The 122824-nt window shown below is 43.2% G+C and overlaps 1 protein-coding gene across 3 annotated transcripts; it reads right to left on the reverse strand.

Annotated features, from left to right (window-relative positions):
• Positions 1-304: 304 nt before the first annotated feature.
• IFIH1 (interferon induced with helicase C domain 1) lies at positions 305-100739 on the reverse strand. 3 transcript variants are annotated; one of them, XM_056533765.1, is made up of 17 exons: positions 100678-100739; positions 77229-77388; positions 73932-74054; positions 65761-65817; positions 60499-60555; positions 52377-52606; positions 51868-52078; positions 45724-45941; positions 43627-43740; positions 28529-28652; positions 25799-26026; positions 24449-24705; positions 21624-21773; positions 5335-5496; positions 5054-5244; positions 3094-3187; positions 305-958 (listed from the first exon to the last, which is right to left on the reverse strand). In XM_056533765.1, the coding sequence occupies exons 3-17, from the start codon at positions 74038-74040 to the stop codon at positions 782-784; spliced, it is 2379 nt and encodes a 792-aa protein (XP_056389740.1). In that variant the 5' UTR covers positions 74041-74054; positions 77229-77388; positions 100678-100739; the 3' UTR covers positions 305-781. The 3 variants fall into 3 exon arrangements, with proteins under 3 accessions (XP_056389740.1, XP_056389738.1, XP_056389739.1); XM_056533763.1 differs by lacking the exon at positions 100678-100739 and adding an exon at positions 83697-84373; XM_056533764.1 differs by lacking the exon at positions 100678-100739 and adding an exon at positions 79299-79414.
• Between the last annotated feature and the right edge of the window lie 22085 nt (positions 100740-122824).

Raw genomic sequence — 122824 nt, forward strand, 5'->3', positions numbered from 1 at the left:
ACTAACAGTACACTCCCAATGCTTGCTAGGACAAGGCAAAGTGTTCTACACCCCTATTGAGCCTCTCTGTAGGCCAGAAATAGCTGTGTTTAATAGCGATTTGCCGCAAATAAATTCGGTCTGAACCAAATTTTTTCGGAAAATTCTGCAAATCGGCCAAATCGAATTTTTCGGAAATTCGCTCATCTCTAATAATTAGCTCTTAGCCTTACCTCGGTATGTGCTTCAGAGAGGACCGTTTTGTTGGTGCCATTCCATTTGTTTTAATATGAATTCTCAATAAAGATTTATATTTTGTGTAATATTTGTTGTATTGGTTTATTAAAACAATTTAGTAAAATAGTGTTTTAGCTCAATTTTATACACAGTACAATGAATTTGCTCCCTGGGCAAAATTGTAAACAGATCAAAGATCAAATTTATTATTCATTTAATACAATATTCCATCACAATTTCTTATATATCAGGATAGATTTTAAATACGAGGCTGATGAAGGTTTATTTTATTAATCGTGATCCTATTACCAGAAATTGTGGTTAGTGCCATATTAAATATCATGAACATTTGTCAATGGGAACACAGGAATTCTTTGTATTCATGTATATTCATGTGGCTATTTACAGAATAGGCTCCCTTCTCCCAATCATTTCAACATCACTTAGAGGAATCCAGAATTATCAATTTATATAACAATCCTATAGGATGAGTCCCAGTAGTAGACAAGTGGACGTGTTCCAGCACCAAGTCTTAGTAGTTCTATGTTCTGGTAAAATGTTGCATTTATTCATCGTCGCTGTCATCAGTCAGATAACTGAATGGTTGGAACTTTATTGGGAGATCTCTCCAAGCGTCCAGAGTGCTCTTGGTCAATGGCTCTTTCTCATATTTGATGACAAAGTTACAGATGTTCAGGCAGGGAAGCTCAATGCTTTTATATACCATAATTTTTCCCCACGGCTGCAGAACAAACACAGTAGGAACATTAAGAAAAGTCATAAACAAGAAGATTATTAATGTCACCCACAATGAAAAGACATTTGCTAATGAGCATAAGAATACTTTTTAGCAATTGGCATCTATGGTAAAAACTCTTTGAGAAGTCCAGAGCAGTATTCACAAATCTGCTGGTTGTCCTTAGAAACAGTCAGGGAATCTGTTGTCAGATACAACCCAAACAGCTAAGTTGACCCCCCTATTGGAAATAAATAATATAAATATTTAAAGCACCTTCTGTCTTTTGTCTCGACCCTATCCCTTATAGGCTGTAAGCTCCTATGAGCAGGACCCTCACTTCTCTTGCATGAATAACTAATGGGTAATATTGTGATGTTGGATAATTGTCTCTATTTGTACCCTTATAAATGTAAAGTCTGTGGAATTTGTTGAAGTTACATAAATAAATATTATTATAACATGCTTGAGAAAGCCGGTGAGAAACCGGAGAAACGTTGTATCATTTTGTGTTGCATGGGATAATAAATCACCTTTGAACTATCCCTGGAGTGCTGCGGAATCTCTGTGTATAAATATTATTATTATATATATTGGGTTATAGTTCAGTTGAACAGCTTTAAAAAGATGGGTCACTTACAGGTATCTGAGCAGTAGGTGCAGAGCTTTACATCTTTATTCTTCACTCAATGGAGGCAGGGAGATGTTTCACCATGCTCCCCTGCCTCCTTCATATTCTCCGACTGGCCTGTCCCTGTCATAAATATGCAAATGGTTTCCAGGTTGAGTGCTCTGCTCTCTGAGCGGTCACCCCAGCAGTCATTTGCATATTTATCATGGGGGCAGGCCAGATGGGGGAATATGGAGGAGATTACAGTATTTCCAACATCAGATTCCTGTATAGTTAATGATGTAAAGAAGAAAAGTTCCAGAATGTAGATCACCAGAACAAGCAAGAAACAGCAGTAGATATCAGTTTATGTATCTATAGAGGGTGCAGAGGTAGCAGTTGCATCCAGTTCCAGGTACCCAAGGGGCCCAAAGGCTTTTCTAACACATAGGAAAGCACTGGTATTATAAATGGCTCAGTTAGAGGGACCTGTTAGAAATTTTACATTAGGGCCCTGGAGCTTTAAAAATAAACTGACAGCTAGTTCACCCACATTAAACCCAATATATTGGGTAATAGTTCAAGTGAACAGCTTTAAAGAGATGGGTCACTTACATGAATCTGAGCAGTAGGTGCAGAGTTTCACCTCTTTAATCCTCAGGTGCATTGCGCAGTTCTTTCTGCGCTCCCCTCCATATTCCCACATCTGGCCTGCCCCCATCATTAATATGCAAATGACTGTTGGGGTGAACGCTCGGAGAGCAGAGCACTCACCCCTGGCAACTATTTGCATATTTATGACAGGGACAGGCCAGTCTGGGAATATGAAGGAGGCAGGGGAGCATGGCGAGTCAGCTTCCCGCCTCCATTGCGCAGAGTGAAGATTAAAGATGTAAAGCTCTACACCTAATGCTCAGATTCTTGTAAGTGACCCCTCTTTTTAAAGCTGTTCAACCGAACTATAACCCAATATATTGGGTTTAGTGCGGGTGAACAGCGGTCAGTTTTTTCTAAGGTTACACCTCTTCTGAGAATATTCAGGTCTTGAAACTTAAAAATCATAAATGCAGCTCTAAAGTCCCATTCACACTATGGAATTTGCGAGCTGAGAAATTCTGGTGCAGCCGTCCACTGTTTTCAATGGGATTCTGCTGCACTCAGCAGAATTTCAAATTCCTGCCAGGAATAATGAACATGTTAATTCTTTCGGTTTAGAGTGCATTGCTGTCAATGGAGACCGCGCATGTCCTGCGGTCCTAACACTGATTGATTTAATTGGCGCCTGCTGAGCATGACATGTCTGCCCGGACTTTCTTAGAGCAAAGTGTGAATGGGCCCTAAAACTGTGGTTATAAAATAGTTTGACGTATTAGTTAGATTAATTTTATATATATTGTAGATAGTTAAAGATGGATTACAGAACATTGAGTGTTATAGCCGCTACATAATGTTTAACTCTGGTAAATATGGAGATTATATTGATAATAATAATTATTCCAGTTAGTCAAAAGCGCACTGAGACTGCACCTACCCGAGCACATTCATTGCAAATGATTTCGCCATTTGCTTGGTAACCTGCAAACTTTTCCTGAAGATTCTTGTTTTCTCCCTTTTTGTAGCGATTTCTGAAAAAAAAAAAATAATAATAATTACCCTTTATTCATCGGCAGCAATTAGAAAACAATAGGTTTTACGATTCTTTCCACTTTTAACCCTTTTATGACAAAACACTAGTTAAAAAACGCTTTTCAGCTTTAAAGGGGTACTCCTTGCTCAGCGTTTGGAACAAACTGTTCTAAAAGCTGGAGTCGCCGCCCCCGGGCTATGATGTCACGAGCTCCCGGCGCCGGCTCCAAAGTTCGGAACAGTTTGTTCCAAACGCAGAGCAAGGAGTACCCCTTTAACCCCTTAAGGACGCAGGACGTAAATGTACGTCCTGGTGCGGTGGTACTTAACGCACCAGGACGTACATTTACGTCCTGTGCATAACCGCGGGCATCGGAGCGATGCCCGTGTCATGCGAGGCTGATCCAGACTGCTGATCGCAGCCAGGGACCCGCCGGCAATGGCCAACGCCCGCGATCTCGCGGGCATCCGACATTAACCCCTCAGGTGTCGGGATCAATACAGATCCCGGCATCTGCGGCAGTGCGCGATTTCAATGAACGATCGGATCGCCCGCAGCGCTGCTGCGGGGATCCGATCATTCAGAACGCCGCACGGAGGTCCCCTCACCTTCCTCCTTCCGACTCCCGGCGTCTTCTGCTCTGGTCTGAGATTGAGCAGACCAGAGCAGAAGATGACCGATAACACTGATCTGTTCTATGTCCTATACATAGAACAGATCAGTATTAGCAATCATGGTATTGCTATGAATAGTCCCCTATGGGGACTATTCAAGTGTAAAAAAAAAATGTAAAAGTAAAAGTAAAAAAAAAGTGAAAAATCCCCTCCCCCAATAAAAAAGTAAAACGTCCATTTTTTCCTATTTTACCCCCAAAAAGCGTAAAAAATAAATTTAATAGACATATTTGGTATCACCGCGTGCGTAAATGTCCGAACTATTAAAATAAAATGTTAATGATCCCGTACGGTGAACGACGTGAACGTAAAAAAAAAAAAAAAAAAAATTGCTACTTTTTTATTACATTTTATAAAAAAAAATTATAAAAAAATTATGAAAAGTTTTTTATATGCAAATGTGGTATAAAAAAAAAAGTACAGATCATGGCGCAAAAAATGAGCCCTCATACTGCTGCTTATTCGGAAAAATAATAAAGTTAGAGGTCATCAAAATAAAGGGATTATAAACGTACTAATTTGGTTAAAAAGTTTGTGATTTTTTTTTAAGCGCAACAATAATAGAAAAGTATGTAATAATGGGTATCATTTTAATCGTATTGACCCTCAAAATAAAGAACACACATCATTTTTACCGTAAATTGTACGACGTGAAAACAAAACCTTCCAAAATTAGCAAAATTGCGTTTTTCTTTTTAATTTCCCCACAAAAATAGTGTTTTTTGGTTGCGCCATACATTTTATGATATAATGAGTTATGTAATTACAAAGGAAAACTGGTCGCGCAAAAAACAAGCTCTCATACTAGTCTGTGGATGAAAATATAAAAGAGTTATGATTTTTAGAAGGCGAGAAGGAAAAAATGAAAACGTACAAATTAAATTGTCTGAGTCCTTAAGGCCAAAATGGGCTGAGTCCTTAAGGGGTTAAGCATAAGAGCACACTCATGCATTGCAGTTGGCCAGTTGACGGAATCTCTGCTGTGGAAAATCTTCCGCAGATCCCATTGAAGTTAATAGGGTCATGGCGGATTTTTAATAGCTGAGATTCCGCTGCTGGAAAAAAAGGTTTCTGATACAAAAGCTACTGAAAAAATGTATACTTATTTCACAAATTAGATTTTATTATGAACAAAAACTGGCATTGTATACGACAATAGTTGATAACCAAAAAAAGCATAAAATACTTACTTGAACTCTGGGTCCCGAACAACGTGATGCATGTCTTCTATCACCTGAATGTCAGCTTCAGAACAAACTAGTGTATGACACTTCTTGCACAGAAAGGTCACTTTGGATGGGTTCTTTTGGTAATTTTTCAGCAATTCCTTCTTCTTCTTTACTTTTCTCTCAGCAATGGTTTGCTTCTGAAACATCTGGATCTTCAAAACAAACATTAGGATACCACGTTCATGAAGGGTTTACCATATGGAACAGACACAGTAGTAGCTTCTTCAAAAAAACTGAATTACCTTTTCCGAAAATAGTTTGGGGTCCATCTTCTGTACTTTTTGAATAGCTTTATGCATCAAGCCTTCTTTATAAACATTAACATCGTCATGCTCAGCAGCTCCAGATAACCTAGAAGCCACTAATACAAAAGAACTTTCTGCAGCTCTTGCTCGACCACGGGCCTATTGGTCACAAGGAAAACAAAACCTTATATCAATATTTTTCACATACAGTGATAATTTAACAGCAATATTCCTTCTGTGTAATTTGTTTCATTTCAGCTCTGTTGTATCCATTTTATACATTTTGAACCATGTCATTATTGAAGCTGAGTCATGTTATCCCCACTCAGACTCCCAGTAAAGTACATACTCTACTCTGTAGAAGGAAGACGAATCTCTCCAGAGTGGATAACTTCCTGTGAACTACAGAATGACATCATCATCATCCTGGCGCTAGATATCTAGTTGTCCCTCCAAGCTCTGCCTTTCTTGTGCATCTGATCGCGTCTTATTGCACAGTGTGCAGTTGAAGATATAATTTATATCTTGATAAGCCAGTTTTTATAACTATGAATCTACTATGGCTTACGCTACCTGTCTCTGCTATCTCTGTATGCTATGGGCAGATTCTCTAGCGCAAAGCTTGACAAATGTAATATGAATCTAGGAGCCATAAAAAAAAAATGTAAAAAAATTAGGAGCCAGAAAGCATGTGACATCATATGATCAGTCATTAGTGTCCCCTCATCTCCCCTTGTGTCACAGTCATTACTGTTCCCTCATCTCCTCTTGTGTCACAGTCATAACTGTCCCCTCAACTGCCCTATGTGTCAGTTTATACTGTCCCCTCATATCTCCCTGTGTCAGTTATTACTGTCCCCTCATCTCCCCCCTGTGTGTGTCAGTTATTACTGTCCCCTCATCTCCCCCTGTCTGTGCCAGTTATTACTGTCCCATCATCTCTCCATTGTGTGCCAATTATTATTGCTGTCCCTTCATCTCCCCTCTGTGTCAGTTATTTTTGCCCCCTCATCCCCCCCCCCTTGTGTCAGTTATTACTGTCCCCTCATCTCCCCCCTGTGTCAGTTATTACTGTCCCCTCATCTCCCCCTGTGTGTCAGTTATTACTGTCCCATCATCTCTCCATTGTTTGCCAATTATTATTGCTGTCCCTTCATCTCCCCTCTGTGTCAGTTATTTTTGCCCCCTCATCCCCCCCTTGTGTCAGTTATTACTGTCCCCTCATCTCCCCCCGGTGTGTCTGTTATTACTGTCCCATCATATCTCCACTGTGTGGCAATTATTATTGCTGTTCCCTCATCTTCCCCTGTGTCAGTTAATACTGCCCCATCATATCCCCTCAGTGTGCCAATTACTGTCCCCTCATCTCCTAGCAGTGTGTCAGTTATTACTGCCCCCTCATCTCTCCAACTGGGTCACAGTTATTACTGTCCCATCATCTCCCCATTGTGTGCCAATAATTATTACTGTCCTCTCATCTTCCCCCATGTGTCAGTTATTTTTGCCCCCTCATCTTACCCCTGTGTCACAGTCCCATCATTTCCCCACTATGTGCTCATTATTACTACTGTCCCCTTATCACCCCCCCCCCCCCCCCCCATGTGACAGTTATTCAAATCTGTTTTACTTTCTGGCTCCAGTTGATTAAAAAAAATGTTTCCACCGGAGTACCCCTTTAAAGAGGACCAGTAGCCAACCCAAAAACAAGATGTTACTATCTTTAAATAGCCTATGGTACCTTAATCACACACATTTTACAGTTTCTTTAACTAAAATAGGTAGACACACGGCATACAAAAATGCCTCCACATTATTCTCTAATAATAACCTGCGATTAACTGTATAGGCATAAAAAAAGCCAGATTGTTTCTTGTAACTGTGAATACAAAGACACTAAAATATAACTTATATAATAATACACTAAAAACCTAGACAAAAAATTGACCAACCAAATCACGTGGTTTCCCATAACTAAAAGAAAATTAGGGTATCAATTCCAGCATCAATCCGATGTAAACATGGATACAGTGTGCTTGGGATGATATAACAGCATTATGTACTTATTAAATTTGCTCCACCAATCTGGAAACTTATCATGCAATCGGGTCCAGTATGGTAGCTAAGGGATAGATATGGGGATAGGTAGTGGGGGAGGGCCTAGGGGAGCAATTGGTCCCTCTCTTTACCCCTATGCCTAGGCGGAGTAGAACGTCCTTAAAGGACGGCCCCACTCTGGAACCTACCCTCACTAAATATGCTCTCCCTTGCTATGTCACATAAAGGAGACTCTCTATCTCACTAGAGGATACTATCTGCCTATATGTGGATAAGAGAAGGGAAGAGAGACCTATGGTCCAATACTGTGGATAATTATAGCCTCCTAGAAAATTAGCGTGTGGAATATTTTGATCATATCAGATACAGGATATATATAGGTATACACACGGCATACAAAAATGCCCCACATTATTCTCTAATAATAACCTGTGATGAACTGTATAAGCATAAAAAAAGCCAGATTGTTTCTTGTAACTGTGATACATTTGGGTGAAATCAATTAGTATAACAAATTATAATTATTGAAGACACAATTATGACAAACAGTCTGTGTATATTTATTTATGTAACCACATCTCCTAAGTCTTCTAAATGGAGCCCTGCCTGTAGGAACTAGGATATAAACATGATTTTTTTTTATTTGTAACACTACTTTTATAAAACCACATAATTTTATGTAATTAATGCACTGTGTGCCTCCTTTACACATCAGTATAATTGCTTGAAAAGTTGCACACATATGGGTTGTCTTCTTTTCTTTCTTATCAATTATAGATGAGGAGTCAGGGCCCTGAGGTTTGCACTCTTGCTGTTGAATTTTTTTTTTTTTTTTTTTAACATTACGTGTTTATTAAAGTTTTCAAAAAAAGAGAAATATACATGAGAAAAAGGCATATAAAACAAAACAGGTGCAGTCACGGAATGACAAATTAGAATAAGAAGACTGCTCTATAAGGGTAGGCTAATGAGTGTACCCATATGACAAGTGACTATTAGTGTTGAGCACGAATATTTTTTTTGTGTTTTTTTTTGTGAATTTTTGCATGGAAAAAAAAATGAACGAACATAGCGAATATGTGAATTTCGCAAACATAGGATGAATAATCGCAAATATCGCAAATTCAAATATGACCCCTGCCGCTCATCACTAGCCAAAGAACAAAACAAGATATATTAACAACATATTATAAGGCTGAGCCAGTCTGGTCAGGGGATCACTTTAGGATAAGTAAACAAATATCCAACAGGGGACTAAGGGTAAAAAAGGCCTACCATGATGAAAATGAGAAGAAAAGAAGAGAAAAAGAAAAGTGGGAGGGGAGAGGAGGAAAGGGATGGAAAAAAAGGCAGACTCAGAAAGAGTACGTACCTCGGGAGGCTGCAGACAGACACGGCCCCAGGCGACAGGCAGGCTGACAATACCTAGCGGTCAACACGCACGAGAATGGCCAAATAAAAGGAGGGATAATTATGGTGCTAAGTACAGGGTTCTATAAGGATCAGAGGAGATAAAACTAATCCAGGGTCCCCATATTAAGTGATGTCTCATTAGATGTCGTCTGGAATGAGCTATCAGTTCTTCCATTCTATGGAGATGGGTAAGTTCCTGTATCCATTCGAAAAAAGGATGGGGGGATATAGATTTCCATTTCCTGGGGATTACCAACCTAGCAGCCAAGAGCATAAATCTAGTCAGGTAAGCATGCCATTTGGGGATTGAGGTGGGGAGAATGGAGAGAAGAAGAGGGGCTGGGGTAAGACCAAGGCAAACCGACATCAATTTATAAATGGTGTCTAATATTCGGTTCCAGAAAAGAGAGTAACAGGACAATGTAGCCAGATATGTGACATGTTTCCCCCTGGCTCACGACATCTCCAACATACGGGCAGGCCAGGATAATATCGGGACAGTAGAGTCGGGACCCTATACCACCTTGTCAGGATCTTATAATAATTTTTTTGCACTTTACATGATATGGACGTTTTATGACACGTGGATACCACCTTTCCCCATTCCTCCTCCGAGAACTCACTTATGAATTCCCGCTCCCAGCTACTGCAGGGGATCATCTTGGAGGGTATCAAGAAGGAGAGCATATAGTACATTGATCGGACGAGTCGTCCCAGATTCAGATGTACAGAGTTTCTCGAAGGGGGAGAGGGAACGTTGAAGGTCTAACGTAGTTCCACTAGTAGCATAAAAATCTCTAAGTTGTGCATATTGGAAGTGGTGAATGGAGGAGGCAGGGGAGTCAGGTATAAGGTCTTGTGAAGGTTTCAGCCCCGACCAACTCATGAAGTAAGAAAAGGAGATACCTTCAGATCTAGAATATCCCAGAAAAGGAGAGATTAATGCAGGAGAAAAGGCAGGGTTTCCAAAAACAGGAGACAATGGGCCATCCTGCTGATAAAGGTGAACACTGGACAACGAGCTATAGAGGATGTAACAGGGGGTAGGTTAGAGAGAAGATCATTTGACATAATGTGGCTAGGGAGCCACAGCAAGGTTTTGGGATCTAGGCGAGTAGAATGATTTTCCAAGGTGACTCATTGCTTGGTGATTGGGGTAGCCCGACAGTCCAGAACTCTGGTCAGTACAGCTGTTAATGGTAAAATAAGCAGTCGGGTAAAAACAGACCACCCTCAATTTTGCACCTGGTCAGTATACGATTCACAACCCTTGGGTGTCTGCGGGCCCATATAAAGCCAGATAGGAGCAAAGAGAGATCCCTAAAGAAAGCTCTAGGAGGACCAGAGGGGGTGCTAGAAAAGAGATGGAGGAGCCTATGTAGGATGTTCATTTTGATTATATTAATTCTCCCTAGCCAAGAGAAGTCTTTTCGCTCCCATCTGGCCAAATCTGATTTAATGGAGTGTAACAAGTGAGGGAAATTAAGATGGAAGACGTCTCGAGAGTCATTTGGGACTTGAATACTTAGGTATTTGAGTGAGCCAGTGCACCATTTGAAAGGGTAGTTATTCCGTAGTTGTTGAACAATGCCTGGAGGGAGGGAAACGTTAAGCGCCTCACTTTTAGAAGAATGCATTTTATAGTTAGCACTTCCTCCCTGTACCTGTTGCTTCGTTGATGTGAATAAAGCCACATGTTCCTGAACCGAGCTGGTTCTGGGTGAGGTCCACACCTTCTCCATGCTCGGGATCCAGACCAGGGATAGAGCCAGAATACCTCTATTTTCTCACATTAGCATAATATGCCAACATACGAATAGTAGACAGCAAGGAAGGGAGAGAGGTGAGGGGGGGAAGTCAAAAAGAGCAGAAGATCATCTGCGTAAGCAGAGCATTTGGGATGGTGCGACAGTACATGAAGTCTCTTGATGTCTTGGTTCTGTTGAATAGCAACTAAGAGGTGTTCCATGCACAATACAAATAAAAGAGGGGACAGAGGGCACCCCTGTCTCGTACCATTACAAATGTTGAAGGGGGAAGAAAGCTGGCCATTGAACCTAACTTGAGCTTGGGGGTTAGAGTAAAGTGCCATAATATACGCTCTCATCTGAGCTCCCAACCCAATTTGAGACAGAGTAGCCCTAAGGAAGCCCCAGTCCACACGATCAAAGGCTGTCTCCATGTCTAGAGAGAGCAGGAGGAGAGGCACCTTCGTCATGCGTGCATGATGGATAACTGAGAAAGTCCGGAGGGTGTTATCTCTGGCTTCTCTGCCACAGATGAAACCCACTTGATCGGCATGGACAAGGGCGGAGATATGAGGGGCCAATTGGTTCGCTATCAATTTAGCAAAGAGTTTGGTATCTGTGTTGAGTATAGAAATGGGGTGGTAGCTCTGGCACAACATCGGTTCATTTCTTTCTTTTGGGATCACTGTAATAAAGGCATGTAAGGAAAATTGAGGGGGGGGGGGGAGAGGAGTCAGAGATCACATTGAAAGTGGAGAGAAGAGGAGAGGACAGTTCAGACCGGAGGACTTTGTAAAACTTGGCTGTGTAGCAATCAGGTCCCAGGCTCTTACCTGCAGGCAAGGACGTTATAGCTGAACAAAGTTCCTCCGGTGTGAAGGGTGCCTCCAGAGAGAAAATTATGTCCACAGAGAGGGTCTGCAGGGCAGTAGAAGCAATATAGGACTGAAGAGGGGGGGGGGGGGGAGAAGAAGTAGGGTTGAGGGAATTAGCACTAGGAGTTGGAAAGTGATAGAGAGTGGAGTAATAGTCACAGAAGGCCTTAAGGATATCTGGCATGAGATGGGATAGAGAGTCTGTAGATTCTCGAATAGCAGAGACAAAGAGGGAAGATCTCTTCTCTTATTGCTCTTGCCAATTGTTTACCAGATAGAAAAGAAAAGTTTGCCCCTAAGCTGATTGTAATATCTATGTTTCACATTTAACAAGGCTAAAAGCTCTTGTTGAGTTTGAATAATATCTTGGAGGACTTGCTCTTGTTGGTTTTGCTTATGTAGGGTTTCTAAAGCATGGAGGGTATTCTGTAGAGAAGATAATTTAGCCGACGCTTCCCTCTTTAATTGCGCCCGGTGCTTCACTTTGATGCCTTGAAGGACGCACTTCAGAGCTTCCCACTTAATAAGTGAGGAGGAGGTGTCAGAGTTATGATCAATCTGGAAGTTAGTTATTGCCTCCTTTAATTTCTGAAAACAGAGGGAATCTAGAAAGGAGGAATTCATTCAGTCTCCAAGTGGAGTTGGGCTTGGAAAAAGAGGGAAGGGTAAAGGTTAGTAGGACCGGCGTATAGTCAGAGAAGGTGATCGCACCTATGGAAGTACGTTTAACCGAGGGCAAAAGATGATGAGGACAGAAGATGTAATTTATCCGGCTATAGGAATTGCGAGGGTGTGAGTAGAAAGTATAGTCTTTGTTATGATGGTGGAAAGTGTGCCAGGTATCGTTCAATTGTAAGGTATTAAGCTTAGTGAGAAGGGCTCTTAGTTTACGGTAGGAGAGGAGGGAGTGGCCCGTGGATGTATCAATCAGTGGCGAAAGGGGTAGGTTGAAGTCCCCGCAAAGTATAATCTTACGAGTCACAAAGGAAGACAGGGCATCTAGAGTACGAACAAGAAAAGATACTTGATTACTATTAGGGGCGTAGATGGAGGCTAGTGTGCCTCTGCAACCAGAGAATTCACAATTGGCAAAGACATATCGGGCACAGGTGCAAAAAGTCTCTAGATTTGCTTCACGGGTAGACAGTTGGGCCACATCAGTTTGGACTGGGGCCAGGCTGTTTTCAGATACAGCATGTCTAGTTTAGTTGGAAGCAGCGCTAGGAGAGATTGTACTTCAGGATGATTTTTAAGGGTGTTGGCGGCTGCCTCTGGACTTGGGGGTCACGGTAAGGCGTATGAGGTCTGGTACCCCAAATTCTATAGGATCCTCGTGAGTCAGCAGAGGTAGAATGGTCTGTGCGTTTACCCGCTAATAGGTGGGCTTTCAAGGGTGTTTTGAACAATTTTTCTTTGCTACAACTGCAGAGCTGAAAGGATGTAGTGGTGGGCCATAGGGAGCAGGCACAGGAGTATTGGATCCAGGTGATGCAGAGTTAGGAAACAATGCAGGGAAGGCAGGGCACATATGTGAGAGGGAATGCTGCCCAGGATCTGAGGGGTTAATAGCAGGGGGGAGGAGGGGGGAGACAGCCTGTGGGGTCACTGTAGGGATTGTTATTGGTGAAGGTCCCAATGTCTTCTGTGTCTGGGGAGCAGGAGACACAGGACATGCAGATGTGGTGTCCCGGTACCATATTGCATACGTTACCTTGTGGTGAGGTCCCCAAAGTCAGAGTCCCTAGGAACAGTGGAGGTCCTCTTCCTTAGTTAACCCCTCGTCACCCCTCAGTTAGCTATAATTAATGCAAATATAAGTGTAAAGATGTATATTTAATATTCCTACCTTGTTTGTGTCACAGGACCTGCGGGTCATGTGACCGGGCTGCAGAACTCTATGGTTTTTGTTAAAGGAACTTTGGTGGTTTTGGACATGTGATCACCCACAATCCATTGTAACGGTGAGTGACAGCTGATTGGACCAATCCAAAACGGCCAGCCCCTGCCCATATAAGGGAGCTGCGCCATCTTGATCGCTCTCTTGGGTTGCTGATTCTGGACAAGGTAGGACCTCCGCAGCTTACAAGACAAATTACTAGGCCTAAGCCTTGCGGCCTAAGCCTGCGCTAGAGACGGATAGTTCATACAATTCCCCGCTATCTCCGCAAGATCTCCGGACCTAATCAAACCCCTAAATCTGGCGGATCTATGCAAATACAATCCTCTGAAGCTAAAGAGAACTTTCCGGTCCTAAGCATCTGTCAATCACTGCTGTGCTGTCTATATAGACTCTGTTATCTGGACTGTTACCATTATTGCAAATACAGAAAATCTTCAGTAAAGATTCCTGCAAGTTTTAAGCTCAGCACTGCTGTGGACAATCCATTTATTTCACACTCACCTATCGCTCTTGGGAAGGGTGGCAATAGGCCTAGCATCAATACAGAGTTTTAACCCTCACCCTGGTGTCACGAGTGACAAGGGTTAACAGTGCCCTTTATAATACTGAACAGCAACACCTCAACTACCCTACACCCCCACAAGGCTTTATTCCCCAAGTTTACCACACAGAGATGGAGGAGGAGGCCTGTCTCTGGGCATGGGGGGGAGCAGCCATTATGATCAATGAAGATGCAGGCATGGACAGGGCTCCGCTAGCAGCAACAGGGTTATGGAGCTGCCAGGGTTACAGAGGAGGGAAGTCCTCTCAGGATTCACTCACTGTTTGCGCCGCAAGAACGGTGTCGCAGGTAAGTTTATCCAGTCTCCAGACAGGGAGTGCGGTCTCTGTCGTGTCTGCTGCACAACGTGCTGTATTAGCAGAGGGAGAGGGTGAGACTTCCGCAGCTGCAGAGTGAAGATCAGGCCTGGGTCGTAGCTGAGATTCAGGCACCGCGGGCTGGGTGTGCGGCCTGAAGCTGTAATCTGCTTCAGAGCATCCAGCGAGTCCTGAGAGGTGCCCTCCTGCTTTATATATTTATTTCTGCCTCCCATTTGTGTATTTTCAGCCTCTATTCAGACAGGAGCTCTCTCTAAATGCAACCTGCAGCCAACGTGTCAAGCCACGCCCCCCTTGCTGTCTTTTTTATGTGTGGTTCTGTATTATGTGTAAGTCGTGAACGAGTCAGCTCCTTTACGTGAATCATCTCATATCTACTGTATCTATTTTCCTATGCAGAAACGTTGTGCTACTCCTCTTGGAAATTACTATCTATCATGAGACAGTGACAGGAATGGTTGTCAGGGATGGCTAAAGGTACCTGTCATGTGTGGATACCAGTTTTCAGGAAGTGCATATCTCATTCAAGGAAAGCTGGGTGAGATTTGGGAAATCCAGAAATAGTTAAACACATGGCAAAACTTTTGGTAAGTCCTGTTAATGGGCCTGTATTTTTATGGGATGAAAGGCAGGTTTGGCAGTGAGGCTTTTCATTCCCTTCCTGGCCCACTCCAGGTGTTCAGTCTAGCTCAGATCAGCACAGGTGCTGTAGACAGCTAGTCAATGGGTTTTAAAACTAAGGGAGCAAGAGAGGTTGATTAGAATTTTCAGCCTCAAAAAGGAGACGTTGTGATCTGTGTGAGTAACATATTTGTTTTCTACTTTGATGGGTGGCTGGTAGTAAGCCACTTGTATAGACAGGGAAGAGATTTGTATAGTAAGCGCTGGACAATCAGGATTACTTTGTGTTTATGAGCGTAAAGACCGTATTTGTTTTAACCCCATCCCACTATAGGATGTATGCATACATCCCAGCACCAGACACGTTCGCATGTGGGGATGCAGGCATACGTCCCCGCGATCTCCTGTGCTGCCGCAGGCAGCTCAGGAGATTACCGGCGAGACCCGACTGTCAATCACAGCCAGGGACCCACTGCAGCTGCCAGGGTCGCAATCACGCCGGTCCTGATAGCATTAACCCCATAGATACCGTGATCAATCCTGATCATGGCATCTATGGTGTTCACAGGGGGGGAAATGTGTGTCCCCCCCCCCCCCCCACCGGTCACCAACGGCAGAGGCACGATACGAACGAGACAAAAGTATCCGAAAGTATAAAGTGTAAAAAAAAAATGCCCCTTTCCCAATAAAAGCCCTGTATTGTCATATAAAAAAATCATATACATACTAGGTATTGCCACTTCTGTAATGACGTGTACTGTAAAGCTATAATGTAAATTATCCTGCACAGTGAATGCCATAAAAAAAACAACAAAAAAGTGCAAAAAAAGACCAAAAGATAGCATATATCACAAAAAGTATAGCAATAAAAAGTACAGCTTGTCCCGCAAAAAATAAGCCATCATCATTCAATGGTGTTGGACGAAAAATAAAAAAGTTACGCCTGTAGGAACATGATAATACAAAAAGGGAAAAAATTATTTTGGTCAGAAAAAGGAAATAGAACATAAAAAGCTATATAAAATGGGTATCGCCATAATTGTACTAACCCACAGAATAAATATAATATCACTTTTACCACATAGTGAATGCCATAAAAAAAATATAAAAAAGAAAAAAGGCAGAAATTTTCCAGTTTTTCACAATATTTTGGAGTTTAAAAAAAAAATGCTTCATGTGTCAGGAAAAATCCACCACTTATATAAAGTGCAATATTTCATGAAAAAACAATCTCAGCATCGCTCCACTCAGAAAAAGAGTTCTAAAGTTATTACCATTAAAAGAGACACATACGGGATATAGTCCTGTCAGTACTTAGGCCCTGTCAGGTTGAGTCCCTCTGTGTCCTAGGGGGGCTCTCCTGCGGTATCTCCCCCATAGGAATATATATTATGTATAGTGTTATGTGTGTTATGTATAAAGGACCTTTAAGGACCTTTGAGTTAGTCACATGATAATGTGTTCACATGATGTGTAAGTTACCCAGAGAGCACCAGCTAACCAGCGGACCAACAGCTTGACCTATGGGCTTCTGGCTCTGCCCCCTTTATAAGAGGGGCAGTCATTACAATCTCTCTCTTCTCTTATCATTCCTGCTGAGATATAGTAAAGACCAGATGTCTCAGAGCCAGTGTCCAGTACACCTGGAGGCCTCAAGCCTATCTACAGCCACATGTCAGCAACTCAAGTCATCTATGTCTGCTGTCACTATCTACAGTCAAGTCTATAGTCAAGTCTATTATACTCTGCGTGGCTGTCCTAAAGTCTGTCAAAGTCACTACAAGTCCCAGCAAGCTGTGAGGTCCTTCTGGGTTAGTGGCCACCTCTACCTCCACCGTTAAGCCTAACCTGGTCTTGGACTAACCTTGGGATAGCGGTACTACCATTTGGGTGGTTACCGGGAAAAATCCACCCTGGCATCACGAACATTTCGGGGTTAATAACACCTTGCCTCTGGGCTACAACATCTGCCCCCCCTACACCACACCATCGTACCCCGAGACACCCCGTGGCTTCACCACAGTAAAAATGGGTCAGTCCTTAAGGGGTTAATACTGAAAGACAAAAGAAGCCCTATTTAACCCCTTAAGGACACATGACGTATTGGAACGTCATGTGTCCACTCCCGATTTATAACGCGGGGCCACGGCGTGGCCCCGCGTCATAGTGTGTCGGGCCCGGTCTCTAACAACGGCCGGGACCCGTGGCTAATAGCGCGCGGCATTGATCGCTGTGCCGCACGCTATTAACCGTTTAGATGCGGCGTTCAAAGTTGAACGACGCGTCTAAAGTGAAACCGAAAGCATGCCGGCTAGCTCAGTGGGCTGTTCGGGATAGCCGCGGCGAAATCGCGGCATCCCGAACAGCTTACAGGACAGCGGGAGGGCCGCTACCTGCCTCCTCGCTGTCCGATCGCCGAATGACTGCTCAGTGCCAGGCATGAGCAGTCATGCGGCAGAATCATCGATCACTGGTTTCTTATGAGAAACCAGTGATCAATGTAAAAGATCAGTGTGTGCAGTGTTATAGGTCCCTATGGGATAACAATGATCAATGTAAGAGATCAGTGTGTGCAGTGTTATAGGTCCCTATGGGATAATAATGATCAGTGTGTGCAGTGTTATAGGTCCCTATGGGAGCTATAACACTGCAAAAAAAAAGTGGAAAAAAAAGTGATTTTAAAAGTTTGAATCACCCCCCTTTTCCCATAAAAAAAAACACAGTGTAAATAACAATAAAAATAAACATATATGGTATCGCCGTGTGCGGAAATGTCCGAATTATAAAAATATATCATTAATTAAACCGCACGGTCAATGGCGTGCGCGCAAAAAAATTCCAAAATCCAAAATAGTGCATTTTTGGTCACTTTTTAATAAGTCCTATCAATGCAAAAATGGTACCATTAAAAACTTCAGATCACGGCGCAAAAAATGAGCCCTCACACCGCCCCATACACGGAAAAATAAAAAAGTTATAGGGGTCAGAAGATGACAATTTTAAACGTATAAATTTTCCTGCATGAAGTTATGATTTTTTCCAGAAGTCCGACAAAATCAAACCTATATAAGTAGGGTATCATTTTAACTGTATGGACTTACAGAATAAATATCAGGTGTCATTTTTACAGAAAAATGTACTACGTAGAAATGGAAGCCCCCAAAAGTTACAAAATGGCGATTTTTTTTCAATTTTGTCTCACAATGATTTTTTTTCCATTTCACCGTAGATTTTTGGGCAAAATGACTGACGTCATTACAAAGTAGAATTGGTGGCGCAAAACATAAGCCATAATATGAATTTTTAGGTGCAAAATTGAAAGAGTTATGATTTTTTAAAGGCAAGAAGCAAAAAACGAAAATGCAAAAACGGAAAAACCCCCGGTCCTTAACCCCTTTAGGACCAAGCCCATTTTGGCCTTAAGGACCAGAGCGTTTTTTGCACACCTGACCACTGTCACTTTAAACATTAATAACTCTGGAATGCTTTTACTTATCATTCTGATTCAGAGATTGTTTTTTCGTGACATATTCTACTTTAACATGGTGGTAAAATTTTGTGGTAACTTGCATCCTTTCCTTGTGAAAAATCCTAAAATTTGATGAAAAATTTGAAAATTTTGCATTTTTCTAACTTTGAAGCTCTCTGCTTGTAAGGAAAATGTATATTACAAATAAAAAAAATTTTTATTCACATATACAATATGTCTACTTTATGTTTGCATCATAAAAGTGACGAGTTTTTACTTTTGGAAGACACCAGAGGGCTTCAAAGTTCAGCAGCAATTTTCCAATTTTTCACAAAATTTTCAAACTCCCTATTTTTCAAGGACCAGTTCAGGTTTGAAGTCGATTTGAAGGGTCTTCATATTAGAAATACCCCACAAAAGACCCCATTATAAAAACTGCACCCCCCAAAGTATTCAAAATGACATTCAGTCATCATTTTAACCCTTTAAGTCTTTCACAGGAATAGAAGCAAAGTGAAGGAGAAAATTCACAATCTTCATTTTTTACACTTGCATGTTCTTGTAGACCCAATTTTTGAATTTTTACAAAGGGTAAAAGGAGAAAATGTATACTTATATTTGTAGCCCAATTTCTCTCGAGTAAGCACATACCTCATATGTCTATGTAAAGTGTTCGGTGGGTGCAGTAGAGGGCTCAGAAGGGAAAGAGAGACAAGGGGATTTTGGAGAGTACGTTTTTCTGAAATGGTTTTTGGGGGGCATGTTGCATTTAGGAAGCCCCTATGGTGCCAGAACAGCAAAAAAACCTCACATGGCATACCATTTTGGAAACTAGACCCCTTGAGGAATGTAACAAGAAATAAAGTGAGCCTTATTACCCCACAGGTGTTTCACGACTTTTGCATATGTAAAAAAAAATTATATTTTTTCACTAAAATGTGTGTTTCCCCCCAAATTTCACATTTTTCCAAGGGTTAATAGCAGAAAATACCCCCCAAAATTTGTAACCCCATCTCTTCTGAGTATGGAGGTACCCCATAAGTTGACCTGAAGTGCACTATGGGCGAACTACAATGCTCAGAAGAGAAGGAGTCATATTTGGCTTTTTGAGAGCAAATTTTGCTCGGGGAGCATGTCGCATTTAGGAAGCCCCTATGGTGCCAGGACAGCAAAAAAAAAACACATGGCATACGATTTTGGAAACTAGACCCCTTGAGGAATGTAACAAGGGGTACAGTGAGCATTTGCCCCCCACTGGTGTCTGACAGATCTTAGGAACAGTGGGCTGTACAAGTTTTCATTTTCACGGACCACTGTTCCAAAGATCAGTCAGACACCTGTGGGGGGTAAATTCTCACTGCACCCCTCATTACATTCCGTGAGGGGTGTAGTTTCCGAAATGGGGTCACATGTGTTTTTTGTTTTTTTTTTTGCGTTTGTCAAAACCGCTGTAACAATCAGCCACCCCTGTGCAAATCACCTCAAATGTACATGGTGCGCTCTCCCTTCTGGGCCTTGTTGGGCACCCCCAGAGCACTTTGCGCCCACATATGGAGTATCTCCGTAGTCGGGAGAAATTGCGTTACAAATTTTGGGGGGCGTTTTTCCCTTTTACCTCTTGTGAAAATGTAAAGTATAGGGCAACATCAGCATGTTAGAGTAAAAAATTTAAATTTTTTACACTAACATTCTGGTGTAGACCCCAACATTTCCTTTTCATGAAGGGTTAAAGAAGAAAATACCCCCCAAACCTTGTAACGCAATTTCTCCCGAGTACGGCGATACCCCATATGTGATCCTAAACTGTTGCCTTGAAATACGACAGGGCTCCAAAGTGAGAGCGCCATGTGCGTTTGAGGCCTAAATTAGGGATTTGCATAGGGGTGGACATAGGGGTATTCTACACCAGTGATTCCCAAACAGGGTGCCTCCAGCTGTTGCAAAACTCCCAGCATGCGTGGACAGTCAACAGCTGTCCGGCAATACTGGGAGTTCTTGTTTTTCAACAGCTGGAGGCTCTGCTTTGGAAACAGTGGTGTACCGGACGTTCTTATTGGGGGAGGGGGGCTGTGTAGGGGTATGTGTATATGTAGTGTTTTTAACTTTTTATTTTATTTTGTGTAGGTGTAGTGTAGTGTTTTTAGGGTACAGTCACATGGGCGGGGGATTACAGCGAGTTTCCCAGTGCAAAATTTTCTACATCTCAAACTTGCAGCGAGAAACCCACTGTAAAAGCCTCGCCCATGTGAATGTATCCTGTACATTCACAGGGGTGGGGGGTGCACCAGCTGTTGCAAAACCACAACTCCCAGCATGCATGGTCTGTTAGTGCATGCTGGGAGTTATAGTTTTGCAACAGCTGGAGGCACACAGGTTAGGAAACACTGAGTTAGAAACAGACAATGTTTCCCAACCAGTGTGTCTCCAGTTGTTGCAAAACTACAACTCCCAGCATGCCCAGACAGCTGAAGGGCATGCTGGGAGTTGTAGTTCAGCAATATCTGAAGGGCCAGATGTTGCTGAACTAAAACTCCCAGCATGCCTGGACAGTCAGTGCATGCTGGGAGTTGTAGTTTTGCAACAGCTGGAAGAGCACAGTTTGGAGACCATTATACAATGGTCTCCAAACTGGGGCCCTCCAGATGTTGCAAAACTACAACTCCCAGCATGCCCAGACAGCCAAAGGCTGTCTAGGCATGCTGGGAGTTGTAGTTTTCAGACTCCTAGAAGCAGCAGTGAAGATCTTCACTGCTGCTTCTGAGGACCATATACTTACCTGCCGGTCCCGTCGCTCCTCGTCCACGTGGCCGGTCCCGCGCTGCTCCTCGGTCCCGCCGCTGGATCTGGTAAGGCTGCCGGTCCCCTCGTGTTCCCCCACCTATACCGCGAGCCCCCGCAGCCATCGTCCCCCGTTCTGCCCGACTTCCAGGGGCGGGCAGTGCGGGGGATCTGAACTTTCACCCTAGATCACTGTGATTGGTCCACAGGGACCAATCACAGTGATCGCTGACCAGAACCATCAATGGATGGTCCTGGGGGTGAAGCAGAAGTTGTCCCCTGCTGGAAACAGCGGGACTTGTGCCAGTTAACCCGTGCGATGCTGCGCATCGCCGGGTTAACTGAATGTCATTTATAAACGCCGGGATGCGCGAACGCACTGCACAACCCGGCGTTTATATATGACATTCTGCGGGAAGGGGTTAAGGGGTTAAACATTAGTTCTGTGTCCCTGTCTCTAAAAGCTTTTATTTTGCTGCTATCTGTCTGATTTGTCTCCCACACTATCTACTGGTGAACAATACATACAAGCATACACAATCAATTACCTGCACCATTGCTATTTCATTGGTTGTTAAACCATAAAGGATAACTATGTTGCACTCCGTGATATCCAAACCCTCCTCGGCCACACTTGTTGCGATCAGCAGGTTGAGTTCTCCAGTGCTAAATTTATGAATTACTTTCTTTTGTTCATTCTGAAAATAAAACATATTCTGTTATGTAAATTACCAAGACAATTCCTGAAACTAAAAGATGTTAGAATTTTCCTTTTTCATTTCTATTCAATGGCACCTTCCATTTTAGTATAAAATATATTGTGAAACAATTGGTCAGGGTTCATGTACAGTAAAAATGACATATTAAAGACGTTATCCAGCCTTTAATAAAAATAATAATAATAAAAACTATGGTGCTGGGGCAGGAAACAATTGCAATGTTGCGATTGAATATCGCTTTTAACTTTATTCCGCAGTGAAATTACAACAATACCGTATTCCTAGAGCTTTTGTATAGTTTTAAAACTTTTTTTTACTACATTTTTATTATAAGTTAGGAGTTGTTACTAATACATTAACAAAAAGGACCCACAAGGGCAGCTAGGGGCCAAATTCACAATTAACCAAACCCCAGGGCCTTATCAACCCTAAAAATGAACTTTTCTTAGGTATTGTTAAAAAATATCCCCAAAGTGACGATTAAAAAAATGATACTAAGGCAGGGTAATGGATAATGATCAATGTATAGTTCGGAGACTGAACCTCCTGATGAGATATGAGCGGTACTGCAGTATAGAGCTGGGCGGTATGACCAAAAATGTGTATCACGGTATTTTTGTAACTTATGGCGGTTCCACGGTATATAACAGTATTTCTCCCCCCCCCAATCATGTGACCCGCGAGCGCTGTTTTGCTCCCCCCAAATCATGTTACCCGCCAGCACTGTTCTGCTCCCCCCAAATCATGTTACCCGCCAGCGCTGTTCTGCTCCCCCCCAATTAAATGGGCACTGTCACCAACTTTATTTTTTGATATGTTGTAGTACTTATGTACTACAACATATCTCTAATATACTTTTATTATTAATTTTTTTTCATTAAAAAGGTTTAATTTACATTCAAAAACCGGCCACTGAAAAAGGACTGATTTTGGAGTGGCAATCAGTCCTTTTTCAGTTAGGCTGCACTCGCTCCCTGCCTGTCAATCAGACAGGCGGGAGCGAGCGCATTGGCTCCCCGGCCACTTGCTGGGAGGCCACTCCTCCCGCACATCGCCGCCGCCACCTCGTTGCCGCCGCTGTCCCTGCACGCCCGCTGCCGGACTCTGCAGTAACTGCAAGTGTAATGAGGGAACGGGGTATGCGGGGGTGGGAGGAGGGAACGGGTTATTGCCGTAGCGGGGGGGGGGGGGGGAAACGGGCTAGCAAAATAAAAAATAAAAAAGATGGTGGGAGCTACCCTTTAATTATCAGCCCAGCGGGGTACTACTCACATATGTCACCCGCAAGCACTACCCCCCTCCTCTTTGTTGCGGGCCACCGGCGCTGGAACTCTATACTGTACGCCAGTGGTCTCCAACCTGTGGACCTCCAGATGTTGCAAAACTACAACTCCCAGCATGCTGGGAGCTGTAGTTTTGCAACAGCTGGAGGTCCGCAGGTTTGAGACCACTGCTGTACGCTGTATCCCTATGCCCGGGCTGCAAAAGATAAAGAAAATAAACTTTAACTTACCTACGTCGGCCTTACGCTGGGGATGGGAACGTTGGATAGCCGTCAGCCTATCACCGACCGCAGCAATGTCCCGCCCCGGCCAGTGATAGGCTGAGCCGGCTTCTTACATGACAATGGGCTCAGCCTATCACCTGCCGGGGCGGGACATTGCTGCGGCCGGTGATAGGCTGACAGCTGTCCGACGTTCCTGTCCCCAGCGTAAGGCCGACATAGGTAAGTTAAAGTTTATTTTCTTTATCTTTTGCAGCCCGGGCATAGGGATACAGAGAACAGCAGTGGTCTCAAACGTGTGGACCTCCAGCTGTTGCAAAACTATAACTTCCAGCATGCCCGGACAGCAGTTGGAGGAGGGCAGTGCTTGCGGGTGACATATGTGAGTAGTACCCTGCTGGGCTGATAATTAATTGGGGGGGAGCAGAACAGCGCTGGCGGGTAACATGATTTGGGGGGAGAGAAGCATAACACATGATTAATATGATTAGTTCCCCGATGTGGGGACAGCGCAGCGGGCTGATAATTCATTCATTCCCGAGGGGGAGGGGCCAAACCGGTATTGCGGTATGGGGAAAAATTCATATCGTGCAGCATAAAAATTTCGGTATTCGGTATGAACCGGTATACCGCCCAGCCCTACTGCAGTACACAACTATTTACTTGCCCTGTCTTAGTGTGCCATTAAAACATACACAATATGCCCACCTCTACATGTTTCGCCGTAACAATGGCGTTCTCAAGAGGCAGATAGTGTATGTTTTAAAGGCACACTAAGACAGGGCAACAAAATAGTGGTGTACTGCAGTACCGCTCATATCTCATCAGGAGGTTCAGTCTCCGAACTATACCTTGATCATTATCCATTACCCTGCCTTAGTATCATGTTTTAATCGTCACTTTGGGGATATCTTTTAACAATGCCTTATAAAAGTACATTTTTAGGGTTGATAATATATAGTTTTTTTTTACCCCAGGCTTTTGCCCTGGGATTTGGTTAAATGAGCTGTTACTAAGTAACTGGTAAATTTGGATAGGGGCTTATAAAAGAACACTGTTTTTCACAGTAACTATAATAAAAATGGTTGGCATGCTCCATATGGTACATAGCACTACAAACAGATTAAATATCTCCATATTGGACCAGTACCTGAGTCATGGATTTGAAGTCACTGTTGTTCCCTGCTCCAATTATATAATGTGCCCGGATTCCCACTTCTTTGAACTTTTCATTTTCATCGATCCACTGACACAAAGCGACAGCACTTTGCCGTGTCTTGGTGAATACAATTCCTCTTGCCTCGCAATTTCCGGTAAACTCTTCCATAAGGGATCTTCTTAATTTAGCAAGTTTATTATTTTCATACTCCTCTTTTCCAGCCAATTGCTTCAGTGCTTTCTTGTGTTCTGAGTAAAAAAGCAACCAAACAAAAAGAAAAATAACAGAGCTCACCACTAAAGGGATTACCTACTTTACACAATTGCTAAAACTATTTACAAAAAAAGGTTGATTGTAGGGTGGCCTGCTGCTGGGACCCACAGCAATCAGTGGGGGAGTATGGCAGCAAGTCTTCAATACCCATACAGTGCCTCCACAGGAGAAATTAAGCATTACACAGTCCCCACTGAAACCAGAGTAATGCACAGACATGCCAGATCCTTGACACTGACAAAAGTTCTTTGTATAGCTGAACGTTCATGTTTCCTTTAAAGAGAGAAGAATGGTAAGTCGTCCATAAACAGCTCTGGCATTGGCTTTTCACTCAGAGAACCTTCTCTTCCCTGACATCACCTATGGGGGGCTGCCATACACTTTAGACAAACCACCAATTCTGGTGAAGGTAGCTTGTCTACATCATATGGGGACCTTCAAAGAGAACTCCAGCAAAAGTTAACTTATCCTCTATCCATAGGGGATAAGTTATAGGGGATAAGTAGCTGATGGCGGGGGTGTCCGACCGCTGGGACCCCCTACGATCTCCAGGACAGGACCCCAGCTCTCTCAGTGAGCAGGAGCACGCGTTGTCTACCGGTAGACGGCATGCGCTCCATTCATTTCCATGGGAGCACCGATTATGCCTGAGTGCTGTCTCCAACGCCTGCGGAAGGCGCTCCTCACTGGGCATTGGGGCCGTTTAGGAGATTGGGGGGGGGGTGATGTGGATAGGGTGGATTTAAGTTAACTTTTGCCAAATTTCTCCTTTAAGAGTCCTGAACATGAGACCTATCCCTAATGTCCAACCAAGCACTTTGAGAGAAGCCATCTCAAGTTACAAGAGGCTTGTCCTTAATGGTAGGCTGGATGAGATCCTTGGTGTCATGTCTTTGTGAATAAAGAATGTCTAAAAAATTCCACCACACAATGAGGAAGCCCACCCTCTGATGCCCAAACCTCTTGAGATACAGACCAGCAACAGCTATGTTATCATGTTCTCTTGACTTAACACAGTATTTTCATTCTAAAGTTCATCCAATACCAAACAGATGGACCAGTGCTTACCAAAGAACAATTCAGCCAAGAATTTATCAGTCTCATCCATCTTTTCAAACAGAGAGGATGCCTCAGACTCATTGAGGATTAGTGCCCTCTTCTTCTCATCATTATAGAATTTCTTAAGATGGGTTAATGCGTCATTCATGCGGATTGTGTCATAGATCTGCAGCGCGTCATTGTACTTCTTCAGATGCTGAGCACAGACATGCTGCTTACGATTCCCTTCCTGGGCAGCTGGAAGCAAAATTGAGATTGTAAGGTAAGGGGTACTCCGGTGGAAAACTATTTTTTTTTCAGATCAACTGATGCCAGAAAGTTAAACAGATTTGTAAATTATTTCTATTGAAAAATCTTCTAGTACTTATCAGCTGCTGTATGCTCCAGAGGAAGTTGTGTTGTTCTTTTCTGTCTGACCACAGTGCTCTGCTGACACCTCTGTCAATGTCAGGAATTGTCCAGAGCAGGAGCTAATCCCCATAGCAAACCTCTCCTGCTCTGGACAGTTCCTGACACAAGGAACGATAAGGCTTAAAGCAGAACACTGGCTCCACGAGGCGCAGGATATACTCAAGGAGAGTAAAATCCAAAAGGTAGTTTATTCCCAGGATGCAACGAGTTTCACTGCAGTTCTGCAGCTTCATCAGGCATGGCAAGAACCAGGAGAGTTGCTTCTTTACAGAGATAACAATTAACCCTCTTAATATAGAGACGGGGCAAGAAGCAATACAATACATTACATATGTCAAACAATACATTAAAAAGTTGTACAATATTCAGTATACAATATATATATAAGGAAAAAGTACATTAGGACAAAAGAAAACTGCAGAATAATAATTATAAATGAAAAAAGGCACCCGGTGCAGAAAAGTAGCCAGAGGCCCAAAGCACACAGGTAAAGTGGGCTGGGCTCGAGAACACAATGCCGCATAGGCATTGTGTCCTCTGGCCCAGCCCACATTATGTCCCCGATGCGGCATTGTGTCCTTGGGCCCAGACCATTGTGTCCCCGATTCGGCATTGTGTATATAATTATTATTTTTTTTTTTTTCTTATTTCTATACATATGTTATTTTAGAGAGCCATTTTTTTTTTACATATTTTTATAAATTGTATACTGAATATTGTACAACTTTTTAATGTATTGTTTGACATATGTAAAGTATTGTATTGCTTCTTGCCCTGTCTCTATATTGAGAGGGTTAATTGTTATCTCTATAAAGAAGCAACTTACCTGCCTGATGAAGCTGCAGAACTGCAGTGAAACGCGTTGCATCCTGGGAATAAACTACCTTTGGGATTTTACCTGGTCTATCCTTGAGTATATCCTGCGCCTCATGGAGCCGGCGTTCTGCTTAAAGCCTTATCGATCCTCGTTATTACTACAGCCGGACGGCAGCGGATTTTTCGCTTTCTTATATGTGTCTACCATTGTTGTATATGTTGTTACATAACATTTTGGGGTGAGCGGCTTTCATGCCTTCTCTTTATATTGTTTTACATCTCTTTTAATACACCATGGAGCGCTCTTACTTTTACCTTCAGTTCCTAACACAGACAGAGATGGCAGCAGAGAGCACTGTGGTCAGACTGGAAAGAACTACTCAACTTCCTGTGGAGCATACAGCAGCTGATAATTACTGGAAGGATTTTTAAATAGAAGTAATTTACAAATCTGTTTAACTTTGTGGCATCAGTTAATCTGAAAACATTTTTTTCCCACTGGCGTACCCCTTAAAGCATATGACAAAGTAGTCGATTAAGCCTATTCCACAGAACACCACTGTTATAAGACGGAGTCTTCCGACAAGGATGTTCGCAAAGGGATATACAGGTAGATGCAAAGTTCTCCCACTATACCTCCTCCCAGAGCCAGCATTTGAGGAGCTATATATTTTGCTCGGCATTCAGCTGAACAGGATATTTGCAAGGTGCAGGGGGTTAAAGGGGTTCTCCACCCCAAGACATCTTATTCCCTATCCAAAGGATAGGGGATAAGATGTCTGATCGCGGGGTCCCGCCACTGGGGACCCCCGCAATATAGCACGCAGCACCCACCTGTATCTGCTACCGGCAGCGCTGGAGGTTCTGGCTCCCAACCACGGGAACGGAAGATTGTGACGTCACGACTCCGCCCTCGTGTGATGTCACGCCCCACCCCCTCAATGCAAGTCTATGGGAGGGGGCTTGATCCCGTGGTCGGGAGCAGATACAGGTGGGTGCTGCATGCTATATTGCGGGGGTCCCCAGCGGCGGGACCCCCGCAATCAGACATCTTATCCCCTATCCTTTCTATAGGGGATAAGATCTCTAGTGGTGGAGTACCCCTTTAAGCCAGGTCTATCTGCTCTCACTTAATGAGCTATTCTTGGAGTGTTCAAAATACTGGTTGGCTAAGACAGTCTGATAGACTAGGCTCTACTCAGAATGCTTCTCCCAAGTGTCCTTTTAAGCTGAATATCAGGATGTATACATTTTCACAGCTGTATTTTATTTATTTTGCATTTTATTGCAATTGCTTTTTTTCAACTGCATCAAGAAATGAGGAGCCAAAACCTGGCTAGATAAAAAAAAATAAATAAATAAATAAATACTATAAAGTTCTCGCTAAAAGAAGGCAAAATCTGCAAAACAACAAGTATAGGTTTAATTATAGAGGTAAATGTAAGTGGATACATGGAAGGTGATTTGTGCATGAAATGTTACGATTTTCACTCTCACTCCACAGTCTCTTACCTGTCTTTTCTGTCTGGACAACCCACTGTTCATAAGATTGGGATCCATGTTCATTTTGCGGGTTCAAACCACTAAACTTTTCAATACTTTTCATCAACTCTTTAATCTTATCACCAAATGGGCTCTGTGACGAAATAAAAGTGCATGAAGCAGAGTCATCGAAAAAGGTGACTGGTCTGGACATGTGAAGTAATACAAAAAGTAGCTTCCATTACCCATTAAATTTCAACTCTGGTTAGAGAATTAAAGCAAGACTTTGTATTAGACAATAAAAGAAGCCATAGTGAAACGCTTATCCCAGCTGTTTAAGCCCCTAGATGCCACAGTCAGAAGTGACCAAGGTTAATAGGGAGTTAGACAGGAGTGGGGCCTCCTCTGCCACCTTATTTAGGCTAAGTTTCCACTTGTTTTTTTCTGGCAGTTTTTGGAATACGGCCACTGCAGTTTTTTATCCAAAGCCAGAAATGTATTCAAAAGGAATAGGACATATATAGGAAAGACTTACACTTCTCCTCCCTTATGGATCCACTTCTGACTTTGGCTCAAAAACTGCAGTGACAGTATTCCAAAAACTACTCATTCCACCATGTGACATGTTATAGCGGCTGGTGGCCCAGTGGATGTCTCCACATCTGCCATGTTTGTCTGCCAGAGGCCCATTCCCTCTGCTTTTGCTTTTTCTGACTGCGGCAATGACCCACTTCAGTCAGTGTTTTTTTAATCATCCCTCGTCCTTTGCAATACATTTTCTATTGCTGGAATACCATTTCCACTTTGGAGTGTACTCTCTTTTGTGGCCAAGATTTAGACCTTACTGGCTGTGTTGAGTTATTTTGAGGGGACACAACATTAAACACTGTTATACAGGCTGTGTATTCACTACTTAACATTGTAATCAATCAACCCATACAAAAGAAAGGGAATGTGCTCAAATACCTATGCTAGGTAATTAAGGTCCTGTGGTATACACACTAACTATAAAACCGAAAAGAAAATAACCCACTTAAAGACGGACCATTAGTAAAAAAGAATACATTTTATTTATGGAAAGTACCAATAATACATAAAACAAACACAGCGTGGACAAACATAAGTGGGAACTAGGGAGCAGGGGGAGACCAGGAATAAAGAAAATAATCCGGGTTTGGTTTCTTTTACTTCCTTTTGCTTTTTTGTATTACAGGCCATCTGATCAGTAGTCATGATTGACATCCCTTGGATAGTCGAGTTTCCATTTCATACAGGAGTCACCACAATTATAAATATGCATTTATAATCACATAGGGTCCGGAATACGCAGCAATATTTCAATATGATCTTTTATTGTATTTACTCATAGGTATATCATAATTTCACTCTTTTTTGCACTGGGGGGCCCCCATTTTTGCACGTGCACTTTATTTTTCACGAGTTGCATATATATTTTCTATATATTTTTCTATATATTTATTTATTATATTTTGTATTATTATGAATTGATAATATACTTTTATGTATTTTTTGGTATTTTTTGGTTTTATTATGGTTTTTGTATATGTTGTATAATCATTTTCGTCACAAATATCATGAATTTATAATATATATATATTTTTTTATGTATTGGTTGTATATCATAACACTCTTCTTTATTGTCACATTATTACTATATATAATACTATATCCATTTTTGTCACGTATATCACACACTCAATATGACAATCGGATTTATTTATTATTTTAATCATTCACTTATTTACTCTGATTTTTCACACCACACTTATCAATAAACATGAATCAGGTTCATACGCATTTGTATATATGTGTATATATATATATATGTATATCTATATGTATATATAATCACTTTTTTCACTTCATCATCTTTATTTTATTTATTATTTTTTATTCTGTACACATATCATTGATTACACATGTATTATACTTATGTACACTGTTGTATATAATTTTTTTATTTATAATCGTATTCCTTATTTATTCACTATTCACTTCATTATTAACCTCTTAACATTTATTTACTATTTGTATATTAATATATATTGTTCTCTATTTTTATAATACATTGGTATGGATCTTTTCCCTATGTGGTTTTTATATGTGTGTACATAGACTTTTGTATGTATTGTATTTTATGCTTATTATATGCACTCCTGCACCTTAGTCTTCCTTACAAGTACTGCTGCTATTTTCTGTTTACATGGTAATTATATTAGTGTACCTTTATGGATGCATCCATATTTATGTGGCCTCTTCCTTTCGCATGGGTGCGGCCATGTTTTTGTGGCCCACTGCATAGATACGGAATCTTACTACTGCCCATGCGCGGCGGCCATATTTTTGGAGCCGCCGAGCATTATGCTTTGTTGCTCTAGGGTCTACAATCGGCCATTTTATCTTGGCCTTTTCAACACATTACACAGAATGCCCGGAAGTGGCGCAGTGCGGCGGCGTTGGAGGATAGTAATGGCACCGGAGTGTATAATGGCGTTTAGGTGAGATCTTTAATTTACAAATGACTGTGATTGGCTGGCTGGCTGTATATAACGTACCCCACCCCAGTTGCCCACCACTCCTGGATAAAGCCCCGTTGGGTGAAACGCGTCGGAGGTTTGGTGGGTAGCTGGGGAGCCGGGGGAGTTTACTGTTGTGTGCCATCATTGCATGTGGTTCCTTCTTTAGTCCGGTTAGCATGTTAATCACTTCCTATGGCATCATAGTTCATTTTTTACATGTTGGTACTCTTGATATGAGACCTGTATAAACATTTACCCCTTTCATTGAGGCGCTTTCTGCCTTTGTACATATCTCATGTTTACACATTTACATACTTATCTTGTGACTTACCTGTTTTTACATGCCATAGGCTAGTGCACCCGGATTATATTCTTTATTCCTGGTCTCCCCCTGCTCCCTAGTTCCCACTTATGTTTGTCCACGCTGTGTTTGTTTTATGTATTATTGGAACTTTCCATAAATAAAATGTATTCTTTTTTACTAATGGTCCGTCTTTAAGTGGGTTATTTTCTTTTCGGTTTTATACTTTACATTGTAGTAGAGGGTCACTTCTTCAGTGTTTTCACAAAAGATACATTAACAAAAATGTGAGGGATGGACTCACTTATGGGAGATACCGTATATAATGTGAGGGGTGGACTCACTTATGGGAGATACTGTATATATAATGTGAGGGGTGGACTCACTATTAGGAGATACTGTATATATAATGTGAGGGGTGGACTCACTTATGGGAGATACTGTATATATAATGTGAGGGGTGGAGTCACTTATGGGATATACTGTATATATACTGTGAGGGGTGGAGTCACTTATGGGAGATACTGTATATAATGTGAGGGGTGGAATCACTTATGGGATATACTGTATATATAATGTGAGGGGTGGACTCACTTATGGGAGATACTGTATATACTGTGAGGGATGGACTCACTTATGGGAGATACTGTATATAATGTGAGGGGTGGACTCACTTATGGAAGATACTGTATATAATGTGAGGGATGGACTCACTTATGGGAGATACTGTATATAATGTGAGGGGTGGACTCACTTATGGAAGATACTGTATATAATGTGAGGGGTGGACTCACTTATGGGAGATACTGTATATAATGTGAGGGGTGGACTCACTTATGGGAGATACTGTATATAATGTGAGGGGTGGACTCACTTATGGGATATACTGTATATATAATGTGAGGGGTGGACTCACTTATGGGAGATACTGTATATATTATGTGAGGGGTGGACTCACTTATGGGAGATACTGTATATATAATGTGAGGGGTGGACTCACTTATGGGAGATACTGTATATATAATGTGAGGGGTGGACTCACTTATGGGAGATACTGTATATATAATGTGAGGGGTGGACTCACTTATGGGAGATACTGTATATATAATGTGAGGGGTGGACTCACTTATAGGAGATACTGTATATAATGTGAGGGGTGGACTCACTTATAGGAGATACTGTATATAATGTGAGGGGTGGAGTCACTTATGGGAGATACTGTATATATGGGGTGGACTCACTTATGGGAGATACTATATATATATATAATGTGAGGGGTGGACTCACTTATGGGAGATACTGTATATATAATGTGAGGGGTGGACTCACTTATGGGAGATACTGTATATAATGTGAGGGGTGGACTCACTAATGGGAGATACTGTATATAATGTGAGGGGTGGAGTCACTTATGGGAGATACTATATATATATAATGTTAGGAGTGGACTCACTTATGTGAGATACTGTATATATAATGTCAGGGGTGGACTCACTTATGGGGGATACTGTATATATAATGTGAGGGGTGGACTCACTTATGGGAGATACTGTATATAATGTGAGGGGTGGACTCACTTATGGGAGATACTGTATATATAATGTGAGGGGTGGACTCACTTATGGGAGATACTGTATATATAATGTGAGGGGTGGACTCACTTATGGGAGATACTGTATATATAATGTGAGGGGTGGACTCACTTATGGGAGATACTGTATATATAATGTGAGGGGTGGAGTCACTTATGGGAGATACTGTAAATAATGTGAGGGGTGGACTCACTTATGGGAGATACTGTATATATATAATGTGAGGGGTGGAGTCACTTATGGGAGATACTGTATATATAATGTGAGGGGTGGAGTCACTTATGGGAGATACTGTATATATGGGGTGGACTCACTTATGGGAGATACTATATATATATATAATGTGAGGGGTGGACTCACTTATGGGAGATACTGTATATATAATGTGAGGGGTGGACTCACTAATGGAAGATACTGTATATAATGGGAGGGGTGGACTCACTTATGGAAGATACTGTGTATAATGTGAGGGGTGGACTCACTTATGGGAGATACTGTATATATAATGTGAGGGGTGGACTCACTTATGGGAGATACTGTATATATAATGTGAGGGGTGGACTCACTTATGGGAGATACTATATATATATAATGTGAGGGGTGGACTCACTTATGGGAGATACTGTATATATAATGTGAGGGGTGGACTCACTTATGGGAGATACTGTATATAATGTGAGGGGTGGACTCACTTATGGGAGATACTGTATATATAATGGGAGGGGTGGACTCACTTATGGGAGATACCGTATATAATGTGAGGGGTGGACTCACTTATGGGAGATACCGTATATAATGTGAGGGGTGGACTCACTTATAGGAGATACTGTATATAATGTGAGGGGTGGACTCACTTATGGGAGATACTGTATATATAATTTGAGGGGTGGACTCACTTATGGGAGATACTGTATATAATGTGAGGGGTGGACTCACTTATGGGAGATACTGTATATATAATGTGAGGGGTGGAGTCACTTATGGGAGATACTGTATACATAATGTGAGGGGTGGACTCACTTATGGGAGATACTGTATATAATGTGAGGGGTGGACTCACTTATGGAAGATACTGTATATATAATGGGAGGGGTGGACTCACTTATGGGAGATACCGTATATAATGTGAGGGGTGGACTCACTTATAGGAGATACTGTATATATAATGTGAGGGGTGGACTCACTTATGGGAGATACTGTATATATAATGTGAGGGGTGGACTCACTTATGGGAGATACTGTATATAATGTGAGGGGTGGACTCACTTATGGAAGATACTGTATATATAATGTGAGGGTTGGACTCACTTATGGGAGATACTGTATATAATGTGAGGGGTGGACTCACTTATGGGAGATACTGTATATATAATGTGAGGGGTGTACTCACTTATGGGAGATACTGTAGATATAATGTGAGGGGTGGACTCACTTATGGGAGATACTATATATATATATAATGTGAGGGGTGGACTCACTTATGGGAGATACTGTATATATAATGTGAGGGGTGGACTCACTAATGGGAGATACTGTATATAATGTGAGGGGTGGAGTCACTTATGGGAGATACTATATATATATAATGTTAGGAGTGGACTCACTTATAGGAGATACTGTATATATAATGTGAGGGGTGGACTCACTTATGGGAGATACTGTATATAATGTGAGGGGTGGACTCACTTATGGGAGATACTGTATATATAATGTGAGGGGTGGACTCACTTATGGGAGATACTGTATATATAATGTGAGGGGTGGACTCACTTATTTGAGATACTGTATATATAATGTGAGGGGTGGACTCACTTATGGGAGATACTGTATATATAATGTGAGGGGTGGAGTCACTTATGGGAGATACTGTAAATAATGTGAGGGGTGGACTCACTTATGGGAGATACTGTATATATATAATGTGAGGGGTGGAGTCACTTATGGGAGATACTGTATATATAATGTGAGGGGTGGAGTCACTTATGGGAGATACTGTATATATGGGGTGGACTCACTTATGGGAGATACTATATATATATATATAATGTGAGGGGTGGACTCACTTATGGGAGATACTGTATATATAATGTGAGGGGTGGACTCACTAATGGGAGATACTGTATATAATGTGAGGGGTGGACTCACTTATGGGAGATACTGTATATATAATGTGAGGGGTGGACTCATTTATAGGAGATACTGTATATATAATGTGAGGGGTGGACTCACTTATGGGGGATACTGTATATATAATGTGAGGGGTGGACTCACTTATGGGAGATACTGTATATAATGTGAGGGGTGGACTCACTTATGGGAGATACTGTATATATAATGTGAGGGGTGGACTCACTTATGGGAGATACTGTATATATAATGTGAGGGGTGGACTCACTTATGGGAGATACTGTATATATAATGTGAGGGGTGGACTCACTTATGGGAGATACTGTATATATAATGTGAGGGGTGGAGTCACTTATGGGAGATACTGTAAATAATGTGAGGGGTGGACTCACTTATGGGAGATACTGTATATATATAATGTGAGGGGTGGAGTCACTTATGGGATATACTGTATATATAATGTGAGGGGTGGAGTCACTTATGGGATATACTGTATATATAATGTGAGGGGTGGACTCACTTATGGGATATACTGTATATATAATGTGAGGGGTGGAGTCACTTATGGGATATACTGTATATATAATGTGAGGGGTGGAGTCACTTATGGGAGATACTGTATATATAATGTGAGGGGTGTACTCACTTATGGGAGATACTGTATATATAATGTGAGGGGTGGACTCACTTATGGGAGATACTGTATATATAATGTGAGGGGTGGACTCACGTATGGGAGATACTGTATATATAATGTGAGGGGTGGACTCACTTATGGGAGATACTGTATATATAATGTGAGGGGTGGAGTCTCTTATGGGATATACTGTATATATAATGTGAGGGGTGGACTCACTTATGGGAGATACTGTATATAATGTGAGGGGTGGACTCACTTATGGGAGATACTGTATATATAATGAGAGGGGTGGAGTCACTTATGGGAGATACTGTATATATAATGTGAGGGGTGGACTCACTTATGGGATATACTGTATATATAATGTGAGGGGTGGAGTCACTTATGGGATATACTGTATATAATGTGAGGGGTGGACTCACTTATGAGAAATACTGTATATATAATGTGAGGGGTGGACTCACTTATGGGAGATACTGTATATATAATGTGAGGGGTGGACTCACTTATGGGATATACTGTATATATAATGTGAGGGGTGGAGTCACTTATGGGATATACTGTATATATAATGTGAGGGGTGGAGTCACTTATGGGAGATACTGTATATATAATGTGAGGGGTGTACTCACTTATGGGAGATACTGTATATATAATGTGAGGGGTGGACTCACTTATGGGAGATACTGTATATATAATGTGAGGGGTGGACTCACTTATGGGAGATACTGTATATATAATGTGAGGGGTGGACTCACTTATGGGAGATACTGTATATATAATGTGAGGGGTGGAGTCTCTTATGGGATATACTGTATATATAATGTGAGGGGTGGAGTCACTTATGGGATATACTGTATATATAATGTGAGGGGTGGACTCACTTATGGGATATACTGTATATATAATGTGAGGGGTGGAGTCACTTATGGGAGATACTGTATATATAATGTGAGGGGTGGAGTCACTTATGGGAGATACTGTATATATAATGTGAGGGGTGGACTCACTTATGGGAGATACTGTATATATAATGTGACGGGTGGACTCACTTATGGGAGATACTGTATGTATAATGTAAGGGGAGGACTCACTTATGGGAGATACTGTATATATAATGTGAGGGGTGGACTCACTTATGGGAGATACTGTATATATAATGTGAGGGCTGGAGTCACTTATGGGAGATACTGTATATATAATGTGAGGGGTGGAGTCACTTATGGGAGATACTGTATATATAATGTGAGGGGTGGACTCACTTATGGGAGATACTGTATATATAATGTGAGGGGTGGACTCACTAATGGGAGATACTGTATATAATGTGAGGGGAGGAGTCACTTATGGGAGATACTGTATATATAATTTGAGGGGTGGACTCACTTATGGGAGATACTGTATATAATGTGAGGGGTGGACTCACTTATGGGAGATACTGTATATATAATGTGAGGGGTGGAGTCACTTATGGGAGATACTGTATATATAATGTGAGGGGTGGACTCACTTATAGGAGATACTGTATATATAATGTGAGGGGTGGACTCACTTATGGGAGATACTGTACATATAATGTGAGGGGTGGACTCACTTATGGGATATACTGTATATATAATGTGAGGGGTGGACTCACTTATGGGATATACTGTATATATAATGTGAGGGGTGGACTCACTTATGGGATATACTGTATATATAATGTCAGGGGTGGACTCACTTATGGGATATACTGTATATATAATGTGAGGGGTGGACTCACTTGTGGGAGATACTGTATATATAATGTGAGGGGTGGACTCACTTATGGGAGATACTGTATATATAATGTGAGGGGTGGAGTCACTTATGGGAGATACTGTATATAATGTGAGGGGTGGACTCACTTATGGGAGATACTGTATATATAATGTGAGGGGTGGACTCACTTATGGGAGATACTGTATATATAATGTGAGGGGTGGACTCACTTATGGGAGATACTGTGTATATAATGTGAGGGGTGGACTCACTTATGGGAGATACTGTATATATAATGTGAGGGGTGGACTCACTTATGGGAGATACTGTATATATAATGTGAGGGGTGGACTCACTTATGGGATATACTGTATATAATGTGAGGGGTGGACTCACTTATGGGAGATACTGTATATATAATGTGAGGGGTGGAGTCACTTATGGGAGATACTGTATATATAATGTGAGGGGTGGACTCACTTATGGGAGATCCTGTATATATAATGTGAGGGGTGGACTCACTTATGGGAGATCCTGTATATATAATGTGAGGGGTGGACTCACTTATGGGAGATACTGTATATATAATGTGAGGGGTGGACTCACTTATGGGAGATCCTGTATATATAATGTGAGGGGTGGACTCACTTATGGGAGATACTGTGTATATAATGTGAGGGGTGGACTCACTTATGGGAGATACTGTATATATAATGTGAGGGGTGGACTCACTTATGGGATATACTGTGTATATAATGTGAGGGGTGGACTCACTTATGGGATATACTGTATATATAATGTGAGGGGTGGACTCACTTATGGGAGATACTGTATATAATATGAGGGGTGGACTCACTTATGGGATATACTGTATATATAATGTGTGGGGTGGAGTCACTTATGGGATATACTGTATATATAATGTGAGGGGTGGAGCCACTTATGGGATATACTGTATATATAATGTGAGGGGTGGACTCACTTATGGAAGATACTATATATATATAATGTGAGGGGTGGACTCACTAATGGAAGATACTGTATATAATGGGAGGGGTGGACTCACTTATGGACGATAATGTGTATAATGTGAGGGGTGGACTCACTTATGGGAGATACTGTATATATAATGTGAGGAGTGGACTCACTAATGGAAGATACTGTATATAATGGGAGGGGTGGACTCACTTATGGACGATAATGTGTATAATGTGAGGGGTGGACTCACTTATGGGAGATACTGTATATATAATGTGAGGGGTGGACTCACTTATTGGAGATACTGTATATATAATGTGAGGGGTGGACTCACTTATTGGAGATACTGTATATATAATGTGAGGGGTGGACTCACTTATGGGATATACTGTATATAATGTGAGGGGTGGAGTCACTTATTGGAGATACTGTATATATAATGTGAGGGGTGGACTCACTTATGGGAGATACTGTATATAATGTGAGGGGTGGACTCACTTATGGGATATACTGTATATATAATGTGAGGGGTGGACTCACTTATGGGTGATGCTGTATATAATGTGAGGGGTGGACTCACTTATGGGATATACTGTATATATAATGTGAGGGGTGGACTCACTTATGGGAGATACTGTATATATAATGTGAGGGGTGGACTCACTTATGGGAGATACTGTATATATAATGTGAGGGGTGGACTCACTTATGGGATATACTGTATATATAATGTGAGGGGTGGAGTCACTTATGGGATATACTATATATATAATGTGAGGGGTGGACTCACTTATGGGTGATGCTGTATATAATGTGAGGGGTGGACTCACTTATGGGATATACTGTATATATAATGTGAGGGGTGGACTCACTTATGGGAGATACTGTATATATAATGTGAGGGGTGGACTCACTTATGGGAGATACTGTATATATAATGTGAGGGGTGGACTCACTTATGGGATATACTGTATATATAATGTGAGGGGTGGAGTCACTTATGGGAGATACTGTATATATAATGTGAGGGGTGGACTCACTTATGGGAGATACTGTATATAATGCGAGGGGTGGACTCACTTATGGGATATACTGTGTATACAATGTGAGGGGTGGACTCACATATGGGAGATACTGTATATATAATGTGAGGGGTGGACTCACTTATGGGATATACTGTATATATAATGTGAGGGGTGGACTCACTTATGGGATATACTGTATATATAATGTGAGGGGTGGACTCACTTATGGGATATACTGTATATATAATGTCAGGGGTGGACTCACTTATGGGATATACTGTATATATAATGTGAGGGGTGGACTCACTTGTGGGAGATACTGTATATATAATGTGAGGGGTGGAGTCACTTATGGGAGATACTGTATATATAATGTGAGGGGTGGAGTCACTTATGGGAGATACTGTATATAATGTGAGGGGTGGACTCACTTATGGGAGATACTGTATATATAATGTGAGGGGTGGACTCACTTATGGGAGATACTGTATATATAATGTGAGGGGTGGACTCACTTATGGGAGATACTGTGTATATAATGTGAGGGGTGGACTCACTTATGGGAGATACTGTATATATAATGTGAGGGGTGGACTCACTTATGGGAGATACTGTATATATAATGTGAGGGGTGGACTCACTTATGGGATATACTGTATATAATGTGAGGGGTGGACTCACTTATGGGAGATACTGTATATATAATGTGAGGGGTGGACTCACTTATGGGAGATACTGTATATATAATGTGAGGGGTGGAGTCACTTATGGGAGATACTGTATATATAATGTGAGGGGTGGACTCACTTATGGGAGATCCTGTATATATAATGTGAGGGGTGGACTCACTTATGGGAGATCCTGTATATATAATGTGAGGGGTGGACTCACTTATGGGAGATACTGTATATATAATGTGAGGGGTGGACTCACTTATGGGAGATCCTGTATATATAATGTGAGGGGTGGACTCACTTATGGGAGATACTGTGTATATAATGTGAGGGGTGGACTCACTTATGGGAGATACTGTATATATAATGTGAGGGGTGGACTCACTTATGGGATATACTGTGTATATAATGTGAGGGGTGGACTCACTTATGGGATATACTGTATATATAATGTGAGGGGTGGACTCACTTATGGGATATACTGTATATACTGTGAGGGGTGGACTCACTTATGGGAGATACTGTATATAATATGAGGGGTGGACTCACTTATGGGATATACTGTATATATAATGTGTGGGGTGGAGTCACTTATGGGATATACTGTATATATAATGTGAGGGGTGGAGTCACTTATGGGATATACTGTATATATAATGTGAGGGGTGGACTCACTTATGGGATATACTGTGTATATAATGTGAGGGGTGGACTCACTTATGGGATATACTGTATATATAATGTGAGGGGTGGACTCACTTATGGGATATACTGTATATACTGTGAGGGGTGGACTCACTTATGGGAGATACTGTATATAATATGAGGGGTGGACTCACTTATGGGATATACTGTATATATAATGTGTGGGGTGGAGTCACTTATGGGATATACTGTATATATAATGTGAGGGGTGGAGTCACTTATGGGGGATACTGTATATATAATGTGAGGGGTGGACTCACTTATGGAAGATACTATATATATATAATGTGAGGAGTGGACTCACTAATGGAAGATACTGTATATAATGGGAGGGGTGGACTCACTTATGGACGATAATGTGTATAATGTGAGGGGTGGACTCACTTATGGGAGATACTGTATATATAATGTGAGGGGTGGACTCACTTATGGGATATACTGTATATAATGTGAGGGGTGGAGTCACTTATTGGAGATACTGTATATATAATGTGAGGGGTGGACTCACTTATGGGAGATACTGTATATAATGTGAGGGGTGGACTCACTTATGGGATATACTGTATATATAATGTGAGGGGTGGACTCACTTATGGGTGATGCTGTATATAATGTGAGGGGTGGACTCACTTATGGGATATACTGTATATATAATGTGAGGGGTGGACTCACTTATGGGAGATACTGTATATATAATGTGAGGGGTGGACTCACTTATGGGAGATACTGTATATATAATGTGAGGGGTGGACTCACTTATGGGATATACTGTATATATAATGTGAGGGGTGGAGTCACTTATGGGATATACTATATATATAATGTGAGGGGTGGACTCACTTATGGGTGATGCTGTATATAATGTGAGGGGTGGACTCACTTATGGGATATACTGTATATATAATGTGAGGGGTGGACTCACTTATGGGAGATACTGTATATATAATGTGAGGGGTGGACTCACTTATGGGAGATACTGTATATATAATGTGAGGGGTGGACTCACTTATGGGATATACTGTATATATAATGTGAGGGGTGGAGTCACTTATGGGATATACTATATATATAATGTGAGGGGTGGACTCACTTATGGGAGATACTGTATATAATGTGAGGGGTGGACTCACTTATGGGAGATACTGTATATATAATGTGAGGGGTGGACTCACTTATGGGAGATACTGTATATATAATGTGAGGGGTGGACTCACTTATGGGAGATACTGTGTATATAATGTGAGGGGTGGACTCACTTATGGGAGATACTGTATATATAATGTGAGGGGTGGACTCACTTATGGGTGATGCTGTATATAATGTGAGGGGTGGACTCACTTATGGGATATACTGTATATATAATGTGAGGGGTGGAGTCACTTATGGGATATACTGTATATATAATGTGAGGGGTGGAGTCACTTATGGGATATACTGTATAGAATGTGAGGGGTGGACTCACTTATGGGAGATACTGTATATATAATGTGAGGGGTGGACTCACTTATGGGAGATACTGTATATATAATGTGAGGGGTGGACTCACTTATGGGATATACTGTATATATAATGTGAGGGGTGGAGTCACTTATGGGAGATACTGTATATATAATGTGAGGGGTGGACTCACTTATGGGAGATACTGTATATAATGCGAGGGGTGGACTCACTTATGGGATATACTGTGTATACAATGTGAGGGGTGGACTCACATATGGGAGATACTGTATATATAATGTGAGGGGTGGACTCACTTATGGGAGATACTGTATATAATGTGAGGGGTGGAGTCACTTATGGGAGATACTGTATATAATGTGAGGGGTGGAGTCACTTATGGGAGATATTGTATGTGATGTCCCAGTAAGGGATATAATCCCGTACAGTACTTAGGCCCTCTCATGCTGAGTCCCTCTGAGTCCTAGGGGCTCTCCTGCAGCGTCTCCTCCATAGTGTTAAATGTATTAGGTATAAAGGACCTTTGAGGACCTTTTGAGTTAATCACATGATACTGTTGTCACATGTTCAAGTCACATGTTTTCCTACCCAGAGAGCACAAGCTAACCAGGTGACCTGCAGCTTGACCTATGGGCTTCTTGCTCAGCCCCCCTTTATTAGAGAGGGATGTACTTCAATCTCTCTCTTCCACCACATTCTCTGCTGGGGTCATGTCCAGTCCAGACGTCTCAGAGCCAGTGACCAGCATACCTGGAGGCCTCAAGCCTAACCTGCAGCCACATGTCAGTAAGTCAAGCCATCTCTGTCTGCTGTCACTACCTACAGTCTAGTCTATAATAGTCAGCGTGGCTGTCCTAAAGTCTGTCAAGTCACTGCAAGTCCCAGCAAGCTGTAAGATCCCCTCCTTGTTACTGGCCACCTCTCTGGGATCCTGGCCTAGCTGTAAACACTGTTACCATCTGTCTACCTCAGTAAAGCTACTGTTAACCCCGACTTGGTCTTGGACTCTTTTTTTGCCCTGCCTAACTAGGACTAGCGGAACTACCGTTCGGGTGGTTATTGGGAAAACTACGCCCTGGCGCCACGAACATTTAGGGGTTAACACCATCTGCCCCATACACCTCACCTTGACACCTCGTGGCCCACCACACTGTATATACATAACTTAGAAGGGAAAAAACTAATATCTAAGAAGAATAAAAGATTTGATGGCATTATATCATAAAACCTAATTCTCTACAGTGTGATGGTTCAAACTTCATGATCACGTGACCTTTATGAACTTACAGAACAATGTGTAACTATGTAACAATATCTGGATTTAAAACATTAATGTACATAGTATTACCTTATCATTATCTTCTGCTATCTCAACCTTCTTTTTTGGATCTTTCATTTGGTTCTTTAACTGAGAAATATTTTCTTGTACTGTCTTTATCTTGGAGTCAAGGTTGGCACATATCTAATAGAAGAAATGATAATATACATTATGTATGTGGTCTATAATTTATTACCGCATACTAATAAACTGGTGTACAAGAAAGGTAACAGAAAATACAGATCTCAGTTAGTACTAATATATGACATCTACATATATGCTCTTATTTTAATAAATCTGAGACTTATCTCAACATAGGCAAAGTTGGATTTTCTTTTTACCCCAAAGAAACCTCTAGGCTTTTTAAAGGGGTACTCCGCTGCTCAGCGTTTGGAATAAATTGTTCCAAACGCCGGAGCCTGCTCAGAGAACTCGTGATGTAATAGCCCCGCCCCCTTACATCACACCCCACCCCCTCAATGCAAGTCTATGGCAGGGGGTGTGATGGCTGTATGCCCCGTATACAGAAATATGAGAAATTATTAGGTGGTCAAAATAGGGCAATTTGAAACATACTAATTTTGTGAAAATAGTTTGAGATTTATTTTAAGTTTTACAATTATAGAAAAGCATATAATATGGGTATCATTTTAATCATATTGACCCACAAAATAAAGAAAACATGTCATTTTTACCATAAAGTGTACACCGTGAAAACAAAACCTTCCAAAATTTGCTAAATTGCGGTTTTCTTTTCAATTTTCCCACATAAATAATATTTTTTGGGTTGGGCCGTACAATTTATGGTAAAATAAGTGGTGTCCATACAAAGTAAAATTGGTGACGCAAAAAACAAGCCCTCATATGGGTCTGTGGATGGAAATATAAAAGTTATGATTTTTAGAAGGGGAAGAGGAAAAAAGGAAAATGCAAAAAAAAAAAAAATGGCCTGATCCTTAAAGGGGTATTCCGGCCAAAAACAAGGATAGGGGATAAAATGTCTGATCGCGGGGGTCCACCGCTGGGACCCCCCCGCAATCTCCCTGCAGCAGCCCGCATTCTATGCATGGCTGTGTCTGCTTTATCTGAAAGCTCCGGGCTTCCGAGACGTGACGTCATGCCACGCCCCCTCCATTCATTTCTATGGGAGGGGGCATAATGGCCGCAATGCCCTCTCCCATAGAAATCAATGGAGGGGGCGTGGCGGGATGTCACGTCTCGGAAGCCCGGAGCTTTCAGATAAAGCAGACACAGCCACGCATAGAATGTGGGCTGCTGCACGGAGATTGCAAAGGGGTCCCAGCGGTGGGCCCCCTGCGATCAGACATCTTTGGCCGGAATACCCCTTTAAGGCCAAAATGGGCCTGGTCCTGGTCCTTAAGGGGTTAAAGGAATTCTCCGGTGGAAATGTTTTTGTTTTGTTTTTAAATCAACTAGTGCAAGAAAGTTAAACAGAATTGTAAATGACTTCTTTTAAAAATCTTAATCTTTCCAGTACTTATCAGCTGCTGTATACTACAGAAGAAGTTGAATTTCTTTCTGTAATTCTTTTCTGTCTGACCACAGTGCTCTCTGCTGACACCTCTGTCCATGTCAGGAACTGTCCAGAATAGAAGCAAATCCCTATAGTAAACCTCTCCTGCTCTGCAGAGTTCCTGACATGGACAGAGGTGTCCGCAGAGAGCACTGTGGTCAGACTGGAAAGAACTACACAACTTCCTGTGGAGCATACAGCAGCTGATAAGTACTGGATGGATTAAGCGTTTTAAAAGGAAGTAATTTACAGATCTTTTTAACCTTGTGGCACCAGTTGATTTAAAACATTTTTCCACTGGAGTACCCCTTTAAGGAAAGACAGCCAATTCTTCTTTCAGGACTGTTTTAAAAAAAGAAAGAAAGAAAGAAAAACAAACAAACAAAAAAAAACATTCCAGGTGACTATCTCATGAAGCTGCCTGACAGAATTCCAAGAGTGTGAAAAGCAAAAGGGGGCAACTTTGAAGAATCTAAAATCTAAAACATATTCTGGTTTGGTTATATACATGTTTGAATATATACATTTACAAACCTTTCCTCTTTTTATAAAGGCTCATTCTGTATATAGACTGTAAACTGCTTTAGACTTACTTTTAAGATGTGCTCCTCAGCTTTTTTCAGATTTTTGGCTCCCCCCACGCCTGGTGATGCTGTCAGTCCCAGAATCTGGGGGAGTGGGACCACTGGCTCTTGCAACTTATGCATTTTTTTATTCTCTTTCTTCTGTTGTATATAACGAATCATAATACTATTATAGACTGCGCCCTTCTGAGTGTGGTGACATTCATCAATGATGAGGAGGGAAAAATCTGAAAACACAAACCCCAAATAAGATAATTAACTACAGAAGAAGTAACAACTTATAGGTAAAATATACTTGTTTTTAATACAAGGATAGTCATAGTGTTGTTCAGGGTTTCCCAACAAGGGTGCCTCCAGCTGTTGCAAAACTACCAGCATGCCCAGACAGCCGAAGGTCATTTGTGTCAAACAGAACCCTTACATACATAGTTCATGTAAATTCTAGGCATTCCTTCATGTGAAGGTATGTCCCATGTTAACCCCTTATGACTTGTATTTTAGTCATGGGGCTGTTAAGTGTGTATGGGCACAGAGCAATCTCTGATAATGGGCATTTTAAAGGAGTTATCTCGGAAGAGAAAAACACAGCTACTCTCTTTCAAAAACAGCTCCCCGTCTGTCTCCAGGTTGGGTGTGCTTCAGGGCCGTACTGGCCTACCGGGAAGTCGGGAAATTTCTCGGAGGGCCGCCGGCCCTGGGGCCGCTTTGAGATGTGACTGCAGGGCCCCCGTCACATTAGGGACATCCCTGTGTCCCGAAAAATATTTTCGGGACACAAGGATGCCCCGGTTACCTCTCTGCGGCCCGACGTTAACTTAAAAAATGCAGGGGCCGCCGGGAGGTAGCGTACGCAGGGACGTCACTGACGTCCCGTGCGTGCGCCCATAATAACAGAGAAGAGCGGAGCAGTGAGGAGGAGGCGCGCGCATGGTAAGTGACCAGCGGCACGTCATCTTCAGTGTTCTGACTACCTCTCCTCCGGTCCCCGGATCTACTGCTATGGCCTGTAGGCCATAGCAGTAGATTGTGACCCCGGAGCGGTGGTCAGAATACTGAAATGGAGCAGTAAACAGGCATACAGCCTCCAGCCATACACTGTATATGGCTGAAGGCTGTATGTCTGTGGGAGAACTGTACTGCACCTAATGTGGGGAACTGTACTGTACCTAATGTGGGGAACTATACTGCACCTAATGTGGGGGAACTATACTGCACCTAATGTGGGGGACTATACTGCCAACCTAATGTGGGGGAACTGTACTGCACCTAATGTGGGGGACTATACTGCACCTAATGTGGGGAAACTATATTGCACCTAATGTGGGGGACTATACTGCACCTAATGTGGGGAACTGTACTGTACCTAATGTGGGGGACTATACTGCACCTAATGTGGGGGACTATACTGCCAACCTAATGTGGGGGACTATACTGCCAACCTAATGTGGGGAACTATACTGCTGTGGTACGCCTCAGGGGTTATAGGGTATTTGGGGTGTTGCTGTTCTGGATAATAAAGGGCGCTGTTAACCCTTGTCACTCGTGACGCCAGGGTGAGGGTTAAATACTGTAATGGTGCTGGGCCTATCGCCACCCTTCCCAAGAGCGATAGGTGAGTGCGTAATAAATGGATTGGCCACACCAATGTTTAACTGGAAACTTGCAAGAACTTTTACTGAAGATTTTCTGTAGCAGGCAATATCAATAACAGTCCAGATAACAGAGTCTATTTATAGTTGAGCAGCGATTGACAGTTGGTTGGGATCAGATAAGCTCAATTTAGCTTTTAGAAGATTCCGTAGCATAGATCTGCTAGATTTAGGGGTGCGTTTAGGTCCAGTGATCTTGCGGAGAGTAGTGGGGAATTGTAGATGTACAACAGCTTAGGTATAGGCCGAGGCCGCAAGGCTTTGGCCTAGTAAACGTACTTGAAAGTTGCGGAGGTCCTACCTCATTCAGTGACAGCAACCCAAGAGAGAGATTAATGGCCGCAGCTCCCTTATATGGGCAGGGGCTAGCCGTTTTGGATTGGTCTATAACAACTTTCACTCACCGTTACACAGCATTGTGGGTGAACACGTGATACAAGAATCACCTAAGGTCCTTCAACATACCATAGAGTTCTGAGTAACGGGTCACATGACCTAAGGTCCTGCCACGCCAAACAAGTGAGTAATGCAATATACATATTTACAATGATAATTTTTATAAATATTAACTTACTTAGGGGTGACTAGGGGCTAACTAGGGAAACGGACCCCCGCAGTCCTAGGGACTCTGACTTTGGGGACCCCCCACCAAGGCACAGTATGAAATACGGTGCCGGGACACCACACTGCCAACCTAATGTGGGGAACTATACTGCACCTAATGTGGGGGACTATACTGCACCTAATGTGGGGGAACTGTACTGCACCTAATGTGGGGGAACTGTACTGCACCTAATGTGGGGGAACTGTACTGAACACCTAATGTGGGGGAACTGTACTGCACCTAATGTGGGGGAACTGTACTGCACCAAATGTGGGAGACTATACTGCAAACCTAATGTGGGGGAACTGTACTGCACCTAATGTGGGGGAACTGTACTGCACCTAATGTGGGGGAACTGTACTGCACACCTAATGTGGGGGAACTGTACTGCACACCTAATGTGAAGGAGCTATACTGCACACCTAATGTACGGGGACTTATACTGCACACCTAATGTGCGGGGACTTGTACTGCCCACCTAATGGGCGGGGACTTGTACTGCACCTAATCTGGGGGAACTATACTGCACCTAATGTGGGAGAACTGTTGGGTGGGGCCCCATCATCATGAAGTGCTCCGTCTTCCAGGCAGCCTTAATCTGGCCCTGGCAGCGGCCATGACTCCAGTCGCGGCCCAAGTAAGCGCAATGATTTGTATAACTGCAGTCTGCAGCTGCCAGATGTGAGCATCATATGACGACATGTAGTCATATCCGGCAGCTGCGCAGCGGCAGATCGATTGACTTACTGCACAGCATGACAGCGGAATTCATCGGCATCACTGAGCTGCCCTGCACTGTTGTAGTACAGGTAAGAGTAAGGGGGATTGTGGGACCTATTGTGTATTGCATTTGATCAGAACTGTATTAGGGGCCAGGGAGGAGTCAGCATTTAGCATTGTATTATGGGGAGGGGATCAGCAGTGTATTATGGGGAAGGGGCCAGGGGGGGATCAGCATTGTATTAAGAGGAGGGGGCCGGGGGGGGGGGGACATAATTGTATTAGGGGGAGGAGGCCAGGTGGAATCAGCATTGTATTATGGGGGGACATCAGCAGTGTATTAGAGGGGATGGCGGGGGGGATCAGCATTGTATTAAGGCGAGGGGGCCTTCGGGGGGGAGATCATTGTGTGCTGTCCCGGCACCATATTTCATACTGTGCCTTGGTAATTAGTCCCCAAAGTTAGAGTCCCTAGGACTGTCGGGGTTTGCTTTCCTCATTTAACCCCTTGTCACCCCTTAGTCACTTAATATTTGTAAATATTATCTAAATAAATAAATGTATATGGTATTACTCACTGTTTTAGCATCGCAGGACCTGCGGGTCATGTGACCGGGTTGCAGAACTATATGGTTTTTGCTAAAGGACCTTTGGTGGTTTTGGACATGTGATCACCCACAATCCATTGTAACGGTGAGTGACAGCTGATTGGACCAATCCAAAATGGCCAGCCTCTGCCCATATAAGGGAGCTGCGCCATCTAGATCCCTCTCTTGGGTTGCTGACTTTGGAAGAGGTAGGACCTCCGCAGCTTACAAGACAAATTACTAGGCCAAAGCCTGTGCTAGAGACGGATAGTTCTTACAATTCCCCGCTATCTCAGCAAGACCTCTGGACCTAATCTAACCCCTAAATCCAGCGGATCTATGCAAATACAATCCTCCTAATCTAAAGGGAACTTTCCGGTCCTAAGCATCTGTCAGTCACTGCTGTGCTGTTTGTAAAGACTCTGTTATCTGGACTGTTACCGTTACTGCATATACAGAAAATCTTCAGTAAAGATTCCTGCAAGTTTTAAGTTCAGCACTGCTGTGGACAATCTATTTATTCTACACTCACCTATCGCTCTTGGGAAGGGTGGCGATAGGCCCAGCATCACTAGAGAGTTTAACCCTCACCCTGGTGTTACGAGTGACAAGGGTTAACAGCGCCCTTTATAATACTGAACAGCAACACCCCCAACTACCCTACACCCCCACAAGGCTTTCCACATAGTGCTTCACCACAATTGTATTAAAGGGGGGTGGCCTGGGGGGGGGGGGGGGGAGAGCAGCATTGTATTAAGTGGAGGGGGACAGGGGTGGGATACAGCAGTGTATTGGGGGGGCTGGGGGGATCAGCATTGTATTAGGGGGAGGGGGTCTGCAGTTTATTTTATTAGGGAGTCAGCATTGTATTAGAGTGCAGGAAAGAGTGGTTTATTGAAGGAGCTTTATTGGGGAAGTCCAATATAAGTCCAAAGAGCTTTATTGTCCGTTCAGTCATTACAGTCATACAGTGCAGGAAAGAGTGGAGGACGGGGAAGATCTGACATGGGAATTTGAGATGAGGCATTTTTAGATTATATTATGTAGGGGTCTAAAGTTAGGCAACTTGGGTTGTGGTGATTATATATTTGAATATTATATATATTTGTGGGGAAGAAAATGTAAATAGGTTGAGGGAGAGAGACTAGGGTCATGGTGTTATATATTGCAATATGATATTTTTTTGGTTTAGAGCAGGGGTCAGTAACCTTCGACTCTCCAGATGTTTTGGACTACATTTCCAATAAGGCTTGCAAATCATCATGGGAGGTAAAGTCCACAACATCTGGAGTGGCACCAGGATGTCTACCCCTGGTTTACCTTTTATGAACAAGAAAATGACAACGTGCTGGTAAAATGACGCAACACTATGGGGCTGGTATGTAATTTTCACACCCAGTCCGGCCCTGGTTTGGTTCTGCAGCTCAGTCCCATTGAAGTGAATGGAGCCAAGTTGTAATACCACACCCAACCTGGAGACAGACGTGGAGCTGTTTTTGAAATAAATTAGCTGTTTTTCTATTCCTGGATAACCTCTTTAATTGTTTAGATGTAGTCATAATTGACAGTGGCATTTAAACAGTTATACACCACATCAGTAGTGATTTCAGGGGTCAGATAGACTCCATGTGATCCCTCGAACCGTTGTCAGGGCAACCCAAGGCCCCTTGAAGGCCTCAGTGCCTACTGTGATTCATCTGCTGTACTAGCAATTCAAATAAAAGCCGTTGTATTGAATAAGCAACCAAATGATTGCTTATAGCAGTCCCCCAATATCTGATCATGGAAGGTCCAACTTTTTGGCCGCCTGGCGATCTTTAGAACAGGGCACTGTCTCTCCCAGCTTTACTGTGGTATCTCCAGTACTCCCATAGACAGTGCATGGAGGGACAAACGACACCTGCCATCTTCCACTCCATACAGTTGGATGAGCTAGACCCCTGTTCTGGAGATCAAGGGGATTGGTCCGACTGCTGGGACTGCCCACAATCTTTAAAACAGGGCTCCAGGCTCTCCAAGAGCAGAAGGGGCACGTTATTAGCACCTTTCTGCTCTAGCTAATAGATGAGAGTCCTCAGGAGGGGAAGCTCTTCTATAACACCTATACACAGAACGCTAATATCACATATAAAAAGGTGTTACCATTTTGACACAACCTCTTAAAGGGGTACTCCCGTGCCCAAGCCTTCTGAACATCCAGTTCAGAAGTCTTGGAGCAGTGGCCGCGGTCACGACATCACGCCACCCCCTCCATTGATGTCTATGAGAGGGGGCGTGACTATAGTCACGCCCCCTCCCATAGACATCAATGGAGGGGGCGTGATGTGACATCACGAGGGGGCGTGGCCGTGATGTCGCGATCGCGGCTGCTGCTCCCAGCCTTCTGAACTATACGGGAGTACCCCTTTAATGGACATGTTTAACTCACAGAGGAGGATTCTGCACAAGAAACTCTGTTAGCTGAAGATGATAACTACATCCAGGACAACTCTCAGCAGTAGTGAACCTCAGGATGACTTATGGTAACCACGGGACAGCAGGGATTGCAATCTACACAACCTGATTCAATTAATGAATAACTTTCCTAACATACCAGAAAGTTCGACCCCTTCATCTTCATCATCTTCTGCCCGCATTAAGGAGTTTTCCAGTATCTGGGCCGTGCAGATAATAACATCGCTCTTCTCCACCGCATTAGGGAATGAGATCTTCAACTGGGAATCTCCACTTATTTTATTAACACAATAGCGATCCCTCATGTATGGATGAAACTCTTTGTGATAATGCTGGTCAACCAAAGGCACCTGCAAAAATTAACAACCTTAGTGGTACGCAGGGGGCAAATCCTGGGGGAAAAAAAGTGTGAACTCACCCAAGATTTCCACTCAGGGGCTGGTCCTGCAGGACTACTGCTAATGGGAACTGTGTTCCTGCTGTGGAAAAAGTACAGGAACTCTGTTCCCATGCATTCCTGCAGGACTTGAGCCTTGGTGGTATGGTTCTTCTCCTTCTTTCTGGTATTTTTTATGATTTTTTTATTTTCAGGTATTTACACCACGGAATATTACAACAGTAAAGATCAGAATGTTTTGTATTCTATACCTTATTGACCAAGACAATCACTTTTGCAGGTAAGCCTCTCTTCTTCCTTTCATCCAGGTGGTTCCTCGCTATGTACACCGCCACCCTGGTTTTCCCACTTCCTGTAGGCAAGCATATGATAATATTCTCTCCATCTAAGGCTGGTCTGGCCACTTCCATCTGGTAATCTCGAAGTGTCATCTCAGGAACCGGAGAGGCTCGGTCGTTGCTCATACCGTCATCATCGTTTTCTATTGTAAATAAAATGCATTCAAGGTTATACAGCTATAAAGTAAAAATTTTTGGTAGTTTTATCAGAAATTGCTGTAAACAACCTGAGGTACACCCTATTGTTGCTTGGTGGCAAGCAACACATTACCCAATGTTATGAACCCATTGGAGGGTTGGGTATAGGCTACTGTAAAATTGTTGGTGGTATCATGTGCAGGAGTTATGCCACGTTTCATAAATCTGCCTCAATATTTGTAATCACTTCGGTCCATTAGTTACTGAAACATGCCATCTAATACTCATGAGCAGTGTTTCCCAACCATTGTGCCTCCAGCTGTTGCAAAACTACAACTCCCAGCATGCCCAGGCAGCCAAAGGCTATTGGTGACAACCTTTTTAGACATGCATAGTTTGGTGACACACCTATTGCACGTATCACATTGTGTGTACTTCGACGCACAATGTGATACCAGTATCCAGTATCAGCATTACAAATGTGGCTGATACCCCCTGTGTACTTTCATCAACCCCTTCATTACCCCCATGCCACCCCCCCCCTTATCACCCCCTGTGCAATTTCACCCCCCCCCCCTTATCACCCTCTGTTCTATTTAATTTCCCTTCATCACACCCTGTGCCATTTCATTCTCCCGTGCTATTTTATTTTCCCCTTTGATCCCCCCCCCCATTATGCCATTTTTTATATTTTCATACGTACAGTATCCTGTGCATATTTGATATGCAGGATTTGAAGCTGCAGATTTGAAGCTGTGTTCAATCATTTAGTTGACATTGAAATGTGCAGCATAAAATTTGCAGCTTTAAATCCTGCGCATAATATATGTGCAGGATACTGTATGTGTGAATACACCATTAAAATGCGGACTTTTATTAGGGACGTTAGGTAAAATCCATGGACAACCGACCACTGTGCAGGACAATCTGAACCCGAGGTGTCTTGAGATCAACGCGGCTGTTTAAAAATTTTTTTGCACACTAATATGTTGTCCATTAACTTTTAAAATACTTAATAAAAGTTTGCATTTTAAGGAATGCTGGATCGAGCGGGAAGCTTTCTTCTTTGCATAAGGTGTCAATATAGCCGGACAGGACAAAAAAGAACACATAAGGTGTATGAGGGTAAAATCAGAGTCCTCTTCTCTACAGGACTATAGGTGTGGAGTCGGGTGAGGGTAATAAGGGAATTAACCTTTTCGTGATGCCAGGGCGTGGTTCACATATACACCACCCGAGGTAGACTAGCTTCTCCTTTGCCAGGCATGGGGCAAATAATCACTCCGACGCAAGGTTATGAATAACTGGCTTTACTGAGGTTGGAAAGATGGTACAATCCGTTACAGCTCAGATTAGCATGAAGGAGATGCCGGGTGAACTTTGGGAAGCTTATCGGCTTGCAGGGATTTATAGTTGATTGTGCTGTATATGACTGACTTGACTTGTATACAACCCCCGCTAGACTGTAGTTACTTGGAATTGACTAACTTGACTTGAATTGATCCCCGGACTTTAGTGCTTACCGCCAGGCTTAGACTTTCATCTGGGTACTGGGGTTAACTGGTAGTAGATGTGTGGTTGCTGGACTAGGTCTCAGGGCTCCTTCAGAATCACCTTACAGACAGACTCCACATTTCTCTCAACTGTACCTCAGCAACTCTACTGCAGAACTGAACTCTGATCTCTGGTTACACTATATATAGAGCAGGTTTTGAGCATTCCCATTGGGCAGATGAGTCACATGGTTCACCTCTTCATACTCCCCTAACATCAAGGTTCATGACAACAGGTTTAAGGTTTCAAGTGACACATAGAAAATATGTACATGGAAAATACTAATAAATTAACCATTGCATAACATTGCATTATTATACAATCCTAAAGAAAATGGGCCCAAGACTGACATTGAAGCAGCGTCTGCCAAACAGAATGGGCAGGAGTACAGAAGAACACTTGATTCTGTACTGGGTCACCATATAGGCTATCGGGACAAGACCACCAAACCTAACCTCACATTCCTCCTCTGCATAACCAACTTAGCCTATTCTTGCCCAAGGGTCCTAAAATCAGCCATCTTGTATTCCTAGATACCATTAAAGATTCAGCAATCTACAATCTTGGGAAACTACTGACAACCCTATCCAATCTAAAATATTAGCAGATATAGCTAAGAAAAGGGAGAATAAACTTACTTACAACATTAAGATCCAAAACACATGGAAAAAATATAACATTTTAACTCTTGACAAGTCTACCTAATAGATTATCTTTAATATTGTTATTAAAGTTTTAAGAAAGAATGAGAATTGTACAGTAGGTCTTCATCTGACTTGTGTGACCTGTCCATTAGTCTGAAGTGTTGCTGCTGCTAAACATTGACAAGGGTAAAAGCATGGTAAACTAATCTGTTCACCTATGAGTTTTACGCTGAAGCTGTTCCATACTCCATTGTGCATTGACATTAACTTACAAAGAACTCACATGGACAGAGATGACGGGTTAGAGTTATCACCCCCACAGTATATACTGTATTGTAGGCATGAAATGAGTCATACAAACACGAGTCCTAATAGTTTTCTGCACTATTTAACACACTCAATACTTAGTCTTAGCCATGGTGTTTTTATACAATACTAATATATTAGCAATACAGTACACACCGCAAATATGATCTAACTGTGCTTCTTGCTAGGACCTCGTAGTCTACCTAACATTGCTAGAAAAGTTCTGTTTAAGTGTGTGGTGTCCCAGTACAGCATATTCAGCTGCTTCCCTCCAGAAGTTTGCTGGATGTAACATGCATATTTTAGGTGCTGGAGACCTAAGGAACTGTATTTTCTGTATTTTATTGCTATTTTATTCAAACACTGAGGTAACAATGCAGACAGTTAATGTTTTTATGCATTTCTTTGCACTGTAAAGCTGAATGTTTGATTTGGTCACATGTAGTCTCCTAGCCAATTAATGCTGAAGAAAGTCCCAAGTCCAACCCTCCTCTCCTGTGGAAAATAGGTGGAAATAAATCAGTTTTAGTTGATTTAGGGTCTGGGTTTCACCAAAGCTACATATGCTTTAGGTAGCTCCAGCCATTGATAGGCCTACAGGTGGCCAAGAGCTATCCCTCCTGTGTACTTCATACAAAATTGGCTCAGCCAAGCATTCTTGTTTTCTGAATGAATGGTGTGGAAGATTAGCTCAGTGCAATCAGTCCAATAACAGCAAACTAGCAGTCAGTTTAAGCATTAAAACAAATAGTCTTTAACTTCAGGCAAAAATGTATAGAAAATAAATCCTGCTTGTCTGGGGCTAATTACACAAAATCTTGCCTCTCTGTGCAGGTGACTTTCTACCAGCCACCCAACAAAACAGTCACCAAAATGTGATACTCACACAAGGTAAATATCTCCTTTTTGAGGCTGCCCCCTTCAAAACTTCAACATCAGAGATTCCTCACAACCTCTCAGTCCAGACTTGATTGCACCTTTTGTAAGCCCAGTATCAATTGTCCTCGGCACCTGTGCTGACTTGGAGTCAACTTGTAAATCTGGACTGACCCAGGAAGTGGATGAAAGGCCCCACTAACAAACCTGCCTTTAATTCCATAAAAATTCTGGCCTGAAAACAGGACTTCTAAAATTGCAGACATTTCCCATCTTCCCTTGGATGAGATATAAGTTTCCTGAAACTTTGTATTCACCTACAACAAATACCCTGTGTAAATATAATGATCCCCGACCACCACTCCTACCATGACCATGTTCTAATATTATGGATTTTTCTTTAAAATAAATAAAAATTAAATATTCACACATATTTTCACTGTGTATTTAGGAGCAGAATGCTTATTCTAGTAAAGATTTTCTGTGGATGAAATCTACAGCAAGATTATCTACAAAATGAGCAAGTAACATGAGCAGATTGTGATAAGAGATTTTCTACATATTTACAACAATATCTGTTGCACACTTTTTCTACCGTGTATGAACTATTTGAAGATGCAGTCAAGATTTAGAACCCCCTATACGCCCTGAACTGCACTGAAAATTCTTCTCCTAAAAGGAAACATTCTGTAAAAACAAATTACTGGAGATTTGCAAAACTAAGGAAAAACTGCAGATTCAGTGCTGAATAAGCAACGATACTGAGAAGAGCAGGTCCTGAGAGGACACAGAGGATATTGGGAGTGAGATTAGGATTGGGTAGAACCTGTGTCACATACAGTATATGAGCCAGAGCAGTGAAGACAACCTAATATTTCGTAATTCCCTTCCTATAGATGTTTTCATGTGGTTTTGTAATTTTTTCCACAGTCCAGATATGTTTTGACGGAATATTTCTTCACTGTTGACATATCGTAAATTAAACTTTCTTGAGGAACTAATTTATTTCCAGCACGAAAATGTAGATGACTGGAATCGTTATTTGTCCTATGTTGCTCCTTAGTTCTGGTTGTCTTGTTTTGTGAACTGCTGCGCTCCCCAGTCATTGTGTATGAGCTGTGGGGCACTATTGTATCATTTGTCAGGGGGACTGACAGCCCTTTACCTTTGTGGAAGAAAATTGTGATTGCCTCAGAAACAAACCACTTCAGATTTATAGAATTGATTTTTAGTCACAGACATTTCTGCAACATACGGTACCCGAATGATATTCCTTATTCCTTCTACCAAAACCAAAAAGTGTGGGTCCAACGCACTGTCAGTCCACCTATAAGCGGAACCCATGAGTAATTGGACTGGTTAATGAAGAATTCATCTATGGAATTGTAAGGGGCTGAATTGCAAGTGGTTTACATTTCATTTTGTACAACATTTACAAAGTTGTATTGTTATTTCTTCCACAGATTATTGCTGTGTTGAATTGTGGCTTACACTAAAGCCCATTCACACCACGTGGATTCCACCTGCAGCAGCCTTCCATTGATTCCAATAGGTGTTTTGCTGCTCAGTTCACAAGTTTCGCAAGGGACATTGGATTCTGGATTGAGATTAAACATTCGACTTCAGATCAACTTGTATCCACTAAGAAAATTCTTTGCTGAATTTCCTTGGTGTGAACGGACCCTAACTTTATATGATCCAATGCATCTAATGTATACCTGCAATGCTTATGGTCACCACTAGATGCTGCTAAAGAACCATAGATTATATATGGACATGGCAAGCAGGAGGTTAGTAGTGTGGGAAGACCACATGGAGTACCTGGGGGGTCTGTATGGCTCAGTCATGAGACCAAAGACTCAGAGGAGCTAGCGCAAGTAAAGCAGATTGGGGCCTGGAGAATCTGCAGTGACAATGAGACCTGCTGAACATTGACATTACAAGAGAGTGAGAAGAAAGAGTGCAGCAGCAGCAATCCTGATGGGCTGCAGTACCACAGCACTGTCAACTTTAGGGGAGACCAAATAAGACATAGGGGGGCCTTTGCAGCACCAAGGGAGATTGTGGTAGATATGAATTAGCCGATGACTGGCTGGGGTCTTCAGAGACCCTGTGTCTGACCTAATCCTGGAGCCCAAGAAAGAGACTAAACTAGTATTTTGGTCAGTATTTGGGCAGTATTTGTATGAAATGTTTGTGTTTTGTAATGCTGAGAATATGAAAGATGTTAGCAATGACATTAAAGCCTGGTCATTCTAAATAATTTATTGTAAGCAGAATCTTAGCAGAGAACATTGCGTCATGGATCTCGTGGATCAAATTGCAATAACAACTGGTCACAAAGATTTTTAGCCCAGTGTATTTCTTGTACAGTATATCCTCAGCTCAAGGAAGATTTAAAACAATTTTAAGATGTTATAAATGTTCTAATATCATTAGCATTATTATAATAATAATATTTACTAAAAAGAGAAAGAGTATTTTGCAAAAGTGAGTCCACCCCTCACATTTAGTCCATGCAACATGAAAATATCCAAATTGGACCCAACTAGCCATTTCCCTACCAAGTGTCATGTGACTTGTTAATGTTATACGGTCTCAGGTGTGAATGTGTAGCAGTTGTCTTACATTTGGTGTTTTCACTCTCTCACACTTTCTTATACTGGTCACTAAAAGTTCAACATGGCACCTCATGGCAAAGAACTCTCTGAGGATCTAAAAATAATAGTTGTTCTACATAAAGATGGCCTAGGCTATAAGAAGATTGCCAAGACCCTGAAACTGAGCTGCAGCATGGTGGGAAAGACTTTCAACAGTTTCACAGAACAGGCCTCGCCAAAAAAGTTAAGTGCACATGCTCAGCATCATATCCAGAGGCTGTGGTTGGGAAATATACGTATGAGTGCTGCCAGTATTGCTGCAAAGGTTGGGGGGCGGAGTCAGCCTGTCAGTGCTAAAACCATACTGCTGAAGAAAAGTAGACTAAAGAAATGTCCTGTGGTACGATGAGACCAAGATAAACTTATTTGGTTCAGATGTGTCAAGCGTGTGCGTCTACAACCAGGTGAGGACTACAAAGACAAGTGTATGTTGCCTACAGTCAGGCATGGTGGTGGGATTGTCATGGTCTTGGGCTGTATGAGTGCTGCTGGCACTGGGGAGCTACATGTTCATTGAGGGAACCATGAATGCCAACATCTACTGTGACATCAGAGCATGATCCCCTTCCTTCAGAGACTGGACCATAGGGCAGTATTCTAACATGATAATTACCCCAAACACCTCCAAGACCCCCACTGCCTTGCTAAAGAAGCTTAGGGCAAAGATGATGGACTGGCCAAGCATGTATCCAGCCTTAACCCTATTGAACATCTGTGGGGAATCCTTAAAGAGTACCTGTGATCAAAAAAACTTTTTATATGTTATAGATCATTCCATATTAAACAACTTTCTAATAGGATTTTTTTTTTTTTAAATGCTACCTTATATGTATTTTTACATTTTGAAAATGTGCTTTTGCATTGATTTCGGACTCATGCCGGCCTGGCAGTGAGTCCAAAATCGCAGACCGCTGGCTGAGCACTTGACCAGCTCAGCGCAGCTCTCTGCCTGTCAATCAGACAGGCAGGAGCACTGTGCTCACTCGCATGCCCCCCAGGGCTCTGTACACTGAGAACAAGCAGGGCTCTGTACACTAAGGACAGGACAAGCAGGGCTCTGTACACTGAGGACAAGCAGGGCTCTGTACACTTAGGACAAGCAGGGCTCTGTACACTGAGGACAAGCAGGGCTCTGTACACTGAGGACAAGCAGGGCTCTGTACACTGAGGACAAGCAGGGCTCTGTACACTGAGGACAAGCAGGGCTCTGTACACTGAGGACAAGCAGGGCTCTGTACACTGAGGACAAGCAGGGCTCTGTACACTGAGGACAAGCAGGGCTCTGTACACTGAGGACAAGCAGGACTCTGTACACTGAGGACAAGCAGGGCTCTGTACACTGAGGACAAGCAGGGCTCTGTACACTGAGGACAAGCAGGACTCTGTACACTGAGAACAAGCAGGGCTCTCTAAATGCGGGCCTACTCGACCCCCCGACCCCCCCCCCCCCCGCTGCTCTCCTCGGCGAATTGCGGGCAGAAGCAGTCCCCGCAGCAGGCTTCATCTTAAAAAAATTTAAGGGCAGGAGAGGGGGGTGTTAGGAGTAGTTGGGGAACATAGCCTGAGTTAGTTTAGAAAAGTTTATTTGGTGACAGGTACTCTTTGATCTGAAAGTGGGAGAACGCAAGGTCTCTAACATCCACCAGTTCTGTCATGTAGCCATGGAGGAGTGGAAGAGGACTGCAGTGACAACCTGTAAAGATCTGGTGAACTCCATACCCAAGAGGCTTTAGGCAGTGCTGGAAAATAATGGTGGCCACAAAAAATATAACTATCATGAACAACTATAAACCTTCCCATAAAATGTCATAGAATATGAAATAGTAAACACTGGAAAATGAATGTATTAAGTCTTACCTGATTCCCTGGAGCAGTCATGGTTTTCGGTTGATTTGTCTAAACTTGCCTTCAGATCTGAAACCAAAAATAATTTGATTGCAATTAAAGAACAAAAACACCAGGGCAGCACTGCCTAGTATAAGATCATCTGTGGGGCAGAAAAAATATTGGTGGAAGAGAAGCCACACTAAAAAAAAAAAAAAAAAAAAAAAACTGTATAAATAGCAATGTCCTAAAAATGAAAAATCTGGAAATGATTGACAAAAAAATTCCATAAAAAGTAAACAATCTACAAGACATTTAAAGGGATACTCTGCCACTAGACATCTTATCCCCTATACAAAGGTGATTGTGGGGTCCCGCCGCTGGTGACCCCTGCAGCACCCCCTGTCATCCGTTGCATGGAGCGAAGATTGCTCTGTGGTAATGACTCACGATACAGTGGCCGGAGTATCATGACGTCACGGTCCCGCTCCCTCGTGATGTCACGCCCCACCCCCTCAATGCAAGCCTATGGGAGGGGGCGTGACAGACACCACATCCCCTCCCATAGAATAGGGACCCCATGATCAGACATCTTATTCCCTATCCTTTGGATAGGGGATAAGATGTCTAGTGGCAGAGTACCCCTTTAACAAATAAGAATACTCTTTCACACCTTGGATTTCTCCATTTTATGCCATTGGGGTTAGGTTTTAGCAAAAAGGGTGCAGTGTAGTTTTCACTTGGTGTCAGATGCGTCAGAGCAGAAGAGGGAGATTTTCTATGTTTTTAGTCCAGGTCTTTTTTTTTTTACTTAAACTTTTTGATCAAATAGTCTAAAATTAGGCAATGGGAGAATGATTGGATGACAAAATGCAAAGTATATAAGGAAAATAAAGACTTTTTTTTAACCCCTTCATGACCCAGTGAATTTGGCTTTTTGGCTCCATAAGATCTGAGACCCATAAGTTTTTTTATTTTTCCACTTTGTTTTATTATAACGAAGCCAGAAAATAAAAACTGTGTAGGGCACAAGTGAAAAAAATAAATAAATAAACAAACATGGAATTTTGTGGGGAAATAACTTTTTCCGAGTTCATAATACGGTAAAACTGACATACAAAAAATATTATATTGATCAGTATGATTCCAATAATACCAAACTTGGATCATTTTTGTTTCGTTTTATGGGAAAAAAAATCAAAAGCTTGAAAAAGGAACAATAAACTCTGTTCATTGTCATGTTCTGGCCCCTATAACTTTTTACCACCTACGGAGCTATGTTAACATTTATTGTTTTTGCGCTTTTTAGCTTTTTGATCACTTTTTATTACTTTTTTTCTGGGATATGATGTGACAAAAAAATCAGCAATTTTATTATTTGGAATTTTTTTTCGTTTACACTTTTGACCGTGCGGAATCACAGATGTAATAATTTAATAGTTCAGACAATTATGCACGCGGCGATTCCAAATATTTGATTTTTTTTTACAATGTTCTATTTGAAAAATAGGAAAAGAGGAGGTGATGAGGTGATTAAAATTTTCATTTGGGGGGATTTTATTTTATTTTATAGTTTTACACATTTGTGACCCCCCCAAGAGTGGCCTATCATAGGCCATCAGTATATGGCATTGAATTTTGTTATATGCACTAGATTGCTAGGGGCTGTCTAAGGCAGCCTTCAACAATCCCCGAGCCAGGGAAGCAAGAGGTGCAGAGGTCAGTCCCCGGGCTTCCTTATCAACCCATCGTCACCTTGTGATTACATTGTGGGGGAGGGGTTGGGTTGCAATGGGACCATTAGACATACGGGTATAGCGCCATTTAATGTGTAAATGCCGTGATCTGCATAGATTGTTATTTAACCAGTTAAATGATGGACATCGGAATGATCTCCGATGTCCGTCATTACCGCCAGATGTCAGCTCACCCAACCCATAACACATGTCATGGGTCGGAAAGGGGTTAATGTCTCTCTTGTAATTAGTGTTGAGCAGCATAGGCCATATTCCAATTTGCAATATTTCGCGAATATATGGACGAATATTCGGCATATATTCGCTAAAGTCGCATATCCGTAAATTCGCGTATGCGAAAAATTTGCATAAAATTCGCACCCCAGTCTCACACAGTAGTATTAGAGCCTTCTTTACACCACACAAGCTGGAAGCAGAGAGGGGTGATCACTGTGATGTGTACTGTGAAAAAAAAAAAATGAATATTCGCAAACAACACTACTTGTAATTAAAAAAAAATTTTGATGAGAAAAGGATTTTGTGTTGTTGAGACAACGTTTTATTCTATTTATTTGTATTTTCAGCTATTTTAGCGTTCTTGTCAGATGTCATCTCAGGTAATTTTTTGGGCTAAGATATAATATGTGTATTTAAGAAGTAGCACAATTTCTCACTATAATATTGCCAAGACTTGTATACAGTATTTTTCATCAGTTTTCCCTCTGCAGGCTCCATCTCTAATTTTCAGTTGTCCCTGAGCTGTTGGTTGGAGAGCACACATACTGTAGTAGAGGGGATTCTTCTCGTTTATATCTCTAAAGCACATCCTCAGAAGCAGAAACAGCATAAAGAACATTATACAACAGTACTAAGCAGTGTAAGCTGTAAATTTAGCACTGGGGTGATGTATAACACTTAGTTTCTCTGTCTCTCTTTAATCACTCCCACTCCTTTCCCTCCGTACATAGATCTATATGGGAATCAGTGAGTTGATCCATCTTGAGATAGATTTGAGCGAATAATGAGTGAATACTGAGTATATAGAGTATGAGTATATAGAGAGGCATTTTTCTCTGTTGTCCGTTTTTCATATCTTATTTTACTATTATTTATGCAAAGGTTAATAAAACAACAGTGATCATTCCCTATAGGCTACTGTAAATGATAGTATGTAATGTAACATACAGCAGAATACAAGTGACATAAAACTGCCCCATTCTGCTCACAGAAACTCCAGATCCCAAATTGTTATTGGAACAACCATGTGGCTAAAAGTAGTAGATTCTAGTAATAGGAAATTGCTGTTTATGTAATTCCCTAATATATTTTTTCTCATAGCTCCAGGAATAGAATAGAAGACTTTTCCATTTCAACTTTTCTCAATGATTCTCAATGACATGTGAAGTCTTGCAGGTTTTCAGGAACCCGGTTGGGACATTTCGAGGTCATGGGAGTGTACAGTATATTTGGTGTGTATTATGGTTTATCAGAGAACTTATACAATATGAACTATTCAGTGAAAAAGTAATGAATGTCCTATTTATGCAGCCCTACCTCTGCCTTCCCACAGTCCACCCTGTCCCCATGCAGGTGTAGCCTATGGAGAACGCATGATGGTCGCCCCAGGTGCCTATTTATGTAAGAGGGGCTGGGGCGGAGCAGTGAGAAGAGTCCGGAGTCACAAGGGTATTCTGATGGAGAAAAAAAAAGCTTCAAATCAACTGGCTCCAGAAAGTTAAACAGATTTGTAAATTACTTCTATTAAAAAATCTTAACCCTTCCAGTACTTATCAGCTGCTATATGCTCCAGAGGAAGTTGAGTTGTTCTTTCCGGTCTGACCACAGTGCTCTCTGCTGACACCTCTGTCCATGTCAGGAACTGTCTGGAGCAGGAGCAAATCCCCACAGCAAACATCTCCTGCTCCGAACAATTCCTGACAAGGACAGAGGTGTCAGCAGAGAGCACTGTGGACAGACAGAAAAGAACAACTCAACTTCCTCTGTAGTATACAGCAGCTGATAAGTACTGGAAGAATTAAGATTTATTTCTTTTTTTTATAAAAGTAATTCACAAATCTGTATAACTTTCTGGCACCAGTTGATTTGAAAAAAATTGTTTTCCACCTGAGTACCCCTTTAAGAGTCCAACAGCACATCGAGCCTCCTGTCCAGGGCTGCAGCTATTGGAAGGTTGGGTGAAGAACTAGGGTAGACAACAGGTAGATAATCACATGACTATAACACTGATCTTTGCTAACCTTAAAGGGGTACTCCGGTGAAAAACTTTTTTTTTATTCAAATGAACTGGTGCCAGAAAGTTAAAGAGATTTGTAAATTACTTCTATTAAAAAATCTTAATCCTTTCAGTACTTATGAGCTTCTGAAGTTAAGGTTGTTCTTTTCTGTCTAAGTGCTCTCTGATGACACGTGTCTCTGGAACCAGCCAGTTTAGAAGCAAATCCCCATAGCAAACATCTTCTAACTGGGCGGTTCCCGAGACATGTGTCATCAGAGAGCACTTAGACAGAAAAGAACAATCTTAACTTCAGAAGCTCATAAGTACTGAAAGGATTAAGATTTTTTAATAGAAGTAATTTACAAATCTGTTTAACTTTCTGGAGCCAGCTGATATATAAAAAAAAAGTTTTTACCTGGATAACCCCTTTAAGCCTTTTAGTACTTTTCAGCAGCTGTATGCTACAGAGGTAATTCTTTACTTTTTGAATTTTTTTTTCTTGTCCACAGTGCTCTCTGCCGACACCTCTGTCCGTGTCAGGAACTGTCCAGAGTAGCATAGGTTTGCTATGGGGATTTTCTCCTGCTCTGGACAGTTCCTGATACGGGCATCTGGTGTCAGCAGAGAGCACTGTGGATAAGACAAAAAAAAATAAAAAATAAAGATTTTCCTCTGTAGCAAACAGCTGCTAAAAAGTACTGGAAGGATTAATAGAAGTCATTTACAAATCTGTTTTAACTTTCTGGCACCAATTCATTTAAAAAAAAATAAGTTTTCCACCGGAGTACCCCTTTAAGGTCATGTGATTACCCATGCACCACACTATCTTCTAGAGCAGTGGTCTTCAACCTGCGGACCTCCAGATGTTGCAAAACTACAACTCCCAGCATGCCCGGACAGCCGTTGGCTGTCCGGGCATGCTGGGAGTTGTAGTTTTGCAACATCTGGAGGTCCGCAGGTTGTAGACCACTGTTCTAGAGACTAGTAAGTGATAAATGGGTGGTCACAGGTCTGCAAAGTTTGCACTGCCAACAGTAGCGTTTAGTATTTTACCTACTGGGGTACAACTGTGGGGCTCTGATCCAAAGAATAAGCGACAGCAGCTCCTTCACAGAATGATCCTGGCTGTGCACAGAGCTGCAGCACACTCTCATCCAATAGTCAAAATGGGAGAAAATTCTTGCTCTATTAATAAATGTCATGATTCACTATAAACAATCGTGGCTTTCTTATTTTCCTCCTAAAACATGTAATGCCATTTAAAAAAAAAAGTAGACATTGGGAAATCAATTTATTCTTTTATTTTATTTTATTTTTTTTTACCTGATTCCCTGCAGCAGTCATGGTTTTCGGTTGACTTGTTTACATTCGCATCCAAACCTAAAAGCAAAAATGTATTTCTTTTAATTAAAGAGCAAAAACTGACACTACCTGGTATGAAATAAACTTTCCGGAAGGGTTTCTCAAAATTTTTGGGGAAAAAAAGCTGCTCTAAAATATCATATATAACAATGTCCTACTGTAGAGGAACGAAGTTCTGAGTGTATACAGGACTGTAAGAACTGTAATGCAGCAGCACATTTCCATGGACACTGTCGCCACCTGCTGGATAATATTATGCATTGGTTTTATGTTAACAGTAGAGATGAGCGAACTTACAGTAAATTCGATTTGTCACGAACTTCTCGGCTCGGCAGTTGATGACTTTTCCTGCATAAATTAGATCAGCTTTCCGGTGCTCTGGTGGGCTGGAAAAGGTGGATACAGTCCTAGGAGACTCTTTCCTAGGAATGTATCCACCTTTTCCAGCCCACGGAAGCACCTGAAGGCTGAACTAATTTATGCAGGAAAAGCCATCAACTGCCGAGCCGAAAAGTTTGTGACGAATCGAATTTACTGTAAGTTCTCTACATCTCTAGTTAACAGTTAAAGGGGTTATCCAGGGAAAAACTTTTATTTATATATATATATATATATATATATATATATATATATATATATCAACTGTCTCCAGAAAGTTAAACAGATTTGTATATTACTTCTATTACAAAAATCTTAATCCTTCCAGTACTTATGAGCTGCTGAAGTTGAGTTGTTCTTTTCTGTCTAAGTGCTCTCTGATGACACGTGTCTCGGGAACGGCCCAGTTTAGAAGCAAATCCCCATAGCAAACCTCTTCTATTCTGTGCAGTTCCCGAGACAAACAGAGATGTCAGCAGAGAGCACTGTTGCCAGACAGAAAACAACAACTCAACTTCAGCAGCTGATAAATATTGAAAGGGTTAAGATTTTTTAATAGAAGTAATTTACAAATCTGTTTAACTTTCTTGAGCCAGTTGATATATTAAAAAAATTTTTTTTTTCCTGGAATACCCCTTTAACCCCTTAAGGACTCAGCCCATTTTGGCCTTAAGGACTCAGACAATTAAATTTTTACGTTTTCATTTTTTCCTCCTCGCCTTCTAAAAATCATAACTCTTTTATATTTTCATCCACAGACTAGTATGAGGGCTTGTTTTTTGCGCGACCAGTTGTCCTTTGTAATGACATCTCTCATTATATCATAAAATGTATGGCGCAACCAAAAAACACTATTTTTGTGGGGAAATTAAAACGAAAAACGCAATTTTGCTAATTTTGGAAGGTTTTGTTTTCACGCCGTACAATTTATGGTAAAAATGACGTGTGTTCTTTATTCTGAGGGTCAATACGATTAAAATGATACCCATTATTATATACTTTTATATTATTGTTGCGCTTAAAAAAAATCACAAACTTTTTAACCAAATTAGTACGTTTATAATCCCTTTATTTTGATGACCTCTAACTTTTTTATTTTTCCGTATACGCAGCGGTATGAGGGCTCATTTTTTGCGCCATGATCTGTACTTTTTTTTGATACCACATTTGCATATAAAAAACTTTTAATACATTTTTTATAATTTTTTTTTTAATAAAATGTATTAAAAAAGTAGGAATTTTGGACTTTTTTAATTTTTTTTCGTTCACGCCGTTCACCGTACGGGATCATTAACATTTTATTTTAATAGTTCGGACATTTACGCACGCGGCAATACCAAATATGTCTATAAAAAATGTTTTTTACGCTTTTTGGGGGTAAAATAGGAAAAAACGGACGTTTTACTTTTTTATTGGGGGAGGGGATTTTTCACTTTTTTTTTACTTTTACTTTTACATTTTTTTACATTTTTTTTACACTTGAATAGTCCCCATAGGGGACTATTCATAGCAATACCATGATTGCTAATACTGATCTGTTCTATGTATAGGACATAGAACAGATCAGTATTATCGGTCATCTCCTGCTCTGGTCTGCTCGATCACAGACCAGAGCAGGAGACGCCGGGAGCCGCACGGAGGAAGGAGAGGGGACCTCCGTGCGGCGTTATGAATGATCGGATCCCCGCAGCAGCGCTGCGGGCGATCCGATCGTTCATTTAAATTGCGAACCACCGCAGATGCCGGGATCTGTATTGATCCCGGCACCTGAGGGGTTAATGGCGGACGCCCGCGAGATCGCGGGCGTCGGCCATTGCCGGCGGGTCCCTGGCTGCGATTAGCAGCCGGGATAAGCCGCGCATGACACGGGCATCGCTCCGATGCCCGCGGTTATGCTTAGGACGTAAATGTACGTCCTGGTGCGTTAAGTACCACCTCACCAGGACGTACATTTACGTCCTGCGTCCTTAAGGGGTTAAGCTCTGTTTACACCAGTATTGTGTAATAGTGATGAGCGGCATTGCCCATATTCGAATTTGTGATATTTCACAAATATATAGACAAATATTCGTCCTATGTTAGCGACTTTTGCCTATTCGTTATATTCGCATATGTGAATATTCGCATATTCGCGTATTTGAGGAAGACACCAGTGAGGGGGAGGGTAACTTTACTATTGGTTACTAGGGATGTTGTTGATAACCTCAGACAAGTGTATTTGCATCATTCTAATTGGCTCACAAGTGAAAAGAAGGAATATGCGAATATTCACATATGAGCATGTGTGGGAAAAAAGTGAATATTTGCAATTTTGAATATATAGCGAATATATTCACAATATTCACAAATTCGCGAATTTGCCATATTCGCGATACAAATTCAAAATGCGAATATTCGCGCCCAACACTATTGTGTAACGTATAATAGAAACTGCAACATGATGCCAGATCATCACCACTGGTGTACATCAGACCTCATTTTCTTTCACTGGGGTCCACTAGGTTTCATCAAGGTATCCTTCACCTCTGCATGCAGCACTATTTTCCCATTAAAGGGGTACTCGGTTGGAAAACTTTTTTTTTAAATGAATTGGTGCCAAAAAGTTAAACAGATTTGTAAATTACTTCTATTTAAAAATCTCAATCCTTTCAGTACTTATTAGCAGCTGTATGCTACAGAGGAAATTCTATTCTTATTGAATTTCTTTTTTGTCTTGTCCACAGTGCTCTCTGCTGACACCTCTGTCCATGTCACGAACTGTCCAGAGCAGCATAGGTTTGCTATGGAGATTTTCTCCTGCTCTGGACAATTCTTGATACGGGCATCAGATGTCAGCAGAGAGCACTGTGGATAAGACAAAAAAGAAATTGAAAAAGGAAACAATTTTCTCTGTAGCATACAGCTGCGAATAAGTACTGGAAGGGTAAAGATTTTTTAATAGAACTAATTTACAAATCTGTTTAACTTTGTGGCACCAGTTGATTTAAAAAAAATGTTTTCCCCCGGAGTACCCCTTTAAGGCCATGTTCACACAGTGTATTTTGGGTCATATTTGTAACCATAAAAAAAATATGCTCACTTTTCTAAACAAGTAAAAAATCAAAAGTTTTCCAAATAAAATTTAGTATAAATTTTTGCAATGTGTGAACATGGCCTAAATGTGATGGAATCTGTGATGAAGGCTCCAAATCCGGATTGTATCCTTATTTTATAAAGATATGAAGACAGGTATTTACATGCTCACTTCCATAACATACACAGAGGAAATGAATGCTCATTCTGAGTGAGTGGGCAGTGACATACTGTGGAGTATATGTATTGTTATATTAGAAACATATGAGAGACATAGATCACTATAAAGTGGCACACAGTAAAGGTATATACTTCAGGTGGGACTTAGGCCATCACTATAGGATCAGTAGGGGGTCCGACTCTCGACACCATATTTACCTTGGCTGCAAGTCCATTAATACTTGCTAATGCCATACTATTTGTAGTTATGGCGCAAGGTACTGTAGATGTTACGATCGCACCTGGTCAGGCTGTGCACTATGCTCTCTGGTCAGGCAAGATTTATAGGTCTGGGCCAATCAGCAGCTAAGAGGGGTTATTTCAGGCCTACTAAGCCTTTCTGGCTTTGTCTTTGTCTGTGTATACATGTATCCTTGTTTTAAGCCATGGTCTTTATAGTTTCCCTGTTTGTATAGTTAGTAGCTTTGTCCTGTTGGTTAGGTATTCATCTGTACCGGTCGGTTTTATCCTGTCTAGTTTGGTATCTGTATTAGTAAGTTGTTCTATTATTTGTTGTTATATTTTGGCTTAAGTTCACACCTGATTCTGTGAATCCTGAATCTTGACCTATGTTTAGACTTGTTTGTATTTCGCTTTTTCATCTTGATTACCGTATTTTTCGCGGTATAAGACGCACTTTTTCTTCCCCAAAACTGGGGGGAAAAAGTCGGTGGGTCTTATGCGGCGAATACACCCCTATCACGGCGGTCCCTGCGGCCATCAATGGCCGGGACCCGCGGCTAATACAGGACATCACCGATCGCGGTGATGCCCTGTATTAACCCTTCAGACGCGGCGATCAAAGCTGACCGCCGCGTCTGAAGGGAAAGTGACACTAACCCGGCTGTTCAGTCGGGCTGTTCGGGACCGCCGCGATTTCACCGCGGCGGTCCCGAACAGCCCGACTGAATAGCCGGGTTAGTGCTTACAGGACACCGGGAGGGACTTTACCTGCCTCCTCGGTGTCTTCTCCGTTCAGGGATCCCCTGTATGGCAAACGCTCTCCTTCCTCGTCATCACGTCATCGCGTACGTGCGTCGGCGTGCGTAACGACGTGATGGCGGCGACGGAGAGCGAGGATACCTGGCCGGCAACAGAGACGTTCCAGAGCGACGGGGACACGGCGACAGCGATGGAACGACATCCAGGGCAGCGGTGACGGGTCCGGAGCGGCGGGGACACGTGAGTATTACCTCCTATCCAGTGGTCTTCAACCTGCGGACCTCCAGATGTTGCAAAACTACAACTCCCAGCATGCCCGGACAGCCAACGGCTGTCCGGGCATGCTGGGAGTTGTAGTTTTGCAACATCTGGAGGTCCGCAGGTTGAAGACCACTATTGGGTTAAAAATCTTTATTTTTTTAGATTTTGAACAAGACAGGAAGATATGGCAGGAATGATAATATTATCATTTCTGCCATATCTTGCCTTGGTTCTTAGGCTGTACGTAGTCTGTTCACTATACACCTGCCACCATGTTTCCCTGATATCTGTAACTGCTTTGTATGTCTTCCATTATTTAGTTCCCTGCCTATGTGTTATAGTTGTTCACCTTTTGTATACTGACCTGTCTCTCCGACCTTTTACTGTTCCAATTTTTTGTTTTAACCCTGACGCCCCTGTACGTTAGCAGAAGAACTGGCGCCCAGTTGCAGAGCCACTGCTTTAGGTGGCTATGCAAATAGGCAGGGAATGGGATTCTGGGATAAGGTCAGGGCTCACTCTTTCCCACCCTACGTGATGCTACATGACAGTAATGTTGTCCCATTCCAATGATAATAACAAGTCCACAATGGGAAAGAAAGAGATTATGTCCGGCACCGCTAGTCCTGAAGGCAAAGGATGGTGGACGGGATGTTGGCAAATACTGTATACACCGGTGGCGACGCTGTAGTGTTCCTCATAAGGTGGTGCAGTAATCCGTAGACCAAAGCAACAAAAGCATGCATGGAAAAAGACGAAATGGAAAATGCACTCACCGGGCGACTTGCTTAGACGAACATTTTTTTTTTATTCACAGCGTTCAGAACAGGTAAGAGAGGCAGGTGCAGGGGAGCTTGAGATGGCAACAGGCAGGGGGCGTGCAGGGGGGCGGAAACTAGTTTCGCGCTCGTGGGCGCTTCCTCTGGCTCGCACTCTGTGCGAGCCAGAGGAAGCGCCCACGAGTGCGAAACTAGTTGCCGCCCCCCCCTGAACGCCACCTGCCTGTTGCCATCTCAAGCTCCCCTGCACCTGCCTCTCTAACCTGTACAGAACGCTGTTAATAAAGAAAATGTTCGTCTCAGCAAGTTGACCGGTGAGTGCATTTTCCATTTTGTCTTTTTCCAGTACATGCAGTGATAGTAACAAGACTGCAGCACCCAGTATGGGGTTTGCAAGTATGAATGGACTTGGAGTGTATGAAAACTATGAAGAAGCTGCAGTCATTGTGCAGATATAAATGTAACATACAAAAAGCTTGAACACATCACCCCCTGCTGGTGCATTCAAATTATTTTTATTCCCTTCACATTATTTACATAGCATTGATGAATCTTCACAATCTCACAATATGTTCCCCCTATCTCACATACACAATCATATATGCTTGTTAAAGGGGTATTCCAAGATAAATCACATATCCCCTATTAACAGGATAGGTAAAAGTGTCAAATTGTAGGGGGGGGGGGGACCAACTGCTGGGACCTCTGGATCTTGTGAAAGGGGATCTGAGTGTTTGTTGAGATGAGTGGCACATCCAAGCTACCTCTCCATTCATTCTGTATAAGAGCTGTTGGAGTTAGCCAAGAGCTGTACTCAGCTATCTTCTGGAAGTACTATAAGACAATGAATACAGCAGTGGCGCACATATGCAGTGCAGATTTTCAGCTGCAGAAATTCAGAGGAAAATCTACAAGTGAAATTCAGCTGCAGGAAACTGGCTGTGGATGTGCTACGTGTGACCCTTCCCTTAGAAAAGAAATACAACCACATCTCTGTCACAGTAGTTTCTGTCATAAAGGGCTCACTGCAGCCATATCTTCTGAGCAGTAATACGAGCTCCCCATCTTTACATCAATGGTCTCGTCCTGAGCAGACAGGAGGAGAGGGGGGAGTAGGGATGGGAGCTCTGCTTTCTGAGAGTGTGATGTGAGGCCTACAAGCCAGACAGCACTGCTGATATTGACGATTTGTGGACTATGGTTAAAGGGGTACTCCGGCACTTAGACATCTTATCCCCTATCCAAAGGATAGGGGTTAAGATGCCTGATCGCGGGGGTCCCGTCGCTGGGGACCCCCGCGATCTTGCACGCAGCACCCCAGTTAAAATCAGTCCCCGGAGCATGTTTGCCCCTGGTCTGATTACCGGCGAACACAGGACCGGCAGCGTGTGACGTCACGCCTCCGCCCCCGTGTGACGTCACGCCTCCACCCCAGCGACGGGACCCCCGCGATCAGGCATCTTATCCCCTATCCTTTGGATAGGGGATATGATTTCTAAGTGCCGGAGTACCCCTTTAATAACAATAACATTATAGTAAGTTACTTTATTATACTTTTTCAACCATACACAGGTTGTTTCTTTATCTGGACAAGCCCTATAAATGCCATACCCTATACAAAGGATTTGGGATATCTTGTTGATCGGTGGGGGGGGTCCAAACACTGGGACCCCCAACTATGATGAGATTGGATGAAAACTGTTCACTTCGTAAATAGAGCAGCGGGGCACATACTCAGCCACCGCTTCATTCACCGTCTACAGCAACTCCGAACATTCAGCACCCAAGTACAAATGACCTTTCTTCTTATGATGGGACCCCCCACAGATCAGTTATTTATCTCCTATCTTATTGATAAGGGATAACATTTAATCATAGAATAACCCCTTTATTGTATACAGCTCAAATGCAAACCTGTGTGTCTTCATGGTAATGGGCTATCACAAGCCTAATGGCAACCTAGCACTAAAGTCTCAGTTTCTTTCCATTTGTCCTCTCTTTTTGCAGAGTTACTGTATACACAAAACAGTAGGATGTTTTTAATCAATAACATATACTGAGTTGCTACATTTTGTATTGTACATGCAGTAGAACAATAACAATGATTTGTCTAAAGCAGTGGTCCTCAACCCAGTCCTCAAGGACCACCAACAGTCTAGGATCTGAATTCTTACCTGGTTTATTCTAATAGAGTTACTTAAAAAAAATGTTGGTGGGCCTGAAGGACTGAGTTGGGGACCACTGCTCTGAAGCTTATTGGGGAAGATTTATCAAAACTTGTGCACAGGAAAAGTTTACCAGTTGCCCATTGCAACCAATCAGATCGCTTCTTTTAGTTTTGATAGATCTTTTATAAAAATGAAACAGGCAATCTGATTTGTATAGGTAACTTATCATCTTCTCCTCTGAACAGCCTTTGATAAATCTCCCCCATTATCCTTAATGGTATAATAGTGTGTACATGTGTATGACAATACTTACCTAACTGACTAGAACTTTCTGAGTACGTGGTCACATGATAGCTGTCGTTCTGCTGACCTGTCACTTCACTTTTTCCACTGTTTTTATGATTTTCATAGACATCATCCATTTCTGTAATCCCATCTGTAAAAGAAAGAATATGGCGGTTATGGGATTGTGAATGATGACATCAAAAGGACATGTGCGAAAGTGGAAAAGGGCCATAGGTGGATACATGGGTTAAATGAGAGACCCACTGACAACGATTAGGCTATGTTCACAAGGCAGAATTTGTGCGGAATGTCCGCACCTAATATTCCACACTGACTTTGCGCTGCAGCAGGGTCCCATTGATTTCAGGGTGCCTTTAGATGTGCCTGCTCGGAGCAGCAATACGCCGCTACTAGCAGACACACTGCTGCGATGTGCGAGTCACCACGTGTGCATACTCGCACACATCGCTGCTGCTCCCCCTGGTCCTGAGCTAGGCCGAGAGCAGCCTCGATGTGTGGGGCGACTCCCACATCGCAGTGTTTTTGCTCGTAGCGGCGTATTGCCGCTCCGAGCAGGCACATCTAAAGGTACCCTGAAGCGGTCTTTCAGTGGTGGATCCGTAGCATAAAACACGCTGTGGATCTACTCATCTGAATGTACCCTAAGGGTATGGTCACACGTGCCGTATTTTTCTACCCATTGACTTTACGCAGCTTCAAATACGCAACAAAATGCGGCACACGTGACTCTACCCTAAGGATATGTTCACACGTACAAGATTGGCCTCATATTTTCTGTTTCAGATTTTCCTTCCCATTGACATCAATAGATAGCAAAATCAGCTGCAGCAAATATGCAGGAGATCCTGTACGTGTGAACGTAGCGTCATAGAAAGGTTTATAGACTTTCCATGAATCTGGGCAACATTAGTACCGTTCTCTGAGAACAGCCGTTCACAAAACTAATGGGCACAGTACCCTGGCGCGCCCTTCTGCCTCATCATTTTCCCAATCAGTTGATCAAAGCTTCTAAACATGATAGTTCTAACTGCACTATAAACACTAGAGATGAGCGAACTTACAGTAAATTCAATTCATCACGAACTTCTCTGCTCGGCAGTTGATGACTTTTCCTGCATAAATTAGTTCAGCTTTCCGGTGCTCCGGTGGGCTGGAAAAGGTGGATACAGTCCTAGGAGACTCTTTCCTAGGAATGTATCCACCTTTTCCAGCCCACCGGAGCACCTGAAGGCTGAACTAATTTATGCAGGAAAAGTCATCAACTGCCGAGCCGAGAAGTTCGCGACGAATCGAATTTACTGTAAGTTCGCTCATCTCTAATAAACACTATGGGGAGATTCATCAAGACCTGTGCTGGGGAAAAGGTGACCACCGGTTGTCCATAGCAACCAATCAGGTCGCTTCTTTCATTTTTCAAAGGCCTTTTAAAAAATAAAAGCGATCTGATTGGTTGCTATGGGCAACTGGTAAACTTTTCCACTGGACAGGTTTTAAAGAATCTCCCCCTATATACATATTTGCATGGAGACTGTGCGTCTTCTCATTTTTAGAGCACGCACTGCCATATTATTGTTCTACATTGTTAGGCTGCTTTCACACTACAAAATCCTCCGTTTTTATACATCCGTGTGAAAATCAGCTGAAAACGGCAGTAACAAAATTCTATACGTCCGTTAGAGAATACCATTGTAGTCTATGGGATTTTCTAATATCTGTATGAATCCGTTATTGATGGTAGACGTTAGTTTGTTACGGAAGATAGTTACGGAAGAGATAGTTCATGAACTATTTCTTCCGTAACTATCTTCCGTAACAAACTAACGTCCATTATCAATAACGGATTAATACGGATATTAGAAAATCCCATAGACTATAATGGGATTTTCTAACGGACGTATAGAATTTTGTTACTGCCGTTTTCAGCTGATTTTCACCCGGATCTTCCTACGGATGTTTAAAAACAGAGGATTTTGTCGTGTGAAAGAAGCCTTAGAATCCATCAGATTCTGTAGCAGTGTTTCCCAACCAGTATGCCTCCAGCTGTTGCAAAACTACAACTCCCAGCATGCCCGGACAGCCATCGGCTGTCCGGGCATGCTGGGAGTTGTAGTTTTGAAACATCTGGAGGTCCGCAAGTTGAAGACCACTGCTCTAGCTGTTGCAAAACTACAACTCCCAGCATGCCCGGTCAGCCTTGCCCCAGCATGCTGGGACAGTTGTAGTTTGGCAACAGCCAGAGGCGCCCTGAACTGTACTATAGTACAGAAAACACTGTACTATAGAAATCTAGATCCATATGGTACCTCCATAGTGAACTACTGCACAAGAGTTAGGTAGCCATCAGTATTATAAATGGCACATGTACTAGGGCCCTGTCACTGAATTATCAATGGGGCCCAGAAGCAGGGACATGCACACCTATACTCAAAAGGGGGCTTGAGCCCCTGCCCTTTTACAGCACCTGCCCTATGATGCCCTCACTGATTGGGATCTGCGTGGAATGATGGGGTCTCATTCAGCTTATATGACTGTCTATGTAAAAAGACAAGAAGCGCTCCATAGTGCATTAAAAGGGTAATATAACTAAGCCGATATTATCGGATGCGCTTACCCAATAGGTTGTGCAAAGTCAGGCACAACACTGTAAAAGGAATTCCACAATCCAGCCAGTCCCACCACCGCAACGGTGTAGCAAATGTAGCAAAAACCTCCAAACTCCACAAGGACTTGAATCGGCGCAGAATGGATGAGGAACAAGAAGATCACTAGGCGATTTATTTGGAACAACGCGTTTCAAGTTCACAACCTAACCTTGTGAACTTGAAAAAGACGCCTGTCCTGGCGTCGAAACGCGTTGTTCCAAATAAATCGCCTAGTGATCTTCTTGTTCCTCATCCATTCTGCGCCGATTCAAGTCCTTGTGGAGTTTGGAGGTTTTTGCTACTTATATGACTGTCGGAGGTCTCTTATCTCAGGAATTGTTTTGTATTAACATATGAAAGGTTTTTGCTATTTTTTTTTAATGAGAAGTGCCCTTTCTTCTACTTGAGCCCCTGCCCCCCAAAATTTCTGTGCACATCCCTACCCAGAAGCACCTCTGACCATACAGTCCTATCCTATATTGCAAAGCCATGTGCATGTGGCCCTAAGATGATACTGTCCGGGGTGAGAATTAATACCAGGAATAATGATTGATTGTCAAGTTAGATATGATTGAATAAAAAAAATAATAATAATAAAAATAAAAAAAATATATATATATATATATATATATATATATATATGTGTGTGTGTGTTCTGTTACCTATAAATTCTTCATATGTGCCTCCTGTTAACTCTTTAATGAGCTCTTTCTTTTCCAGTTCTTGTAAAACACCAACAAAATCTTTAAACCAGTCCTTCTTCTTGGTAATCCTGCTGAGAAGTTCCCTGTTGGCGTCATAGGCCCCTTGTTTTGCATTTATCTGCAATCAAAGGCAATAATAAAAACAAGGTTACAGAAGACGGTAATGGGCATAGTCCAGGGAGTGAGGGCGGTACTAGCACTCATATGTGCTCACTCCTGTCCTATCAGATTGCAGCATGAAAACAGAGAGGAGGGGGTTACAGAGCAGCCTGCAGTGATTGGATGAAGAGACCCAGCACAGCATAGGAGGAAGATGAGTCAGAGCACAGAATGGCAAACCAAGAGAGCAACAGTTAGAAGGTATTTGTAAGAGAAATATAGGTGCTAGAAACATATAATTATATGTACATGATCAGGATTAGGTACTGAGTAAAATAGTAAAATATAACTTTTTCTACTTTTTCCTTATTATTTTTTATTTTTATTTTTTTTAGAATATGACAGGTACTCTTTAACCCCTTAAGGACCCGGGGTTTTTCCGTTTTTGCATTTTCGTTTTTTCCTCCTTAACTTTAAAAAACTCATAACTTTTTCAATTTTGCACCTAAAAATCCATATGATGGCTTATTTTTTGTGCCGCCAATTCTACTTTGTAATAATGTCAGTCATTTTACCCAAAATCTACGGCAAAATGGAAAAAAAATCATTGTGAGACAAAATTGGAAAAAAACGCCATTTTGTAAATTTTGGGCACTTCCGTTTCTACTCAGTACATTTTTCGGTAAAAATGACGCCTTATCTTTATTCTGTAGGTCCATACGATTAAAATGATACCCTACTTATATAGGTTTGATTTTGTCGGACTTCTGGAAGAAATCATAACTACATGCAGGAAAATTTATACGTTTAAAATTGTCATATTCTGACCCCTATAACTTTTTTATTTTTCCGCGTATGGGGCGGTATGAGGGCTCGTTTTTTGCACCATGATCTGAAGTTTTTAGCGGTACCATTTTTGCATTGATAGGACTTAAAAAAAATTTGCGCGTACGCCATTGACCGTGTGGTTTAATTAACGATATATTTTTATAATTCGGACATTTCCGCACGCAGCGATACCATATATATTTATTTTTATTTACACTGTTTTTCTTTAATGGGAAAAGGGGGGTGATTCAAACTTTTAATAGGGGAGCGGTTAAATGATCTTTATTCACTTTTTTTTCCACTTTTTTTTGCAGTGTTATAGCTCCCATATGGGGCTATAACACTGCACATACTGATCTTTTACATTGATCAGTGGTTTCTCATGAGAAACCACTGATCGATGATTCTGCCGCTTGACTGCTCATGCCTGGATCTCAGGCAAAGAGCAGTCATTCGGCGATCGGACAGCATGGAGGCAGGTAGGGATCCTCCGGCTGTCTTATAAGCTGTTCGGGATGCAGCGATTTCGCCGCGGCGATCCCGAACAGCTCCCTGAGCTAACCGGCATGGTTTCACTTTCACTTTAGACGCGGCGTTCAAGGGTTAATAGTGTGCGGTACCGTGATCAATGCCGCACACTATTAGCCGCGTTATAGATTGGGAGCGGACTCATGACGTTCGCGTACGTCATGGGTCCTTAAGAGGTTAAAAACTTCAGAGACCTCTATCTCAAATCTTTATATCACATCAGAGGTTTCCTGTAACTGATGGTTTGTTCCAAAAACTGTGCTGTGTGAACCTACCCCAAAACCATACATCTCTTCATTGTTAGATGGGTAAATGGCCTCAGGAATCTACAGTATGTCTTATATTAGTTGAGAGCTAACGCCCTTATAGGGGATATGGCATTCATAGTGGTGATGCCCCTCACTATAAGAGCCTGAACTCTACATGTGATACACAATCACATTGATTTGAATGGCAGACATTTAACCCTCTCATCAGGGGTTAGAGTTAGGGTCATCAGGGGTTAGAGAAGCTGAATCTGGGGCCATCTGCTGAGCGCTGCGTCTTCTTCATGAGAGAACCCCTTTAACAAACCTTAAACAATATGGATGGAGCTCAATGCGGATGTGAACCTAGCCTAAGCAAAATAGAAAATTGTAGTATGCTAAATCTGTTTGCAAACAGCGGCATCTGCTGGTCATTGTGTATAATGCATAGAAACATAGAGACATGGGGAAGATTCATCAAAACCTGTGCAGAGGAAAAGTTGTCCAGTTGCCCATAGCAACCAATCAGATCGCTGCTTTCATTTTTAACAAGGCCTCTGCAAAATGAAAATGAAAGAAGCCATCTGATTGGTTGCTATGGGCAACTGGTCAACTTTTTCTGGGCACAGGTTTTGAAAAAACTCCCACATAGAATGTGCCAGCAGATAAGAACCAGTAGGAAGCATTTGGCCCATCTAGTCTGCCCAATATTCTGAATATAATGAAAAGTCCTTGACCCCATCTTATATGAAGGATAGCCTTATGCCTATCCCTATCTTATATGAAGGATAGCCTTATGCCTATCCCTATCTTATATGAAGGATAGCTTATGCCTATCCCTATCTTATATGAAGGATAGCCTTATGCCTATCCCTATCTTATATGAAGGATAGCTTATGCCTATCCCTATCTTATATGAAGTATAGCCTTATGCCTATCCCTATCTTATATGAAGGATAGCCTTATGCCTATCCCTATCTTATATGAAGAATAACCTTATTCCTATCCCTATCTTATATGAAGGATAGCCTTATGCCTATCTCTATCTTATATGAAGTATAGCCTTATGCCTATCCCTATCTTATATGAAGGATAGCCTTATGCCTATCCCTATCTTATATGAAGTATAGCCTTATGCCTATCTCTATGTTATATGAAGAATAGCCTTATGCCTATCCCTATCTTATATGAAGGATAGCCTTATGCCTATCTTATATGAAGGATAACCTTATGCCTATCCCTATTAGAGTTGAGCGGCATAGGCCACATTCGAATTCGCGAATATATGGACGAATATTCGCATATTCGTAATATTCTCGTTTTATTTTCGCATATGAGAAAATTCGCGTATGCGAAAATTAACATATGCGAAAATTAGCTTATACAAAATCAGCATAAGCGAAAATTCGCATATGCAAATTTTCGCACACCAGTCTCACACAGTAGTATTAGAGCCTTCTTTACACCACACAAGCTGGAAGCAGAGAGGGATGATCACTGTGATGTGTACTGTGAAAAAAAAAAAAAAAAAACGAATATTCGTAATTATGAATATATAGCGCTATATTCGCGAATAAAATTTGCATTGCGAATATTCGCGAGCAACACTAATCCCTATCTTATATGAAGGATAGCCTTATGCCTATTTCTATCTTATATGAAGGATTGCCTTATATCTATCCCTATCTTATATGAAGGATAGCCTTATGCCTATCCCTATCTTATATGAAGGATAGCCTTATGCCTATTTCTATCTTATATGAAGGATAGCCTTATAGTTATCCCTATCTTATATGAAGGATAGCCTTATGCCTATCTCTATCTTATATGAAGGATTGCCTTATATCTATCCCTATCTTATATGAAGGATAGCCTTATGCCTATCCCTATCTTATATGAAGGATAGCCTTATGCCTATTTCTATCTTATATGAAGGATAGCCTTATGCCTATTTCTATCTTATATGAAGGATAGCCTTATGCCTATTTCTATCTTATATGAAGGATAGCCTTATGCCTATCCCTATCTTATATGAAGGATAGCCTTATGCCTATCCCTATCTTATATGAAGGATAGCTTATGCCTATTTCTATCTTATATGAAGGATAGCCTTATGCCTATCTCTATCTTATATGAAGGATAGCCTTATGCCTATCCCTATCTTATATGAAGGACAGCCTTATGCCTATTTCTATCTTATATGAAGCATTGCCTTATACTTATCCCTATCTCATATGAAGGATAGCCTTATGCCTATTCCTATCTTATATGAAGGATAGCTTTATGCCTATCCCTATCTTATACGAAGGATAGCCTTATGCCTATCCCTATCTTATATGAAGGATAGCCTTATGCCTATTTCTATCTTATATGAAGGATAGCCTTATGTCTATCTCTATCTTATATGAAGGATAGCCTTATATCTATTACTATCTTATATGAAGGATAGCCTTATGCCTATCCCTATCTTATATGAAGGATAGCCTTATGCTTATCCCATACATGCTTAAGCTCCTTCACTGTATTTGCAGCTATCACTTCTGCAGGAAGGCTATTCCATGCATCCACTACTCTCTCAGTAAAGTAATGCTTCCTCATATTACTGCAGAAACCTTTACCCCTCTAATACGAAATTTGGGATTACTCACTAAAATACATTGGTTAGGTGCAGAGTTACTGTATACTTGTGAATAGTTTTATTCCTAATACGCCCCAGCGTGCATTGGAGGCAGGGAGCTAGCTGGCTGAGCTCCCCTGTCTCCTTCATATTCCCCCATTGACCCTGCCCCCTTCATTATTATGCTAATACCTCTCCCTATACACCCATGAGCACTTCCATCTCTACTGCTAATACCTCTCCCTATACACCCATGAACACTTCCTTCTCTACTTCTAATACCTCTCCCTATACATCCATGAGCACTTCCTTCTCTACTTCTAATACCTCTCCCTACACATCCATGAGCACTTCCCTCTTTACTTCTAATACCTCTCCCTATACATCCATGAGCACTTCCCTCTCTACTTTTAATACCTCTCCCTATACACCCATGAGCACTTCCCTCTTTCTACTGCTAATACCTTTCCCTATACACCCATGAGCACTTTCCTCTCTACTGCTTATACCTCTCCCTATACACCCATGAGCACTTCCTTCTCTACTTCTAATACCTCTCCCTACACACCCCTGAGCACTTCCCTTTCTACTTCTAATACCTCTCCCTATATACCCATGAGCACTTCCCTCTCTACTTTTAATACCTCTCCCTATACACCCATGAGCACTCCCCTCTTTCTACTGCTAATGCCTTTCCCTATAAACCCATGAGCACTTTCCTCTCTACTGCTTATACCTCTCCCTATACACCCATGAGCACTTTCCTCTCTATTGCTTATACCTCTCCCTATACACCCATGAGCACTTCCTTCTCTACTGCTAATACCTCTCCCTATACACCCATGAACACTTCCCTCTGTACTGCTAATACCTCTCCCTATACACCCATGAACACTTCCCTCTCTACTGCTAATACCTCTCCCTATACACTCATGAATACTTCCCTCTCTATTGCTAATACCTCTCCCTATACACCCATGAGCCCTTCCTTCTCTACTGCTAATACCTCTCCCTATACACCCATGAACACTTCCCTCTGTACTGCTAATACCTCTCCCTATACACCCATGAGCACTTTCCTCTCTACTGCTTATACCTCTCCCTATACACCCATGAGCACTTTCCTCTCTATTGCTTATACCTCTCCCTATACACCCATGAGCACTTCCTTCTCTACTTCTAATACCTTTCCCTGTACACCCATGAACACTTCCCGCTCTACTGCTAATACGTCTTCTTTTACACCCATGAACACTTCCCTCTCTACTGCTAATACCTCTCCTTATACACCAATGAGCATGCCCCTCTATTGCTTATACCTCTCTCTACAGACCTATGAGCACTTCTTTCTCTACTGGTAATACTTCTCCCTATACAACTATGAGTGTTTCCCTCTTTCTACTGATAATAGCTCTCCTTTTACACCCATGAGCACTTCCCTCTCTACTGCTAATATATCTCCCTATACACCCATGAGCACTTCCTTCTCTACTGCTAATACACCCATGAACACTTCCTTCTCTACTGCTAATACCTCTCCCTATACACCCATGAACACTTCCCTCTCTAGTGCTAATACCTCTCCTTTTACACCCATGAACACTTCCCTCTCTGGTGCTAATAACTCTCCCTATACACCGATGAACACTTCCCTCTCTAGTGCTAAGACCTCTCCCTATACACCCATGAACACTTCCCTCTCTACTGCTAATACCGCTCCCTATACACCAATGAACACTTCCCTCTCTACTGCTAATACCTCTCCCTATATACCCATGAACACTTCCCTCCCTACTGCTAATACCTCTCCCAATACACCCATGAGCACTTCCCTCTCTACTGCAAAATTCCACCAGTATCCACTCAGAAATGCATTGCCATCATTGGGGGAAAGTACAATTTCCAGCATGCATTTTGCAAAACTATTGTTGTGAAACTACAACTCCCAGCATGTATGTTGCAAAACTGCAACTTCCAGCATGCCCCGACAGCCGAAGTTGCAGTTTTGCCACAGCTGGAGGCACCCTGGTTGGGTAACACTGCCCTAATAGTACAATCACCCCTCCACCCCCCCCCCCCCCCCCAATGTAAATAGTTACAAAAACTTACAATGTCCAAATCCTCCCTGCTGCATATTCCTTCACTAAAACACTTTTCGGCCGTCTCCTTAGGTTCCAGCTTTTCGAGTAGCTGGTGAGATAGTAAAGAAATCAGCTCCAGACAGGTGTCATATTTGACCTCATGCTCGGGGGCCGGTAGGTTTTCGGGGTTCAGGTACAGTTCAGCTCCGGTATTTTCGGCCAGCCTGAGAGCAGTGACAAACTCTGCAAACCATCCGCGCCACCTGGGCCCCGATATCATCCGATCCAGAAGCATTCTGGCTGCAGCCGTGTTCCCATTGTTAGCTGCTTTGGCTCTTAATTCTTCCTTGAACTCCTGATCCAAACCATGCATGTTGTCCAGTACCGGCACCACCTGGATGAGCTCGCACAGCCGAGACGTGAAGATCACGATCATGTATCTATGGATTTCGTCGCTGTCGTCGTGCTGCATGGTTGCGTTTTACTGTGTATGGAACGCTGTGAAAACGACTTGTTCTTTCCTGGAGATTCCTGCTATGAAATCAATCCTACCCAATCACATGCATCTACTGCAGTGTTGGAGTCTGTGTTCTTGCTCTTCCAGCCCTCGGCTTATATAGAAAGAAGGCGGATGTCAGAATTTCAGTTTCGTTTCTCTCTTCTGTTATCTCACAAGTCCAGCCCTACGCTGCCAGCTGGGGAATTCACTCACTGCGGAGTCACAAGCTGGAAACTGAAAATACATCAGGGTGGAAGAGGCAATAAGAATCTGTTTTCATACCTACATATATACCTAAAGGGGGTATTATGGATGCAGATTACGGAATGAAGAATTATACATGGTGGGGGGAATGTGCCATTTGCTTTGCGTATGTTGCTAAAGCTATTAATAGATGGGGTTTTCCCAGTGTGTAATTTGTCATTAGTCAGATGCCTCGTGTTTAATGACCTGTGCGCTCTCAGTATATAAACCATGTACAGTGGTCCCTCAAGTTACAATATTAATTGGTTCCGGGACGACCATTGTATGTTGAAACCATTGTATGTTGAGACCATAACTCTATGGAAACCTGGTAATTGGTTCTAAAGGCACCAAAATGTCATCCAAAAATAGGAAAAAGGGAGGATTAAAGAAAAATATGTAGATAACTAATACAGATAAAGCAAATCCTTACATATAAAAGTAATACAGATCTGCTGGGAGCTGTAAATCACTGTCTATCTCAGTGTTTTCCAAGCAGGGAGCCTCCAGCTGTTGCAAAACTACAACTCCCAGCATGCCCGGACAGCCAAAGGCTGTCCGGGCATGATGGGAGTTGTTGTTTTGCAACAGCTGGGGCACCCTGCTTGGGAAACACTGGTCTATGTAGAGGACAGGAGCTTCTTCAGGGTTCTGTACAATACATACAATGTCCTAAAAAAAAGTAAAATGGAGCCGCCCTCACCTGGTGTCCAAAGGAGCAGGTAACCCTGGTACAGGTAAAGTTTACAGAACATGTAATACCTCTCTGTATTGTAGGGGGCGCTACCAGACACCAGTCAGTGCATACACTTCAGTACTACAGGTGTTTTACCAGTAAATTGCCCATTCTGTTTCGTCGGTTCTTCCAGCCATTGACAAGTTTCACAGATCTGAACTGTCTGTAGCATTGTATGTTGAGTCTGGTTTCAAGTTACGATGGTCCAGAAAAGACCATTGTATGTTGAAACTATTGTATGTTGAGGCCATTGTAAGTTGAGTGATCACTGTACTACATTGTCCCTTGATTTAAAGCGTACCTGCCATATCACAGGGGGAAAAAAAAAGAATGCTTCTATATGTTACTCACTAGGTCATGCAGATGCTTTACATGTGTTTTTATGTCTCTAGCTTTTATATTTGGCTCAAAAATCCCTCTGTTCTGCTGCTCACTCATTCTGATATCCACTGTTCAGGAAAGAGTGTGTCTGAGGCTAGCAGTGAGCCCGCCTTCACCATACATTCACTTCCTCCCTGAGTCTGCTGTGCTTTTCTGGGTCTCGTCATCCAATCACTGGAGGTTGCTCTGTAACCTACTCCTCTCTGTTTTTTAAACAGGACAGGAGTGAGCACAGAGGAGTTCTAGTCCTGTATTCACTTCCCAGACTTTGTCCCAGCTTGTGCTTCCGCTGGGACAAAGATGATGCAAGATTATGTTCTGGATGGTATGAGGACCCCTAGTGGTCTTTTTTAATAAGCCATTATTTTTATAAAAAGGAGAACATTTAAAAAAAAAATCATATTAAAAGTTTTTGATACTGACAGTGCCCATTTAAGCTTAAGAAGAAGCCACCTCAACATGCGTTAGAATGTGACTTTCTTGGGGTAAAACATGAAAAGGTGCATTTACTAAATTTAAATGATACAAAAATACAGGTGAGCATGTATACATGAAAAATCGAAAACAACTGCACAAGGAAGAACGTATCATGCAAAAACTACTGCACATACCAAGAATAAATAAGGTAAAGAATACTGGTCATAATGTCCAGCAGCTAGATATGTTTTAAACTTCTGGGCAATCTTGTAGCCCAAGACTCACCCTTAGATCGGTCTTAGGGAAGTCTGGAATTCCCTTACAAGTCTATGAGAATTCCAGACATAGGTTTTCTGATCACGTCATCTCAGGGCAAGTCTCCGGCTGCGAGATTGCCCAGGAATTTTAAACATAACTGGTACTCTTTAAATATAAAAACAGAGATTGTTATGCTCTGCGCTCCGGCCAGACATGCTGGCTGTGCGTGCTCCCCTCCTCTGTCCTCCACTGCCGGAGGGGCTGGGATTCGCATTGCGGGACGTGCCCACATGCGAATCCCCGCCCGTCACTCACCTCTGCTCTCTGTTGTCCCTCCGGTCCTCTTGCAGCACCGGTGTGTGTGCCCCCGCCTCCTAGGGCGGGCGTGGCCAGAGCTCTAAGATTTAAAGGGCCAGTGCGCCCGTAAATATCAACTACACCTGTACCTATCCTATAAGTATCAGCACCTCCCACTTACCCCTGCCAGATATTTGTTTGCCTTAGTGCCCTAGAGAAAGCATTTGTAGTCTTACCTTGCTGTGTTCCTGATCCCTTTGTTCCATGACCTGACCTTGCTCCTGTGCCGCCTGCCTATTGACCTTCTGCTACGATCCTGACTTCGCATTTGTGCCACCTGCCTTGACCTTCTGCTATCCAGACCACGAGATGCCGTATCCGTCCAGAGCCTCGAATCTCCTCAGCCACCTGTGTGGTCGAGTCGTGCCAGGGGTAGCGACCTGGGTGCCGCCTACAGCAGCAAATCCATCTTGCTTTGTGGTGAGCTCTGGTGAAAACCAGCAGCACCTTAGACTCCTGGCACGGTCCACGTCATCTACCACACAGGTCCAGTGGATCCACTACTACCCTGAGTGCTACAGCCTACTGCCGTGAGTCTCACACAAAATAAATGTCACTGCATATATCACAATGCCCAGGGAACACAATAAAATATTAACACATGATTTCAAACTTACAAATGCAGGCTAACTGGTCAGGTCCTATATGAAGGGTAGTGACCCCCCACTCACAGGGTCCCTGATACAAAACAAGAGGGCTACAAACTATGTAATCTATATTTAAATGGTACAAGATAAAATCCCCATATGTAATGTCCCATAACAGGTATGGACTGAGCATCAAATCATGTTGGCCACTTTATTTGAAAAAGTACGTTTTTGTGTAAAATGATCATTTATGCTATTTGCTACACTGCATCCCTTCTAATCTGCTCCATACTGTGTGTGTAATACTATCTGCACCCTGCTTAGTGAAAGGCAGTTATCTGTACCAGATATCGGTGTGTTTATTACCCCCCGTGTCTGGACCAGGACAAGCTGTCTCTACCTCGGACCGTGTAACGGTGTCCTGCCTGGCATCACGTGATAAGAATTCCTTGCAACCCGTGTCACCACAAATCTTGGCATCACAAACAGGATAGGAATTCCTTATACCCCCGTATCACCACAAATCTTGGCGTCCACGAACAGAAAAGCAGAAAACACAAAATACAGATTAACGGACATTACAAAACATCTACGCTTGGGTGCCCAGTATTGAACCATGAACTTCTAAAGCATTCTTCTATCTACCTAGTTTGGTGCCAAACACTAAAGTGCTTTTCTAAGTATGCCAAAAATGTTCTAGTGGTCAGGAAACGTATAACCTGGACAGTCTTGCAATGTACTCAGTTAGTCTTCAAGTGTACGATATTGCCTTATTCAGTCTTTCTAATGTCTTATTCAGTACTGTCCTTAGTGAAATTAAAAAAAGCCAGACAGTCATCAAATGTCTTATAGTCAGAAATGAATTTTCAGTCAGGATGTATTCTCTTTAAATGTTCCATGGAGTTCGTACTAATTTTCTTCTAATGGGCATGAGGTTACCCCGAAATTCAAGGGGATACCTTGGCTGGAATTTAACATGGAGGAAGGAGTCTGTATGTCTCTTGTCATGTTCCTCAGGTGTGGCCATAAGGTGTTCTCTACTCTACAGTCCTGGGGAGAATATGCTATAAGCCAATGGGCCCCATGGCACAGGACCGGTAGCAATGGATAGCCTATGGCATCTCTGGCCCACCTTCCAGAGCCACTTTGTGTCATGGAGTGAGCCCTAAATCTGTCTCTAAGACCACTCTCCCTGCCTACATGCCCATCCACTCTAAACGACGGATCGACAACTTGAAGCCGGTCCCTTCCTTGCGCTAAAGTGCATAGGCATCAAAGTCAACAAAACAAACTGAACTGTACAAAGTTGGAGAACATGTCAGGAACATAACAGGAATACAATAACCAACAAACAGATACCTAAATACAAACAAGGCAAGATATAGCAAACTAACAGGTCAGGAAATCAAGAGCACTGTTCACACTGAACACAGAACCATAAACACACTAGACACTCCACTCCAATCATGGAGGGACATCAATACCAAAGCCAAATAGGCTCCTAACTAACAGGCACTTTCCACCAAGTGATCAGGATACTGGCCTAGGAGGAAACAAAAATCCTAAATTCAAGCAAACACGAGTACAGACACAAGACTAACTCATTCCTAGAAAGACGGATAGAACAAAGCTCAGAACAGTATTCTATCCTAGGAGATTCAAGATCAAACAAGATCAAAACAGGACTAACAAAACGTACAGTGTGAATACAGACTCAGGAAACACAAAGCATATGCAGAACAAACAATACAAGGATACTAAACCCTGACAAAAGTACTAAAACATCACCGGCTATAATCCGTATATATCAAACAGGACCGATATCCATGGTTAAAACTCAGGATATGTGCTCAGACAGATATAGTAAACATAATGCAAACATGGTCAGAGTAACAGGTATAATTTAAGCCCAGAACAGCACCTGAAGAGGCCTTATATATCCTCCCAGTGCTGAAGTCAGGAAGGTTAACTCTTCCCATCCCAGGGAGAATTAACACATAAACTGTTCAGACACAAACCTAATGTCTGAACAGGATTCAAAGCAGAAAATACAAAATACAGATAAACGGACATTACTCCTTGGTACAAAATTGCTACAGCCTCAGGAAGAGCTTCAATACTTGTTATGTGTATGTGGTGTGTCAGTATGTCCCCATCCGTCTTTATTACTACAGCTAAAAAGTATTAGCCTAACTCTCTGGTAAAAATATATGGCACTATTACATTAAGCCAAAAATGCGAGTGGTCGTCAACAAGGGCACCAACCACATCAAGGAAGGACTCCTAATATTTGCACCAAAAGGACTTTGTTCTTCCTCTAAAAGGGACTGTTTCATTGCACTACCCTCATCAATCCCCAGCCTCCAGGACTGGGCGCTGAGGATGGCTGTTCTTAAGAGGAGGAGTTTGTGGTGTCCCAGCACCAAAGGCTGTCCTGTGGGCTGCGGATCTCCTTAGGCATGCCTGCTGCACATATCTTGGGTCCACTGAGAAACTGTCTGTTATGTTTAATATGTTAATGCACTTTATAATATTTTCTGTATGCACTGAATAATTTGTTGTCTATGTGCTATGCCTTTAAGAGCAAGAGGAGCTGTGTAAACCAGGTGATCCTGCCTTCCCGATGGGAACCCCTAAATTGGTCAGTATATAGTGTAGGGGGGAAGATTTGCCCCAGTTAAGCCTGAGTACTAAAGCTGCGTACAGTGTGGAAAGGAGGTGGAAGTCATATGTGATGAATCTACAGGGAAGCCTAAGAAAAATATCTTCTCAAAACTGCCCACCATTTTGCAAGGGTTTCCCCATTCAGCAGTGAGTCAAGCCCTGGCAGAGATAGTAACTGGACCTTATCATAACCCTAGCCAGCATGGGAAATCTACAGTCTCTGATCTCAAGTCAGTATAATTTAAGTTGGTGAAAAGTCCCAGCAAGGCAACAGGGCTCCCAAAGGGTTACACTGCATCCCTTCTACTCTGCTCCATACTGTGTGTGTAATACCATCTGCACCCTGCTCAGTAAAAGGCACTTATCAGTAACCTGACGTCGGTGTGTTTATTACCCCCTGTGTCTGGCCCAGGAGAAGCCGACTCCACCTCGGACCGTGTATAGGCTAACGGTGCCCTGGCGTCACAAAGTCATAAGAATTCCTTGCCCCCCCCCCCCGTGTCACCACAAATGTTGGCGTCACGAACAGGATAGGAATTCCTTGCACCTCTGTGTCACCACAAAGGCAAGGGAAGAGGATACATGCTGGATGCCACGTCTTCTACCTGCCACAGTACAAAGGGATAACACACACACCTATAACACCTAGTACAGAGCCTCCATTGGCTGTGCGTGGCCTGAGCGAAAGTATACATCAAACTGTTTACCGCTTGTACCATCAGTGACATAACACCTGTAGTACCACAAGTCCCAGCAGACACCCAGGTCAATACACATAAAGCAGGACATCAATAGCCAAAATAGTGGGGAGCAAACCACCCACTGTTAAGCTAGGACAGCTCATTCCCTAACAGGAAAACATCTAAGCTTGATGGACTTCCTGTGGAGCAGTATGGAGCTCATATGGATATGATGTGGGGTGTCCCAGCATCAAAGGCTGTCCTATGGGCTAAATATTGCCTCGGGCATCCCTGCTGTCTATATGTTAGGCCCACTGCTCCATTGTCTGACCTGGTATAATGTGATATATTGTTATGGAATGTTATGTACTAATTTATGCACTGTAACTTTAAGGGATTGTGGCAGCGTGACCAGGTGACCCTGATGTCCCAATGGGGGACCCCAAATCTAGCCCTTAAATAGAGTGGGGGGGGGAGGGGAAGGAGCTGTTCAGTCTGCGTCTGAGTCTGGACCTGTCCAGTCAGAGCCAGAGTGTAGGAGAGTGTATTCCAGCTAGCATAACGTGAGGAGAAGCCTAGGGGTAGAAGACAAAAAAATTCCATTGCCACGCCAATCTCAGGAAAAACCCTGGCAGTAAGCAAAGCTCTTTGGGAAAATCTCTTCTTCAGTCAGTCAGTCAAGTTAAATCTTTCAAGTCAGCATGTGCTCCTAATAATCTTAAGGGTGTGTTCAGACGTACAATATCCTGCGCAGATTTTATGCGCAGAATTTTCTGCTGCAGATTTCAATGTAAACTAAATGACTGATCAGTTACAAATCCTGCGCATGAAATCTGTGCAGGATACTGTACGTGTGAACACACCCTGAAGCTGCGTTCAACAGCAACTACAACTCCCAGCGAGGCAAAAGGCTCCTCGGGTTCAACTCTGCCTATCGCTCTGCACAAGAGACTCTATAGTTTCAGATCTGCTACCTTCGGCAAAGTGAAGATAGTTATCTGTAAACTTGCATTGGTGTATTCATTACCCTGCACCTGGACCAGGAGAAGCAATCTTAACCTCAAACCGTGTAGGTTAATGGTGCCCTGGCATCCCAAACTGATCTATACACCCTGCAACCTGTCAATTGTAGTAGTCACCACAATTGTCCCACAGGAACTTTACCTGTCCCTTATGGAAGTTTCATTTCCACTCTCTATCATGCTCAAACCTTTAAAAAATAAAAATAAAAAAAAACACAGCGATTGTGGCTCATGCAGTCCTATTTCTCTTATTCTTGCCATAAAATTGCAGCAGGTGATATCTAACATAGATCATGAATTATGACCCCCCTAGATTTAGAAAAGGCTTTTGATTCTGTGGAATGGCCCTTTCTGTGGTCAGATTTATGAAGGTTTGCCTTTGGTATCCATATAAATGGCCTACCCTGTATATTAGAAATGTAATGTTTTAGAAAGATGTACAACATTTAAAAAGTGTTTTATTCTGACAGTGCCAGTTGAAAACTGTCTGCCTAATTAAGACATGGACTCCACAAGATCTCAGAAGGTGTTATGTGGTATCTTGCACAAATACATTATCAGTACATTGCAAGGTCAGACCTTCAACTGTTCAGTCTTGTTTTTCCAGAAAATACTCATTACTACACTACCTCTCACCTATATAATGAACAGTATCTAAAGAGGATCCCAAAAATAATTTGGAGGGATGAGACCACTATGATTACAGACATGGTTACAGTAAAGAACTTCCCTAGAAAGTCTTCTTCTACTGGCCCCTAGATGTCTGGCTATCTGGCACATTACTTTTGGCCGCTAGATGTCCTCATAACAGACAAAATGAACAGAAAACACAATGAACATCATAAAATAGAAAGTTTACAAAACATCAGCATGTCAATGAAGATAATAATGTATCCTCTTGGATGGTGTCACAACAATACAGCAGTGTTTCTCAACCTGTGTGCTTCCAGGTGTGGCAAAACTACAATTGCCAGCATGCCCAAAACATATCTTAGATGGCTGGACTACTATACGAAGGGTGATAGCGTGTGAACGGTGGTAAGAATCCTACTTTAAATTGGTACCGTATATACTCGAGTATAAGCCGGGCATGCTGTGAGTTGTAGTTTTGCAACATCTGGAGGTCCGCAGGTTGAAGACCACTGATGAAGGGATTGACAGGCGGAGATGATGAAGGGGGGGGGATGATGACGGGGGTCTGGATGATGACGGGGGGGATGATGTATTTCCCACCCTAGGCTTATAGTCGAGTCAATAACTTTTCCTGGGTTTTTGGGGTGAAATTAAGGGCCTCGGCTTATATTTGGGTCGGCTTATACTCGAGTATATACGGTACATAGAGGCATTGATGGTTTTAGTATACAGCCTCACACGGTGGCTCCGAACTAGTTGTTGGCTCGTTCTATTGCCAACCTTGGATTTGATGCATGGTATTTTTTTCTGCCTGTTTATTTTGATTTTCTTTTTCTCAGTTGTGGGACTAATTAAGGGTTTTTTTTTTATGTCACATGTCATTTCTCTGTATTTGTTCTTCTTTGGAATGTTAAAAAATAAATAAAAGAATAAGTAAAAAAAAAAAAAGTACCATTAAAAAAGTACAGCAAAAAAATAAGCCTTCATATGATTCTGTCTTTGGAAAAATATAAACATTAGGGAGGAGATTTATCAAAACCAGTGCAGAGCAAACACGGAGCAGTTGGCAGTTGCCCATAGCTACCAATCAAAGCAGCTTCTTTCATTTTTCACATATGTTTTTAAAAAATAAAGATGCCATCTGGTTGATTGCTATGGGCAACTGCTCCACTTTTTTCTGCACAGGTTTTGATAAATGTCTCCCTATGGGTCTAAGAAAGGGAGCAGGAAAAATTGTGAGTGAACATTCACATTTTTGGGGTCATGTCCCTCCATCCCGGAATGGCACTTATATGTCCCACATTTAATTGTAAATACCTCATAATGAGGGGCCTACAGTTAAAGGACATCTGTAGCAAAAGACAACTTATCCCCTATCCACAGGATAAGGGATAAGTGTATGATCGCTGGGGGTCCGACCGCTGGGACCTCCCGCTATCTCCAAAACAGGGCCCCGCATTGGCGCTCTATGTTAGTGGCTAATGCGCGTAGCGTTGACCTCTCTGAGGTCGACGGTACACCCCCTCCCCATACAGTTCTACGGGAGAACTACATGGAGGAGTCGTGTCGGTCACGACGTCACTCTTGTACCTGTGGCTGCATTAAGCCAGCAAACACAAGAGGGCAAACTTTTCCTATGCACTGCAGATCTGACATCATGAGGTATCGGAGCGCTGAGGAAGAGGAAACAAGAGAAGAGGCCGCGCTGAGTGAGCCCCAGGAGTCGATAGGGGAAGAAGACCAGTAGGAGGTCAGTATCCGAGAGGAGAGGAAAACTTCTGCCTACTATAGGGGAAACTGCTGCCTATGCCTACTATGGGGGAACTGCTGCTTACTATGGGGGCAAACTGCTGCCTACTATGGGGTTAACTGCTGCTTTCTATGGAGGGGAATCTGCTGCCTACCTAATATGGGGCACTTATGTGGTGTCCCGGTACCGCATCCTATACGGTACCTATGTATCTGTGGGTCCCCATAGCCAGAGTCCCTAGGACGTAGGGATCCCTGTGATGTAGTTTACCCCTTGTTGCCTCTATTCCAGCTCATAGACCAGTAATTTATTTAAGGTTAATGTAAATAGGGTAATATATATGTAAATAAATGGTTAATTACCTGTTCCATAGCGTTGCAGGACCTGCAGGTCACGTGACTAGGTAAACTCTATGGTATTCTGCTTAAGGACCTTTGGAGGCCCTGTGACGTAAGCAATCCCATTACTCTCTGTAATGGTGGAGGACAGATGTTCGGACCAATCGGATTCACCCCGCCCCCTGCCCATATAAGAGAGCGGCGGCCATGTTTTCTCTCTCTTGTTCCTGGGCTGTCAAACGAGAAGGACCTGTACCGCAACTAACGCAGTGAGTTAGGCCCGAGCCTTGCGGCAACAGCCGGATCATTTAAAATATAGAGTGTATCAATTCCCAGACACTCTGCAGCATCACCGGACCTAATAATACCCCTAAATCCGGATGGATCTGCAAATATCTACCATAAATTCAGAGACTGTATAAATAGCTCAAGGTCCGCAACAACTGTCAGTCACTAAGCAACATAAGGACTGTTTGTACGAGACTGTTACTGTGCCTTGGATGTATCGCAAGCACTTAAGTAAAGTTGTTCAAGTTCAATCTCCTTGTGGACCTTCAGTCATTTCATGCACCTATCGTTACTGGGAAGGGCGGCGATAGGCCAGAGCATAGCCTCAGCATAACAGCCCGCAGCCTGGCACCACGAACTATAGGGTTAACATTAACCCCTCATATACCGATACCATACCACCACTACCATACACCCGCCAAGGGCTACCACACTTATACTTCCTACTATGGGGGAAACTGCTGCCTACTATGCAACCACCCCTCCATTCATACTCTATGGCAGTTGTCGAAGATACAGTGCTTCACTATCTTCAGCAGCTCCATAGAGAATGAAAAGAATGGCAGTCATGCTGTCCACCGCTCCATTCAGTGTGGAGAGTTGGTCGGAACCCCTGTGATTAGACACTTATTCCCTATTCGGTGGAAAGAGAATACATTTTTTAGAGTTGGAATACCCCTTTAACAACATATAATAAAATGAAAGCTGAGCTGTGATTGGATGCCATGGGCAGATCATACAGATTGATAAATCTGCATCAAAGTCTTCCAGCTGTCTGACCACCAGACTTGCTGATGGTGAAATCAATAGCATGAGCCACCACACAAGCAGAGGGCCACCAAGAGGACATAGGAGGACAGCGTTGAATAGCAGAGTTGTACATTATAATGATATGCATATAACCAGTGTTTAGAGAAAGTAGTGTGGTGTCCCGGCACCGTATTTCATACTGTGCCTTGGTAATTAGTCCCCAAAGTTAGAGTCCCTAGGACTGTCGGGGTTCGCTTTCCTCATCTAACCCCTTGTCACCCCTTAGTCATTTAATATTTGTAAATATTATCTATATAAATAAATTTATATGGTATTACTCACTGTTTTAGCATCGCAGGACCTGCGGGTTATGTGACCGGATTGCAAAACTCTATGGTTTTTGCTAAAGGACCTTTGGTGGTTTTGGACATGTGATCACCCACAATCCATTGTAACAGTGAGTGACAGCTGATTGGACCAATCCAAAACGGCCAGCCCCTGCCCATATAAGGGAGCTGCGCCATATTGTCGCTTTCTTGGGTTTCTGACTTTGGACAAGGTAGGACCTCTGCAGCTTACAAGACAAATTACTAGGCCCAAAGCCTTGCGGCTTAGACTAGCGCTAGAGACGGATAGTTCTTACAATTCCCCGCTATCTCAGCAAGACCTCTGGACCTAATCTAACCCCTAAATCCAGCGGATCTATGCAAATACAATCCTCCTAATCTAAAGGGAACTTTCCAGTCCTAAGCATCTGTCAATCACTGCTGTGCTGTTTGTAAAGACTCTGTTATCTGGACTGTTACCGTTACTGCATATACAGAAAATCTTCAGTAAAGATTCCTGCAAGTTTTAAGCTCAGCACTGCTGTGGACAATCCATTTATTCTACACTCACCTATCGCTCTTGGGAAGGGTGGAGATAGGCCCAGCATCTCTACAGAGTTTAACCCTCACCCTAGCTTCACGACTGACAAGGGTTAACAGCGCCCTTTATTATATTGAACAGCGACACCCCTACTACCCTACACCCCCACAAGGCTTTCCACATAGTGCTTCACCACAAAGACTTTTTGGCGTCTGACCAACAGGATTCGGGTGTGTGCCTGTTGCTATTGCCACTAGTGAAACTGTACTCCCCCCAATATAACGGACTTTATTCATGTGCTGTAAACCGCATTATTGTGTACGAGAGCGGTGCGTGTGGTGTACGTTACAAGGGGGCCACGTGAAAAGTAAGGGGGGAGGCGAAAATGTATGCGCAGCAAGAATGTGTAAACTGCGAAATGAATACATGCTACGATCCTCTGGTCTGGTCAGCACAGGAAGAGTTAACATGCTGCCAGAGAAGCGCACGAAAAAAGCCCGCGCTGCGCCACGTCCCGCCCCTGGGCGTGGCTATCAAGTTACTGTATCGCAGCCGAAAGGGAACTTGGAAACAGAGGAATCGCCTGTTCCTGCACAAAGGGTTTCTATATCGAAAATCCTTGGACCCAGTTTCCAGAGACCGCCTACACCAGATCTTAGTCCCTCGAAGGGTCATGAACCATGCAATGGTCCTGAACACATACTCTTGAAAAAGCTAGGTCCACCTAGCGAAACGTTGAGCCAGAGGAGGAGATTTTAGCTCAGTCCCCATACCAATATGGATGGATCACGGTGCGCTGTGACACTACGTCAGTAGACGGTGTCAGAGCAGAGCGCTGTAAACAGAGCCCTGTGATCAGGTTCATCCATGCATAGAATGCAATAAAAATCATTACAAATAGGGACTGTAATTTTAGCATACACTGCCACTTAGTGGAAATTTTGAGCACACAAAAATTATTATTTGAAATTATTAAAAGTTACGTTTTAGACCGCAGAGGGTCTCTATTCAGGGTTTCCCTGAGGGGATGCACATCCCCAAGGTTGTTGTTGAACACATACCATGACCAGTCAGGATATTTCGGGGTCCACAAGACTGAAGCCACGGTCCGGAGAAGGTTTTACTGGATAGGGATGTGGGGAGACATTGAGAAGTGGTGCGCTGAATGCTCCGTGTGCAACATCATCAAGAATCCCCGGAGGGACGCCAGGGCCCCTTTACATCCCATCCGCACAGAGAGGCCTAACCAGATTGTTGCCCTGGATCATGTGAAACTGACCCCCACTCGGTCTGGCTACTGCTACGCCCTGACCATGTTGGACCATTATTCCAAGTGGGTGGTCGTGGTCCCTGTCAAGGACCTTACCGCCAAGACGGCTGCCCAGCTCTTCTACAGTCACTGGATCCAACCTCTCGGGTGTCCCGAATCGGTCCTCACGGATCGGGGAACAGCCTTTGAAGCTCAGTTGTTCCAGGAACTTTGCCAGTTACACGACTGCAGGAAGCTTCGTACGACAGCCTACCATCCCCAGGGGAACGGGCTCTGTGAGAGAATTAATCAAGTGTTCATCCATATGCTCAGGGTCGCCTCTGTCTCAAAGCATGAAGAGTGGCCTCGATTACTACTCGAGCTCCTGGAAATTTACAACAACACTGTTCACTGTTCTACAGGGTATACGCCCTTTTTCCTGATGATGGGCCGACATGGCCAATTGCCAAAGGATCGGGTCTTTGGGTTGCAAGCCCCTTTCAACAATTCCCCTCAAGTCTCTCAAGGTTGGGTCTCGGAGGCATCAAAGGCGAATAGAAGAGGCCAGAGATATTGTTGAGAAGAAAATGGGCGAAGTCCACAACCGCCAGCAGAAAGATTATAATCAGCATGCTTCAGCTTGGCCCCTACAACTTGGAGATAAAGTGTGGCTCAGGAAATTCCCTAGGACCCATAAATTGGACTCTCTGTGGGAAACGGAGCCTTATACTATCACTGCAATACCCTATCCTGAAACGAATGTGTATGAGGTACAGAAGGAAGGGTTTGAGCCCCAAGTGGTCCACCGAAATAGAATAAAAGCGTGCCTCAAAGAAGCTTTGTCCGGACCACCCCCGCCTACTCCTCTTCCAGCAAGGCCAGTGAGAGAGTATGTACCTGGAGAAGGGATTCATCCTACCATGGACATTCCTTTGTTCTCCCCTCATCAGCCTGCCATGTAATGGGGTATGCCATGTCCAGCTCTACCCAGTCAACTGCCACTGCTTGCTCCACCCAGTCAGCTGCCAGTAGCCGCTCCACCCAGCCAACTGCCAAAAGCTGCTCCACCTAGTCAGCCACCGTTGGTTGCTACACCCAGTACCAGTTCTGTTCCTGTAGCTGCCAAGTTTTGCTGCACCTTCTCCACCTGACTTCAGAGAATCTCCCGGTCCAACTGAAGCTGTTGCTACTGTGTCCAGCCCTCAAGCTGGTCCCTCGAGGACTGAAGTTTCTGCGGAATCGTTAGGTGAAGAGACTCCGGATGGCTCAGAGGTGGTGTTGCGATGGTCTCAAAGGACTACACAGGGTAAACTACCCTTAATATATCAAGATTTACATTCAGTACCTGCACACATAGTAACTTAAATTGCTCACTTAAATGTACTACCTCAGTTTTCTTCAGTACATACACAAAAATAAAAATATGTCTCACACTCAATAAACACTTAGGAATTGTAGCCTATTGATATTCAATTCCTGCCACTGTTAGGTACACTCATATTTCTCTTCTCTTTATTACGTGTGTGAGATGCTCTACCTGGCCAGTAAGTGCTCTTGCAAGCTTAAAAATTAAACACGTATTTCTAAAGGTAACCTAGGTAGGTTATACTGTTGTGTTCTAGGGGTAAGTAGCGTGTAGCCGATAGATCCTAGTAGCTAATCTTATTGGTAGAGAGCCTCAGGCAAGCCAATATACCCTTTTTGTGTACTAACAGGTGACTCATCATGGCAAAACAAAAATAAATGTGGGTGGATTTCAAAAATGTTTTAGTCAGCTTGAAACTAAAGGTATGGAGAGCTGTACTAATGTCTAGTTAGCCTTATAAATGTATAGAGAGCTATAAAAATGTCTAAGGAGCTAGAAGCTAATGTCTAGATTGCTTCATAATGTCTAGGTAGCTTCATAATGCTTACATAGCTTCCTAATGTCTAGTAAGCTTCATAATTGTCTAGTAAGGATACTAGTCAGACTAAAAAAATGTCTTCAGAGTGTACATAGAATGTTTATAATTATGTCCTTGTTCTAGTTCCTCTACCTTAGGGGACAGGCGTCGGGGTCGACTTGTTTTAAGTAAGGGGGTTTGTGGTGTCCCGGCAACGTATTTCATACTGTGCCTTGGTAATTAGTCCCCAAAGTTAGAGTCCCTAGGACTGTCGGGGTTCGCTTTCCTCATCTAACCCCTAGTCACCCCCTTAGTCATTTAATATTTGTAAATATTATCTATATAAATAAATGTATATGGTATTACTCACTGTTTTAGCGTCGCAGGACCTGTGACCGGGTTGCAGAACTCTATGGTTTTTGCTAAACGACCTTTATTGGTTTTGGACATGTGATCACCCACAATCCATTGTAACGGTGAGTGACAGCTGATTGGACCAATCCAAAACGGCCAGCCCCTGCCCATATAAGGGAGCTGCGCCCTATTGTCGCTCTCTTGGGTTGCTGACTTTGGACGAGGTAGGACCTCCGCAGCTTACAAGACAAATTACTAGGCCCAAAGCCTTGCGGCCTAAGCCTGCGCTAGAGACGGATAGTTCTTACAATTCCCCGCTATCTCAGCAAGACCTCTGGACCTAATCTAACCCCTAAATCCAGCGGATCTATGCAAATACAATCCTCAATATCTAAAGGGAACTTTCCGGTCCTAAGCATCTGTCAGTCACTGCTGTGCTGTTTGTAAAGACTGTTATCTGGACTGTTACCGTTACTGCATATACAGAAAATTTTCAGTAAAGATTCCTGCAAATTTTAAGTTCAGCACTGCTGTGGACAATCTATTTATTCTACACTCACCTATCGCTCTTGGGAAGGGTGGTCGATAGGCCCAGCATCATTACAGAGTTTAACCCTCACCCTGGCGTCACGAGTGACAAGGGTTAACAGCGCCCTTTATTACCCTACACCCCCACAAGGCTTTCTACATAGTGCTTCGCCACAGTAGTGGCAGAGGAAAATAATAAGGACTAAAAGATACAAAACAAATCAATTTTGTAAAGTTTCTTTTTCAGGTTTATATTCTCAAGTTTCATTTACATTCAGTAACAACTGGAAGAACCAGTCTGACAGCAAAGTCATGGCGGTATGATGGCAAATGTGGAAGCTTTACCGTGTGACTCATAATTATTCTATGTAGGGATAGGCAGCAGCTTTTACCATTGTGATGATCGGAAAATGTGAATATCGTGTAACCAATACATAGCTACACCAAATAACAAAGGTCACATACATAAACATGACAGTTCTGAAGGTATTTGTCATAAAAGATGCAACGACAGGTAGTATGTACCTGAGATCCTAGATTCTATCACATCTCCTCTCCTCTGCTGCCGCAGAACTGCTGTAGGATTCTTCTTACTAGAAAGAGATAAAATTCTAAAAATACTGTAAAAACACTGCAGTATATTAATACATCCTTAAAAGTCCACATTCCTTTAACCCCTTAAGGACCAAGGATGTACTGGTACGTCCTTGGTCCTGCTCCCGTGATATAACGCGGGGTTACACGGTAACCCCGCATCATATCACGGCGGGCCCGGCGTCATAGTGAAGCCGGGACCCGCCTCCAATAGTGCGCAGCGCCGCGCGCTATTAACCCTTTAGCCGCGTGCTCAGAGCTGAGCCGTGCGGCTAAAAGCGAAAGTGAAAGCTGCCGGTTAGCTCAGTGGGCTGTTCGGGATAGCCGCGGCGAAATCGCAGCATCCCGAACAGCTTACAGGACAGCGGGAGGGCCCCTACCTGCCTCCTCGCTGTCCGATCGCCGAATGACTGCTCAGTGCCTGAGATCCAGTGATCAATGATGAAGATCAGTGTGTGCAGTGTTATAGGTCCCTATGGGATAATAATGATCAGTGTGTGCAGTGTTATAGGTCCCTATGGGATAATAATGATCAGTGTGTGCAGTGTTATAGGTCCCTATGGGATAATAATGATCAGTGTGTGCAGTGTTATAGGTCCCTATGGGATAATAATGATCAGTGTGTGCAGTGTTATAGGTCCCTATGGGAGCTATAACACTGCAAAAAAAAAGTGAAAATAAAAGTGAATGAATATCATTTAACCCCTCTCCTATTAAAAGTTTGAATCACCCCCCTTTTCCCATAAAAAAAAAAAACACAGTGTAAATAAAAATAAACATATATGGTATCGCCGCGTGTGGAAATGTCCGAATTATAAAAATATATCATTAATGAAACCGTTCGGTCAATGGCGTATGCGCAAAAAAATTCCAAAGTCCAAAATAGTGCATTTTTGGTCACTTTTTATATCATTTAAAAATGAGATCCTAGATTCTATCACATCTCCTCTCCTCTGCTGCCGCAGAACTGCTGTAGGATTCTTCTTATAGAAAGAGATAAAATTCTAAAAATACTGTAAAAACACTGCAGTTTATTAATACATCCTTAAAAGTCCACATTCCTTTAATTTTTTTTTTTTGCTTTTATATTTAAAGTGTACCTGTCTTTTGAAAAAAAAAAAAAACTTTTCATATATTGTAGATATAGAAAAAGTTTTAATCATTTGGGGTCTGAGTGTTCAGACCCCAGCCCAGTGTTTCCCTAACCAGGGTGCCTCCAGTTGTTGCAAAACTACAACTCCCAGCATGCCCGGACAGCCGTTGGCTGTCCGGGCATGCTAGGAGTTGTAGTTTTGCAACAGCTGGAGGCACCCTGGTTGGGAAACACTGCCCCAGCTGATCACAAGAACGAGCCAGGGGTCCATATGATGTTTTCTCCCAGCTCTGTGTTGTGTGACCTTGCGCGAACTCATAATGTAGGTCTATGGGGCCGTCCAGATCTCAGACACAGAATGGGGAGAAGAGCGTGCGGCTGGTGGCATGAGGGGCGCGCAAACATCAGTTTGCCAATCACACATCAAATTACCAGCTCAATGGGGCATGGGAAAATGAACTACACAATGTGGTACACTGTAAAGGTGGCTATTGGACAACAAAATAAATTTCTGTTGTGGTGGCCCAGTACAGGAGTTGTACCCCTGTACCCTTGCTGTCCTGTCAGGCAGCCTCCCTGCAGTGTCCTCTGGGCCCCTTCACCTGTTCCCTCTGTACAATTGGTTTTATGCTATGTATTGTACATAAGAGTCTTGTACCTTTAAAGTGTACCTTTCGTCAACAAAAACTTTTTATATAATGTAAATAATACCATTATATGTATATTTGTAATATACATTGGTTAAAAATTTTGTATATTTTTGGGTGAAAAAATGTTATGCCTGCAGCTATTGCCTGTGTGTCTCCATGAGGAGTCCAAAAACAGGAAGTGAGGGCGGGACAAGCTGGGATCTGTGCAGACTCCTGGCTTGTCAATCATCCTGATGTATGGGCCAGAAGCATGTTATGGAGCCTCAGTGCACACTATCCTGCTTTTTCTTACTGCACAGAGCCCTGCTTGTCCACCCTCACTTCCTGTATTTGGTCTCCTCATACAGGCAAAAGCTGCAGGGGCAACAATATAGACATTTTTTAACCAATGTATATTACAAATATACATATAATGGTATTATCTACATTATATAAAAAGTTTTTGTTGACGACAGGTACACTTCAAGGATATTTGTCATGTGGTTAACCTGTTGTCATGTGAGTGTAACACAATGAGGTGTCAGTGACCATGTGACCTAAGGGTGACCTATGGGACCCCACCAGTGTCTCCCCTATATAAGCCCCATATAAGGAGGAGTCTCTTTTTGCTCTTTCTCTTTGAGCTCAGTTTTGAGTCTTTGCTGAGGTCCAGCCAAATCAAGTCCTAAGAGTGTGTCTGGAGACCTCAAGTCCGTCCAGTAGCCATAAGTCTTGAAGTAAGCTATAATTGGGTTATAGTCAGTCCCATTCAAGTCAGTCAAGTCAAAGTCATCTGTCTTCAGTCAGAGTGGCCTTCAGCAATATTGTCCCAGTCCACTACAAGTCCCAGCAAGCCCTGAGGTCTCTGAAGTCACTGGTCACCTTCGTGGGCTTGGCTGAACTGTATAGTCTGTTCCATCTGAAACTCAGTAAAGCTACCATTGTCCGTAACTTGGTGTCGGAGTCAGGGGTGTACCTAGAGCATTTGGCACCCGGGGCGGACCCTTTTTTTGGCACTCCCCCCCACCCGCACCCCCCCCCCCTTAATTACACCCCCTCCCTCCCCCCCCTTTATTTACCCCCTCCCAGGAGCGGACTGACAACACTCAGGGCCCACAGACCAAAAAAAAGCAAGGGCCCCTACTAGGCTCTGCAGCTCGTCAATCTTCTGCCACGCCCCTATTCCACCTAAATCCCACACACAATAAACTAAAATTTATATATATAAGAAACACTTTAACATAGGTAAATTTCCAAGACCAATAATACTGGTATACAAGGAGTAAATATATAGCACCACACAATAACTGGATAATACCGCCATACTGTACTGAAAAAAACCACTATACACAGACCAGTATACTATAAAGGATCTGCATACAGTATAAGTGATTATATACAGGACCATATGGTGGTAGATAACAGCTGTACACAGGATGTGTATACCATATAAGTGATTGCAGTTACATTTTGGGACTCACAATTACGTCTTTTCTGATCAGCGGCGTCCTCTTTCCTTTTCTTCTCCGTCTGGATAAGACCGCCATGTGGATCTCTTAACATCTGCAGGAAAAACATGTCAGACTCTGCATTTTTCCAGTGCCCTCCTCTACACAATCTTTCCATCTATAGGCCCACAAACTGTAATAATGCCCTCCTTGGTGTCCTGCAAAGTAAACGGGTAGGTAGGTAGCCAGGTAAATAGGTAACTAGGTAGGTAGATCAGGAAGCCAGATATGTAGGTAGGTGACAAGTTATGTAGGTAGGGGGCTAGCTAGGTAGTTAGGCAGCCATGTATGAAGGCCAGGTATGTACATAGTTAGGTAGCTGGGTATGTAGGTAAGTAGTTAGGCATCCAGGTATAAAGTTAGGTAGCCCCCCTTCCCAATAGGTATAGGAACAGAGTTAACCCCCCTTTCTCCTTAGGTATAGGCAGCAGAGTCCCCCTTTCCCCAAAGGTATAGGCAGAGTTAAAACCCCCCTCTCCCTGTTTCCCATAGGTATAGGCAGAGTTAAACTCCTTTTTTTGCATAGGTATAGGCAGATCCCCCCCCCCTCTTCCCAATTGATATAGGCAAAGTTACCCCCCCTTCCCCATTGGTATAGGCAGAGTTACCCCCCTCTTCCCCATTGGTATAGGCAGTTACCCCCCCCCCTTTCCTCCCCTTTCCCCATAGGTATAGGCAGAGTTACCTCCCCCCTCTTTCCCATAGGTATAAGCAGGTACACCCCCCTCTTTCCCATAGGTATATGCAGTTACACCCTCCCCCTCTTTCCCATTGGTATATGCAGTTACACCCCCCCCTCTTTCCCATAGGTATATGCAGTTACACCCCCCCCCCTCATTCCCATAGGTATATGCAGTTACACCCCCCCCCCTCTTTCCCATAGGTATATGCAGTTACATCCCCCCCTTTCCCATTGGTATATGCAGTTACACCCCCCCTTTCCCATAGGTATATGCAGTTAAACCCCCCCTTTCCCATAGGTATATGTAGTTACACACACCCTTTCCCATACATATATGCAGTTACACCCCCCTTTCCCATAAGTATATGCAGTTAAACCCCCCCTCTTTCCCATAGGTATACGCAGTTGCACCCCCCCTCTTTCCCATAGGTGTATATGCAGTTACACCCCCCCCTCTTTCCCATAGGTGTATATGCAGTTACACCCCCCCCTTTCCCATAGGTATATGCAGATACACCCCCCCCCCCTTTCCCATAGGTATATGCTGTTACACCCCACCTTTCCCATAGGTATATGCAGTTACACCCCCCTCTTTCCCATATGTATATGTAGCTACATCCCCCCCTCTTCCCCATAGGTATATGTAGAGTAAACCCCCCCTTCCCCATAGGTATATGTAGAGTAACCCCCCTCCCCTTCCCCATAGGTATATGTAGAGTAACCCCCCCTCCCCTTCCCCATAGGTATATGTAGAGTAACCCCCCTCCCCTTCCCCATAGGTATATGTAGAGTAACCCCCCCTCCCCTTCCCCATAGGTATATGTAGAGTAACCCCCCTCCCCTTCCCCATAGGTATATGTAGAGTAACCCCCCCTCCCCTTCCCCATTGGTATATGTAGAGTAACCCCCCCTCCCCTTCCCCATAGGTATATGTAGAGTAACCCCCCCTCCCCTTTCCCATAGGTATATGTAGAGTACACCCCCTCCCCTTCCCCATAGGTATATGTAGAGTAACCCCCCCCCCTCCTCCCCTATAGGTATATGTAGAGTAACCCCCCTCCCCTCCCATAGGTATATGTAGAGTAACCCCCCTCCCCTATAGGTATATGTAGAGTAACCCCTCCCCATAGGTATATTTAGAGTAACCCCCCCCCTCCTCCCCTATAGGTATATGTAGAGTAACCCCCCCCTCCTCCCCTATAGGTATATGTAGAGTAACCCCCCCTCCCCCATAGGTATAAGTAGAGTAACCCCCCTCCTCCCCTATAGGTATACGTAGAGTACCCCCTCTCCCCTATAGGTATATATGTAGAGTAACCCCCCTCCCCCATAGGTATATGTAGAGTAACCCCCCCCCCTCCTCCCCTGTAGGTATATATGTAGAGTAACCACCCCTCCCCATTGGTATATGTAGAGCAACCCCCCCCCCCTCTTCCCCATAGGTATATGTAGAGCAACCCCCCCCTCCTCCCCATAGGTATATGTAGAGCAACCCCCCTCCTCCCCATAGGTATATGTAGAGTAACCCCCCCCTCCTCCCCATAGGTATATGTAGAGTAACCCCCCCTCCCCCATAGGTATATGTAGAGCAACCCCCCCCCCCTCTTCCCCATAGGTATATGTAGAGCAACCCCCCCTCCTCCCCATAGGTATATGTAGAGCAACCCCCCCTCCTCCCCATAGGTATATGTAGAGTAACCCCCCCCTCCTCCCCATAGGTATATGTAGAGTAACCCCCCCCTCCTCCCCATAGGTATATGTAGAGTAACCCCCCCCTCCTCCCCATAGGTATATGTAGAGTAACCCCCCCCCCTCCTCCCCATAGGTGTATGCAGAGTTGAGCAAAATAAATAAAAAAAAGGATGCTCACCTGATATCCCACGCAGCGATCTCCTCAGCTGCAGGGCCCGCGTCTTCTCCCCTCCACAGTACAGGCGCTGATGAGTGACATCACCGGCGCCTGTACTGCGTGCTGCGTGGGGGCGGAGGTCACGTCTCCTCTGTGCAGCTGCAGATGCGGCTCACACAGAGGGGACGCCTTCTCCTGTATGTGCATGTATCGCGCATACAGGAGAAGGCACCGCTGTCTGCTGGGGATCTGGGACAAGTGTCCCGGATCCTCAGTAGTGGTGGTGGCGGCGGCTGCGGCGGGTCAGTCCGCCCCTGGCACCCCCCTTGTGAGCGGCACCCGGGGTGGGCCGCCCCCCCGGGTGGGCCGCCCCCACAGCCCCACCTTAGTACGCCACTGGTCGGAGTCCTTATTGCCCCACATGCCTCGCCCAGGATCGAACGGTATAACTTCGGGTGGTATTGAGGATAAACCACGCCCTGGCATCATGAATACAAAGGGTAAATGCCATCAGCCCCTAGGGTAATTCCATTTGCCATGCATCACACCCTCTGCCACATTATTTAAAAAAAAAATCCCCATAGAATTTGGTCACTTAAGTTTTCAGTTTTTTGTTTGATAGAAAAGGGTGCAGATTAAAGAGGTTCTATAGGAATTTACATCAGTGGACTACTCTACCATAAGCCATAGTTGTATGTCCTATATCTGGAACCAACCAATTGGGGAACGGGGGAAAACTGTTTTCAGAATGGAGCACAGAGCACACGCATAGCCAGCTGTCCAATCTTTCTTTTCCAAACACTCCTGAGCTCAGAGCTCCTATATTTGGAAGTCCCATAGAAAATGGAGTGCGGGACATGCACATGCAATGCCACTCCACTCATTCAGGGGGCATTTGACCTCTGTTTTCAGGATGGATGGAGACCCACCAGTCAATCTTCACTGATCAGTTAGTTATCCCCTGTCCTGTGGATGGGGGGATAACTTTTGATGTTGGGAATACCCCTATATATACCCTCCTGGCATGTGATTCGGAGGGAGTTTGAGCCAGTGTTGTGTAAAATTTGTGAACTTTAACCGGCGTCACTGAAGTCAGCTGGTCCTGCACAGGTGCAAGCACACACTGCCGATTCCGCTTGGCTTACCAAACATCACGTCATTCACAGGCAGAAGCAAGTGAGGGCAGAGGCATTTTGCTTATCATGCTTCTGGTGAAGTTGATCTTCTGCTTACCTAGTGCTTATCGCAGTTAGGATGACAAAGTATAGAATTAGGGTTAGGGGTGACTGTACGCTACCCCTGAACCCCTAACTCCAATCCTACACACCAACCTCTAATCCCATAGTGTAACCCCCTAAAGTGTAATCCTGAACCCTTATTCTACAGGGTGGACCATTTATATGGATACACCTTAATAGAATGGGAATGGTTGGTGATATTAACTTCCTTTATGTGGCACATTAGTATATGTGAGGGGGGAAACTTTTCAAGATGGGTGGTGACCATGGTGGCCATTTTGAAGTCGGACATTTTGAATCCAACTTTTGTTTTTTCAATAGGAAGAGGGTCATGTGACACATGAAACTTATTGGGAATTTCACAAGAAAAACAATGACGTGCTTGGTTTTAACGTAACTTTATTCTTTCATGAGTTATTTACAAGTTTCTGACCACTTATAAAATGTGTTCAATGTGTTGCCCATTGTGTTGGATTGTCAATGCAACCCTCTTCTCCCACTCTTCACACACTGATAGCAACACCGCAGGAGAAATGCTAGTACGGGCTTCCAGTATCTGTAGTTTCAGGTGCTGCACATCTCGTATCTTCACAGCATAGACAATTGCCTTCAGATGACCCCAAAGATAAAAGTCTAAGGGGGTCAGATTGGGAGACCTTGGGGGCCATTCAACTGGCCCACGATGACCAATCCACTTTCCAGGAAACTGTTCATCTAGGAATGCTCGGACCTGACACCCATAATGTGGTGGTGCACCATCTTGCTGGAAAAACTCATGGAACGTGCCAGCTTCAGTGCATAAAGAGGGAAACACATCATCATGTAACAATTTCGCATATCCAGTGGCCTTGAGGTTTCCATTGATGAAGAATGGCCCCACTATCTTTGTACCCCATATACCACACCATACCATCAATTTTTGGAGGGATCTATCCAATGTGGGTTAGTGTCAGACCAATAGCGGTGGTTTTGTTTGTTTACTTCACCATTCACATAAAGGTTTGCCTCATCACTGAACAAAATCTTCTGCGTAAACTGAGGGTCCTGTTCCAATTTTTGTTTTGCCCATTCTGCAGTACCTGAAACCTGTGCTAGCATTTCTCCTGCGGTGTTGCTATCAGTGTGTGAAGAGTGGGAGAAGAGGGTTGCATTGACAATCCAACACAATGGGCAGCACATTGAACACATTTTATAAGTGGTCAGAAACTTGTAAATAACTCATGAAAGAATAAAGTTAAGTTAAAACCAAGCACATCATTGTTTTTCTTGTGAAATTCCCAATAAGTTTGATGTGTCACATGACCCTCTTCCTATTGAAAATACAAAAGTTGGATTCAAAATGGCCGACTTCAAAATGGCCACCATGGTCACCACCCATCTTGAAAAGTTTCCCCCCTCACATATACTAATGTGCCACAAACAGGAAGTTAATATCACCAACCATTCCCATTTTATTAAGGTGTATCCATATAAATGGCCCACCCTGTATAATAGCTGATGTATTATGAGCAGATATACCATTCAGGAGCATGAAAAAGCTAGTCACCTAGCTTTTCAGGGCTCCTGAATGGCATATCTGCTTATCATAGCTCAGCTATTATATACAGATTTGACTAAAAGTTAAAGGTATATCTATTTACAATAGATTGACAATAGATTGATTGTCTATTTACAATCTATTTACAAAATGACAATTTCTCACCTAGTTTGTCTATGCTCCTAAATGGCATGTCTGCTAATAATAGTTGAGCTTTTATAAGCAGAAATGCCATTCAGGAGCATGAAAAAAGCTAGGTTAGAAATTGTCACCTAGCTTTTCTGGGCTTCTGAATGGCATATCTGCTTATCATAGCTCAGCTATTATAGACAGATTTGACTAAACGTTATATGTAAATCTTTCTATAAGCTGAGCTATGGTAAGTAGATATGCTATTCAGGAGCCCAGAAAAGCTAGGTGACAATTTATCACCTAGCTTTTCCATGCTCCTGAGTGGCATGCCTGCTTAAGGAACATGGAAAAGCTAGATGAGAAATTGTCACTTAGCTTTTCTGTGTACCTGAAGGGCAAGTAAGTTCATGCCTGGTGGACTGGTGGTACCTTTGGGGGAGACTCCAGAGGCAGAGACCGCCGGCGGGACCTCAGGGAGGCGGCACCAACTGTGGGGTAATACTTCAATCTTAGCGTGCGCAGGCTGAACTAAAATGCAGCCAGGGGCAGGCTGACAACACTCAGGGCTCCCGGACCAAATAAAGCAAGGGCCCCCAGTCACACCTCTGCCCCATCCCTATTCGGACATCAGCCTGATTGGTGATGTCTGGCATTAGCCAAGGGAGTGGGAGCAGGCACTGTGCATACATGTATGCCTTGTGTTTAGGGCTCATTTACACGGACGGTTCCGCTGCGTATTTTACGGTGCTGATCGAGGCACAGATGGAGGCAGCACTGTATGGTCCATTGTCGGTGGATCCACAGCGTAAAATACACTGCGGATATGTCCATGTGAATAAGCACTTGGGGTACGTTCACACGTACAGGATTTGCTGTATATTTTCTGCAGCTGGTTTTGCTACCTTTTGAAGCTGATGGGTTGTAAAGTCAGCTGCACAAAATTTTGTGCAGCAAAAAATGCAGCAGATCCTATACAGGTGAATGTACCCTTAAGGTGTTAATGATAAATAAACAAGCAGTGTGTTCACATGTTGTCTCCCCAGTGGGGTCACTTTCCCTCCTCCAGTGTCCACAGGTCACCAACAGGTCACATTACTAGATTATTATTTTTTTTTTTAAATCGCGGCAAAAATGGCGCAGTTTTACCGAGATTTCAAAAAAGCGCTGTAAAACTGCGCCCATTTTTGCCACGATTTCTCAAAAAAAAATTCTGGTAATGTGACCTGCTGGTGACCTGTGGACACTGGAGAAGGGAAAGTGACCCCACTGGACTGCTACTATACACATCACCCAGCCCCAGGGTATACTGCTGATCAGAGGGGAGAGAGGCAGCACACAGGGACACCACTCACCCTCACATGAAACGGAGAGAGGCAGCACACAGTAACATCACTCACCCTCACATGAAGCGGAGAGAGGCAGCACACAGTGACATCACTCACCTCACATGAAGCAGCCGCTCTGTGTTCCGGGGAGGACTGTCAGCTCTCAGCCCCTCCTCTTCCTGTGCTGGGGGGCGGAGCCAACAATCAGGTCCTCTTCATCCCTGCACTGCTATCTGTCTCTGCTGAGCATAGGCAGAGCAGGAGCAGCGCAGGGATATTTATATAGAGAAAGACATCACCAGAAAGTAGTGCTTGTCTGACTGGGGATCCGGGACAAGTGTCCTGAATCCTCAGCAGCTGCAGAGGGCCCTTTACCTTGCCGGGCCTTCGGACTACGGCCGGTCAGTCCGCCCCTAAATGCAGCACATACGCTGCTTTTACTGGTACCCTGATGTCACGTGGGGCACGTGGATCAAGAGGTTACGCAGCCTGCTGTCCACGTCACCACCCAGGGCCATAGGTAAGGAAACAGGGTTGGCCTGGGACATCACATGGCCGGTGCATTGCCGTGGAATGAGATTTGCCAGAGAATGAGATGGTCCTCCTCCATCACATCCTATTGGCTCACTCTTGTCACGTGACATATTTAAACGTCACGCATCGATGCGCACAACAGTGTCAGTTTGGCTATCACAGGGAGAGGATCTCCTCTCCCTGTGATAGCTGAAGCTGTACGGAGCTCTCATGGCCTCTGTGGCCCGACAGAAGTTCACACATGTATGCAGCTCATACGGCTGCCTCATATACATTTACTCTATTACATTTACTGTTGATCCACAGCGCTATCGGGATCCCTATGCCCGATGGCGCTGTCATCAGTGTGCGTCCCCGCGAGCGCCCCACGCCCGCAGCTGTACTCCCCGTCCCCCGCAGCTCTTCTCCCCGTCCTACACAGCTCTACTCCCCGTCCCCTGTGAACGCTCAGGGAGCGATCCACAGCGCTATGGGGATTCCTACGCCCGATGGCGCTGTCATCAGTGTGCGTCCCCGCGAGCGCCCCACGCCCGCAGCTGTACTCCCCGTCCCCCGCAGCTCTACTCCCCGTCCCGTTAATGCTCAGCGAGCGGGGAACAGAAAGTAGTGCATCGGGCGCAGGTAAAGTAGTACTGCGCATGCGCAGCACTACGCGAATAACTTTACCTGCGCCCGATGCTCTACTTTCTGTTCCCCGCTCCCTGAGCGTTAACGGTACAGGGAGTAGAGCTGCGGGCGTGGGGCGCTCGCGGGGACGCACACTGATGACAGCGCCATCGGGCATCGGGATCCCGATAGCGCTGTGGATCAACAGTAAATGTATATGAGGCAGCTGTATGAGCTGCGTACATATGTGAACTTCTGTCGGGCCACAGAGGCCATGAGAGCTCCGTACAGCTTCAGCTATCACAGGGTGAGGAGATCCTCTCCCTGTGACAGCCAAACTGACACTGCTGTGCGCATCGATGGGTGACGTTTAAATTTGTCACATGACAAGAGAGAGCCAATAGGATGTGATGGAGGCGGACCATATCATTCTATGGCAAATCTCATTCTACGGCAATGCACCGGCCCTCTTTTCTGTAAATCTAGCCTTTGCGGGCCGCCTGTGTTGACCACTGGGCCTATTTTAATGTAGGGGCCTGGAGCGGCAGCTCCATCAGCCCCTATGTTAATCCGGCCCTGTTCTGCTCCCCCGTCGCTCCGTCTTTTACAAGGTAAGCCTTCTATTTGCTTTGGGAGTACTTGTGTGAACAAAGCAACCAGAATGCCACTTTCCATAGGGGTCTGAACACACCACAAAGGAAATCCTTCTTACACAATGAACTATCTAAACCTTCACTTACAAGAGACACATTTTAAAGCCTCCAAACAGCCACATATGAACATTAAAGGATATTCAAAGGTATTGTTGGCAAATGCTACTTCCAACAGTGCAGGAGATGCAATTTCAATTAATGATAATGTCATATTTGCACTTGAAGACCTGTATACTGATATAAACGGTAGATATTTAATAATGGGATGTCAAATCGAGAACAAAACATATACTTTAGTCAATGTATATTAACCTACTAATGGCCAGGTTATATTTTTGAACAAAATAATGAAACAGTTAGACTCTAGATGCAAGAGTACATTGATACTAGGAGGTGATTTAAATGCAGTTACAGATCCCTCTTTGGATACAACAAGTACTAATAAAAGATAAAGGGTTACTTTGTTACAATGGCTTAACCAACAAGACCTATATGACATATGGAGATGCTTCCATGCTAACGAAAAAGATTGCACATTCTTTTCTCAGTCTAATGGTTCGTACCCTAGAATAGATATGTCTCTAACCAAAATGGACACTTTATTAGACGTTAAAGGTGTACTCCGGTGGAAAACCATCTTTTTTTTTTTATTATTATTAATTGGTGCCAGAAACACAGAGCTCTCTGCTGACATCACGAGCACAGTTGTAACGCCGAGCGCTCCGGTTCCTGCGGCTTCCCCGGAGCACTCGCGACGTTATGTTAACAGTAGCGCTCCGGTCTCTGTCTCTGACCGCGAGCGCTGCTGTGTTCATGCCGACGGGGACGCGATCCGCATGGCGGATCAGACCCGCTCACGGATCGCGCCCCGTTCAACTCACCCTCCTCCTGTGGCTGTCTCATCGTGGCACGCGTGGACCCGCCCCCTAGGGCGCACGTGCGCCGACGTTCTAAGATTTAAAGGGCCAGCGCACCGCTAATTGGTGCCTGGCCCAATCAGTTCAATCACCTCCCTACACATAAATACACACTTCCCCTTCCCGTCCTTGCCGGATCTTGTTGCCTTGTGCCCTGAGAAAGCGTTATAGTGTGTTCCCTATCCTGTGTACCCAGACCTTCTGCTGTTGCCCCTGACTACGAACCTCGCTGCCTGCCCTGACCTTCTGCTACGTCTGACCTCGCCTCTGTCTAGTCCTTGTGTACCGTGCCAGTCTCAGCTGCCTGAGAGGTCGAGTCACTACTGGGGAATACAACCTGGTAGTTACCGCCGCAGCAAGTCCATCCCGCTTTGCGGCGGGCTCTGATGAACACCAGTAACTGCTTAGAACCGATTCCCCAGTACAATCCGCGTCATCGCCTCTCTGGCACAGAGGATCCACCTCCAGTGTCCTCACCAGCCGCTAGTCCGGACCCTGACAACAGTGCTCTCTGCTGACATCTCTGTCCATTTTAGGAACTGTCCAGAGCAGCATATGTTTGCTATGGGGATTTTCTCCTACTCTGGACAGTTCTTAAAATGGAAAGAGATGTCAGCAGAGAGCACTGTGCTCGTGATGTCAGCAGAGAGTTCTGTGTTCTGAAAATAATTTCCTCTGTAGTATTCAGCAGCTAATAAGTAATGGAAGGATTATGATTTTTAATAGAAGTAATTTACAAATCTGTTTAACTTTCTGGCACCAGTTGATTAAAAAAAAAAAGTTTTCCAAAAGCTGCTCAGCATTCTATCGTTGTAGAATTAATCAATCAAATAGTTGATTCTATGTTTTAAGTGTCTGCCATTACAGGGGTACTCCGCTGTACAGTGTTTGGAACAAACTGTTCCAAACGCTGGAGCCTGCGCTGGGGGGACCCCCGAAATATAGCATGCAGCACCCAACGTATCTGCTTCCGGAAGCTCTGGAGGTTCTGGCTCCCGACCACGGGGACGGAAGATCGTGATGTCATGACTCCACCCCCTCATGATGTCACACCCCGCCCCCTCAATGCAAGTCTATGGGAGGGGGCGTGACAGCCGTCACGCCCCCTCCCTTAGACTTGCGTCAAGGGGGCGGGCGAGGCGTGATGTCATGAGGGGGGGGGGGGGGGTTGGTGTCACGAGCTCCCGATGTCAGTTTGTTCCAAATGCTAAGCAGCGGAGTACCCCTTTAATGGCAGACACTTAAAACATAGAATCAACTATTTGATTGATTAATCCAACAACGATAGAATTACTAACCCACAGTAAATTGCTGAGAGGATTGCAGAATACTATAAAAAAAACTATACAACATAAATATAGATAGAATGAATTCGGGTAGAAAAACAGACATGGTGCACATCTACAATCTTGTATAATGATCTGATTGCTTCTCAGCATAATATCAAAACTAACAGGTTGTTAGTATACATTTTTGATCAAAAAGTACAAGCCCACTCGCCACGTCAAGGCCACCTATTTAGAGTGGGTCCCTAACGTCCCTAGCATAAAATGGCGCAGCACCGAGCGGCGACCACCACCGCCGCGACACCAATGCCCACAGGGGGGAACGACCCACCGGCAGAGCGGCCCCAATGCCACTCAAAACCAGTCTATGGGCCGCAGCCCCCGCAGACACGGCGCCACGGCAGTAACGGACACCGCACAGCACCACACCAGTGTGAACAAGATGTAATGGCTCACTTACCATGCTCTCCCAGTCAGACTGGGAGGCTGCTAGGAAAGAAATGACCCATGTGTAGCTAACTACTACTTATATAGGGTTGGGCTGAGGGGGTGGGGAAGAGTGCAGACAACATGTTCAAACAAAAAAAAAAAGGAGGGGATAGAAATCACAGTGTGAATTCGGGTAGAAAAACAGACATGGTGCACATCTACAATCTTGTATAATGATCTGATTGCTTCTCAGCATAATATCAAAACTAACAGGTTGTTAGTATACATTTTTGATCAAAAAGTACAAGCCCACTCGCCACGTCAAGGCCACCTATTTAGAGTGGGTCCCTAACGTCCCTAGCATAAAATGGCGCAGCACCGAGCGGCGACCACCACCGCCGCGACACCAATGCCCACAGGGGGGGAACGACCCACCGGCAGAGCGGCCCCAATGCCACTCAAAACCAGTCTATGGGCCGCAGCCCCCGCAGACACGGCGCCACGGCAGTAACGGACACCGCACAGCACCACACCAGTGTGAACAAGATGTAATGGCTCACTTACCATGCTCTCCCAGTCAGACTGGGAGGCTGCTAGGAAAGAAATGACCCATGTGTAGCTAACTACTACTTATATAGGGTTGTATAGGGTTATATAGATAGTTCTACCCCACAACCAGATGAAACTGACTATAAAAATTACCTTAACAACAACAACCTACCTCAAATAGACCCTATTCTTAGCGATTCATTAGCTAGCCCAATAACTGACTCAGAAGTTAGTCAAGCTATAAGAAACCTACAGAAAGGCAAATCACCCGGCCCAGATGGCTTCATGACAGAATATTATCATTTATTTCAGGATCCACTAGTGCCATATATTACTAAGGTATTTACCCAAGCTATGACTAAGGGAGAGTTCCCATCAGAAATGCTTACAGCAACGATTATCACATTATCTAAACCAGGTAAAGAGCCAACTAAACTAATCCTGGGAATTTTAGACCCATTTCCCTACTTAATACGGATGTCAAATTATATGCTAAAATATTGGCCAACAGACTCAAAGACATTTTATCTGATTTAATACACACTGATCAAACCGGATTCACTTCAGGCAGGCAACCCCCAGAGGCTACAAGACGAGTCCTAAAACTTATTATTTTAGCCAAACGCAGGAAAGTGCCTTCTCTGCTTCTCTCATTGGATGCAGAGAAGGCATTTGACAGGCTACATTGGGGACACATAAGATTTTCCCTTCAGGCATATAATTTCCCTGAATAACTAATTAGAGCTATTTTAGCTTTATACTCCAATCCAGGTACTAAAATGCAATGTAACGGCTTTTTGTCCAAGACCTTTGGAATTACAAATGGTACGAGGCAGGGGTGCCCACTGTCACCCCTGCTATTCGTGTTGGCTATAGAGCCATTAGCGTGCTGTATTAGAAACAACCCAAAAATTAAAGGCATTCACACCCCACAAGGCGAACATAAAATAACATTAAAAAAAACGTTTTACTTTTAAACCAACTGGTGGCAGAAAGTTAAACATATTTGTAAATTACTTCTATTAAAAAATCTTAATCCTTCCTGTACTTATTAGCTGCTGAATACTACAGAGGAAATTCTTTTCTTTTTGGAATGCTCTCTGATGACATCACGACCACAGTTCTCTCTGCTGACGTTATTATAATAATAATAATAATAATAATAATAACAACATTTTATTGATTGTTGTCCTTAGTGGGATCTGACCCCAAGTCCCCAGCACTGCAAGGCAGCAGTGCTAACCACTGAGCCACCATGCTGCCCTTAGCATACATCTGCTATGCATGGTTGCTAAAATGGACAGAGATGTCAGCAGAGAGCACTGTGTTCGTAATGTCATCAGTGTTCCAAAAAGAAAGGAATTTCCTCTGTATCATTCAGCAGCTAATAAGTACTGGAAGGATTAAGATTTTTTAATAGAAGTAATTTACAAATATGTTTAACTTTCTGCCACCAGTTGATGTAAAAGAAAAAAGGTTTTCACCGGAGTACCCCTTTAAACATTTGTGAATGGAAACAGGTTGTACTCAACTCACACAAATTATCATACTTTATAGGCAATTATCTATCCACGGTTACCGCTGCTCTTGACACTGGAAATGCAGGTAGAAGCACACGCTCTTCCTCAGGAAATGGAGCAAGTATTTCACAAGACATAACCCTGGACTCCTTATCTCAATTTTCTGGCTTAACCCCTTGCCGCAAAAAGCCATTTATAAATGACGCTGCGGCACGGCAGGGTTATCAAGCGAGCTCAGGTGCTGGCTCGCATCATACCCGCACGGTCCCGGCTGCTATCGCCGTTCAGGCAGATGTCCGGCATTAACTCTTTAGACACAGCGATCAAAGTTGAAAATTAAAGTGAAAGTGAAAGCTTCACGGCAGCTCAGTCAGGCTGATGGGAACCATTGCGGTGAAAATGTGATGTCCCGGTCAACTACGATGCATTAGGAGGATGCCTTACCTGCCTCCTGTAAGTCCGATCAGCGATTGATTGCTCCAAGCCTGAAATCCAGGCTTTATCAAGCGACCTCCGATAACACTGATCAATGATATATAATGGCATTGATCAGTGTATTGAATCAATGTACTGCAGCTATGACATTGCTAAAAAAAAAGTGGGGGAAAAAAGATAATTTAACCCCTTCCCTAATAAAAGTCTGAAGCCACCCCCTTTTCCCACTTAAAAAAAACTGTCAGGATTCGGCAGGCTGGAGGTAGATCCTCTGTGCCAGAGAGGGATTGGCGTGGACCGTGTCGGTGGACCGGTTTTAAGTTGCTACTGGTATTCACCAGAGCCCGCCGCAAAGCGGGATGGCCTTGCAGCGGCGGTAGCAACCAGGTCGTATCCACGGGCAACGGCTCAACCTCTCTGACTGTTGAGATAGGCGCGGTACAAGGGATTAGGCAAGAGCAAGGTCGGACGTAGCAGAAGGTCAGGGCAGGCAGCAAGGATCATATTCAGGGGCAACGGCAAGAGGTCTGGAACACTGGCTTGGGATACACAAGGAACGCTTTCACTGGCACAATGGCAACAAGATCCGGCAAGGAAGTGAAGGGGAAGTGAGGTAATATAGGGAAGTGCACAGGTGAACACACTAATTGCAACCATGCGCCAATCAGGGGCGCACTGGCCCTTTAAATCGCAGAGAGCCGGCGCGCGCACGCCCTAGGGAGCAGGGCCGCGCGCCGGGACAGCACAGACGGGGAACGTGTCTGGTAAGCGGACCGGGATGCGAATCGCGAGCGGGCGCATCCCGCATCTGGGAATCGCATCCCGGCTAGGGACATTATCGCAGCGCTCCCGGTCAGCTGACCAGGGCGCTGTGAACAGGAGAACGCTGTGAGCGCTCCGTGGAGGAGCGGGGACCCGGAGCGCTCGGCGTAACAAAAACTTTGTAAATAAAAATAAACATATGTGGTATTGCCGTGTGCGTAAATGTCCTAACTAAACTATAAAAATATATCATGAATTAAATCAATGGCGTACGCACTAAAAAATTCCAAATTCCAAAATAGCGTATTTTTGGTTACTTTTTATACCATAATTTTTTTTTTACAAAAAGCGATCAAAAAGTCAGATCAAAACAAAAATGATACCGATAAAAACTGCGCAAAAAATTAACCCTCACACCGCCATGTATGCGTAAAAATAAAAAAGTTATACAGGCCACAAGAGGACAATTTTAAACGTGTTACTTTTCATGCATGTAGTTATGATTTTTTCCAGAAGTAGGACAAAACCAAACCTATATAAGTAGGGAATCATTTTAATCGTATGGACCTACAGAATAAAGATAAGGTGTCATTTGTACCGAAAAATGTACTGCGTAGAAACGTGAGCCCCCAAAATTTACAAAATGGCATTTTTTCTTCAATTTTGTTGCACAATGATTTTGTTTTGGGTTTCACCATAGATTTTTGGGTAAAATGACTGATGTAATTACAAAGAAAAATTGATGGCACAAAAAATAAGCCATCAAATGGATTTTTAGGCGACAAATTGAAAGGGTTATGATTTTTAAAAGGTGAGGAGGAAAAAACGAAAGTGCAAAAACGGAAAAACGCTTGGTCCTTAAAGGGGTATTCCGGGCAAAATCATCTTATCCCCTATAGCATGTTCTTGTAGACCCAGTTTTTGAATTTTTACAAGGGGTAAAAGGAGAGCTATCACCCTAAAATGTGTAACCCAATTTCTCTCGAGTAAGAGAATACCTCATATGTGTATGTCAAGTGCTCTGTGGGTGCACTAAAGGGCTCAGAAGGGAAGGAGCGACAATGGGATTTTGGAGAGTGAATTTTTCTGAAATGGTTTTTGGGAGGCATGTCACATTTAGTGCAATAACAGCAAAAAAACAAACAAAAAACACATGACATACTATTTTGGAAACTAGGTAATAGGAGAAAATGTCCCCCAAAATGTGTAACCCGATCTCTTCTAAGTATGGAAATACCCCATGTGTGGACGTCAAGTGCTCTGCTGGCGCACTACAATACTCAGAAGAGAAGGAGTAACATTTGGCCTTTGGAAAGCAAATTTTGCTGAAATGGTTTTGGGAGGGGGGGGGGGGGGGGGGCATGTCGCATTTTGGAAGCCACTATGGTGCCAGAACAGCAAAAAAAAAAAAAAAAACCACATGGCATATTATTTTGGAAACTACACCCCTCAAGAAATGTTACAAGGGGTACAGTGAGCCTTAACACCCCACAGGTGTTTGACGACTTTTCGTTAAAGTCGGATGTGTGAATGAAAAAAAAAATTTTTTTTTTCACTAAAATGCTGTTTTTTCACCAAATTTAACATTTTTACAAGGGGTAATAGGAGAAAATGTCCCCCAAAATGTGTAACCCCATCTCTTCTGAGTATGGAAATACCCCATGTGTGGACAACAAGTGCTCTGCTGGCGAACTACAATGCTCAGAAGAGAAGGAGTCACATTTGGCTTTTGGAGAGAGAATTTGTTTGGTATGGAAGTCGTGCCGTTGTGCCAGAAGAGTGGACCCCCACATGTGACCCCATTTTGGAAACTACACCCCTCACAGAATTTAATAAAGGGTGCAGTAAGTATTTACACCCCACTGGCGTTTGACAGATCTTTAGAACAGTGGCCTGTGCAAATGAAAAATTAAATTTTTCATTTTCACGGACCACTGTTCCAAAAATCTGTCAGACACCTTTGGGGTATAAATGTTCACTGCACCCCTTATTACATTACGTGAGGGGTGTAGTTTCCAAAATGGGGTCACATGTGGGGGGGTGCATTGTTCTTGCACTATGGGGGCTTAGTAAACACATGTGGCCTTCAATTCCGGACAAATTCTCCCTCCAAAAGCCCAATGGCGCTCCTTCTCTTCTGAGCATTGTAGTTCACCCGCAGAGCACTTTACATCCACAAATGGGGTATGTTCTTACTCAGAAGAAATGGGGTTACAAATTTTGGAGGGCTTTTCTTTCCTATTTCCCATGTGAAAATGAAAAATTTAGGGTAACACCAGCATTTTAGTTAAAAAAAAAATGTTTTTCATTTTCCCATCCAACCTTAAAGGGGTATTCCAGGAAAAAAACTTTTTATATATATATATCAACTGGCTCCAGAAAGTTAAGCAGATTTGTAAATTACTTCTATTTTAAAAAATCTTAATCCTTTCAGTACTTATGAGCTTCTGAAGTTAAGGTTGTTCTTTTCTGTCTAAATCCTCTCTGTTGACACCTGTCTCGGGAAACGCCGGTTTTAGAAGAGATTTTCTATGGGGATTTGCTTCTAAACTGGGCGTTTAGGTGTCATCAGAGAGGATTTAGACAAAATAGCAATCTTATCTTCAGAAGCTCATAAGTACTGAAAGGATTAAGATTTTTCAATAGAAGTAATTTACAAATCTGTTTAACTTTCTGGAGCCAGTTGATATATATAAAAAAGTTTTTTCCTGGAATACCCCTTTAATGAAAATTCTTCAAACCCCTGTGGGGTGTTAAAGGAGAGCTCCAGAAAAGAAAAATTGTCCTCTATACAGCCGGCAGTAAAAAAAATAAATAGATACATACCTTCATCCCCCCCCCCCCCATACAGGGGCTGAGAACGTCACACTGCCACTCAGCCTATGGCCGGCGGAGTCGGGACTTCGCTGTGGCCGATGATTGGCTGAGTGCAGTATGACTCACCGACCACTGGCAACCAGGAAGCGGATCGCGGCGGAGACCAGAGTGGGTTACCAGAGGCACCGGGGAGTGAAGGAAGGTATGTATCTATTTATTTTTTTACTGCTGGCAGAATGGAGGACAATTTTTCTATTCTGGAGTTCTCCTTTAAGGCTCACTATACCCCTATCCGTGAGGGGTGTAGTTTCCAAAATGGGGTCACATGTGGGTATTTTTTTTTTTGCGTTTATGTCAGAACCGCTGTAAAATCAGCCACCCCTGTGCAAATAACCAATTTAGGCCTCAAATGTACATAGTTACATAGTGCGCCCTCACTCCTGAGCCTTGTTGTGCGTACGCAGAGCATTTTACGCCCACATGTGGGGTATTTCCATACTCAGGAGAAATTGCGTTACTAAGTTTGGGGTCTTTTTTTTCCTTTTACCTCTTGTGAAAATAAGAAGTAAAGGGCAACACCAGTATGTTAGTGTAAACATTTTTTTATTTTTTCAGTAACAGGCTGGTGTAGACCCCAACTTTTCCTTTTCATATGGGGTAAAAGGAGAAAAAGCCCCCAAAATTTGTAGTGCAATTTCTCCGAAATACGGAAATACCCCATTTGTGGCCCTAAACTGTTTCCTTGAAATACGACAGGGCTCCGAAGTGAGAGAGCGCCATGCCCATATGAGGACTAAATTAGGGATTGCATAGGGGTGGACATAGGGGTATTCTACGCCAGTGATTCCGAAACAGGGTGCCTCCAGCTGTTGCTAAACTCCCAGCATGCCTGGACAGTCAGTGGCTGTCCGGAAATGTTGGGAGTTGTTGTTTTGCAACAGATGGAGGCTCCGTTTTGGAAACACTGCCGTATGATACATTTTTCTTTTTTATTGGGGGGACAGTGTAAGGGGGTGTATATGTAGTGTTTTACCCTTTATTATGTGTTAGTGTAGTGTAGTGTTTTTAGGGTACATTCACACAGGCGGGGGTTTACGGTGAGTTTCCCGCTAGGAATTTGCGCTGCCGCGGGAAATTTGCTGCAGCTCAAACTTGAAGTAGGAAACTCACTGTAAAACTGACAGACCGTGCATGCTGGGAGTTGTACTTTTGCAACAGCTGGAGGCACACTGGTTGGAAAACCTTCAGTTAGGTTCTGTTACCTGACTCAGTATGTTCCAACCAGTGTGCCTCCAGTTGTTGCAAAACTACAACTACCAGCATGTACTGATTGCCAAAGTGTATGCTGGGAGATATAGTTATACAACAGCTGGAGGTACGCAACTACCACTCCCAGGATGGCGAGATAGCCGTTTGCTGTTCGTGCATGCTGGGAGTTGTAGTTTTGAGGGTCACGGTTTAGAAACCATCGCACAGTGATCTCCAAACTGTGGCCTTCCAGATGTTGCAAAACTATAAATCCCAGCATGCCCAGACAGAAAACTGCTGTGTGGGCATGCTGGGAGTTGTAGTTTTTC

This window comes from Hyla sarda, chromosome 8 (genome assembly GCF_029499605.1).
Source record: "Hyla sarda isolate aHylSar1 chromosome 8, aHylSar1.hap1, whole genome shotgun sequence".
Taxonomy (NCBI): domain Eukaryota; kingdom Metazoa; phylum Chordata; class Amphibia; order Anura; family Hylidae; genus Hyla; species Hyla sarda.

Coding starts and splice junctions, on each gene's coding strand:
- IFIH1 (XM_056533763.1), bottom strand. CDS start 84,140: ATGCAGCACGACGACAGCGACGAAATCCATAGATACATGATCGTGATC. Junction 26,027..28,528: donor TGTCCAGACAGAAAAGACAG/GTAAGAGACTGT, acceptor TTTTGCTTCCAG/CTGCCCAGGAAGGGAATCGT. Junction 3,188..5,053: donor GTTCGGGACCCAGAGTTCAA/GTAAGTATTTTA, acceptor TTTTTTTTTCAG/AAATCGCTACAAAAAGGGAG.